The sequence below is a fragment of the Populus trichocarpa genome, chromosome 1 (genome assembly GCF_000002775.5).
Source record: "Populus trichocarpa isolate Nisqually-1 chromosome 1, P.trichocarpa_v4.1, whole genome shotgun sequence".
NCBI lineage: Eukaryota > Viridiplantae > Streptophyta > Magnoliopsida > Malpighiales > Salicaceae > Populus > Populus trichocarpa.
In genome coordinates, this window is record NC_037285.2 from 1,171,765 (window position 1) to 1,285,604 (window position 113,840).

General features: G+C 33.3%; 13 protein-coding genes across 21 annotated transcripts; 4 read left to right on the top strand and 9 right to left on the bottom strand.

Moving 5' to 3' along the window:
- Positions 1 to 1,471: 1,471 nt before the first annotated feature.
- Positions 1,472 to 5,081, bottom strand: LOC7487048 (FT-interacting protein 3). 2 transcript variants are annotated; one of them, XM_002297759.4, is made up of 2 exons: positions 4,885 to 5,081; positions 1,472 to 4,408 (listed from the first exon to the last, which is right to left on the bottom strand). In XM_002297759.4, the coding sequence occupies exon 2, from the start codon at positions 4,013 to 4,015 to the stop codon at positions 1,697 to 1,699; it is 2,319 nt and encodes a 772-aa protein (XP_002297795.1). In that variant the 5' UTR covers positions 4,016 to 4,408; positions 4,885 to 5,081; the 3' UTR covers positions 1,472 to 1,696. The 2 variants fall into 2 exon arrangements, with proteins under 2 accessions (XP_002297795.1, XP_052301106.1); XM_052445146.1 differs by lacking the exon at positions 4,885 to 5,081 and adding an exon at positions 4,688 to 4,821.
- Positions 5,082 to 24,767: 19,686 nt separating this feature from the next.
- LOC7487046 (ETHYLENE INSENSITIVE 3-like 3 protein) lies at positions 24,768 to 28,576 on the top strand. Of its 2 annotated transcripts, XR_008056753.1 has the most exons (4): positions 24,805 to 25,193; positions 25,740 to 27,530; positions 27,615 to 27,730; positions 28,308 to 28,576. XR_008056753.1 is itself a non-coding variant. In XM_002299212.4 (3 exons), the coding sequence occupies exons 1-2, from the start codon at positions 25,159 to 25,161 to the stop codon at positions 27,493 to 27,495; spliced, it is 1,791 nt and encodes a 596-aa protein (XP_002299248.3). In that variant the 5' UTR covers positions 24,768 to 25,158; the 3' UTR covers positions 27,496 to 27,530; positions 27,615 to 27,951. The 2 variants fall into 2 exon arrangements, 1 of the variants encoding a protein (XP_002299248.3); XM_002299212.4 differs by lacking the exon at positions 28,308 to 28,576 and having other exon boundaries at positions 24,768 to 25,193; positions 27,615 to 27,951.
- Positions 28,577 to 28,719: 143 nt separating this feature from the next.
- On the top strand, positions 28,720 to 31,953 carry LOC7487044 (ETHYLENE INSENSITIVE 3-like 3 protein). The gene is given in 4 exon segments (XM_024607301.2): positions 28,720 to 29,534; positions 30,146 to 30,637; positions 30,639 to 31,400; positions 31,494 to 31,953. Coding segments are annotated over 3 exon segments (1,197 nt in total). The 5' UTR covers positions 28,720 to 29,499; the 3' UTR covers positions 31,309 to 31,400; positions 31,494 to 31,953.
- Positions 31,954 to 37,433: 5,480 nt separating this feature from the next.
- LOC7496047 (lysine-specific demethylase JMJ30) lies at positions 37,434 to 41,811 on the top strand. Of its 2 annotated transcripts, XR_002978679.2 has the most exons (7): positions 37,434 to 38,010; positions 38,598 to 38,807; positions 39,446 to 39,580; positions 39,671 to 39,814; positions 40,244 to 40,336; positions 40,550 to 40,791; positions 41,170 to 41,811. XR_002978679.2 is itself a non-coding variant. In XM_002299208.4 (6 exons), exons 1-6 carry the CDS (start codon positions 37,540 to 37,542, stop codon positions 40,736 to 40,738), a joined length of 1,242 nt encoding a protein of 413 aa, XP_002299244.1. In that variant the 5' UTR covers positions 37,435 to 37,539; the 3' UTR covers positions 40,739 to 41,059. The 2 variants fall into 2 exon arrangements, 1 of the variants encoding a protein (XP_002299244.1); XM_002299208.4 differs by lacking the exon at positions 41,170 to 41,811 and having other exon boundaries at positions 37,435 to 38,010; positions 40,550 to 41,059.
- Positions 41,812 to 42,886: 1,075 nt separating this feature from the next.
- LOC7487042 (UDP-glycosyltransferase 92A1) lies at positions 42,887 to 44,523 on the bottom strand. The gene has a single exon (XM_002297758.4). It carries the CDS (start codon positions 44,435 to 44,437, stop codon positions 42,965 to 42,967), a length of 1,473 nt encoding a protein of 490 aa, XP_002297794.2. The 5' UTR covers positions 44,438 to 44,523; the 3' UTR covers positions 42,887 to 42,964.
- Positions 44,524 to 50,468: 5,945 nt separating this feature from the next.
- On the bottom strand, positions 50,469 to 52,134 carry LOC18094304 (UDP-glycosyltransferase 92A1). Its single transcript, XM_006368504.3, has one exon. It carries the CDS (start codon positions 51,983 to 51,985, stop codon positions 50,528 to 50,530), a length of 1,458 nt encoding a protein of 485 aa, XP_006368566.3. The 5' UTR covers positions 51,986 to 52,134; the 3' UTR covers positions 50,469 to 50,527.
- Positions 52,135 to 57,683: 5,549 nt separating this feature from the next.
- LOC7487041 (IRK-interacting protein) lies at positions 57,684 to 60,419 on the bottom strand. The gene is made up of 2 exons (XM_002297757.4): positions 59,901 to 60,419; positions 57,684 to 59,348 (listed from the first exon to the last, which is right to left on the bottom strand). Exons 1-2 carry the CDS (start codon positions 60,126 to 60,128, stop codon positions 57,831 to 57,833), a joined length of 1,746 nt encoding a protein of 581 aa, XP_002297793.2. The 5' UTR covers positions 60,129 to 60,419; the 3' UTR covers positions 57,684 to 57,830.
- Positions 60,420 to 69,411: 8,992 nt separating this feature from the next.
- On the top strand, positions 69,412 to 70,049 carry LOC18094306 (histone H3.2). The gene has a single exon (XM_024599171.2). The coding sequence runs from the start codon at positions 69,501 to 69,503 to the stop codon at positions 69,909 to 69,911; it is 411 nt and encodes a 136-aa protein (XP_024454939.1). The 5' UTR covers positions 69,412 to 69,500; the 3' UTR covers positions 69,912 to 70,049.
- Positions 70,039 to 76,791, bottom strand: LOC7496044 (uncharacterized). 3 transcript variants are annotated; one of them, XM_024599161.2, is made up of 17 exons: positions 76,594 to 76,791; positions 76,441 to 76,509; positions 76,311 to 76,363; positions 76,188 to 76,221; positions 75,911 to 76,001; positions 75,562 to 75,671; positions 74,942 to 75,016; positions 74,289 to 74,374; positions 73,823 to 73,952; positions 73,168 to 73,257; positions 72,772 to 72,837; positions 72,466 to 72,557; positions 72,052 to 72,117; positions 71,885 to 71,945; positions 70,849 to 70,937; positions 70,402 to 70,534; positions 70,039 to 70,251 (listed from the first exon to the last, which is right to left on the bottom strand). In XM_024599161.2, the coding sequence occupies exons 1-17, from the start codon at positions 76,741 to 76,743 to the stop codon at positions 70,201 to 70,203; spliced, it is 1,446 nt and encodes a 481-aa protein (XP_024454929.1). In that variant the 5' UTR covers positions 76,744 to 76,791; the 3' UTR covers positions 70,039 to 70,200. The 3 variants fall into 3 exon arrangements, with proteins under 3 accessions (XP_024454929.1, XP_024454925.1, XP_024454933.1); XM_024599157.2 differs by having other exon boundaries at positions 76,311 to 76,366; XM_024599165.2 differs by lacking the exon at positions 76,441 to 76,509 and having other exon boundaries at positions 76,311 to 76,366.
- Positions 76,792 to 77,326: 535 nt separating this feature from the next.
- LOC7496045 (histone H3.2) lies at positions 77,327 to 78,265 on the bottom strand. Its single transcript, XM_002299206.4, has one exon. The coding sequence runs from the start codon at positions 78,036 to 78,038 to the stop codon at positions 77,628 to 77,630; it is 411 nt and encodes a 136-aa protein (XP_002299242.1). The 5' UTR covers positions 78,039 to 78,265; the 3' UTR covers positions 77,327 to 77,627.
- A 708-nt stretch (positions 78,266 to 78,973) lies between these two features.
- LOC7496042 (uncharacterized) lies at positions 78,974 to 83,463 on the bottom strand. The gene is made up of 4 exons (XM_024591915.2): positions 82,780 to 83,463; positions 80,381 to 80,664; positions 80,022 to 80,249; positions 78,974 to 79,726 (listed from the first exon to the last, which is right to left on the bottom strand). Exons 1-4 carry the CDS (start codon positions 83,216 to 83,218, stop codon positions 79,211 to 79,213), a joined length of 1,467 nt encoding a protein of 488 aa, XP_024447683.2. The 5' UTR covers positions 83,219 to 83,463; the 3' UTR covers positions 78,974 to 79,210.
- A 5,868-nt stretch (positions 83,464 to 89,331) lies between these two features.
- On the bottom strand, positions 89,332 to 93,810 carry LOC7496041 (uncharacterized). 2 transcript variants are annotated; one of them, XM_002297753.4, is made up of 9 exons: positions 93,267 to 93,809; positions 92,261 to 92,476; positions 91,996 to 92,139; positions 91,294 to 91,413; positions 91,099 to 91,185; positions 90,496 to 90,678; positions 90,133 to 90,401; positions 89,951 to 89,993; positions 89,332 to 89,554 (listed from the first exon to the last, which is right to left on the bottom strand). In XM_002297753.4, coding segments are annotated over exons 1-8 (1,410 nt in total). In that variant the 5' UTR covers positions 93,657 to 93,809; the 3' UTR covers positions 89,332 to 89,554; positions 89,951 to 89,992. The 2 variants fall into 2 exon arrangements, with proteins under 2 accessions (XP_002297789.3, XP_024465004.1); XM_024609236.2 differs by lacking the exon at positions 89,951 to 89,993 and having other exon boundaries at positions 93,267 to 93,810.
- A 6,471-nt stretch (positions 93,811 to 100,281) lies between these two features.
- LOC18094307 (transcription factor bHLH130) lies at positions 100,282 to 103,243 on the bottom strand. Of its 3 annotated transcripts, XM_024593721.2 has the most exons (7): positions 102,610 to 103,242; positions 102,122 to 102,472; positions 101,412 to 101,641; positions 101,130 to 101,303; positions 100,970 to 101,035; positions 100,825 to 100,893; positions 100,282 to 100,709 (listed from the first exon to the last, which is right to left on the bottom strand). In XM_024593721.2, exons 2-7 carry the CDS (start codon positions 102,390 to 102,392, stop codon positions 100,650 to 100,652), a joined length of 870 nt encoding a protein of 289 aa, XP_024449489.2. In that variant the 5' UTR covers positions 102,393 to 102,472; positions 102,610 to 103,242; the 3' UTR covers positions 100,282 to 100,649. The 3 variants fall into 3 exon arrangements, with proteins under 3 accessions (XP_024449489.2, XP_024449486.2, XP_024449487.2); XM_024593718.2 differs by having other exon boundaries at positions 102,122 to 103,243; XM_024593719.2 differs by having other exon boundaries at positions 101,130 to 101,300; positions 102,122 to 103,242.
- Positions 103,244 to 113,840: the final 10,597 nt, after the last annotated feature.

Sequence of the window (113,840 nt, forward strand, 5' to 3'; positions counted from 1 at the left end):
GTTGGAAAACACTTTCCAGTGTTTGGTTAGGTCATGGAAAATGAGCTAGAAAATAATTTATTAATGTTTTATTTTTTTCAAGTTTATTAAAATAATGAGGAACAAATCTTACAAATTAAAAAGTTGAATGAGAATGAAATTGAAAAAAAAATATAATTTCATAAATTATCTCAAATAAAATAAATAATAATCAAAATAATAGAGATTAAATCTAAAAAATAAAAAAATTGAAAGATGAAGAAATTAAAATAATAATAATTAACTTTTCATAAATTATTTCAAATAAAATAAGTAACAATCAAAAGAATGAGGACCAAATTTGTTAAATAAAAAATTTCAATTAAAAAATGATAAGGAAAAAGCAAATAACAATTATAAAAATGAGGACCAAACTTAATATAAAAATTAAATTATAAGGGATGAAATTGGAAAAAAAATATTCAAAACAAAATATATATAGCAATCAAAAGTTTGAGGATCAAATTTGATATAATCAGCAAATAATATGACATTTCTAAATTTTTCACCACTTCCGGAAAGTGTTTTCCGCCTAAAATAAAAGGAAAACACTTTCCTGGAAACCAAGCCAAATTTTACTTTGACTGGAAAGTGTTTTCCATTGACCGGAAAGTATTTTATGTTAACTAACTTTTCTAATGACAAATAAACACATAAAAGTTTGGAAAGTGGTTTTCCAGAAACCACTTTCCAAGAAACAAACACCCCCTTAATTAATAAGTTATTACAAATAGAGACAAAAGGATTCCTCCAAACACAAACACAAACACATGGAGAGAATCTGCTTGCTTGCAATAGCCTTGTCGTCATCATCTTCTTCTTCTTCTTCTTCTTTTTTTTTTTTTATAAAGAGACAAAAGGATCTCTTCTTTCGGTCCATAACATCACCAATCCATTCAGATTTTAGTCTTGCCTGCTAAAAGATTGGGAGACACTCTCGAGCACCTGCTCTTCCCAAAAGAAGATCATAAAATGTTTTGTATGAGATATAGGCAATTTTTTAATATTTTAATCCACGAACTTCCCTTTCCAGCTTAAAATTAATGTGGTACTAGGATCTACAACCACAAATTTATTTTCTCTATTGAAGGGTAACTCCCAAACACGTGTCCCACTTTAGTCGCGTCCGATAAATTTAAAATAGAATGGAACCGTAGTTACAACAAGACTTTACGTGGTTGGCGGTTCAACCCAATGATTTGCTGATCCAAGATCAACAAATAAAATAAAACACTATTTTAGTTTTTATATATATATATATATTATTCCAGAATTTTCTAAATAAAAGCTTGGATTAACACGCGAAACCTAGGTGAGTCGGGCCAACTCCCGACTCCGTCCTTGTAACTATATTGGGAACTTGGATAGAAGGATGATAGCTTGGGACTAAAAACACTTAATGACCCAAATCAGGTTTTTTTTTTTTTTTAAAAAAAAAAAGTAGGGAATAAAATCCACTAAGTTCCTAACACATTGAAGAATTAAACCTTCAAGCAAAACCATCCTTTTGTCCCCAATGTTTCTGGTAATAAACACAAACAGGCTGCAATCCATGGAATTTGCCAATGGAATTAGATTAAAATAAAAAAAGACATTATATCTGGATCATGAATGTGCTTGTCTAATTGATGCATGTTCCGCCTTGCTGATAGGAGCTGGGCTGAGGGGAGAACTGAGCTTATAGCATGCTGTCGGATCTTGCAGGCAACCTCCTAAAGAAGTTGAGGGGAACTGAAGGAAGCTTGTGGCGGAACCTGGGATGTCGCAGCACATAAATGCCGATAAGAAGGCCTACAACCTGAAAAGGAGTGACATAGAGAACTATGGCAGCAATTAAACAGAATGTCACGAATAACGTGGTCGCCCTCGGGTCTCTCCAACTCAGAAGAGACTGGAATCTTTCCCCTTGAGTTGCGAGATCACCTACTACAGTCTGAACCCTCCCTGCAATACTTCTTAGACGATCATATCGCATTCTGACAATATCTGATGGTCTGGAAGTTGGGAATGTGTCAAATTCTTCATCAAGTTCGTCAGGATGAGCAGCATCAGCATGAGAAAGCCGCGTGTCCATGTGAGGAGGGTGCCTTGGCCTCCACCGGAAGTTCCATAGTCCAATCACGAAAAGGTAGAGGAAAACTGTGGGAAGTATTAGCTCAGGATAAAGGACCAAGATTATGAAAAGGAGGTGAATTAAAATGGTAGTCAGAGGGTTCTTCCAATTGCAGATTTGATCAAACCATTTTCCAACAGCAATCAAGCCACTTAGAACACCCATAATTCTGAAAAAGTTAGCTTTGCTCCTCCTCATGCTCCACTTATGCAAATCTACATCTAGCATATATTCCACAACCTCTTTCCGCAAAGGTGGTTCAGCCCTGCTCAGCCTCATCGAGACAATCTGCATTGCTTGGTGCCTCAAGCTATCAAGCTGCATCACTGACAATGGCTGAATGTAGTGCATTTTTGGCAACAACGGATGTGAATACATGTGCAACATATTAACCAGAGATGAGCATGTGAACCTCACAGCTAACTGAACTTCACCCGTCTTCTTCACCCCAGCAGGATGCAGGACCAGAAGAGGGTAGGAGTGAGTATAAACTCTATCAGTTTCGAGTGTGGATAGACGAATCCTCACTTTCCCAATTCTTGAGTCCTTCCCCCCTCCACCACCATGAAGGTGACCATTATCAAAAACCCCAACTGTAATGACAGTACACGGGTCGAAAACCTCCCAAGTGTACTGCTCATTCCACCTCGGAGTGAAACTGTCAACAATTGTCCTTGTCCGGACCCATTTCTGTCCATATTTAGCAACACAATAAGCATCTGTCGTACCTCGGCCATCCTTCATCTTCATAGGCATCAGCCCCACAGCACTTAGAACCCCCAGTTCCAAAATCCCAATGCTAGGCCTCCATAACTGTTTTGCTGTTGGCCTAAGGTCACTGCTGTAGTGAGTTGATTCATCCAAAACATGATACCCTCCATCTAAACAGATCCTAACATGAATCCTGCTGGAAAACTTGGTTTCTTTCTTTAGTTCCCCATCTAAAACCACATGCTTCTCAAGATTAAACCACCTGGTGTTAACTGGCTTGTGGTCTAGCCTCCTCTGCACAAGTTGCAAAGGGATCACACACTTACCCAAAACTTCGTCTTTATTTGGTCCCAATCTATCTTCCACAGTCAAAATCAAAGGCTCCTCAAAAGGTTCAGGAGCTACAAATATCAAGTCGTCATCCCACATTGGATTGATAGTCTTAATGTGAGATGTTCTGGTTCTCAGTGCTTGATTTCCTAGGGTGCCCTTCACAAATACTTCTGGGAACCGACTTTTGTCACTAGGCACCAAGTCCTGAGCTTCAATCACATTGACCCTAACATACCAAAGCTTGGGTGAAAGATATACCTTAGATCGGATGTTGTTAACACCATCAGGACCAACACTGGCTGCATCTGAATGCCAAGCATCAGGGAATGCCTCATCTGCTTGAGTTCCCATCCAAACAGCCAGCATCAGCTCCCCAGACTTAATCTTACCCCCCTTCCTATCTTCCAGTCTATACCACTGTGGTGCCAAAGGACTATCCGGCGGAACACGTTTTGGCACTTCATTGAGATCAAACATCATCCAACCAATCAAATCATCTAAGACAACATCCTTATCCTTCACAAACACCTCCAGAACTGAAGCTTGAATTCTATCTTTCGAGAAAGCAAAAACCTGATTCCATTCTGGGTTGCTTTTCTTCTCAAAATGCTTAGTGACTCCCTTGTAATTTCCAAGCTTTACTTCAACATATGGATCGCAACTACCAGTAACATCTTTGGGAGGCAAATCTCTAGCTTTCACCACACGAACATAAAGATATTGCATTTGCTCAACAAGGTCATAGGTGCATGAAAGCTTATTGCCCGTGACAGATCCCGCACCAATGTTTGGTGAGGTCTCCTTTAGAGCAAAATCAACAGATTGCGGAAGCTTCTGCATTTTTCTTAATTTACACTAACGAAACCAGAGATATGCAAGGAGCACTCAAAAATCACACAAGGGGGGATGGAGGCTTTCAAAATAAGGATATTGAAACAGGATATGGATTCAACAGAAGTAAATGAAACTTCACGAAATGACAAGGCTTCAAATGGTAAAAACCCAACTTTGTTCTTGTTATTTCCAGGCTAATTGGACAAATTTGAGTCACTAAACTCAATGTTGGAATACAAGGAAGCTAAGAACTATTTTGAAAAGGATAGCTCAAAGAAGGTAAAGATGGAAGCACAGGAAACAAGAGACTAAAGAACCTTATAATTCATCATCCAGAACGGAGTTACAGAGCAACATTAGGCACTTCAATTGGAAGCTCTGTACCAGAAACCACAATATCTGCAAAAGCAAAGCAAGAAAATCACAGGGTTAGTGTTAAAACCCATAGCACTCCTTCAACTGCTGAGAAAATGAAAGAAATCAAAGAAAATGACATAGCAATACCACAATTTCACAACAACCAAACAGAACAAATCACACATTAATCAACATGGACTTGTTGGACTCCAGTCATAAAGAATGTGGAGTTTGTAACAGTAACACAACAGATCTACTGCAATAAACAAACAAAAAAATAATTGAACAACCTATGAAATGAAATCAAACTCAAGAAGCAACCTTAAGCAAACAAAACTAGGAAACTCAACTTTTTCACAGCTCCACTAGAACAGATGCAAGTATAATATGCACCATTCCCACTACTTAAAAGAGTGAACAAAAACAGCATAAGGTTTCAACAACTACTCGAACCACACAACACTGTGAGTTTCTGCATTGCATAATCAAGAAAAGAAGAGAGTATAAAATTGTAGTACCTTAGTGGTCAGTCGGACACTAGCTACTGTTGAAGCCAAGAGCCCTTCTTTAAGGCGCAAAAATGGAATGGTAAGAGAGCAATAATGGAGCTTGAAGAGTGAGGGAACCTATGTAGAAATGTTGAGCATGTGGGGTGACAGATATCGAAGACTGAATCTACTAAGAAAAGAAAATAGTGAACCAACTCTCTACCAACTTTCTCTGAACCCTTTTTGACAATTTTCTTTTTTATTATAATCTTTTCCAGGTTCATATTTTATTACATATTAATTACTAGGAGGACCTAGGTGTTTTTTTGTTTTATAGTATGACATGACTAGATTATTTAGCTTAGGGAAGTGAGACACACGTGCGAAGAGCATGGTCGGTTTAGACACATGAAGGGAGGACTTGGACTTGGGAGTTTTTTCTTTGTTTCAAGGACTTGGGAGATGGGAAAAACTCTTCTTTTAATCTTCCTGGTTTTCTCTTAAGATTCGCTTCTTACGACGTAGGCAGTAGCGTAAATATTAAACCCGCAACAATTCTTATCTATGAAATTTGAGATAAGTGTTGGATGGAGTATAAATTTTTAGTTGAATTAAATAAATTGTGACTCATTTAAATTTAATTAATTTTGACATATTTTTAATTATTTTATTGACTCAACTAAGTTTTTAGTGATTCCATTAACCAATTATAATGAGTCAATGTTTTATATATATATATAAAACATTGACTATATATATAAAATAATAGCATAAAACAAAATTATATAAAATAAAATTCGATTAATGAATTTAAAAAAAATAGAACTGAAATTCGATTTGGAACAGGACAAAATTGCAGGAAAGTTTACTTCTTACAGCTTTCCAGAATTTAATTCACCAGCTAATGGGAAACTTTAAGCATTGATACTTGCACACCATTTTGTGATACACATATCTTTGATAAGTAATTTAATTGAAAGTTCTTACAAGTCAAAAACTTGATAATAAGTATTTACTTTTCTTCGGCTAATCATTGAATAATTGATGTGACAATATATTTATGATGCTTTTACAATTTTTAGATTTTTGTGATCATAATAACCCATTTCATGAATAATTCTTTGTTTTCAAAATACAATTAACATCAAACATCAAAGTTATTAAACTTGAATCAACCTTTGATTAGGTCTAAAATATAAATTATAAGTTAACAAGTTAATATAGAACAATCACAATTAATTTTTTTAAAATTAAAAATATATTATTTTTGAAAAAGTAATACTAAATTAGATTTAATAGAACATTGATTTACAAAGTTAATTTTCACCCTATTGTTTTTTATACCTCACTCAAGCTAGGTCCCAATTCAATTTGCAAAGTTGTTTTCGGGTTTAATAACAATAATTAACATATATAGCTGTTTTTTTTCTTTACATTTGCCTCGTATCATTCAATTTTTGGCAAAGGGTTTTGGTTTAGGTCATAAAAAAGTCCATTTAATTTAAGATTTTACATGGAAATTCCGTCATTGATAATTTTTTTAAAAATAACACGTTATATCTAATCACATGTGTTTTTAACAAAATACGAACTAAATTCATCTCTCTAAACATAAGCTATTTATTTTTACACAAGATTCCTTATTTATTAACTTGTTCATGGATGAATTCAATGACTTAAGTTAGTTTAATCAAATTTTTATTTTTTTTATCAAAACAATATTATTTTAATAAAAATATAAAATTAGGTTAATTTGATAATTTAATTTTTAAACCGAGTTAATTTTTTGTTTAGTGATGTAGTATAAGGTATTTTTTTTAAAAAAAAATCAATTAAAAATGCACCGAAACTTTTAAATTTTAAAAAATTTTAAAGTCACCACAAATCTTGAATTGGATTTCACAAGTATGATCCACAAGTCATCGTGTGGTACAGCTAAATCTACAGATCATACTAACCATAAACGACAATGGAGACATCATAAGATGCACCACTTTTCTTCGAAATTTCTTACCTGAATTCACAAATAGCTTGAAAAGAAGACTTGGTCCTTGAATTGGGAGGGTATTTTAGTCATATGATATTACTTCTGTCCTTTTATATTTTGACACGTTGAAGTTGTAGTGTGGATTCAGTTTCAGGATTGCCGACTTGTACTGAGGCTTGCAGTGTCGTTTCTTCTCAGCAGAAAGCACGAGCGCATTGGATACTTTGAATATTCTACCAAACCACTTTACAGGTCATTTGAAAATATATAATAATGAAAAAAAAAAGTTATAAAAAGGGATAAATTGTGTAATTAGTGCAGGAAAAAAAGAGCAAAGTAACACGATGAAAAACTTTAGATGAAATAGAATAATTGGATGACGTCATAGTTTGCAACATTTCAATAATGTCATGTTTTAGAAACGTAAAATTTGTCTAAATAGTATTGTTGTGAACTGTAACATTAATTAGAGAAACGGCTTGACATTTTACAAAAAGGGTTGGATAATAGCTAAAACGGTAAAATAATTTTGTTCAATATTCAATTTTAAAAATATTTTGTGTTTTGAGTCTGAAAAGGTTCACAAAAACATAATTTTTGTTCATCTGCAATATAATTTATTTTATATTTCAGAGAGCTAAAAATTTTATAATTTTAACAAAATTTGGATAAGGTTTCTCCTATATATAAACTATACTCAAAATTTTATCCCGTTTAAAAAGACTTATAAAAAATCTCAGTAACCTCAATCAATAAATTTTAACAAAACTCAACAAATTTTCACATTTCATAACCACAAGTAAACTCATGAATGCAGAAGAAAAAAAATGCATTTTAAATGAATAAAAAATAATTCATCCTATCTAATATTCAAGTAATCCCAAAATATAGAAACATTAATCATCTATCTATTTACATCTACATTGTTTATTTGCATCAAAAGCAACTGCAATCAATAACTTCTCATCATATCGCTCATACAAATGTGTGTCATCAACACCGATAAGTGATTTATAGTGCTTGAAACCTTTATCAGAAGATCTAAATAACCAAAAAAACACGTCAAAAAATCATTGTACTATTATCAAGATTTCATTTGTGCATCCAATCAATGACTGTTTTAAGATTTGATTCTTTTGTTGCCAACAACCTAGGTAATTTTTCAAAAGATTCCTCATGTAAACCAAAAAGATGCTTAATGACCTTCTGTTTTGTAACTTATGCTTTGTTATATGAAAATTTATACTTGTAATGCAATTTTATTTCATCTTTTATGCTTGCAACCGTCATTGAAAGCTTATTCATTACAAGAGTTGATATAGCATTAGCAATAAAATTTGCATCAAACTAATAATGGTTTTTTTTTTATAAAGGTCAAAACACATATGTGCGGTCCTTTTAACTTTGTTATCTCAAATGAATCTGATCTTTTATGATATCTTCCACACAAATACTACTTACATTCAAGTGCTTACGCACATTGTAATTGAACAAATGTAGAGTTCAATCATTAGACTTGGTATTCAAGTGAATACACAATGTGTCATCGTTTAATAGCATTAACCAATTTATTTTTATTGTAAAATTTTTTTCACTAGGCTCAAAATAATCAAATCTATGCTGATCAGCAAATGGATTGTCAAACATAGTATCATCTATCCTTTGCAGCAAATCAATCAACAATAAATTATTTCTACCTCTACTAACTGAATTTGAAGGACCAATATAAGTTAGGACACACATAGATTTTAGTCGACTATTCACATACAACACCATCATGTTCAAACCACTTTGGGTGAAAAGAGTCAATCATTATCTTAAAATTATCATTACACACAATGGTACAAGATATTACTGATGTTCACCAATTAGACACCTCTAAGTTATTTCAACATCAATATCATTAAAATTCCACCCAAGTTATTAACAAATGATTTCTTTCATTTCTGTATATGGCATACCTAAATTGTCATTTAACAACAAACTATTTGTAGGACCAGAAAAAATATTGGGGTGGTAGCAATAATAATGGTGGCAGTGACAACAACAAATAGATCAATCGATTTTTCTCACAAAAACAACCAATAATGCTTATAGACCCTTAATGGGTTTGATCTTTGGTGGTTTTAAGGGTTATTTGAAGGTGTTTGGTTGATTTTATAAAGAGACAGTGAGGGCTTCGGTCAGTTTGGGAGAGAGCTACAAATATGTATTTGTTTTGTGTTGTTTGATCTGTATTTAAATTTTAATTGATGCAGTGCTTTAGAAGCACGACAAAGTCAAAGTGTGTTATTTCGCCAAAACTTTTTCATCTTATGTTATTTTGCCATTTATTTTTTTATGTGCTAATTTCACAATTTATCGTATAAAAACCCTATTTGAATTTTAATTTCCCTCAATACTTTTATAAATTAAATTTTCTATCATATAATTTACATATTCAATAACAATTTATATCCTCAACATTGCATTTTGTTTGAATTTTTTATTTGATCTAGGATGTAAAATGTAATTTATAAAAATATAAAGAGAGTGAAATTCATATCAAACTATAAGAGGATTTTTATAATTATCATTAATAAAAAAAAGTTATATTAATAAATTTAAGAAGAAAATTAATTTGGGATGTATGTCCCTTATATATAATTTGTTTAATTCCATTAAAACAAATTAGTTTCAATGTGGAAAAAAGTTTATATTATTAGATTAATTTTTAACTATATATTAAGTCATTTTTATTTAACAATAAAAGATATTCTTGAATAAGATGAAGTGTTGATCAATATTAAATTTATTTATTTTTTATTTAAAATGGATCATGTCATTATCTTTTATGTCAAGATTTAAAATTAAAGATCAAGAATTCTTTGCTTTTTAGAAATATTTTTAATTGAAAATATATCAAAATAATTTTTTTATATTTGTTTTTTTATATTTTTTATAATAACACATCAGAATCATCGAGAACTATATAAAAAACATCAATTTAAAAAGTAAAAGTTATAATAATAATAATAATAATGATAATAAACGGTCACTTATTAGCCTTATATGTCCCAAAAAGAATAACTCATTGTAGAAATATATGGATGTTGAGTTTGAAAACTTGCTTGTTCGCAAATATTAGTGTACACTTTTCTTCGCATTTGTCATCTTTCAACATGGAAGAAAGCAACATTAAAGAAGCAATGCCACTAAATATCGACGTGTGTCTAGGAGCGTTAATCCAGCAAATTTACAAGTTCCTTACAATATAGTCAGAAACCAATGCAATGTAGTTGTTCCCTTTATAATTATTAGTCCACCAATTGAAGGTGGTCTGTCAAAAAGCTGATGATGGCAATAATCCTAGCCTCCTAACCCACCGGAAATGTTGCATGCAAAACACATCTACGGGGTGTTCAGAACCAATGATTTCCGACGTTAAGACAGAATCCAACTTGAAGACAGAATTAAAGCAGGAGAATTAAAATATCTAACTTAAAAGGTTCTGAATTCTGAGTCTTGATTTGAATCAAATATATCTTAACTTGTGACTGATAAAAAAATGCACAAGACCATGAAGAAGCTCTTTAATATCCTGGATTAAAATGCAAACAGAGGATGAGAATCATGACAGTCCCCCACTAATACATCTAATAGCTTTAGTGGAATCAGACTCGATCACCAAGCTATGCACACTGCATATCCTGGATTCCCTAACTCTGCTTTCATATTTGTAGCAACCCTTATAGGCCCTCCAGCACCAGCCCTTCCTGGATTCCCTAACGAGCTCCCTTCAATATTCAGCTTCCACCATCCTCGCCGAGCTAGGAAGCTTCCAACTGACATGCCTCTCCTCCTCTACCTTCGTAATGTCTAGTTAAACATCAAAGGCAACTTTCCAGTCCCTATTGAGATTTCTAATCTGACGTATTTGGCTAAGGACAGGAATTATTGTGCTCTCAAGCACAGCGGCATTCTTAGATTTCCAAATAGTCCAGCAAACATTAGTGAATGTCCATCATGAATCATAGCTACGAGAAGAGTTTGCAATTGAAATGCAGCCACTCCTCCAAGTTCCAACCAAAGAAGATACCGTGCTCATTTCCATGGACGAACTGCATGCAACCACACCTATTTGGCCCAGCAGCAATTACGAAGCAAGTGGATTACATCTCTGGATAGGCATTGATGCAGTGTATAGCGAAAGAAAAAACTACGGTTTATCGAGTCCTAAGATTACATCACTAAATTGTAAAGTAAATCCATTTTGACATGTTCTGAAATCCAATAATACTTGAAACGATTAATTATTTTAAAAATAACTTACAAATGGTTTGAATACATGTTAAGCTGATTTAAGTTGATAAAACCTAAATCAAACAAAATTATGAAACCTAACTAGGAAAAGGGTTCAAAAATAACTAGAAAAACAAAATAATAAAAAAATCCAGAAGAACAACTTCTGCGTCGAATCTGATCATGATTCCAGTCTCAATTATTTATGTCTAGTTAACTTATTATCGAATCGGGCTTGTAGAATACGTGGACCAAATTTCAGTCTAACAAAACGATTAAATTAAAAATTATATCCTTTTTTTTTTGTTAAAAACTACTTTAAGACGTCCACTCTTTTTTACATAAAGAGAAGGTAGCTAAATTGCGACAGTTTCTTACCTCATTAGTGAGAAGACGATTCCAATAAGCTAACCAGATGAATAGCTTAAATTTATTAAAAAAAATAAAGAGAAAACAGGTCCCAAACTCTAGCTCAAAAGCATGATTTGTAAGCCAATCAGTACTAGATCTATTGACTTCTCCAAAAACATGATGAGTCTTAACCATCCAATTACGAGCTAGGAGGAGACAAGTGCCGGACAGTTTTCTCAAATCAAGGCAATTTGAAATCTTTTTTCTCATAAATTATGTTTTCTTTCTTTTCAAAAGTCGTTTGAACTTTGAAATTTGCAAGAGAAAGCGCGCGCGCTATGTAATGGGACAAACATTGGCTACCAGTACCATGTGCGCCATGTACCCGTTTGGAATTTCTCAATAGTAGCAATAAGGAGTTGCTACAACGCCTAGCATTTTTATATTTTTGAACTACAACTTGATGATTTTTTCCTAGTATTTTGTTCAAATTGATTTAATCTATACTGGCATTTTCATGTTGTTGGATTTAAATTTTCTCAAATTAAGGGATTATCAGGAATAATATGAGTGGAAAAAACAAGGAATTCTTGTGTCCTTTATCAATAAAAGAGGGAAAATGAAAGTTGTCATATACTATTTTGGTCACTAGAAATCCTAACTTGTTTTAGAGTCTAGATAAGGGGACTAATTATATATATAAAAAAGATATTAACATCCATAGTACATCTTACATAAGGTAAGTGGTTAGTCGTATGAACCTCCAAAATATAATTCTGACTTTATTATCACAAATAAAATAAATTCGTACTATAATCGTGAAATATACTAAACTAAAAAGAATGGAGGATTTGAATTTTGAATAAAAAATTAAAGAAAAAAAATTCTAAAAATAAAAATAATAAATTGATATGTCGTTAACTTGGTTCAAAGATCTAGACATACATTCCTATAAATATGTTGATCATCGAAGCAAAATAAATAGCCTTTCAATTCAAGCAAATAAATTCAATATCCCTTAAAGCTAAAGGGAATCGAGGAGATTATGGGTAAATTAATTAGATAAAGCTTTTTAATCAATTTCTTACCATCAAACGAATTTAATATTGAAAAGCAATTTTAATTCACTCGGCAGTAGCCTTAAGAGTAAAGTCTGTAAAATTTATTCTAAGTAATCATTCAAAAGTTTGAGCAATTTAACTTAGCTTATTACTCAGTAATAAATTAAAGTGATAGTTGCGACAATCAAGTTAACTTCTTTGCTTCTTATTTTAGTCATTAATAACAATTACGGATTGAAAGAAACTAGAAAGCACATATATACCATCTCAAAACAATTCAATAAACATGAACATAAATCAATAGCATAATTCTAAAATAAGGATAAATAAGTACTTGAATTTGAAAGAATTACAATGATAATGTTACTTCTCACAACTTCATAATGGAGATGGTGTCTATTCCCCTTAAACTGAAAGCCATAGTTTAGTTCATAGCTGCTGAAAAATTAACAAAAATAGAGAGAAAAAAACATTGTAAAGAAGAAGAAAAGAGTTGTTTCTATTGTGATTTGCTTCCTTTATTCCCTCCCTCAGTTGTTGTCTTTTGTTAGGATTCTTCTCCTGATTATGAGTCATTAATGTTACTTAATTCCTTATTCTTTATATGGTCATTAAGATTGGTTAAATCTCTCAGAATTTGTGTTGAAAACTGACTCTGCTGTTGTTATAACTTTGTAGTAATTTAGACTCTACTACAACTTAGACTTTGTTTCTGACTTAGTTTCTTACAATATCTAGCCATTCCAATTGTATTCTTTCATTCAAGGAATGTTAGAGGCTTGATTTGAAACTTTCTTGAATCCTAAGTCCCACCATTTGTATGTCACACTCTCATCCATAGTGGGATGCTCGGAACCGTTAGTTTTCTCATCAGATCAAGAGACCAATCTCGTCTTTCATCTCACGTCTAGATTTTTGCCTTTAAAATGATTTTATCTGACCTAGAATCCTTCATAAAAGTTGTAGTCCTAGATGTGTATATCATTTTGAGTTTTTGAATAACAAGATTTCAATATCTGAGCTTCAAGATATGTTTGTTTGAATCTGTAATGTGAAAGTAGAGAATCCTATAACAAATAGAATTTCGGCTCGATTTTGCAAGTCTGATTAGAGATCCAGGAAAAACTCAGATTTATGCCCATAATACCTTCCTGGAAAGCTTGATATATTTACTTTAGCTTTTATTCAGCCCACATTCACATTCTGAAATTATAACTCGGTGAAAAACTTGTCTCAATAAGTAAGGTCTAAAATATAAAATGCATAAATTCTTATCTTTTAGCAATTAATTCACATAGTCTATTGAGCATGCCAAACTCATAAAAATAGCTTCCAATAAGCTCAAAATACATTAAAATGCATAGTGTTAAATGAATAAAAACATATGTATATTTTGCACTTTTCAGTAAGCTACATTACTTATTTGTCTGATTTAAACTAAAATAATGTTGTGTTTTTTAATTGTTGGTCTATCTAGGGTATAAGAAAAGTCATCCTCAATAAGGAGGTTCTTATTTTTATCAGGTTAAACTGAACCGTTCTAATGCAAAAACATAAAAAAAAACTATTTTTTTATTTTATATTAGAAATATGTCTTACGTATAAGATCATAATCTCATATATTAAAAGAAAAAAATAATTTTCTTTTGTGTTTCTAAAATGCAGGCCAAGTTCTAATGGATAATCATAAACTAGTTATGATACTCTTTGACTGATTCTTGTATTTTTTTTCAAAGTATGATGAAAATGCATTTATATATATATATATATATATAAATAAATAAATATGCATGAAAATTTTAGAATTTTGGTCATATGTAAGAAAAAAAATAAAAAATATTTTTTATTATTTTTTTAGGTTTGTTTAGCAAAATATCTATTTTTTTCTTATAATAAAACTATCAAAATAGGCCTAAGGGGTGTTTGCCAAATATATCATTAAACCAAAACAAACCTTTAACAAAAAAAAAAGAAGAAGAAGAAGCATGGCAAACCAAATTGGGTCTTAAACCTTTGACCCAATTTTGACCTGATCGGGTTGATTAGAAATTTTTGGTTCAACGATAAACCGAACCCAAGATCCTGGTTTAACCTGAAAACAACCCAAAGAAAAAAAAATAGATTAAATACAAAAACTCAAAATTTTTTGAACAAAAAAATGAAGAACACCGAAACTCAAACCCAAAACATACTAAATATGGTCAAAACAAAGGCACATAAAATTGAAATCATACAAGGATCAATAATATAGCATCCATTCACTTCAATTATAAAAAAAAATATCACGATTTGGTCAAAATGAGTTTGAATTCAAAACCAAAACATTAGGATTGGGATCTTGCATCAAAAAGAGATACAAGAAGCCTAAGAAAGAGATTTAGTGCAAGTTAACAACTTCTTGCATAAGAGATCAAAAGTGGTACAAGGGCGATCACACATGAAGAAGAGAGGAGATAACTCTTCCTACAAAAGATGAGAAATGGCCAAAGAGCCATGACAAGAAGAAGGCGACAGCCTGAAGAAATGGAATGGCCACTTGAAAAGTCAAATATTGAAAAGAGATGTTTGGCTAGAGAATTGTGACAACAACCACAAGAGGAGAAAAATGGTTAGGAGTAGCCATGTTCAGACAAAGACAATAATTGAAGAAAAGCAAATTAAAGAAATGGCAATGGAGTGCCATTAGCTAGCCATGATGAAATGAGTGGCTAAGACAAAGATGCAAGAGAGATCTTTCCACGATGAAGATGGAAGTTAATTCCAGAAAATTAATTTTAGATGCAAATATGTGACAAAACAAAATAAAAAAAGATATTGAAAATTATCATAAGAGGATCCTCTATCACATTTTAAATTTCAAGAATTGTGACATTTTCAAAATTAAAATTAAAGGGGAGTGTTGAAATTAATTTTAGAGTTTTTATTCAAAGTGTCTTTTAGGTCTTCTATGTGTCTTCTAGGTATATGCATATAATTATTAAAGATGTATTTATTTTTTTAAGTCTTTTAAATTATCATAAACTAGTATAAATATATGTTTGGAGTATTGTAAGTCTAAGTTCAAGTTCATTGTGACTTTCTCTTTTAAAAGAGTAATATTTAATTATATGAATGAGATTTATTTTTCACCATGCTTCTTATGTTCCCTTTTTTACAATTCTCTTTCAAATATTTCTAACATCAGCATGGTAAAAGAGGTACAAGGTGATCTCCTCAAACCATGTATATTCCGGTGGTCACATTTTGTTTTGAGAGTTTTTGACTTCATGAAGTTCGAGATGACATATCGATATCCGATTGCTCCGCTCGCAGAAGTATTCCAAGAAACGTGTTCCAACTCGCCTTTCCAAGGAAATTAATGTTCGCTGATATTCACAACATGCATGATTAATTATCATAAAAAAAAAAAAAACATGCATGATTAAGGATTTTAATTATGTGTATTTGTATGCTTGGACTTTTTACTCATGTTTTAAGCTTAATGATTTTTCTGTAGGAAGTAGAAAACATCATGACTCCAGCAGCTAAATTTAGTCGCAATCATTCGGGTGAAACACCTGGCCAACTATTTTCTAAGACTCAAAGCAGTTGGTGATTGAAGGGGAGAAATGGATGAAGAGCACGGCAACTTCTTATGCTGTGGTGGGTGCCTTTATCGTTACAATTATGTTTGCTGCAGCATTTACTGTTCCGGGTGGTAATATTCAAGACACTGGCATTAATCCAGTATTCTTACATAAGAAGGCTTACATGACTTTTATAATATCGGATGCAATTTCTCTCTTTTCTTCTTCTACTTCAGGTTGATGTTCTTGGGAATCCTCACAGCTCGTTATGCAGAGCAAGATTTTCTGATATCCTTGCCTAGGAAGTTGATAATTGGCCTTTCCACACTTGTCATTTCTATTGCAGCTATGATGGTTGCCTTCTGTGCAGCTCTTCTAGTAATGTTAGATGGAATGATGGAGGTTATACCGTTCCATTTGTTTTGCGTGCTTGTCTTCCAGTCACTCTCTTCATGTTTTCACAATTTCCTCTACTGGTTGAGATCTTCATGTCAACATATGGACCAGGCATCTTCAAAAGGAAAATGAAGCGCTTGTACTAAATTTAATTCTATTTGCTAGCTTTTGTTCACTTTGTTGAAGACTCTATAGCTGAAATAATGTGTCGATTGGCAAGGATTGCTGCTGCTGCTTGATCTACCGTTTGAGTTCTTGTTGTTTGCTTTATTGTTCTAGCTGAAGATTTCCAACACCGAGTAAGTTCTCCAGGAGGCGTTCGCTACAATTTCCAGCTGCAAATCCGGCCTATCCACCTGTGACGTTGCACTTGACTGCACCAGACCATGGGATGAGTCTGAATTCCCTTATATTGATATGGGAGAAAATCACATTGATCAAAATCTCACAGTAAATTAAGAAATCCGAGTCACTAAAGTTTAATAATTGTTAGAAAGTAAATTAAAATTATTCTTGGGACAGAAGCGACAACAATAACACAGAAACACATAAATAAAATTTGATGAATAAAAAGGGTTGAAGATATGAATCTTTTTTTTTTTTGTTAATAGTCGAAATTTTATTAAGAAAAAAGGCTACAAAGATAATAGCCTAACTTACATCAGATGAACAAGTAGAGGAAAGGAAAGCATTAAAACTGTTGCATGAAACAAGGGAGAGCAACAAAATAGGAACAAAACAAAACCTAAGAAACCAACTTCTCTCGACTAAACTTTCTCTTAATTAAGGTCTAAAGAGTTGGAATCAAGCCTCAGCCATAAAGCAATACTTTGACGCACCATGGAGAAACAAATTTGAAGGTTAGGGGCAGTGTCATTAAAAATAACATCATTTCGATGAAGCCAAAGATTCCAAACAACACAAGAGAAAAGAAGCTCCCATGAGAGATTCTGCTGCTCGCCTTTAACCATAGAGGACCATTGGTAGCACATATCATCAACAGATTTTGGAAAAACACTACAAACACCCCGATTAGCAAGCAATTTCATCCATATATTCCAAGTGAAGTGGCAGTGAATGAAGAGGTGACTTGTAGATTCCAGACTTTTATTACAGAAAGCCCATCTTGACTCTTGAAGGGTTAGGTAGTCATGCTGAAATAGAAAATCTCTTGTGGTTACTTTGTCTTGGACAAGGAGCCAAAGGAAAAGTTGCACTTTCGGTGGGCTTAGTTTTATCCAAACAAAAAATTGGAATGGTTTGGCACCACCATAGAGCAGCTGGTCCATTATTTTGGAGCAAGATTTTACACTGAAGAGGCCATCACTGGTTAGGGTCCAGATTTTCTTATCCATCTTGTGGCAGAACATTGGCTTGGATTCCAGCAAGGATGATAAAATTGAAAGTTGTTCTTGTTCAAAATGAAATAGAGGTCTGCGCCATTGTAGGGACCAGCGCCAGATTCCATTGCTCCATCTACCCATGTCAGCCACCAAAGCAGATTTAGATGAAGACAAAAGATATAGCCTAGGGAAGGCTATTTTAAGAGGGGAGTCACCAATCCAGTTGTCTAGCCAAAAGGATGTTAAACTGCCATTCCCCACCATGAATTTGCAATGATTCGTGAAGACGTGGTGAACGTCAGTTTGAACAATGGAAATAATATCCTTCCAGATCTTGGAGGGTTGGTTGTAGAAAATTGGAACCCCATTCTCATAAGCCGGATTGTACATCGAAGAGATAATCATTTTCCATAAACTTGTACCTGGGGAAGAGAGTCTCCAGATCCATTTTAGCAGCAGGGCTCTGTTTTTCGATATAAGGGAGCCTACACCGAGACCTCCTTGTTTCTTATCACGCATCACTAGTCTCCATTGGATCTTGCAGAAAGATCTTTGCTTGGTACATCCACACCACAAGAAACGTCTTTGGATGGATGAAAGAAGCCTGCCTACCCCTTTTGGCATCTTAAATACAGACATAAAATAAATAGGCAAGGAATTAAGGACACTTTTAATGAGACATAGACGACCAGCCATGCTTAGTAATCTCCCTTTCCACATATGAAGCCTTTTACGAAACTTCTCTATTACTGGCTTCCATGTAGAGATACGAGATGGATTGGCTCCTAGTGGCATGCCAAGATATTTGCTTGGGAGGGAGTCTAACCTGCAGAAAATAGATGTAGCCAAGCGCAGGCACAAGTGATCATCGACATTGATACCAATAATGGAGCTTTTATGGAAGTTTATATGAAGGCCTGAAGACAAAGCAAACCATCTTAAAATTCTTTTGACTTGAACTAATTGATCAATATCTGCCGGGATGAATATTAACGTGTCATCTGCATATTGTAGGTGGCTGATGAAAATTCCTGATGCAAATTGCAGCCCTTTGATAATGTTCCCACTAGATGCCCTTTGAAAGAGGACTGAGAGGCCCTCAGCAGCTATGTCAAACAGAAAAGGGGAAATCGGGTCTCCTTGACGCAGTCCTCGCCGAACAGAGAATTCTTTTGAAGGAGATCCATTAATGAGGACCGAGAGTTTTGTTGAAGAAAGACATTCATAAATCATGGTTCTCCATTTTCTGCCAAACCCCATATAACCCATGATATCATCTAGGTAATCCCAGGAGATTGAGTCGAAGGCTTTATGAAAATCAATCTTGAAAATCAGACCTGCCGCTTTTCGCTTCTTTAGATCACTCACCAGCTCATTTGCAATCATAAAGCCATCTATAATGTTGCGGTCTGCTATAAACGCTAATTGGTTAATGCTAATGATATCTTGCATAACAGTTTTCAGTCTGGATGCAAGGATTTTGGCAATGATCTTGTAGATACCATGAATCATGCTGATGGGCCGAAAATCTTTAAACTCTTTGGGTTCTACTGTCTTGGAGAGGAGAGTTACGTAGGTTGTATTGATTCCTTTGGGAAGCCTTCCTGTTCTGAAGAAGCTTAAGACTATATCAAGAATGTCTTGAGCAATAAAATCCCATGCTAATCTGTAGAATTTGAAGTTGAAACCATCTGGTCCTGGACATTTTGACCCATCACAACCCCAAACACTGCGCTTCACTTCGTCCATTGTGATTTCCTGCTCCAACCATTCAGAGGATTCTTTAGAAAGGCATTTGAAACCCAAAGGATTTAACTGCGGTTTTTTCCCGGTGGGGGAGTCATACAGCTCAGAGAAATAATCCACAGCAGCCTGCTTAATACCTTGCTGAGAATCAAAAGTGTTGTCGTTATGGTGGATTTTAAAGATAGATGATTTAGCCTTCCTGAAATTTGCAATCAAGTGAAAAAACTTGTTATTTTTGTCACCCAATTTGCACCACATTTGTCTTGATTTCTGCCTCCAAATAGATTCCATATGATTGCGGACCCAGCGGTCTTTCAACAAAAAATCTAGGTGCTCCTGTTCTTGGTCGGTTATACCTTCTTCTTCACATTTTCTCTCTAGCAAGTTGATAGCTGAAAGGGTTCGTTGAAGGGCAGCTTCTTGATTTCCAAATTCAATTTTATTCCATTGCCTCAATCTGACTGCAATATGATTGAGCTTTTTGAGAAATTTAAAGCGGCCAGGGTGAAGGGAGCATGCATCATTCCAGAAGTTTTCAATAATGTGCTTGAAATTTGGGTACTGAGTCCAACAGTCTAAGAAACGAAAAGGACGCCATCCATGGTCCTGCAAGAAGCTAGATAGAATTAAAGGGCAATGATCCGAGAACTCTCTTGGAAGTCGTCGAAGAGATAAACTGGGGAAGTGAAGATGGTAGGATGAGTTTGCGAACATACGATCCAGTTTGCTCTTGGACCTTCCTCTGAACCAGGTAAAATAACCTTCTGCTAAAGGGTATTCAGTGAGCTCACAAGTCTGGAGAAATCTACTAAAAGAATTTGAGCCTGCAGGATGACAGATTCCACTGTTTCTGTCTTTCTGAGAGAGTGTTTCATTAAAATCGCCTGCTATTATCCATGGAACTTCAAAAGCGTGCTTAAGAAGAATGAGATCATCCCAAAGCTTTTGTCTGTCCTGATAGTTACAAGGAGCATAGATGCCAATAACAAAGCAATGAAAATCACTGTGGACATGTTTACCATATAAACCAATCCAACCATGACCATATTCAATATTAGAGACTTCAAAATTAGTGTTTTTCCACATAGCAAGCAGACCTCCTTTTGATCCCTGAGCATCATTACTAGACCAACTCACATGATTTTCATTCCAAATACGAGATACAAAGCCAATGGAACAATTAGCTAGCTTAGTTTCCAGTAGGAAACATATATCAATCTGATATTCTGTTATTAATTTCGTGATTCTTCTTCGTTTCCTCATCATGCCCAAGCCACAGGAATTCCATGAAAGAATATTCATGACAGAATTAAAAGATCTATCAGCTGGGAAAGTGATGAAAACTTACTATTCATTGTTGTTTCTGCCAATCTTCCTTCTCCTTTTCTAGCTGCCTTATGATAAGCTCAGAAAATTTTTCCAAGAGAGCTGAATTACCAAGACCCAGAGCTTCTCCTAAAAGGATCATTTTGTTGACTTCATTGTGAGACGACTCCGCTGCAGATTCTTTCAGGTTACGGGTATTATTCGCCCTGATGTAAGAGCCTATAGGAGATATGCTTGCTGAAGAGTGCAAGGAGAGGAGACTTCCAGTAGAGGATATTTTCTTTAGTCTTGGTTGTTTGACTGTTGTGGTCCGGTGTTGGTTGGGTGTAAAAGGCAGGCTTTGAGCTTTGCAGTGGGATTCTAAAGAATTAACATTGCTGTCAGGGGTATAAGGTTGTGGCGAGAAAGAGTCTCTGTTGAAGGCCATTGCTTGATGCTCCAGTGGGCTTGCTGAATTCACCTCGTATAAGACAAGGCCTTGTTCTGCTTGGAGTTGATTTTGAGAAAGCTTGTTTGAGAAACAGTGGTGGGGAGTCCTAGGAGCCACTATTTCTGGAAAGAGATCTTCAACAACGATATGCCGTTCTGTGTTGACAGTGGTATTTTTTGTGGATGCAAAGCTATGATCGTAGACCTCATATGTCCCATGTGGGTTGTGCTTCCTTGGCTCCAGTGTGTGTGCCTTGTCATCAGCTCCAAAATTGTTATCAGCAATAGTCAGTTTACAATTGTTGTCATCTCCTGCCAAGTCAAAAGCCAGATCAGTGTACACTTCATCATCAGAGTCACTGTCAGCATCTTCTCCCTGAAGTAATGTGGTTTGAAATTCTGCCATAGAGTATGAAATTCCTTTTGCCTCTGGATATCTTAAAGGGTCAATCTCATCCAGCTGTATGTGGACTAACTTGGAGTTTAGCATGAGATCTATAGAGTCGTGAATCTCCGGCAAGTGAGTACCTATAAGGATTTTCACGCTGTGAAGTTCAGAGATTTTTAGGCTGGTCTTGTCAAAACCTATCACCCTTCCATGGTTCCGGAGGAGGTTTGAGATACATCTCTGACTCCAGCCAGAGATAGGCAAATGAGAGATGGAGATCCATGCTAGACGACTCTCTGTCACATCTTCTTCCGTCCACGGGCGAACTTCATCAAAGTAGAGCTTCCAGCATTCCATACCTTTCTGCATGGCTTGTTGCAGAGATTTCTCACCATCAAAGCTTATGATTGCCTGGGAACCCCCCAGGAAACGAACAGCAGAGAAGCAGATACCTAGCTGAATTAATCCATGTCTGATTTGTGCATAATCTACTCCCTGAGATATCTTGCCTATAAGACTATTTCTTAACCATAGAATTTCCTCATCTGTAGTGTTGAAAGAGATGAAGTTATGAGGACATGGTGTTGCATTTTCCGACGTTTGATGCACTTGGCTCCCTGATCTTACTGCCTCAAGATAGCTTCGGCTGTCTCTTACACGGATGGGGGTCTTAGCTTTGTTGTTGAGCTTGGATATTTGTTTCCCTGCTCCCGCTGTTTTCTGTTTCAGTACTTCATCTTTTCTTCTGTGCTTAGCCACATTAACTCTCAGTTTGTAGGAATCAAACCATATGTCATTTAAACCTTCTAGCAGAGTTTTGTCTGACAGATTCGAGAGGATGGTGACGAAGCCAATCTTCAAATCACAGTTTTATTCTTTGAAAAAATAAGTTTAATGGTGTTTGTATTTTTAGAGATTTATAAGATCTTTAAATAGATTAAAAAACTCCACCTCTACTGGAAAAAAAAAAAGTCAGAAAGCATAAAGAAAATTAATACAGAATCCGAATTAAAACAATAAATCTAGAAAAAAAAAACTAGGAGAAATAACAAATTTGGTACAAACAACAATATCTAGGTCTAATTTTGGAATGTTCAATGGTTTGATGAACAACAAAGTGAATCTTCATTTGAAAATTATCTTTAGAATTACTTAAAAAAATTTAAGTAAAATCCAATAATCAAATCTCATGTTATTGTTATTTTAAGTCATAATTCTGGTCTGACAAGACATATATATAAGATCATCAACATAGTTTGCTTGTAGCAAATCTCATCTAGTTGTGATAAGTCTTCACTCAAATATTTAATCTTTAATTTTTACAAGTCCGACTACATCAAACCCGTGTGTGTAAAATAATAACTCAAAACTTTTAATTAAGAAGATTCTTGATATATATATATATATATATATATATATATATATATATATTTTCTATCTCACCTGAGGAGGTGGATGTGATCCGGGCTACATCATCCTGCCAAAGTGCCTCAAGTGATCATGGCCGTTCATTGATCTATGAAATTTGTCGGCACTGGAGAAATGGAGAACCAATCCTAGAAGCTTGGAGACTCTTCAGAGAGCAATCTGATGTTAAAGTCGACCTTTCAGGTTGTCCAATGACAGCAGCATTGGAGAAAAAGGACTCGGGAAAAGTGACTCTAGCAAGGACATAGTATCAGACCTTCAGGGCCATTTTTGCTCAACCATTGCTGCAGACATTCCTTCCATACTTCTCGATGGGGTTGCTCCTCTAAACTGGATCCTTCTCTTAAAGGAAAGCAATGCAATGCAGTGGTTGCTTCCTTCGGTTTGGGTTTCTTCAGTAATTCTAGCTGCATTAGCTTGTGTTGTAGCCAAATAGATTCTTGTGGGGAAAAAGAAAGAAGGCCAAACAGAACGGATTTGGGGAAAAAGAAATTAATGGTATCATGTAGAATTTGTGAGGTTGGCAAAAAAAAAAAAAAGACAATTCAGTGGCCAGTTCAGATAGAAGTGGGAAATACTGCTCCACTTAGGAAGACGGGATTTTCTATTCAGTTTCGATAAATTCAAGAGTAGTTATCATAGCATACATGAAAGGAAAAGTAAGAACATCTCATCCAATTTAGGGTTCACTACTAGCTATAGTTGTAGGAATGATTCAAAAATGGGCACTAGCAATAGTTGGAGGAATGATTCAAAAAGGGTTTGATTTATTGAATTACAAGTTAAACCTGTATATTACTTGTCAATCCGAATTAATTATTTTAGTTAAAATAATATTATTATTTTTTTAAATAACTAGAGTTGACAAGATAAAATTTAAATTAGGTTTGACTATATCAACTCAACTCGATTAATATTTATTTTATTTTATATTAAAGTCACATCTAAATTAAATTTTAAATGGAGAATTTTCCAAATTAATTTACTAAGTAGAACAAAGTTTAATTACCATAATACTAAGCTAACGAGTGTCCTTGTACTTTGAGAATCAAATATATGACATTCCAAAGAAGCCGTGTGAGAATCTGATTCACATATGCCCCACTCTTGCCTATGAGGATACGAATCATGTAGAAGGAAATTGGGATTTTGTTTTGAAATTGACCTTCCAAGCATTGCTAGGGTTCTTTCTTATTTCAAAGAGAAACCAATTAGTAACTATGATTTCTTTAAATAATTATTTATATATTTCTTTATTATATATCTCACCCTAAGAAAACCTCTCCTTATCTTCCAAGAAAAAGAAAAAAAAGCAATAACTAGCAAATAAGGCATTTATTAATATTTTTCCTAGTCACCAAATTATAAATCATTTTTCTTGTGAGATTCTAGCAATCAATCATTGATGGAAAGTTGGATATTGAATTTTAAGTGATAAGAAAATCCATGACGCCGTCAGATCTTCTTTATGTTGAATTTCAGTAATTCCACTTAATTTTACTTTTCTTTTTTTTAAAAAAAAAAAAACACCACTGACCATTATAAAAACGTGTTTTTTTTCTTAATATAGATAGGGATGCAGGTGATTATAACCCAGAAAATGAGAAAATATGAGGTGTTTTCATTCAACTTGGCCTCCTTACGAGGCTGCCACTCAAAAACGTCATCAGCAACATCATCATCTCTCTCTCTCTCTCTCAAAATCTCGATAGAGACCCAATTAAAATCTATCTCTCTGTAAAATATTTTATAGTAATTATCGTGTTTGTGCATTGAATTTAGCAAAAACTGCTTTACTTTATTATTTTTCCGGCAAAAAAACCCTTATTGGGTTCATTTCTTTGCGCCTTTTCTTCCTCTGGGTTCATCTCTATCTCTCATATAGGACTCTGTGTCTTCTTCTCTAACCCAACAAAAATAGAGAGAAGGGTTTCAGAACTTGAGACCGAATTGCTTGTTTGGTTGATTTGAGGTTCAAAGTCTTGTGTTTTTATCAAGTTTGATGGGTGAATTGGAAGAGATTGGAGCTGATATTTGGTAAGTTTTTTTAAAAAAAAAGTTTTGATATTTTTGTTATGTGGTTCAAAAAGTTTGATATTTTTTGGGTTTTTATGTGTTGTGTTAATTGATGTTTCATTGAAAGATGGTTTGTTTTTTTGTTGAATTAGTTTTGTGGGCTCTCTTTGTTTTGATTGTAAATGCATGAGATTTGAGTTGGTTTGAGGTTTTTTAATGGTTTTAAAATAGAATAGTGTTAGTGTAAAGGGAAGGTTGTTATTTCGGCAGAATTATTATGTTTTTAAATTTTATGAGTTCTTATCTTTTGTTTGGTACCTGAGAAACGAAATTGTGTATGGAAAAGAATTCAGCCGTTGAGTGTTAGATTTCAAATCTGAAGCTTACCTTTCCCTGATCGTAATATAACTAGTTTTCTTAGATTAGGTGATCTTTTCCTTATCTTTGTTTTGAGACAGTAACATGCTGCTTTGTGATTTTCAAAAGTTTAGTTGGTGTATTTCTTAATGATTCTCTTGATAGAAGATTGAGCACTGTTTAATGTTCGATGACTGATGTGTCTGACAGCGCGGACCTTGAAGCTGATGATATAAGGTGTGACACTATCGCGGAGAAAGATGTCACTGATGAAGAAATTGAAGCAGAAGATTTGGAGAGGCGAATGTGGAAGGATCGTATCAAACTCAAAAGGCTTAAAGAAAAACAGAAGCTTGCAGCACAACAAGCTGCGGAGAAGCAAAAGCCCAAGCAGACGTCAGATCAAGCTCGGAGGAAGAAAATGTCGAGAGCCCAGGATGGAATTCTCAAGTATATGTTGAAGTTAATGGAAGTGTGCAAAGCACGTGGATTTGTGTATGGAATCATTCCAGAGAAGGGTAAGCCAGTAAGTGGTGCATCTGATAACATAAGAGCTTGGTGGAAAGAAAAGGTGAGGTTCGATAAGAACGGGCCAGCAGCCATAGCAAAGTATGAAGCAGAGTGTTTGGCCATGGGTGAGGCAGAGAACAGTAAAAATGGGAACTCTCAAAGTGCTCTTCAAGATCTTCAAGATGCAACTTTAGGGTCTCTTTTGTCTTCTTTGATGCAACACTGTGATCCCCCCCAAAGGAAGTACCCATTGGAGAAGGGAGTTCCACCACCTTGGTGGCCAACGGGAAATGAAGATTGGTGGGTAAAATTAGGACTATCCCAAGGCCAGAGCCCTCCTTATAAGAAACCACATGATTTGAAGAAGATGTGGAAAGTTGGGGTATTAACAGCTGTAATAAAGCACATGTCACCTGATATTCCAAAAATTAGAAGGCATGTGCGTCAATCAAAATGCTTACAGGATAAGATGACCGCAAAGGAGAGTGCAATTTGGTTAGGGGTGTTGAGTCAAGAGGAATCTCTCATTCGGCAACCTAGCAGTGACAATGGAACATCTGGTGTAACTGAAACTCCTCAAGGCGGACATGGCCAAAAGAAGAAACGTGCCATTAGTAGTGATAGTGATTATGATGTTGATGGTGCTGATGATGGTGTGGGTTCAGTTTCATCTAAAGATAATAGGAGAAATCAATCAATGGATGTGGAGCCATTAAACAGTCGAGATGATGCTACCAATCCTGTCCAAGATAAGGAGCTAGGGAAAAAGCAACCAAGGAGAAAAAGGCCCCGTGTGAGGTCAAGCCATGCTGATCAACATCCTCAACCACAGCTGAATGATGATCATTTGGGTGTTGAGAGGACAAGTACTTTGCCTGATATAAATCACACTGATTTACAGCCAGTTGACTATCAGATGCATGACACTCAGCATGAAAATTTTACATCTTCAACTGTAAGGCCTCTGGAGAATGGTTTTGTGGGTGAATCCAACCTACCCCAATCTGACTTTAACTACTATGCTGGTGTTCCTTCTGCCAATGTCAATTCTACGGAGAAAATTTATGCAGACAAAGGGCCTGCCTTTTATCCATTGGGCCAAAATTCAGTGCTGCACCATGAGACTACTTATAGTAATTTCTATAATCCATCACTTGATTATGGGACAAATCATGATAGGCAGCCTTCTCAGATGACAATGAGCATCAGGCAAGAGGATGACAGATTCCATATACCAGCACCGCAAGGAAATGGAAATGACTTGACTGGAGGAGAACCACATCATCTTATCAAAGATACATTTCCCACTGAGCAAGATGGAGCTGTTGATAGGCAATTTGAATTTGACTTGCCAGATTTTGCAATTAACAGCCCATTCCTTGAAATGAGTTCGTTTTCATTGGATGACTTATTTGTTGATCCTGAGGATGAATTGATCCAATGCTTTGGTGCATAGTTTCAGAAAGCTGACACAGCTGATACTTTCAGATTGTAAGTGACATCTCTTTCTAATCTACTGGCCAAATTTTTTTGTCTTGCATATAACTAAGTCTTCTCGATCTTATTATGATCCAGGGACAGGTGAAAAGCTCAAAACTGCAGCGCAACCATTTCTGACCTGGTTAAAGGACTTCCTCAATCAATTAGAGGTGCTGCCTTAACAGTTGTTATTGTTTGTGCATTTCAAGGCAGTAAGTTACACACCTAATTATTTTCACAACTCAATGATTTAACAAGAAAAATGAGGGGAGGCAGTTTTTCTTTTCTTTTTTCCTTTTTTCTTTTTTTTAATGGTCAGGCACAGTCTTCCTCAATGAGGATAATTATATAGGAATTCATGTAAATGATTCTTTGTGTTAGATGGGGCAATTAACAAAATTCTTATCACCTTTCAGCAGGATACTTTTTAGCATATCTGCGAATTGCACCTTCCCTTTTCCATATCTGCTAATGGCACCTTCCCTTTTCCATGCCTGTATATTCTTTGATTTATATCTCTTTATCGTATTTGGTCCTTTGGATGAATTATTCTATTGGAACATATCTATTTATCCTATTGATAAGCTGAAGCTTTGTTTGCGTCAGCTGTACTGTATTAGATAGAGGCTCTCATCTATTGATAATAACAATGATCACTTGGAATGGAAAAGCTAATGAATACAAATAATTGGAACTCTTGAAAACAAAAGGCAATAATGATGATTAGATTGATGATTGTGTAGAAGAAAGCCTTGAATGATTTTAAGGTAATTTTAAACATATTTATAGGTGGTACCTGGTCGTCTGGTTTCCTCCAGTTTTGACCTGGATGATCAGTGGACACATCATATTGTCCTTCAGTGAGTCCCCATTTACTTTATGTATCCCTCTGCCTCTGCAATGGACACCAAAGTCTGGTTCTTACTCTCAGAGTATTTAGTTCAGGCACACTTGTTAAGCTGAACATAGGTAGCTGGACATGAGTCCAGGGTTGTAATTGCATGGATGAACCTTTTCAATAATCTATGAACTAATGCATTTACGATTATTTTTTAAAACCGAGATTGATGCTGTGATGTTCAAGTCCATTTGCAATCCAACGAACAATTCAAGTGACTAACCACAGGAGGTGGTACTTGTATATTTATGAGGTTTAAGGTTGATTTTTATTTTATTTTTTCAATTTGTGGAGTGTGGAAGTCATACATCTCTAGATTTAGAGTTTAGTTTTTATCAAAATTAGTTGAATTCATCTTGCAACAAGCAAGGATTTTCTTGGAGGGAGAAACAGTTTTTAAGTGTCAAATGCTCTAAACAACGCATAAGGCATCCAATTTGATACTTGTCTCCGGATTAATACCCAAAATAGTTCAAAAATGAAAGCCAAAGTCAAGCTTCGAATTGCTAGGTCACTGGATGGATCCACGGAACAGGTTTAATTATTGAGGAACAGGTTTAATTATTGAGATTGTTTGGGATTGTGTTAGAGATTATTTTTTTAATTATTTTTAATTTAAAAAATAATAAAATAATATTTTTTATTTTTTAAAATTAAATTTTGATATTAACATATCATCTTAAAATATTAAAAAAAAAATTTAACAAAGGTTGAAACTCAATTCGAGATACACGGAAGGCAATCACTATTCTACCCCTCGTCATTTACTACTTCTACCTAAAGTTAATTGGTATATTTCATAGCTTAGTGAGGTTACAGAAGTCCATAAATCAAGAAACATAGTTTCAGAGATATCAAGAACCTCTAAGAAGAGAATTATTTTACCCGTGCTAGGGACAGCCTTAGCAAAAATGCCCTCTTGTAGATTTCACCTGTCTCTGTCTCTTCCAGCGACCCATTGTTTCTGTTGGCGAGTTCAAGACAATCAAATCGTTCCAAAAGCATAAAAGAGACACATTTATAAACACCCATTTACTAGTTTGGCTGATTTGAGGTTCAAAGCTTAGTTTTTGATCAAGTCTGATGGGTAAATTGGAAGAGATAGGAGCTGATATTTGGTAAGGTTTTTTTCAAAGTTTTGATCTTTTTCTGATGTTCTACAGAAAGTTTATAGTTTTTGGATGTTCTTACGTTGTATTACTTGCTACCTGTTTATTCTTGAATTAGACTTGAGGGTATATTTTGTTCGGAGAATTTTAGCTGGTTTTTGAATGATTTTGAGAAGTGGGTAGATTTTGGAATGCAAGATAGAATTTTGGTTTTCATTTGGCGGAAATTCTATCGATTTTTTACTAAATTTGAGATTATGAGAAGAGAGTAGAGGGATAGTTTCTTTTTGGCAGAATTTTTCTGTGATTTTGTTTGTTTGGTTGCTGGGAAAACATTGGTAAAGAAAAGAATTCAAGTTTGGAGTATTAGGTTTTTGGTGTTTTTAGATTAGAATATCCAATCTGATCTATCTGTGAGCCTAAAATAACCATTTAGCTCGGTTTAGATGAGTAATTTTGTTTCCTTGTTTTGAGAGCAAAACAGGCTACTTTGTGATGATCAAATGTTATTTGTCAAGTTTCTTATGAAGTCTGATGGTAGCCACGTGGTTGAGCTATTGTAGTATAATCAGCTGGACATTGGAGCACCTTCTGATGCTCCATGATTCTTTGACTGACAGCTTAGACATTGAAGTTGATGACATAAGGTGCGAGAATATTGCTGAGAAAGATGTTAGTGATGAAGAAATTGGAGCAGAAGATATGGATAGAAGGATGTGGAAGGATCATGTCAAACTCAAAAGGATTAAGGAAAGACAGAAGCTTGCAGTACAACTAGCAGAGAAGCAAAAGCTGAAGCGGACCTATGATCTCGCTAGGAGGAAGAAAATGTTGAGAGTCCAGGATGGAATTCTCAAGTATATGTTGAAGTTAATGGAAGTGTGCGAAGCACGTGGATTTGTGTATGGAATCATTCCAGAGAAGGGTAAGCCAGTAAGTGGTGCATCTGATAACATAAGAGCTTGGTGGAAAGAAAAGGTGAAATTCGATAAGAATGGGCCAGCAGCCATAGCAAAGTATGAAGCAGAGTGTTCTGCTATGGGCGAGTTAAATGAGAGTAGAAATAGGAACTCCCAAAGTGTTCTTGAAGACCTGCAAGATGCAACTTTAGGATTTCTTGTCTTCTTTGATTCAGCACTGCAATCCCCCTCAAAGGAAGCATCCGTTGGAGAAAAAGGTTCCACCACCTTGGTGGCCAACTGGAAATGAAGATTGGTGGCTAAAACTAGGACTACCCCAAGCTCAGAGTCCTCCTTTTAAGAAACCTCACGATTTGAAGAAGATGTGGAAAGTCAGGGTGTTGACTGCTGTAATAAAGCGTATGTCACCTGATTTTTGCAAAATCAGGAGGCATGTCCATCAGTCAAAGTGCTTACAGGATAAGATGACAGCGAAGGAGTGTGCAATTTGGCTGGGATTGTTGAGTCTAGAGGAATCCCTCATTGGGAAACCTAGCATTGATACTGGCACATCTGTCATAATTGAAAGACCTCAAGGTGGCCATGGTCAAATAAAGAATCCTGCTATTAGTTGTGATAGTGATTATGATGTTGATGATGGTGTGGGTTCTGTTTCATCAAAAGATAATAGGAGAAATCAACTGATGGATGTTGAGCCATTGAACAGTCAAAATCATGTCCAAGATACCGAGCTAGGGGAAAGGCAACTTGGGACAAAAAAGCCCCTGGTGAGGTCAAGTGATGCTGATGAACAGCTTGTACTGCCTCTGAATGATAATTCTGGAGCTGTGCAGAGAAACACGTTGTCTGATACAGATCACTGATTTACAGCCAGATGAATATCATCAGATGCATGAAACCAAGCAGGACAGCTTTACAACTATAGCTTCGAGGCCTCTGAAGAAAGATCTTTCCGGTGAGTCCAACCTATCCCCATCTGACTTTAGTTACATTTCTGCCATTCCCTTTGCCAATGTCAATTCTTCACACAAAATTTATGCTGATGCAGGGCCTGTCTCTTGTCCTTCCCAACAAAATCCAGAGTTGCATCACAAAACTATCCATAGTACTTTCGATGATCAATCTCTTGATTGTGGGACTAATCATGATGGCCAGCATTCTCAGGTGAGAACGGACATTCATCGAGAGAATGACAGATTCCTTATACCAACACCACATAGGAATGAAAATGAGATGACTGGAGGACAATCGCATCATCTTGCCAAAGATACACTTCCCACCAAGCAAGACAAGTCTGTCGATAAGTACTTTGAGTCTGCTGACTTGGAAGATTTTGCTGCAACTAGCAGCCCATTTCCTGACTTGTATTTGTTCGACTTCGACATTTCTGGTGATGATTCCATCCCCTACCTCGTTTCCTAGTTCTGCAAAGTGATACTTGAGATCATAGATTGTATGTGACATTTCTCCCTCATCGGCAGGCTAAATTACTGTTGCCAAAGTTTCAACGCTCTGAGTCTCCTCTTTCCCTTACTATGATTTAGGGGCTTCAAAACTGCAGCATTCGTTCCTATCCTTGGTGAAGAACATAACATAGGATTAGCAAAAATTAAAGCAAGCAAAGAACATAACATAGGATCGACTTTCTTTTACAAAAAAAAAAATTGTCCCTCCTTTCATAAATTCTCATTCCATCTATATTTGATCATGGATTCCATTAAAACAGTACCAAGTTTGTACCTTATTTTAACAGCAACTAACTAGCCTTTGATTTCATTTTCAAAACCCTCATTGATAATCTCTTACATTGAATGTGAAAGTATTTGATTCTTATATATTTGGAGACCAGCAGGGGAGTTGGTTCATAAGTGATACCGGCACTTACCAATAAGCTAACTAGTTATGAATTGCATGCTTCTTAAACTCATGCCGGTTTAATAGGCCGACTAAGAAAACTTCCGATCTAGAACTAGAAATTGATCTGAAACTTGATCTTACATTTCAAGTTAAACCAAAAAAAGATACTAAACTCATGCCAGTTAAATAGGCTGAATGTAAAAAATATTTTTAATAATTTAATTAATGTAATCAAACCTGAAAAATTATTTTATATAAAAAAAAAAAACAAAATAAAATCACTCGGATTGATTCAATGACCCGCGAGTTTAGTCCGCCTTTGAGCCGAGTTCGGTGACTATGGCATGAGTTGCCCTCTCCAAACGACACAGACATCATCTCACCACGTGGCATCCAGCTCTCTCGCCGCCAGTTTACGTACCAGGTAGGATGTTTGTCTTGATATGTGCCAACTGTAGAAACCTACGAAACTGTCCTGAATCATCCTTGTAACTGGGTCATTTAATCTTATAGACAATCCTACCCCCGGACCTTTACTACTTTAACCGCCGGTCATTAGTAAATTTCACACCCTTTTAAGGGTTATAGAAGTCCATAAATATCATTATATTTACACCCTGTAAAATAGTATACTGGTTTTGAATTTTGATCTATAACACAAAGACCATGTAAAAGAAAGCTTTGCTGCATACTTTGCTTTGATCTATCTTCAAAACCCTTTTCCTTTCTTCGTCTTGATAGCTAGCTTTGGTTAAGAAGATAAAAAAAAGAATCTTTCTTTCTTCTCCAAAGAGTTAGAGCCGGAAAAATGGCATTTGGAGATGGTCTCTCAAGGTTTTCATCAATCTCCATTGCTTTGATCATCTTGACCTTTGTTTTGATGCCATTAGTCCATTCCTCTCGTTCCTGTAAGTTCAAAATCATTCCTTTCTTTCTGTCTCTTGTTCAAGTTCGAATCCTTTGTGTTTGTTTAGCTAGTTTAAATATACGGTTTACTAATATGGCATGTAATCTCATCATGTTTGCAATGCATGAAACAACAGTAGCAGCAGGAAATAGAGCCAGAGCTTCAGCACAGGTAATGCAAAAAGATGCCACCTTTTCACCAATCCAATCCTTAAAGGCGAAAACTTTTATGTCTTTCTTGGGTTTTCAAGCTTGTTCCTTTGATGGGTTTTCTCTCTTTGGTCCCCTTTTCTTAAACTTCTTCTTCTTTGGCTCTTAAATACAGGATATTCATCAAAGTTATAAGATCACAAGAATGGGGAAGGGAGCATCAAGTTTAGTCACAGATGAGGAGTCAGAGAGAGAAGTACCAACTGGACCAGACCCTCTTCACCACAACAACAACCCAACTACAAGACCATGATGATACTAACAGCCTCTCTTAAAACCCTCTTTTAATGGATCTTCCTGTCACCAAAATGGAGGGCTTCTCACCACTCGTGTCTCTTCTTCCACTTTTGATGTGATTACCAGAAAGAGCATGGAAATGGATGTTTAAACATTAATTAATTTTAGTTAACACATGAACGATTAGTTTTCTAATTAATGATCTTTGAGCTAATGTTGATTATGATTGATTCTGTTTTTATCCAGAAAATTAGAGAAGACAAGAAATTGAGGCATAAAAAGGTCCAAAAATTATTTTGCATTTGTTAGCTGTCTTCGTACGATTCAGATGTTGTTCCCTGCTAGCCTTCGACAACGGATCGACATGCTACTGTGGTAGGGTTATTAATATTGTCTCATGGGTTTTTGATGGTCTCCGACGTGTACATGAAAATTTTGATATCAATGTTATTAAATTCGTCACTATATATGATCCGGCAAAGATTTATATTACAAGTTCAAAGCTCAGTGGTGAGTAAATCAAAACAATATTATTTTTTTAAAAAATCATGATAATTTTTAAATTAAATTATATTAAATTTTGACGTAATCAATTAAATAGTAATTGATTTTTTTTACACTACTTAGATCAAGCATGAGTCGGAGTTTTTGACCTTAGAATATTGTATTGAATACACTAATATAAATATGGATATGAACATATGAATATTGATATCAATATCAGACCATCCTAATTATATAGGAGCTAATTACGGGATTTACGTGACCTTGTAAGAGAATGTGTATTCGATTGTATAGTCTATAGTTTTAGGGATTTTTTTCATTAATTAAAAAGATGAAATAAAACTTGTTCTCGATCGTGTGTATTATTTGGAGATCACTTTTGTTTGAAGTTGAGTTTTTCTTCCCTTTTTCATGCCTTCGAGCTACTTAAGAATAACTTTGGAGTGGAAGGTAAAAGGAACATACAAATAAGAATAAAGCCTTGAGTGTACTATATTGTTGTAAATTAATTGAGTGTTTGGTGTTTTTTGGTGTGTTTTAAAAGTTTATTTTATTTGAAAAAAATATTAAATTGATATTTTTAGTGTTTTTCAATAATTTTAATATATCAATGTTAAAAATAAAAAAAAATTATATTAATATATTTTCGAGTAAAATATACTTTTGAAAAATACCATATAAAACAATACCAAGCGAAAGCTTAAATATTTTTTTATTATATAACTGTGACAATACTTTCCTTTCATTCTTTTTTTTCGATATATATATATATATATATATATATATATATGCAAAAAAAAAAAAAAAGAATGAAAGGAAATTATTGTTATATATATTGAGCAAGTTATGCTACTATTGGGGGAGATATCAAGAAGTATGAAATTTAGCATCATGGGCTAAAAGTACTTCGATTCATGAAAAGAAAACATGTTTATGATGAATTTAGCCCCACATTGTCATTTTCACGTGAGAGGGAATACCAAGTAAGTCCATGTATGGTGTCATGTAAAGGAAGTATTATTTTCTATAGTAGGTGTAGGTCCATGCCCATTGGCATTAGACTAAGAGACAAGATTCATAAACTTTGAGAACAAAGCCACGAAGCCCGTTCAAGCCCACTTACTCTTCATGAAGATATTTTGGATTTTTTTGGGAACCTAGAACTGTAAATTTTTTCTTCATAAAATGGCATGAACAAAAAAAATAATTAGCAAACGAGCATACTTAATTGAGTTATAGATAATATTTGTAACACTCGAATAGCATTTATTATATGCAGGTGTTATTTGTATACGTGTGAATTGTGATTTTTTTTGGAGAAAGAGTTGCAAATTCCAATTGCGATACATAAATTGTATATGTTATTTGTGACTCAACTAAGAGATAATTCTTTAAATAATTTTTTTTTTCATTAACTTTCTATTTAAAAAAATCACAATTCACATAATGTAAATAATCAGTTTGAATTTCAAGCGCATTCTTAGATTTTGTGGGTGAGGTTTGTGCATAGTTATGTTGTAAGCTAACTTTAACCTCAACTTTTGTTATATTTCCAAATTCATTTGTAGTTATTAAATAAGTTTTGGTACGATGAGTTTATATGAAAAATTCATGATCTAAAATTTGATTAGAATTGAGTTTAAAATTAAACTAAAAAATATAATAATTTAGTGAAATTCACTTGTTATGGATAGGTTTTTAGTGACGTGATTAATCATATTAAATCTAATTCAAATCAGTAATATCAATTTAAAAATAAAAATTGATATAGATTGATATAGTAATTTATTTAACTCGTAATTTTTTTAAGATTTATTTTGGAATAAGTTTAATAATTATATTTAATGAAATTGTAGTAAGAAAAAAAAAACTAGTATTTGTTGTCTTACATCCCTCCACGAAGATCCGAAAGGAGTTTAAGTTGCTCCCCATCACAAACAAGATATATACAAGCATTGGTTATCACTATGATATTTCACTATCTTTCTTTTTCACTTGACAATTGACAGACAGTATATTTGAATGTAGAGAGGCAATGTTATATTATGGCTCCACGTCCACCACCGACTCTATGATTGATGTTTGGACGATGAAAAGGTTGATCCGACCATGGGCCCACTCCGCTCCCTTTAAGCTTAACACGTCAAATCCCAATCTCGCTTGCCTAACTACTGCAAAACTAAATCTTACCACGTTCAGTTGGGTCTTGTTTCATCCCACCATTAAAATTATATTACTTATGGTTAATTAAAATTAATAATTAATAATTTGATTCGAAAATTTAGAAATTTAAAGACAGCCTGAGTAACATTCTTAGTTGATTTCAATAAATTATTAACTCGATTAGAAAATATATATATATAAAAAGAGTTTTTTTTTTTCTGTAAAAAATGACGATACTTATGATTAATTAAAATTAATAATTAATAATTTAATTTGAAAATTTAGAATTTTAAAGACAGACCTGAGTAAGATTCTTAGATGATTTCAATAAATTATTAACTCGATTAGAATTATATATATATATATATATATATATATATATAAAGAGTTTTTCTTTCTGTAAAAAATATTGATTTGATTCAAATGAATAATTTAAATTTTAATCTAATAACCCATATGAGTCTTGTTAGATACAATTATTAAAATCACAATACTAAATATACTTGATTGTTAAAGATAATTGACTAGATAAATTAACGTGAAAAATTAGAAATTCAAAAAATAATTTAAGCAAGGTTTTTAGTTAATTTGAATAATATATTGATTTAATTAGATCTCTTTATCAACACATATATCTAACAACTCAGTTGGGTCTCATTTAATTAAATCATAAAAATGATACATCATTGTTAAATTTAACTGATTAGATGGATTAACATGAAAAATTAAAAATTTAAAAACTAATCTAAACTAGATTTTTAGTTAATTTAATAAGATATTGACTCAATCACATCAATATAGCTAGTTGATTAGATGTGTTAACATGAAAAATTAAAATTTTAAAAACTAATCTAAACTAAATTTTTAGTTAATTTAAATAAGATATTGACTCAATCACGTTAATATAAAAAATTGCTATTTTTTTATATATAAAAAATAATTAATCTAATCTTGCCTAATAATTCAAAAATTAATTTTAAAACTTAATAATTTAGATATTTTTTCAGTAATTATGCCCAAAAGATATCAAGACAAAATATCATATCAAATATCTCCGACTTTTTTCACTTTTTAATATCATCTCCAACCTCCAATCATTATAAAATATCTCAGTCGTACGTACAGCTCACCCTTTTTAAGCCCCTCTTATCCTCCAAACCAAACACACGCCTAACTCCTCCTAACGATAACTCCATAACTGCTCACCGGAAACCACCATGTCCACCGCAACTACCGCCGCCGCCGCCGGAAACTATCTCACAACTCCTACGCTCGACGCCGAATCCTCAAACCTCCTCCAAACAATCTCATCCCACGGCGGCTATGCCTACGTCAGCATGTCAACACTCGCCGCCTCCGGCGACTTCAGAGCGGCGGAGGCAGCGAGAGAGATGGCGTGGGAGCAACTCCACTCCGGTCCCTGGCACTCCGTGCTTCCAGCCTGGCGTGATGCCTACTCAATGGCTTGCTTACACGTGGCAAAGTTTCATTATCGAAATGGTGAATTCAAAGAGTCGCTTAGGGTTTTGGATTTGGGATTGATCATGGGAGGTGTGCTGTTGAAGAAGGATTTGGAATCGGCTATTGAAATTGTGACAGCGAAATCGAGAGAAAAGGAAAGTGAGGGTTTTGAGAAAGGACCAAAGTGTAAATTTGTTGAAGAAGGGGATGAGTTTGATAAAGAGGAGGTGAGGTTTGTCTCTAATTCTTTCTATTTATAGAAATGTAGCGTTGATTTGCTTTTTTAGGGTTTTGTTTTAGGAAAGTTGAGATTATTATTATTATTATTATTATTATTATTATGTAGCTTATTGTGGATTTTATAATTATGTTTGGAGTTTTTTTTTTTTTTAATTTAAGATAATTTAGTTTAAGGGGATTGGGTTTGGATAGTTTGCTAGAGTAATTAATTTAATGATGTGCTAATTTATGATTGTTCTTGATTTACAATTCTACAACTTTTGCTTTATTTTATAATGCATGAGCATGGCATGTTGCATTTATGAATTATTATTCAGGTTGGCTTGAATACTTTGGTTTTCTGATGGGGGATCTTTAGTTTGTTTAAATAGTAAATTGTGAGTTAGTTATTGGTGTTTTTGATATGAGCAAATAGCAGTAAAAGGATCGGTCCATTTTCGATATTGGTGTTTTCGATTGCTTTCTTGTTTCGTAGCAGTATTCTTTCTGAGTTGGATGATAATTGGCATGTGGTATGGTGCTAATAAGAGAGACTGTGAGCTTAATATTCAATGTGCTATCTTTGGATTTGTAGGTGCTTCGTGTTTTACCAGAGAAGTCCTTGTCTAGTAAGATTGTGGTGAAGAAATCTGGTCTATCTTTAGAGGGATTTTTGCGTGAACATTTTCTATCTGGGTCTCCAGTTATAATTAGTGATTGTATGGCTCATTGGCCTGCCAGGACAAAATGGAATGATATGGATTACTTGAAAAGGGTTGCTGGTGACCGCACAGTTCCAGTTGAGGTGATTATTCTTGTTTTTGTGAAATTTGATGACTTGTGCTTTTCTAATATTTCATTCATTGAAGTTCAGTAGATGTCTAATAACCATAAGATAGCTCTTTTCTACTGTAATTTTTTTTCTAAATAAGTTGTTTTTCCTGCCCATGGTAATGTGTTATTTATTTGTTATTGCGATTGATTATTTCTTAAGTAGCAACCTCTGAATATACTGTTAGTGTTGCATGTGATATTTGAAGCTTGGTGATAAAAATACCAGGGTACGTAAGAATAAAACTCAACTCTGATCAACTAAGCCCCAATTTCAAACTTGAAGTTTTGAACTGTGAAATTAAAGATTATAGCTTCATTGACCTTTTGAAGTGACAACTTGGATATAGCCTTCATTGGGAAAAAAGAGTAATCTCTTGGTTTTTTGAGTTTTCCCATCCTAAGAGCTAGGTTTCTTAATTACGGTCCTTAAAGCCAATAATGGAACCTATTAACATACAATAGGTTGAAAGAACATTTTGAGCATCTGTAATCATCACAAAATTTAAGTCATGATGAGCTAAAACAAGTGTTCATATGTATCGCTGTGGAATGGGATGTATGGTTGTTATTCTACAACAAAAGGTAATCAAAATGTCAAGTCCTTTGCAGGTTGGGAAAAACTATCTATGCCAAGAGTGGAAGCAAGAGCTTATAACATTTTCTGAGTTTCTTGAGAAGATTCAGTCCAATGACTCTTCTTCTGCAGTCCCTACATATCTTGCACAGCATCAATTATTTGATCAGGTGGGTTGTACTCACATAAATGAGCATCTAACCATGGGCCTCAACACATTGAAATATGCTAGCAGCTAATATTTTACATTTATTCGGCAGATTAATGAGTTACGGAAAGACATTTGCATTCCTGACTACTGCTGTGCTGGTGGTGGGGAGCTTAGGTCTCTTAATGCTTGGTTTGGTCCAGCTGGGACAGTGACCCCACTGCACCATGATCCGCACCATAATATACTTGCTCAGGTATTAAATTATGTTTCTGTGTGGAATGCTTACAATGAGATGCTGCATTTTTTTCATGTATCTTTTCTCACTGACCAGTAGCTAGATTATGTATCTTGTCTTTTGTTCTTTTGCACTTGGAATTTCAATTTTTTTTCCTACTAGCTGTTAGGCATTGTTGCCGTGGTTATGGTTCTTCTTTTTGAGGGTTTGTGTGCATGTGAATGGCATGTTCTTGTTGAAAGCAATCTCTTCTAGGTTAAACGAGAACTAATTTGAAATACAACAATTATGATTTCAACGGTACCATTTCCACTTGATTACGTTTCTTCCACTTGCACAGTTTCTGTGCGTATATGCCCACAGGCATACACGTTGTCAGTTTAATTTATAAGTCAACATAAATAAGTGAGCTTGTTGTTTGCTATGAAAATGTGATTTTATTTTCAGGTTGTTGGCAAAAAGTATGTAAGGCTCTACACCTCTTCAGTGTCAGAGGAACTTTATCCATACAATGAGACTATGCTTTGCAATTCAAGCCAGGTAACTGCTTTCTAGCATCTTTCTCTTAATGAACCATTTCGATAAATTTGCATTATTTTGGTCATAGTATTAAATCATATTGCTGCCTACTGATCAATCTCTTCTAGACATGCATCTAATGTCTTTTGATACCCTTTCACTCTGTCTCTCTGAACAAGTTTGTGTGTCTCCATTATAGACAATGTTCTTCATAATTGACTCTCCTTTTTGAAGGTCGACCTAGACAACATAGATGACGGACAATATCCGAAGGTGCATGACCTAGAATTCTTGGACTGCATATTAGAGGAAGGAGAAATGCTTTACATCCCGCCAAAATGGTGGCACTATGTCCGATCTCTAACAATCAGTTTTTCAGTTAGCTTTTGGTGGAGCAACTCTGAAAGTTCGGATGCATCGTGACTGCGTACTGCTTTCATGCTTGAGATTTGTTCTTTTTTATCGATAGAACTGGGGTTAGTGCTAAAGTCTTAATTAATTAGCACATTCTTATACGAACATGCATACAATAGTACTATATGCGAAAATGGAGACATCATGCCTTGTAATTCAGGATGTACTCACTGTTAGAGGAGGAGCATTAACATTATCTAGTGTGTCCGAGTTAGCAAAAAAGAGAAGCGAGTCCCCTTGCTTCTACACAGTCGGATATTCATCAATTACTATGCCATTTGCTGGCACTATGTTGTGTCTCTCTTATGATATGCTGGAGTTTATTGCCAAGTCTTTGCACCATTTGGAATTTGGGTGCCCTTTTTTGGTCTGAATTTTACTTGGGTAGAAATGATCGATAATGATAGAACTTGCCTGACCAAACCTCTATTATCCTTCAGGATTGCTTGTATTTGTACGCGTTGAATTGGTTTATCAACTATTTGATCACAGGAAGAAATCTCGTACCGGTTGCCTTGAGTGTTGAAACATTCGATCTACTGGAAAAGGGCAGTACCTTTGAACACACTGAAGAGGTACCTGCTCTATGCATCGAGAAAGCAGACCTTCTTCAACCTTGAAATGAACACAAAAGACCTCGTTTTAGCACTTGCCCTGTTGTTGCCTTGGCATTACAGCCTCATTACATAAACCATGAGGCAGCTGAACTACACGTTAATGCCGAATATCCGTATAATACATGCAACAAAACATGTCAATCAAACCAAAAATAGAGACCTTGCTGTTCTACAGAGCCAATGAGCCACGAGGCCTTGTTGTACTAGGGAGCCAATGAGCCATGTGAATATTGTTGAAAGAAAGTAAGAAACTTGGATGGTTAACCCGGTCTAACTTAGCTGGTTGATCTGATAAAACCGCGACCTAGTGGGTTTTAAGTTGGATTAGAAAAAGATATTGGCTTGTTGGGTTTGACTTGTTGGGTTGATTTGTATCTGGTTAGATCTGATCCAAACTTGGTTGGGTTAAGTCCAAAGAAATTAATAATAATAATAAAAAAGTCAAAAATATTATGTTAACGAAAACTATTGATTCAAGACCCGTGAATTGATGTAATACCCAATAATTCAAGTTCTTTATAGAATGAGTCTCTAGATCGGGTCTCGCAGCTATGGCTATTAATTCAAATCTGAAGTAACTTTCAGTTTGGTTGGTTGCTTTTCCTTTTCACTAATAAATTCAAGGGACAGACCAGCGAAGACGTCGAAATCTGTTGTCTTCTCTCCGTGCTAATGGAAAGTTAACACCAAATACCATTTTTCGTCCCACAAATGAAAAATCACCTCTTCTTTTCAACTTTTTTCCTTTTCTTTTCATAGAGAGACCCACCACCGGGGACTAAGTCAAGCCCGCACGACACGAGCTTTTCATGTTGCTGTCACAATTTGAGTCCAGTATATTAGTTTTATCATACCATGTGATGGATGAAAAAGCAAGTCATTTGAATGCTGATCAGACGTCGTCCGTTTCTTTTTGGACAAGTTGTTTGATCATATACTGATCTGGTGAAATTGTCTAACTAAGAGTTGCACACAGTTCAACAAGAACACATCTTTTGTTTTTGTATCGAAATTCAAGAAGTGAGATTCTAACACTGAGACCAGATGCTTTCTACGAAGCAAGATTATTACCAAGATTATAAATTTACGAGTTACAAATACAGTTTCTGACATGTATTAACACATGTATTATAAATTAGGTAAAACCATATGACAATCAATGAGTTTAGGCTGATCCCTTCGGCACAGCTATGTTATCCAGCAATTAATTTATCAGTACTGACCCTGACTCAATCCTATTTTATGCCCAAATGCATAGAAACTAGTGAAGGCGAGGATTGAAGTGTATCACGGGGCAAAAGGAGGCTCTTTTCTATGGAAGGCAGGGCGCTGCCACCAACTTTCAAGCCTTTTACTTGCTCACGTTAGTACTTGGTTAGGCCCGGCTCAGGAGACAGGTCGGGCAAACTCCGAGGTGACCTGGCAGGCCGGTTTAACAACAGCGACCACAACAGTAAATAAGAGCAAGAACGATATTTATTCTTGCAACTAGAACAAAAACTGCCAAAAAGAGGAGAGCAAGAAAGCCGAAAGCAAATCATTAAAGCAATGCATTCTGTTTATTAGCTTGATTTTCAAAGTCTAAAACAAAATCTTTCTTCTTAATTTTCTCCTTGACTTAAGCATCATGGTTTGCCCCATCTCTCATTACAGTGGCAGCTTTGAAAAAATCATCCAATTCTTTGACAGAGGAACCTTTGAAGCCATCTTCATCTCTTATGGCATTTTTTATCATCCCCTTGACCTTGCTAGCTTTCCTTCTCATTTCCTTGCCTTTCTCTGTCTCATTCATCACCAACTCAATCTTTGCCTTCATGTCTTCATGCCTAACCTCACAAGTCTTCCCTCTAACAATCTCCACGCAAACCCCCAACTCTTCTTCCAAGAACTTGACATTGAAAAACTGCTCACCTGCCATAGCCCATCCAAGCATTGGCACCCCTTTGTCTAGTGCTTCAAGGACAGAGTTCCACCCACAATGACTCAAAAATGCACATGTAGACTTATGTGACAGAATGTCCACTTGGGGTGCCCAATTATGCACAAGCAACCCTCTTCCCGAGTCTTTGATTCTTTCTTCAAACCCTTGAGGCAACCATTCTTTGGCTTTGAATTCTGAGTTTATGTCAAAACCTATTGGTGGTCTGACAACCCAAATAAAATTCTTGCCACTACCCTCCAAAGCCATAGCCAATTGCATCATCTGTGATGTAGATATTGTGTTGTTTGATCCAAATGAAACATACAGAACTGAATTCACAGGTTTTGCATCTAACCATTCCTTCAAAAAATCTGCTGAAATCCCAGCTTGTTTGCCAGCACGAGCTCTGTTATCTACTGACAACAAAACTGGCCCTATAGCCCAAGCAGGCCTGCCTAATCTCTTCCTGAAATACATCAAACCAAGCTGGTCAAACTCCTCTACTGTATTAAACAAAATCCCATTAGAATCCACCCATGCTGGTAGATTCATTCTTTGAAAAACAGACCAAGAATCGCTCCCATCTGCCGTTAAAATACTTAATGGCAGTTGAGACACATGAAATCTTGAAGCCTCTTTAAAATCTTGCAACTCAAACTCATCGGAATCCACTTCCCTATGGGGAAGTGATAACCAGACGGAGTAATAACAAGCCAAACCAAATCCACCAGCACCACTAAAGATTGCATGAAACACTCCAAGCTCTTTAGCTACAGTTGCTGTCCATCCAAAAAATATGTCAGCAATAATACAAAGTGGAGGCTTACCTCCTTGCTCTTCTACAATATCTTCAATGAGTGTTTTAAAGGCAGGTTTGAGAGAAGTAGAGGCATGAAGAAGGCGAATGATAAGAGGGTAAGGAAGGATATCAGTGTTTTCTGAATTAGGAGGTAGACCATGATCTGAACTATTGAAAGGGACTTCAAGAAGCTTGATTGAGGAGTTTGGTGGGATAGATGACTTGAGTTTCTTGATGTTAAGTGGGGTGTTAACAAAAGTTATGGTGTAGCCTTTTGTTTGTTCTATGTGAAGTGCTAATGCTAGAAATGGGATAATATGGCCTTGTGCCATGAATGGAAACATCACTATGTTTTCTTTTGGTTCTGCCATTGTTGTTGATGTAGAGGGAGGGAGGGAGGGAGGGAGAGCAAATCTTCTTCGTTTGGTAGGAGGGGATCGGGCAGATCCACTTTGGTCAAGGATGATTTAAAGCCATACAATCAATCTTAATGAGCGGCTAGTGCTTGGACTTTTGTACAATGAATTTGACTAAATTTGGCAAATTCTACTAAGGAAAAAAATAAATTAAGATTACTTTTTAGTTTCCAAAATTTAAATTCCATGTTAGAATTATTTTTTTTAATGTACTTGATCCGAATGGATCTAACTAAACTCGACTAATATGATAAATTGATTTAGTAATTCAATTTTTTTTTTTTAGCAAATCCTAAACCAGATATAATAACTATATTTACTTGAAATGAATAATTTAAATATAGTTACTTTAACAAGAATATTATAAAGCAATTGGAATAAAGGAGGAAAAAAAAAGAGACAATGACTTTAATTTGGAATCAATTCGTGAATGAATTGCTTTCAAATTTATTAAATTAATAACGTAATTTTACTCATTTCCTCTCGTCTTCTTCTTCTTGTTTTGTTTTTAGAAATCCTCTCGTCTTCTCGATGAAGGTTTCGAATTCATGATTTCCTAATCTTCATTTATAGTCTTCAAACCCTTGAATTTGGAACTAAGCATGCACACAAGCCACCAAGTTGTTCAAGGGAGCCAAGGTTTAGTTCTATAGTCAAGATGTGAGAGCATAGTTTTCTATGAATTTTTATATCGACTCAATAATATTATCAAAACATAGAATTATTGAAAAAGAAATAAGAAAACCTATTTAAGATGCATGAATTCATGTCAATCAACCATAAAAGAAAGGGCGTGATGCTTCTTTAATGGTCAAGTTCAAAATTGACTCCTTTGTTTTTCTTTTAGTATTAGCAAAATTTAAAATTTATTGCGAACCTTATTTTCTGATCCAAGAGACTCTTTATGGTGGGTTTCGTGCTCAGATTTATCCACCAACTTGTTGGAAACTTCGATTCAAATGTTGGGTAGGTGCTGGTCTATATATAGCCTAAGTTTTACCATAGTTATGAAACCCGGCCGACCCGGGGTTGGAACTGACCGGGGTTAAAAAAATAGAAAAAAAAAACCCGGTGTGACCTGGCGAGTTGACCCGGTCAAAAATCTGGTTGCAATCCGTTGGCTTTTGTTTTTTTTAAAACGACGTCGTTTTGATTTTTAAAAAAAAATGACCCGAGTGACCCGGTCAAAACCCAAAACCTAAACCATCCATCGAACCGGATCTAAAAACTATAAGTTTTACATCCAACTGCGTGTAAAATAATAAAATTTTATAGTACACATAAGTAAATATTGGACCTTATTAGTTATTATAAATATATTCTTATATTTTTTTTAGGTCTTAAATTTGATTTTTTTTCACATATATATATATATATATATAAGAATACATGATAAGAGGTCATTAACTAGTTACTGAATACAATAAATTTACTACTCTAAAATGTATCATATTAGGCAAGGCTATTTATAGTATTCATTATTCAAGGGTTTTATAAAAAAGATTTTTTTTCTTCAATAATAATTCTGATTGGTTTACAAACACAAGAAATCATGAATCATTATATATCCTTCGTTAGTCTTGGATTAGATCACCAGTATATTTCATGTTCAATACCATTTTAATTGGAGGATTTATAATTTGTTTGCAAATTAAAATACAATATTTCTTGGTTTGAGTGATCAGTAGGCAACATTTTCTTGAGTTAATATGCTTTATTTTCAAATATCAATACAGTTATGTAAACTTTTATTTTTCTTTTTCAATTTGAATCTTGCTTAAGCATGACAAATAGGGAATTTTTAAATTTTACTCTAAATTTATTAATTAAATTCATTAATCAAATATAAATAAATATTAAATTTTTTTATTTTATTAAAATTAGTATTACATGGGAGATAAAGTTTATAGAAAACTGACAAGGTTAAGGATAAGTTAGGAGATAATTGAAACCTAAAATTAAGGATGGGACTTGGGAGGGTTGGGCTGTAATAATTTGAAGTGTATCTAACAAGGTGTTACTGGAAGAAGATGGCATTATAAGCATTGCTGATTTTTTTGGGCAAAGGAATTTAGTTTTATCTATAATAGTTGCTAATTATTCCATTTTTAGTAGTTAGACGGCATCATAAGTCACAGAATTACAGAAATGTATTTTTCTAAATTTTGTATTCTTAATCCTCTAAGTTCTAACTCACCTATCATTATAAAAAATTGTGTAGATTATAAAGTTAATGAAAATCAAGAAAGGAATAAAAATTGTGGGAAGCAAGGGTGAAGGAAATTAAATATTGCTTTGTTTTTTTTAGCCAGGTTGAAATATAATTATCAAACCCGGCACAAAGATTGACTCAATAAAAGAATCGGATCCTGGGTTTCATGGGTCAATCCAGAAATTTTTTTTAAAAAATTTAATTTTAATATTTCATATGAAAAAATTAAAAAAAAATCTATATGAATATAGGCTATACATGTTGTAAATAATAAAGTTTAAAAAAATATTTTAAAAAGTTTTTTATCCCACATTGAAAAGATATTATGTTAACCTTTTAAGTTGAAGTATTTAAATCAAAAAGTTTTTTATCTTACATTGAAAAAACATAAATTTTTTCAAATCTTACAGAACTTTTTTTTATTGGAAACATATATATATATATATATATATATATATATATATATATATATATATATATATATATATTAAAAGATTTCAAATCCCACATTGAAAAAATAATTTTTTTCTTAGGAACATAGATTATATATACTAAAGAGCTTCGAATCTCATATTAAAAAGATACTACGTTATCCTTTTAAGTTGAAATATTTAAACCGAAAGGTTTTTTTATTCTATATTAAAAAAACATTTTTTTTAAAAAAAATAATTTTGTATGGCTGCTGAAGCTTTAAGCTATGGTGTACCAATAATTGGTTGGCCTATGGCTGCTGAACAATTCTACAATGTCAAGTTCTTGGAAGAGGAGATTGGTGTCTGTTTGGAGGTGGCTAGAGGGAGGATTAGTGAGGTTAAGTGTGAAGATATAGTAGCGAAAATTGATCTAGTGATGAACCGATACAGAGAAGGGAAAGGAAATGAGGAAGAAAGCTTGTGAGGTCAGGAACATTATCAATAATTCCATAGCTGATAAGGAAGTATTCAAAGGAGTTTCTACCAAAGCCATGGATGATTTCTTGAATGCTGCAAGCAGGCAAAAAGAATTCCAAGAAATTCTATTTCAACACAGAATAGCAGCCAACTTTTGCACTGATAGTGGCCAAGAGAATGTTCTCCAAACTCAATAAGATTGTCCCCTTCAACACACAATAATTATAATAAGTGGAATGGCAAACTAATGCTAAAATTAAAATTTTCTTCTGTATTTCATCAAATGTATTGGAGTGAATTGCAGCCTGCTTCCTTCTAACTGCATATTTATTTTATGATGGCTATGTTCACACTTCCCGGTTGAGAATTACATCCGAAAAAAATTTACATTTCAATTAGAATTTATAATTTTAACCAAAACTAGAAGATTTTATCAATAAATTAGGGAGAATTGTCCTTCAGCACTTTTAAGAATGAAAGAAAAGTGGCCCTTTCTCAATATTCTAGTACTACTCGTGCAGATGCAACAAAGAATAAACAAGAATTTGATATGCAACAAATACCTCTTTCTTTAATGAAACAAAGTAAAAATCTAAGTAGTTTATCAAGTTGTTGGAACTCCAATGTAAGCCTTAAAAAAATAAAATAGATGCAAGGCTTCAAAACTAAATCCCAATCAAAATGTCTAAAAGATCTCAGACACCGATGATTATTGTAATAATAAGATGGTGGCATTGAAGATGTGGAGGTGTCGGAAATGATAGTGAGAATGGTGAAAAGGTGACGGTGGCGAGTGGTGTTGGCTGTGAGAGGGCGATTCTGATGGTGGCATTGAACGGTTGGCGATAAAATAGTGGTTGTGACGGTAATAAAATGACGGTTATAAACTTATAATGGCTTCAGTTGTTATGGCCGGTGATGATGAGGTTGCTGTGGTTGGCAACGATGAAGTGATGGTAGTGTTAGTGATTATTGTTGAAGTACAGGCCCATACAGCCCGAGACTCTTTCTTTAAATCAGGCCTGAATCTATTTGATGGAAGGCCAGTGGGATCACATAAAACTGGTTAGGTCCCTTCTTCCGAACCTGTATATCCGAATTATTAAATTGCTTCTCTAATTAAACCTCGATCAAGAAATTGTAAAACAAATCTTGTTGTGGATCTCTTGAGGAGTGATTAACGGTTAATTAAGTCACGGGATTAAATCTCCAATAAGTTAACTTAATTTATCGTGTAATGCTAATATAGGTTAACCTTTTTTTATATATAATTAGGTACAATATTACGATATTTAATTAGGTAATTATCATTCTTAATGTAGCAATAAGATTTTCCACGTGATTAAATCCAACCCAATTTACAAAACTCAATCTTCTCTCAATTAGGACTTGACTTCAGCAATAGCCATCATCATTATAAGAACCCTAATCTTATGTTTCTTTTCAATTAGAGAGAATTCTTCATAACCTTAGCTTTTTTTACCCTTTTGAAAAACATGGTAAGCACACTTTTTATTCCTTGAGTTTCTTATTTCTATTGCTCTGTCTTTTTTTTATTTAAAAAAATTATGTAATAAATTATTAATTCTTTGGTTTAATATTTAGCAGGATTCTTGTAATGGAAAAGAAGGTTGCCAATCTACTCAATGCAGTTGCAATGGAATGATGAACCAAACGAGAAGTATTTTTCTTCCCTTGACTTGTTTTGGTCACTTCAATAATTGGTTTTGTAAAATGATTTATATACAAAACAGAGATTTAACCATATATTTTGTTCATACCATAAGGTTGAAGGCTTATGATATATTTGTGAACCTAGCACAACCCGTACAGGACAACCCAGTGAGTTGTCAAAGCTTGGCTGCTTTGATAATATATATTTCATGTCAAACCACTTTTTTTTTTTTTACGAATCAAGCGTTTTTTTCTTAAATTTCGATAAATGAAAAAAAAAGGGTTGATCCATCAATCCATGGTTTGACTCAATCAACCAGCCATCTAGATCTTGGATTGGGCTGGATCGAACTCAATTATATAACTACAATTTAGGATTTAAGACGAGTAGGTTAAAAATAGTTCATGTAGTTCTTTTTATTCACTAAATTATGTGAAAGAATATTTTTATTATAGTCTTGTTTCTCTTCATAAATAGTATCACCATCTAATTAAATTTTTTTCACTTGATTTTGTTCGGAACATCTGCAGAAGGGTTAGCCGATCATGTACCAGGTCAAGCAGGCAACCCTTCAAGGGAACCTGCAGCAGCTGGCCAGGCAAATTATAACCAATACCAGTATAGGCTCACGGGGCATGGCATTGGCTACGGTGACTACAATACCTATGAGGAGAGCATGCAAGCAAGATATCCATATTTGCACAATACACAACACCATTACCCATCTCCTCAAGTATCCTACCCATACTATGAGCTGCCCCCCATGTACTTTCCACAAGCGCCGCCGCCGCCACGAAACGCCAAGGCTGGTGAACCTGACCTGTGCAGTATTATGTGATATTTGTTGCATAATGGAGTGAATTTATCTTTTAGTTTGATTTTGTTGGCAATTTTTCTAGTGGGGTCAAATTACGGAACAAGGATTTGGTGATATTATTTAACAATGTTTTGTAGTTTTTTCAAAAACTGTTCCATGTCATCGGAGATCTGAATTTAGAAATGAAACATAGAGAGCATAATCTAGGTGAAATTAGGAGAGAATCTTTTACGCCAATTTATTGATTGCGAAACAAGAGCAAGTTGAAATGAAATATTTAGGTAGCGGTTAAATACTGTATCGAGATCGAAGAGACAATTATTTTTAAAACATATATATTTTTTTTTTCCAACTACATATACTTTTATCTTTTTTATATGTAGCACGTACAGTAATTGTAACTTGAACAGAGAATTTTGTATGTTTATGGTCAAAAGACAGCAATCATTCTTCATGAATCACCTGTCCTCATTGCCTCTTCTTGCCTCAGCAATGCAGCATTCAAGAACTCATCCATGGCTTTGACAGAAGACCCTTTAAAATCTTTAACAGCATCCATAATCATATCCCTAACCTCCAATGCTTTCTTTCTCATTTCCTTCCCCTTTTCTGTCTCATCCATTACCAACATTATCTTTTTCACTATATCTTCATGCCTAACCCCACAGCTCTTCCTTCTAGCCACCTCCACACAAACTCCAATTTGTTCTTCTAAAAGCATGACATTGTAGAATTGCTCTTCTGCCATTGGCCACCCAATCAATGGCACACCATGGCTTAAAGATTCGATTATCGAGTTCCATCCACCATGACTTAAAAACGCTGATATAGACTTATGAGACAGAATTTCCACCTGTGGTGCCCATTTGTGCACTAATAACCCTCTTTTTGAATCTTTCATTCTTTCTTCAAATCCTTCAGGCAACCATTCTGTTGCTTTGAATTCCATGTTGATGTCAAAGCCAATAGGTGGCCTAACAACCCAGATAAAATTCTTTCCACTAGCCTCCAATGCGACTGCCAATTCCATCATATGCGGTGCAGATATTGCATTCTGTGAACCAAATGATATGTAAAGAACTGAATTCACAGGTTTGGTATCAAGCCAGTTTTTACACAGCTCAGTTGTAGTTGCAGCTTGATCTTGGCTTCTCTTGGAAAGGAGAACTGGCCCAATTGACCAAACTGGCTTGCCAATTTTAAGCCGAAAATATTCCAATCCAACCTTGTCAAGTTCCTCCACTGTGTTCAGCAAAATCCCATCAGAATTCATCCATTCAGGGAGCACATTCTGTAGAAACACAGAGTAGAGATCACGTCCATTGACTACTCTCAAATTTTCTGCCAACTGTGTTACATGAATTTTAGAAGCTTCAGGGAAATCTGGTACAGTGAATTCATCAGAATTCTTCATCTGATGAGGCAGGTTTAACCACAGATAGTAGTGACATGCAATACCAAAACCTCCACTTCCAGAAAATATGGCATGAAATGCACCGAACTCATGTGCAATCCCTGAGCACCAGCCAAAGAAAATGTCAGTGATTATACAGAGTGGTGGGTGGCCATTTTGTTCCTTAACAAGATCAGAAATGAGTTTCCTGAACGAAGGTTTGAGAGACAAGGAAGCATGAAGAAGGTTGGCTATAAGATGGTTAGGAATAGAGTCAGTGTTTTCAGTGCCTGGAGGCAGGCCATAACCTGAGCTATCGAAAGGGATTTCAAGAAGGTGAATGGAGCAGTTTATAGGGATCGATGATCTTAGTTTGTTGATGTTAAGAGGAGTGTTAACAAAGGTTATGGTATACTTCTTTATTTGTTCTAGTTGAAGGGCTAATGCTAGGAAAGGTATGATATGGCCTTGTGCCATGAATGGGAACATCACTATGTTCTCTTTTCTTCGCAACATTTCTTTTGAAAAAAGAGGGTGATGAAGTGGAGAAGAACAGGTGGTGTGCTAGCAATTAATGGATGTTTGAGCACTTATATAAAGTTGTAGAGTTTAGTAGTCAAGGATTGATGATGATCACAAAAGGATTTTCCTTGGTTTTAGTTTAGGCAGTGGATGTACGTATTATTCAGGTCCAATTATTCACACATGATCGTAAGTATTCGTGTCCAATTATTCAGGTCACGCTAACAGACCTTTATGATGTTGGGTGGAATAAGGGTACTGTAAAACGTTTCAAGAATTGAAGTGGAAGGATCGGCATGGTCTAAAATAGAGTACTAGAAGGTCTGATACAAATAAAAGTTGAAAATATAAGTGCACGATGTGATTTTTGGTCAAGAAAAACGATATCCTACATAAATCAAAACCATTGAAATTCTTTGAAAACCATTTGTCCTGTAAAACTAGAACAAGAATTGAAAATCCACAAGTGATTATAAGCCAGAAGATAAGCATGATTTTGATTCAGAAATTGTACGTATAAACGTTGAACACACTTGTTCCTTTCTTTCAATACCTAACATGCACAATAATGAGTACCTGCTAGACAAGTGAATTTGCATTTGGCCTTGTTATCAGGCATCACCCATGACCAAGAAACATCATGAACTATGTTAATGCGTGCGTAACCACTGAGGCACACCAAAAGGAAATCTTGGAAGACTATATATATTAATTGGTCTTGATCATCAAAAAAACATTTTCTCATGACTAGAAATAGCTACCCAAGTTTTTCAAAAATACGACTGTACGTGATGGCCTTGCTGTTTTCATAGGCTGAGTTTTTTTCCCAGTGCACTACGTACTAATCAAACAGAATAAACCCTAGGACCATAATAGTTTATGCCTATTATAACCTTTAGGTTTGTAATTCAGCAAGAAACCAGACATGGGTTTGGCGCAGACTGATACATGTGTGGATACTAATATGATGAAGTATATTTTTTAAAAGTAATTTTTAATTGAAAATATATTAAAATATATTTTTTAAAATTTTTTATTTTTTATATCAGTATATCAAATTAATTCATTAGGAAACATCTAAAAAATTAATTTGATATATTTTTTGATAAAAAAAATTAAACACAGTTTGAAAAGTATGTTAAATAAGCACTACATCAAACTTCTAATTAGCAAAATGCACGTTGATTATTTCATAATGATGTTTTATGCTCACCTATCTTAGTTTTGTCTTTTTTATCTTTTTTTCTTTTTTATGGTTAGGGGCATTTTTAGAATAATAAGTACGTATATAGAACTCAAAAAAAGTCAAATACAGTATAATCAAGTGATGATCCTTATGCATTCATGTAAAATCCAAATCTGTCTCTGCCCAAATACCCACCAAACGTCTCTTTAGTGTTTTTAGACTAGATTTTAGCATATCAAGACTAGATTTTTGCTCGGCCAAAAAACTATGCATATCCCCACTTATGCATTTATAAAAATTAGTATTCTTGGTACAATATGGTTACGTGTGTATTAATATATTTTTTTATAGAAATGTTAAAATTAATTCTATGAATTGAAAAAAAAAATCAATAAAACACTATTTAGGAATAAAATTTGAATAAAACCATTTATATATAACACAAAAACACATAACGTGTAAATACGAATAAAAAATTCACTTAAAGTTATACTAAAGTTTATCATGATTATACTATCATTACAGTTTTTATAACAATCCTTTTATTCGTTTTAATATTTATGAGACAAATATAAAAAATGTAAACATGAATAAAAATTTAATTCCATCTTTTGACTAAGAGTTCTTTTTTTTTAATTATTATTAATAGAGTTTGTCAAAAGGTATATATATTTTCTATAAATGAATCAAAGAAAATATAAGAAAATAACCAAATATATATCCTGTATAAAAAATTAATAACAAATATCGAATTTAATAATTTTTTGAATCTTAATTTAATTTTATTACTTTTGGATTTTAGTTATATGTATAGAAATTAAGAATATAGGTATGAACAAAAAATTATAAATGTTTTGTTGAAAGGAATCTTCTTAATTTCTTAGTAATAAAAAATTTATGAATCTTTTCATATTGAAAGGTAAAAATTAATGTAAACAATAACAAATTAAAGATATATATGTGTGTGTGTTCATAAAAATCAAGAGATTTTATTGCTGAGGACCGAATACCATTGAGCCAATGGTAAACATAATAAAAAAACTGAGCTTTACTGTACACAATAATAATAATAAAAATAAATACATAGGACAATTGTAAAAGCTCTTTGTTGGAACCTATCTTTAACAAGAACACTCCACTACAAAACAACTTGATCAATAGATTTTGGCGTACATCTTTATTCCAGACCAGTTCATGAAACGCTACCATGGATTCCAGAATTCATAGCAGTACAAGAAATAGATGGTTCACATTCTCAATTCTATTAGTGCAGAAAGGATACATTTTTTGGCTTAATTAAATTAATTAATCTCCTCCGTACTAGGAAGTTCCTTGTACAAGTTATATCTTGGAGTAATAACCATAAGAACAATTCAATCATACGAGGAGCTATGCCTTTCCATATCAGAAATGTGAAAGAGAATGTACCTGAAAAGTCAACTCTATCAATAATGTTACAGCAAGATTTGAAAGTATACTTTCCTTGGATGTCAGCCTCCCATTGTTTCAAATCCTCTCTGTCTGGACTCAATTTGACCCCATCTATCATTACAAGGAGCTGTTGGGATTGTGTTTGTTCTGTTTATTGTAATTTCCACTTCCATTGCTATGTGCCGAGCCTAAATCCCCCATCTCAGCTAATATAGATGACGACGAAGTTGATAGGGCATAGAGTTAAGGGAAACAGTCTCTTAAAACCTCACTGTTTAGCCACCTGTCTGTTCAAAAGCTCCCCCCATTACCAGCCTTGAATCGAAATAGCACCCCTTCTTCAAGATAGTTGACTCTTCTGAACCTGAGTTAATAATGGAACAAATACCTTTTTTTTATAGTGGAAGATTGAAAATGGAAGGCCATTGACATAAGAGGGCTTATATTTCTTATTGATAACTTCCTGCCATACTCCAGGATTTGAATCTCCTAGTCTCCAAAGCTTATTGAATAACAATGCCTTATTTTTTCCTTGTAGTGAGCCCACACCCAATCCTCCTCTATTTTTTTTCTCTTACAACCACATTCCATGCTACCTTACAGATCTTCCTAGCATTAGGGACACCATCCCATAAAAATTGTTGTTGCCCATTTTAATTAGGCCACACATAAACAATATATATATATATATATATATATATATATATAAAAGAAATAAAAATCAAAGACTGGTTGAGGAAGATCAAATATACAAGATTGAAAATTTTGACAGTGTATTTTCAACTGATGAAGGGTTATAATTGAGTTTATCAAGGGTGAATTGCATGAAATTAAAAGTTTTAAGGTGATTATTGGTGTAATTAAAATAAATTGAAAGAATTGGGGCTCAATTGAAATTTTTCAATCTCAAATCGAAAACCCTAAACAACGCATCATTCAAACTTAAAAAAAAAAGGTGAGTGACACATCGTTTAATTGATTGACCTATGTTTTTTACAGTTTTGATTGATCAAGTTAGCAACTTCAAACGCATGAATGTGGAGCTACAGACCTCCAAATTAAGTAAGGTTAGATTCAACTGAAAGGTGTGTATCCTCTCTACCAACGCCAAGTGGTCTAAGGCGACGATGATGTCATAATTGTTCAAGCGAGACCTCAAAAGAGGCAACCCATTTAGCCATGACAGTGCAACTATCATACAAAAACCGACCCATTTTCCATGTGTTCGCACACAAAGTCTTCTCAATAGGTCCTTATCAGGGGTTTACAACACTTCCTTCAAGATTAAGATATCAGAAATGGATTCAAAACCTCTCAAAACTCTAGTAAAACCTTATAAATACCCCCTAAGCTTAAAGGCAGAGGAGAAAAAAAAATAAGAAAAGGAAGAGAAATATCAATAAGAAACACAAGTGTAGAGGTACAAGAGCCTAAACAAAAGATTTCTTAGCTTTACAAGTGTATAAGAGGTAAAAATTTCCAAAATAAAACAAAGAGAGATTAGTTTTTCTTGATATACTTTTATGATCCTAAGTAGATCCTTTGTGACCTGTTTTTGATATTTTATTTATTTATTTTTGTTTTATATTTATGTTTATAAGCATAAAAAAAGTTTAAATGTTCAACAAGTAATGTTGTATTCATCTATTGGTTATTGTGTTTTTTATTTAATGATATTTATTTTCAAATTTTTTTACCAGAAATGCATTTGCGTATTAGAGATATCCACTTTACTTCTTCCAAATACACCCATATAACAGAGTCAAGGACGACGTGAAAATCTACTTTCAGAATAAACCCATGCTTCCCACTTCATAAACTATTTCATTTGCCATCATGAATCCATAGATATAAAAGTTATTTGATTAGCACTGATCGATTATGCTTGGCATGAGAACTTTCAATCTTGTGCAAACCATGCACTAAAATAATGCCTAATCGGCATGTACTCATATCATAAAATTGTGTGTGTGTGTGTGTAACAAAGGTTGTAATCTAAAACAGTAAAAAAATAATGTAAAATCTCAAGAGACTCTCAAAACCATAGAGAGAGTAAAAAAGAAGAAAAAATTAGTATAAAGAACTAATTTAAGGTTTTATGTGATTTATAAGAGATTCATATATACATACATAAAATCACTGATCCAATTTAATATCATTTGATAAATTTTGATGTATTTTATTATTTTTCAGATTTTAATTATTAGATTTTGTCAACCTATTTTTTTTAGCATTTTTAGAGTTTTAATAGTCATAAAAGTACCAATAAGGTACTAGATAGATAGGTTATGAGTGGTTTTAAGAAATATATATAATTTTATACTATTTAAAGTTTTATATGATATATAAATACACATCTGATGAGAAAATATGAATCTCTCTCTCTCTCTCTCTCTCTCTAGAGTTTTTGTAGTCTCCTAATATTTTTCTTAGCTATTTCTGCCTATGGTAGCATTTTTTCCTTCTTTTTTCAATGTTCTTTTTCAATGGTCATAGATTGAGACTTTTTTGTCTTCAGTTTTGACGTTTTCGTTATGTAACATATAGTTTATCTTATTTTCTTAACAATAATAATAATAATTAAGAAATATATTCTTTTTCACTCCCTCCCTAAGCTAATTAAATTAATAATATCTGGCTTGAAGCCAACAAACTCAATTGTTGTAATAGTTTAATTTATTTTATTTATTTTATTTTATTGCAATATAAAAATATTGCCATCACATCTCACAAACACCAAGTTATTCATATTATAAGATCCAATTACATCACTTAATTAACCTTTCAAAACCCTACCTAATCCTTGACCAAACACTAACCTAATTTTGTTACCATTGTCTATGGCTGATTGCATCCTTATCGCTTCTCTAGTTCTTCGACACTTACTTCCATCCAAAAAAAATAATATTTTTCCATGAGCCAATAATCTGTGAGCACTCAGGAGAAACTGGGAAAGTCCATTTGAATGATTTATGAACACATAAATTTCTTACTTACAAACTTCTTTAAATGGGAGAGAGAAAGGGCATATTTCATTTGGTTATTGACTAATAATGGAAGTACTGAAGCAGAATAGATGAAAACATACTTAATTAAAGAGATAGAAACAATGATTTTCTTTGTTATAGTTTTAGAGTGAATATTTGTAAATAGAAAACATTGAGTCCCCTCTATCTCTATTTCTTCTGTCTCGATACACAATTGCAGCAGATGCTAAATCAATTAAGGCACAGACTTGTACCTGCAAAGAACCTTACATCTTAAAACCCTATCCTGGACATAAAACCCTGGCATCACCATAATCTTAACCCGGCTCTGACGGTGTGATCTCTGCCTATCCATGAACATGTCTTCCATGAAATGTGGATCAAAGTTTCTATTTTCTTCAACCCTCAAAATTCCCAGTGGTGGATTGAATGAAAAGGCAAGCAAATGAAGCAACCATATGCATTTAGCAGCAACAAAAAAGGCTTGAAGAAGGTGTTCAGGCCATGTTGCAGTCCAATTTATTGTTGTAATAATACAACTCATTTTCTGATCACAAAACTTGCTAAACTCTTCACTGTAGTACTTCGTCCCTTTCCTTAAAACTTCATTCCAGCTTAGATTTCGCAATGCAACGAACGACGAAAACTGTGCTTGACGATCTTGGTTTGGGTCTAGATTCTTTGGTGAGCCATTCTTTTGAAACACACAGTTCTCAAAATCTTGGTAGAGTGATTGGTTTATTATGGCTTCCAAATGGTATAGTACTGCCTTTGAATACTTTGATTTTAGAGACAGTTTATATGGTTGAAGAAGCAAGTTCAAGCTGTCCATGAGAGTACTGTCTGTTTCCTCAATCTGTCCTAAAGTCTTGCAGAATTGTTTCACTGAAAGTCTTGCTTCTGATACTATCTGCAAGAAACCTTCCACCATCACCTCTTCACTTACCGGCATCAAGTTTTCTCCGTTTCCATCAATGGATTTCCCTCTATTTGGCAAGTTTCCGAGCTTTTCGACAACTTGTGAGTCTTTTGCTTGTGTTGCTTGCCTTAAAGCTTTCTTTAACTCCTCACAATAACTCTCCAAGTACTCAAGCTTGTACCTTAGGTCCCCCAACGAAGATTTCATCTCAGCAACCTCCGTTAAGGCTGCATCTCTATGCTCATTTGCTTCCATCAATTTTCTCTTCAATGATTCAATTGACAATATCCCCAAGTCCTTGAAAGTCTGCGAAACCTCCTCGGATTCGGTTTGGTTCGACGAATTATCATTCTTCTGCTTCTTCCTTAACTTAGGAAACAACCAAGACATCACTCTTCGATTTTTCGGTTGTGATTGAAGGGATGAATGAGAATCAGTCAATGGCACAACAATATTAGAATGCTTGCTATTCCTGGTCACCTTTTCAGACTCGGTAGTTATAGTAGCCGGCTTGCATCTATTGAAAGATGATATGGATTTGAAGTCTGCCAAGCTATTCATCCTAGAAAACTTGTAAGATTCTGTTTCAGGCTGATACACAGTGATGTTGTTTGCTGGTGAACTAGTGACAGATTTTTGATCTTCAGCTGGACAAATATTGGATATATCAGAAGGAATTCCTTTCCTTGACGACGAATTCTCCTTCTTATAATCTGATAAAACAGTTTCATAGCCACTTCCTCCTTCTAGGCCAAACTCATCCCAACTTTCTGATAATGTTCTTGCTTTTGTAAGAATCTGATGATTTCCCGGTAACCGTTCATCCTCATAGCTCTATAGAAAAAACAATAGAATTCATTACCATTTGCAGTAAAACTTCCATTATCATACATTAAAAGTAGCAATTATCCAAGAGTTAAGAGATTTTTTTATTATTATTAGGAATGAAAATCAAAGTTAAAATCCATGAAGGGAAACATTGAAGAGGCTACAAATTGTAATCTTCGTTAAACAATAAAGATTCTGTTTTTAGATTATTTTTTTTCCACTGTGAAAAATGATCAAACTGTTCTATGAAAGAAAAATCTAAAATTAGGAAAATCTAATTAAGGAATCTATTAAAGATTAAAATAACTATTACATATAACAAGATTGTAACAAATAATGTCCCAGTCATAATATATATTGTCATAAATCATGTTGTTTTGCCAGTTCAATCACAAGAGTGAAAGCTCCTATTTGATGTTGAAGCAAAATATAGCAAGAAAACAATGAAGCAACAAAAGAAAATTAATTATAAAAAATACCCTTTTGAAATAATGTTAAAATGCGAATAACAATAAGTAATTAACCAGTGAAGAAAATTCAAAATAAGCTGAAACTTACAGGGGTAAAAACAGGGTAATCTTGAGCAGAAAAGTATGGAGCAGAGCGTGAAACAGGGGAAGAAGATGGGAATCTGAGATTAGCAGGGCTATTTCCTTGCATTAAAGCAGCATGTAAAGCTCTAAGATCCACTGCCTTAGCAATGGAAGCCTGTAATTCTTTTCTACTAACATCCTGGTTGGTGTTGTCATGGTTTTGTAAGCTTTGCAAGGCAGCAGCAGCAGCCATGAAAAACAGAGCACATAAACCGAAGAAAAGAACAAAGTTTGAGCAATTCTATGAAGTTATAAAAAAGAGCAAAATGGGAATTCAGTATCTAATGGTTGGATTGGATTTGCAGAGATGAAGATGATATGATATCTAATGAAGCTAGCACCAGAAACATAGCAAGAGGGAGGGGGAGGGAGAGATAGGGGTATCTAAAATCCAAGGAGCTTTTGTCTTTGTTCAAGATAGAATTTGAGCGTGTGAAGAAGTTAGAGATATGGGAAGTTGTGGTAGTTTAGGCATGACATGAATAGGATCTGCAGTTCATAAATATATCTAGATAATATTTAGATCATAAATTGAAAGGGTTAATTGAATATGATTAGCTTCAGGTGACTATCATCAATACCATATATTCTATTTGCTTTAATATTAGGTAATTATAACAAATAATCATACACGTGGTTTTTCTACTTAATATACGCTGAGAAAATTAAGTCTATTATTAATAAAAAGTTGATTTACTGGTTAAATATATTTTTTTATTATTTAATATTGATATTAGCATTTAAATATCTCTACGTACATCAAAATAATTATATAAAGATTGTGTTTTTAACACCCAAACTAGTCTAAAAATAAATATAAAAAAAAAACCAGTAGAGAAAAGAAACTCAAATCCACTTTGATTAGGCATGGTTTATGGTAACAATTGATGGGAAAGAATTTGAAATTTGGTGTTGAAAACTTTAAGAATGTTAATAAATTTGAAATTGTAGATTCAAAGTTTAATAAAGTTGTTTTTATTCCAATTGTTTAAAAAAATAATAATTTTTGGTGTGGAAAAAGAGAAAGGATGAAAAGGAATGTTAATAATCAATTTAATCTAATAACTTAAGTTACGAGAGGTGAGGTCTTAATATATATTTATATTATTCTCTAATATTCTCTTTAAATAAAAGTTTTTTAGTTTAAAACTTGTATGAGTTCATATTATTTTATGTTTAATTTTTATCAAATAAATAAGAATTGTAAGATTCGAACTCGTGACTACTTGGTCATCAAAACTTTAATATTATATCAAAAAATTATCCTCCTCTAATAACTTAAATTATTAAAAAATTCAAAATATAATTTATATTATTAATGAAATAATATTCAAAGCATCATGCACTCCCATGGCGAAACTAGTAGCAGATCATTAATGTCAGTTTGACAGAAGAAAAACCAACCCATTGAGTGTTGCTAAAGAAAGCAGAGGGAATCATTTCTTGCGGGGAATCATTTGGTATTGTACTCTTTCTCTTGTCTCTCAACCTTTTGAACACCCAAGGACTATGTGCTTTTACAGTAGTGGAGTCACAAAATCAAAAGCTATTCTAAACTTAACATTGACAAATTTATCTTCTTTAGTAGTGCTGTAACTTATGCTTTTTAATTTATTTTTTATTTAAAAAATATTAAATTGATATTTTTTTATATAGTTTTGATATGCTGATGTTAAAAATATAAAATACATCATTTTAATATCTTTTCAATTAAAAAATATTTTTAAAAAATATCATGCATCGCGTTACCGAACACGCACTAAGATCGTGTCTAACATTGTGATAATGGTTGTTTTTCAAAATGTTTTTTACATGAAAATGCTTTAAAATAATATTTTTTTATTTTTTAAATTAATTTTTGACATCGCAGCATCAAAATAATCTAAATATACAAAAAAAAAAAAAAAAGCATTTTCAACGCAATAACAAACAAGTCTCAAGAAAAAAATCATATTAGGGTTAATTTCCCTTGATGGTTAATGGTACTCTGAGCTGTCCAAACGCAGTTTTTGGGCACGGGGTCGTGTGTGGGGGACAGACATATCCAATACCTTCCAGACAATCTTGTGAGGTTTGGTGCCACAGTGGGGACAGAAATGAGCCTTTTTTTATTTCTTAGCAAATTTAAAAAAAATACCCGCCACAGAATATGCAAGTCCCCCTATTAATTTTTTAAAAAATATTGTTTCTACTTTAAAAAAGAATATTTTAATTCATATATATATATATATATATATATATATATATATATATATATATATATCCTGTAACATGTAACTGAGACGTTAGTTTGTATAAAGTTTAACAACTAAGAAATATTATATATTTATTAAATGGAATTCCAAGTAGGAGTGTGGTATAATTAAATTTGGAATTCGTTCCTTTTCATAACCACTTTGTTTATAAAAATATTTAGTTTATTGAAATTAACTTTTGTGAGCCAACCACCCCATGAAAAAGTTAGCAAGGTTTGTGGATCATCCCCCACATGCCCAGAAAAAAAAGGTGTTCTTCTTGTTTGATCAAGACCGCCATAAGTGCATAACATTATTTCTCTTGATTAATCAACACCATTTCATCATGATTATGAACCTCAATGATCAAATAGTGAGTTCTTAAAAGCCCACAAATTTTGAAAAGGTTAGTGTGTTTAGTATTTTAGAACAGGGTATTTTATAAAAATAATTTTTTATTGTTAACTTTAACATATCAGAAACATCCAAAAAAATCTAAAAATATATTAATTTGATATTTTTTTAGATGAAAAACAATTTTAAAAACAGATTGTAAATAAGAAACACACATTTTAAAGATTATTTGTTTTTATATTTAGGTATATTTTAAAAATATATTAGACATGAAAAACATATTCATACCTAAATCATGAAACAAGAAAGTTTGGAACCTAATCACGCACAAGTTAGGTTTCTTTGTTTTGACGGATAACAAAGTTAGAAAAGAAGTTTGTGAGATGTTGTTAAACAAGGAGACAAGTAATTATAATTACAACATTCAAAAGCTATATGTTGAAAAATAGTTAGTAATGTTGACAAGTTACAATGCGAAGGGAAAAGAAAAGAAAGAGCTTCCATGACTAAGGTTCGACTTTGATGTTACTAATTATGCTATTATGTTCATGTCTGCAATCAAAATCACGCACGCAGGTCCCATCAAAAGAAATTAATCACATTCAGCATTATTAATTACTTTTGGAAAATTCTGTACATGCATGAAAACCATGTATAAAAGTCTTATGAGTTGACTTGGCGAGTGATATAAATAATTTTATTATATTAAATATCACAATTACATGTATGTTTAATATTGGAATAAAAAGTATTTTTTATTTGAAAATATATTAAAATATATTTTTATTTTTAAAAAAATTTTAATATTAACCTATTAAAATTATTAAAAAATAACATTAAAAAACATAAATTTAATATTTTTTCAAGTGAACTCATACAATAACAAATGTCATTGCACTCCCATCACTCACATTTCAATTTATGTTTACACGAGTAGTGAGTTATCTTTTAGAATGTCTTTCAAGTTATGCTTGTTTTGCGTTTTAAAAATGCAGAGACGGAGATTAAAATAATAAAGTATAATCATGCTTATTTTGAGATATAAAAAGTAGAGATAAAAACATAAAACAAATATATCTCTATAATTATTTCAAAACAAGAAAGATGAAAAAACATGTTTTTTTTATCTCATCTAGTTGATACAGTAACGAAAACACTCATTTGATCTGCGCTCCTTTAAATAGAAGATCCCATAAGCATTTCTTTTGCTTGTATGATGGAGAACATGGTTGCCCATGCTTCGTTCCTGTTAAGATATATATGTTAATGCATGCGCATGGGGATGATCAGTCACTAAATATGAGAGAATGGATTACACTTCAAGACATCATTTTCAGGATAACATGCAAGTACCCAATGATCAATGCCACTTAACCCCTAAATACTTCCTCTTTAATTTATATATACGTGTGTGTGTGTGATGATCACTATATAGCATGGACGCAAGTTTCGATCAAAAGTGGATAAAGGGGCTGAGATCAACTTTAACTAAGAATAAATAAGTAGTTGATCTGATCAAGTTCTTCGTAAAGAGCTTGGTTTGACTAGTATAAGAAGTCGAGGGACTGCATGAATGATTTTTTTGCCTTTAATCCTCGAAATTCAGAAAAAGATTACACGTTTAATTACTTGATTGTAGATACATGTTTGTGAACATATGCAGAGTACCTTTCCTTTTCCATTTCCTAGTCATTCACAGCCTAGCCATTCAGAAAAAACAAGAGAGAGAAGGCATTGGTGTCTTTTTCTCTGTGTTGAAAGGAATAAAGAAATCAACTAAAATAGTCGAAGGATACCATCAAGCACATGAGCAGCAATATGCAGGAAGCATGGCTCCCTTTTTCATTATGAAAAAGGAAGCCATGTTGAGTAATACTCAAGGTGAGAGTATGCCAGACTCAATTTGAAGAAGATCAGTCTGGTTTCTAGATCACTCTTCCGATCAGTGATGAATTATTTTTATTAAAATGATCAATCGTATTGTTAAAAACCTTTTTAGATCAACAGATTCACTGAATTAATTAAACCAGATAATAACAATAATAATAAAATCCGGCCCATAATCTGAGGAATCAATCGTTCCAGTCCTAACTCCTAAGCATTAGAAGGTAGATACTATACAAAACCCTTGAATCAGGCATAAGTTCTTGCTCGAGAGATTGATGATATTCAGACAAAATTTGCAGGGGTTTTGATTATGTTTTCTTCTATCAAATTAACACCTACTAATTGGTCAATAATATGAAGAATAAATGTACAGCTAATACATATATTAATCCAAGGTGAGGCCTAGAGGGGATCTTTATGTAATAATAAATCATCAATGCATGAAGTTTGTCTTGTTTCACAAATAAAGACCCTAGCTTTGCTAAAGACAGATATAGTTGTTAGATGTTTCTAAACTTGCGCAAACCAAGAACATGTGTGGTCCTTCTATTATTGTATTGTGACAATATAGGCCTTTTACTTTAAATTGCATCAGATCAACCCATTTAGACACTATTTAGCATTGCATTTCATGTGGTTATATTGTTTCAAGATAGGCCTTTTACTTTAAATTGGATCAAATCAGCCCATTTAGACACCATCTTGACATTGCATTAATTTCATGTGCTTTTTAAAATAATTTTCATTGGAAAAGTATCAAAATGATACTTCCCCATGGTTTTGAGATCCTAGGAATTAAAATATCTAAAATTATTAATTTAATATGTTTTTTTAAAATAAAAAGTACTTGTAATTGTACTATCAAGCACACATAGTTTTCATTAGTATGATTTAGATATTATTGTAGTTTTTGTTGTTGTAATTTAAAAAAAGTTATAAATTATAGTTTTTTCCTAACCAAAACTCTAAGAAATTTTTCAATGTAATCCGTGCAAAATTTTGATGTGTGTTGATTAACCAAATATTTTTAAATATATAATTGAGACAAAACACATACTACGTTCTCACACGACACAACAAAAATAAACAAAGATTTAGTCTAATGAAAAATAATACTTTCAATTTATGCATTTTAGGGGTGTTTGTATTTCAGTTCGGTTTGGATTAAAAATCTAACCAAATTAAAATTTTTAATTTTTAAAAATTTCAACCCGAATCTGATCGGTTCGGGTTGGTTTTTTGTAGGGGTGAGCAAAACCGGTTCGGTTCGGTTTTTAACCAAAAAACTAACCAAAATCAAATTTTAAAAAACTTAAAAATTCAAACCGAAACCGGTTCAAACCGACCGGTTTCGGTTCGGTTCGGTTTTTTAACAGAAAAACCGAAAAACCTGCATTATTATTTTTTGGGCTTTTGGGTTTTCTGATGGGTTTTCTGATGGGCTTTCTAATAGGCTTGTAATTAATGTAAATATTATCTAATTTTGTCACAAAATTATATAATATATTTAATATTTTTTGTCACTAAATTATATAATATATTTAATATTTTTTGTCACTAAATATTCATTTATATTAAATTATTTGTGCTAATATTGTGTTTAATATGTTGCAAGTCTTTCTAATATTTGTGTTTTGGAGTTTGGACTCCTCATGCATCAAAGTTTAAATAACACATACACCAAATTAAAATTTAAATTACAAAGCTTGCCTTCAAAAGGGCTTAAAAAAAACAACAAATAACATTGCCATAAAAAATAAAACACTTCATGCAAAATATATAAATCTTCATTGTGCACATCATCCCAATCAAAAAGCACATCACGATGACAAGAACATTGCACTTTGATTCCGTAATACCATTGACATCAAAACCTGAAAATCAAGATCTAAAATTATAACATGATAAAATAAATTAGAATATGTAAAAATAAAAGGTAGTTTTTTACAATCAAAGTAACTTTTGAACTAATTATCATCCGTTACTAAATGTAACTTTCCACCAAATTCTACAAAATAAAAAATTAGACATGTTAAATGATTGCAAACAATTTAATTAATAAATTACAAAATAAAAGGTGCAAGTTTATTAAAAAAAAATTACCTGACTCAAGGTTTTCGTAAGTTTCAAGATCAAACTAATAGAAACTTAAATGTCAGGCAAAAAAAAAAAACAAAATGAAAAGTAATATCAGCCAAAACATCTGTCAAGCTTAAGTTCACTGCCAACCAATCCTAAGTTCACTGCCATCTGCCAACCATCAAATTGTCCTTGAAATTCTGATTAACAATCTATTTCGAGATGAAATAAGAACAAATTTACATCCTATATTATAAAAGCAACAGATTCTTAGTCATAGAAACCAGTTTTGAAGACAATCCTAACAATGTCTGTGCACAATGAAACATGCTGCCAAACATAACCAATTTCACAACATCTATATCTTTTCCTTCCAACCAACATCAAAACAAAAGAGGAAATCACACAATGCTTTTCCAGAACTTGAACTGTAAACAACAGCATGAAGAAAATAACATCTACCTTAAAAAATAACAAAGATGGCAACCAGAAAAATCCAATAGCAATTTCAATGCTGTGAAGAGACATATGATGAGAAATCAACAAACAATCAGGAAACAGCAACAAAAGAAAAACATTATGCAACTCCCGGATACTAATACACCCTAATTTTGAAGAAAAAATAATAATAAAACATAAAACAGAGTAACACACTGCAGCAACAAACAACACAAAATGATTGACAAAGAACAGGGAAACAAAACACAAAAACAAACTAAAAGAACCAAGAAACTAAATAAAAAGGAAAAAAATAAAAACAGAGATTGACAGAAAAAAGAAATCATACCTGTGCGAGTTAGGACACGATTCAATTTCGGGTGTGAAAGGCAACTTGAGGCAGCAACAGAACAGACTTTATGGTCTCAAACCAGCCTGCAGGTTGATTATGTTTTCCCTTCAAACACAGAGTTTGTTTTTTTTGTCACACAACAAGAAAAAATGACAAGGTAGCACAATTTGAAAAAATAATAGGAAAAATGGCATAGTTATAAAAATCAACAAAAAATACACAGAATGCTCAAACATTGATTTTTTTGTAAGGATATACCAAAAATATACAGAATCATAAAGCATATGTTAAAAAAAAATAAAAACAGAGATTGATAGAAAAAAAATAATCATACCTGGTGTGAGTTGGGACGCGATTCAAGTTTGGGTGTGAAAGAGGGAGATACTGATTTGCTAGATTTGGACTTTGGAGATTCGGTGTGCCGGTGTGGTGTGTGTCGTGCGACTCGTGGCCGTGTGGGAGAGGGATGTGGGTGACTGGCTAGGTTGTTTGTTTTGAAGATAAAGATGGTATGGGAGAGCCAGAGAGGGATATGGATGAAGAATCGAAGATGGATTAGCTTGATTTTGTTACAGAGTGAGTGAGAGTGTGGATTGTGAGGTGCGGCTGTGAGGAATGAGGGAGCGGCTGCAAGGAGTCGCTAGAGAGGAGAGAATCTAGGTTAATTAGGTTTTAGAAATTACTGAGTGTTTTTTTTTTCTGTATTTATACTGCCCCTTAAACCGAACCGGTTCGGTTCGGTTGGGGTTTTTCCGGTTTCGTAAACCGAAACCGAACCAAACCGAAAATTTTAACAAAAAAAATAATCGGTTTAATCGGTTTTTTTTTCGGTACAGTTTTTTTGATTGTTTTTTTTCTCAGTTTACTCGGTTTCTTGGGTTTTTTTCTCACCCCTAGTTTTTTGCTTTGAAAACCAGGAATCCCAATGTCTTCCACAGCCTTCCAGCGAAAGATCTTTCGCAGCCTCCCATAAACTGAGAGTTCCTCAGATATTGTCATTCTCATGTCCACTTCATCAAGCTGTTTCATGCAGAATGGGCATTGGAATTAGTTTATCACTTGGATAGGATAGAAGCATCAGTTTGACACATACACAATCATGCGAATAAAGATCTGTAAGATCAATCGCTATTATCTGTAAAGTGACAGGTGAATATGGTTAATGGAACTTGTCTGCAGTTGGAACGTATAGGCTCCCACCACAACTCATCGCCTCATTGTTTTTTTGAAAGGAAAAAAAAATAGATTACAAGTTGTTGTATTTTATAGATTTTAATTATTGTGATGGCTGGAAAAATAAATTTTATACTTGTTTATTTAAAAATTTATTTTTCAATTTATTTTTAACTCAGAACACCTAAAAAATAGTCTAAATATCTTGACAAACCCATAAATATCCTTAAAAAACCACACAAAAAACCAAATTAACCTGAAACAAAAAATCTTTTCGGAATCATATCAATTTTTTTAGATAATTTCAAAGCACAAAAACACCTGACTAAAACTCTCATCACTAAAGAGAATTCTTTGACACCAAAATCTATTATTTTGATGGTCAAAATGAATGTTGATATTGTTTTTCTCTCTTTACTGTTGGAATTTGGCAATCTTCTTCTCATCTCTCAAACAAGAGACTAAAAAATAACAAAAATAAATTATTATAATAAAATAAAATTGAAAAAACATTGAGGGACTGAATATGTATAATTTATAAATTTTGAAGACTAAATTAGACTTTTTGTGTTAACTTTGAAATCATTACCTATTTGTAACACATTTTCTACATTGATTCCATATCTTTTAATTTTTATTTTCTCGACCTTTTATTTAGGTGAAGTACATACAGATTCAATGTTGTTGCCGGGAGAACATTGCCCACGGATCGCGATCCTGGTCACGCTACTGCAAACGATGCCCACCGTCGATTTCTTCAAAATCCACGGTCCAAAAACTTTCCCCGAAAAGAAAAGGTTCTCGAATTTCAAGAGAGCCCGCCTAAAACAAGCAATCCTAGTGTTCACTACACTCTCCACCCGGATCTCCATCTTTGCCGTCCATAAAATAAAAATCAACGGTCTGAAACCCATTTCATTCTCCTCTTCTCCCTCTCGTTTTTTTCCTATAAAAAGCGTCAGAGCCTCCATTCGCTTCCCACCAAAACAATCAAAACCCTAATTTCCCCCTCATTTTCTCGAGAAACAAACAGATTCCCGATCAACCAATGGCCCGCACAAAGCAGACAGCAAGAAAATCCACCGGGGGGAAAGCCCCAAGGAAACAGCTAGCGACCAAGGCTGCCAGGAAGTCAGCTCCAGCCACCGGAGGAGTGAAGAAGCCCCACCGATTCAGGCCAGGAACGGTGGCCTTGAGAGAAATAAGGAAGTACCAGAAGAGCACAGAGCTGTTGATAAGAAAGCTACCATTTCAGAGGCTGGTGAGAGAAATAGCCCAAGATTTCAAGACAGACTTGAGGTTCCAAAGCAGCGCAGTAGCAGCACTTCAAGAGGCAGCAGAGGCATACCTTGTTGGGTTGTTTGAGGACACCAACTTGTGTGCTATTCATGCTAAGAGGGTCACTATCATGCCTAAAGATATTCAGCTCGCCCGTAGAATTAGAGGGGAGAGAGCTTAATCAACTTAGCTACTGATATTAGGTTTCAGAGTGTCATGTCTGTCTCTGTTTGGATTTCATGTTATGGTAGCTTTGGGATTCGTTTTCGTTGTAAATCTTTTCTGGATTTAAATGAGAGATTGAGATGTTTATTTTGAATTCAATTCTGGATTTATATTAAATTTATAAATTCAAGATAAAAATGTTACAATTACACCAGGAAAAAAAAAAAGAGCAATACAAGGATGATAAATTCTTGAGTTCCCCTAAAAGAGTGAAGATGTTCTCCATCTCACTCCTTTTATCTCTTCTAATCGACTTCAGAATGCTTCTGTTGGGATACAACCAGCAAAGATGAAAGCTGAAACCAATTATTTTCAAAATTTAGTATGTAGGAAATATAATGGTGATGGGAAAAGTTGCCAATAAAAGCTATGTAAAACAGCCCTACAGTAATTTTCTAAAATGCATAGAATAAGACTGTCAAGGGAGATGATCCAAAACTACAAACCTGGGTTCCAGCTATGATGGTGCCGTTGAGGGGATGGGCGGCGCACGCAGTAACACCTTCAGACAATGGAATAAACCTATTTTGCTTGTTTCTTCTGTTCACCCTGGATGGCCTCTCTGCGTCCTCAATGGGACTGCAGTGCGTATAATTAGGGCAACAGAATTTGAAATATAGCAAACCAACAAATACAAAGAGAGCGGATGACAAATGCGAGAGAGATACGTTTGGGGTGGGAAATGAAAATGGCTAGACCGTTGTTTTTGCAAGCACAAATAAATGTAAGGGAAACATCAAACATGTATTGACTACATTTATATATTCTTAATTGCATCGATGATATTTGGACATATGTTAGTCCACCACGACAGGAAAGATCAGGGATTAGATGTTACCCTAAATTTTTTTTTCGGAAAAGCACAAAACTTTGCTTTTGAAAGGATCCCTTACCTGTAGTCCACGTGGCAAGGAGAGCTGGGATCAGGATAGAAATCTAAAAGATGGATGCCATTGTCAGTTGATGATCCAACCACATAGATCTGCATTAAGAGATACAACTTGAATTCCACAGTTCAAGATTGGAAGAGTTTGAAAACCAGATTTGAGCGGAATAAATTTGGGTTATGACTAGATGAAACAAGCATCGAGTTGTCAAAATAATTAATGAGCAGAAAACTCAATTTAAGAACTCTTGTGACTTCAAAAAACCGAATCAGGAAAACTATACAAATGAAGCCTGGAGTGAGAATGATGAAACAGATCCTTTAAGATCAAAGCTTAGCTCGACACAGCTTGCTTAAGTGGCCTACAGGAATGGTCACCAAAAGGTGCAGACTGATAACCTTCCCAATTTTAGTTCTCAAACGGATGTTTCTTCATTACTGGAATTCAAGTCTGTTTCATGAAATGTACATGAATATATTTTACTGAATATGCTGCTATAATGGCGCAGGCCACAAGCTTAATAAATTAACACCTAATCAATGATGTGCACTGCAAACATATTTCACAATGAACGAAATCACAAAAAGGTTCTTCCTTTTTGTTCCTTTTGCAAATGTTACTGCATTTGAACTGACCGGGGAAATTTGAGATAACTGTTTCATGCGTATCTTTAACATGAACCAGTCTACTCCAAGCATTGATGTGCAAATCACATAAATATTGCCTTATTATTTCTTACTATCGTTCCAAGTCTCAGATTTTCAGCATTTTTTTTTAAATTTTCTAACCAAAATCAAAGATTGCACTCTTTTGGCCGTCCTATTAAAAAATATTACCATTTTCATAGAGCAAGGGATTAAATTTAAAGAAGCAAAGAAATTTACAGGCCAATCATAAACAGCTAGCACAATATTCTAGAGTATAACAGCACTTTTTGGTCTAAAGACAGCAAATTCACACATCAAGCTGACATCACACGTATTACACAATGACATAAATAAACCAAGCGCAACCAGGTAAACAGAGGGTTGAGGCATCTTACTGAATGTGTCGCTAGCCATGATGGTTTTCTCAAGGACAACAGATCAGTGAAGGACCCATTCCTAATCACTCCAAGTCAACAAGAAGTACATTTTCAATTAGGGAACGCAATTAGCAATTCTAATTATCAACATATACTGCAATTTTGCATGTGCCAAAATTACTTACAACCAAGCTGGGGGAGGGCAATGAACATGCGTAACTTGGAAATTGTAAATATCTAAAATGCCCGACCTGCATCATGTGAATAACTGGAAGGTCAAAATTAAATTAGAACACTTTCTCCACATTGGTTATGCAGACTGCTTGTCACCCATAGGTCATCAATAGAAATTTTAAGGTTCAAACTTCCAAAACAACAACGACAGTTTAAATGACCTTAACTATTAGGATGAGAAAATACGTAATGCATAATTTGATTTAAGATGATTTGCATATATGCACATGAAAATGCAGACTACCAACAGAATTTTTAGGACAAACTACTGAGAAACTATGATTGAATTGAAAATTCACAGAGTGGAGAGAAATAGATACATAGGAAGAGTGAGGAAAAGAAAAGCACTTGTGTTTCTGACCTACCAACCATCATCAAGATGGAATGCCAACTGATACGGGCAAGATGGATCAAAATCAATGGAGTGCACTTCTTTGGAGACAATATCTGATTGTGCCTGCAAAATGAATGGGATCAGCGGTTAGGAATGCAATATAAACAAGCAAAACACGATTGAGCATGAACCCTGTTCAATATATTATTATTTTATAACCTATTCTTCAACAGTTAACGCCATTTATGTCAAACTTTTATTCATTATCACTTTGGTCTGAAATCCATAAATAGTGAATTCACATGATGAAAAGTGACACCAGAGCAGTCACACATACCTTCAAAGATCCTATTCTCTCAAGCATTGATGATAACTTCCAAGACGTTACAGGTGGATGGCACATCTGATTGGACAAAAGTCAATGTTGTATGGACATCAAAAACCAAAGATAATTCAATTTTTTCATGTTATTGTTCTAAATAATTTCTTGATGCCCACATCGAATCGTGTCAAATGCCTAGCTCAAACAAACTGCAATGACAAACCAGTGTTGGGGCCAGAAATACTATTGAACATTGTTTAGCAGGACAAAACAGTATAGATTCATGGTTATATACTCGTATTATCTAAAATAACAACCATGATTTGCAATTTGTCCACTAGCCATTCCAGTTCCAACATCACAAAACTGAGTTTCGAGTTAGCATGTCAAGATACAAGCCCAGCTACTAACCTCTTTATGAATTTGAAAAGCAGAAGGAGCTCTTCCTCCACGGAGATCCCACATATAAACTATTCCATGCCGACCAGCCCCGAAAACCATCTGCAGTGAAGAATTTGCTTCTATCATGCTCCACCAAAAGATAGGTGAAATTTGCATGTACAACAAATGTTTCATGCAACGAGTAATTTGCATTTTTTTCAATGAAAACAAGAATTTATTATCATAGAGGAATAGTAAGGATGAATAATAAGGTGACCCCCAGCAAGCAAAAATCATTTGAAAAGGGAACTCTAATGTAAGGTGTCCTCCAAGAAGCAGAATACCACAACAAAACTAGGAAAACCATTGAATCCCATAAAGAGGATAGTCATTAAAAGATTTCCTTGACATCTTATATTTGATGAACTAATGCAAATTTAACTGCAGGTATCACACAATAAGCTAGCATTGTAATTAATATCTCAATTGGTAGTCTTTCTCATCCACTCTTGAGGCAAACTGAGGTCCTGAAAATATGCTGCTATGAAAAGCACTTAGATGTACAGAGGGCCCTAGGAAAAATTTTAGTTTTTATGTAAGTTAAGCAGTGATGTAAAACTTCATTTCAAGGACGAAAAAAGTGCATATATCACTTCCCAAGGAAACAATTGAAGTAGGTGCTAACCTGATTTTCCACATTTAACTTGATACTGTTAAGGGTACTACGGGAATTAGATGTAAGCTCAAGACATGGAAGTGCACTCATTCTTCTATCCCATACATTGACTCCACCATTTGTATCAGAAGCAATTAACCTACATTTAAAGCACAACACATTTAAATCATCATTCCTTGCCGAGCAAGGAAAAACAATACTGAAGGCAAACAGGAGATTGAGATTATTTGGCTGTAAAGAATCCAGAGCAGAGAACATACAATTCTTACTCCATTTTTATCAAAGAATTCTAAGTTGGTTCAAACTTTAAGGTAGAAATAAGCCATTTTCTGAGTTACTTATAGACTTGGATGACTAATGCAGTCTCCCATTGATACTTTGTAGATTATATGCTATCTTTCAGAAATCCAGCATTGAAGTCTGGCATGAAAATTGGTTTTACTGACCGAAAGTTACCCCCCTTTTCTGCACCTACCTTGATTCTGAAGTGAAAGCAATATCTGTTAGACCTTTATGAATGTCAGACCCATGAACAGTGACAGCACGCCTTGTTTTTAAAACCTGGATTAAGAGTAAATGAAATTATCATCATGGCATTGAAAATATAGGATGTTAACAGAACAATAAAAACGTGAATGAAAATTCAAAAAGAAAAATAATGACAGGAATCAAAAACCTGCCTCAACCCAGAAAAGTTAGAAAAGAAACTAGGTAGGCCCATTTGGAACCAGGAACCTGGTTCAGCTAAACAAATTAGGTAGCCCATTTGGTACCAGGAACCTAATTTAGCTAATCACGTCATCCAATGGTGCCTACGTTGATCAAAAGAATTTAATCAAAAGAGCACCAATAATGCTTTAACACTTCTAAGCATCTACTGCCAGAAATGAAGACCTCATTCTTTTAGTTTCAACTTTCCAAAGCTTCTCTTACCAATCCTGATTCTCCGACAAATAATTCTAGCCACACCAAACTGCCAGTCCTGGAACCAAGTTTCCTCTGTTGTGTTTCCAATTTCATTATTACAGTTAAAAAATGAAACCTGAGAACCATCTATCTACTACACAAAAATATAGTGGTAGAAATATGGAAAAGGAAAAGATGAGATGATAAAGGAAAAGATCTTACTTCAACTGGTTCAGAAGAAATGTAACCAATATCAAAAATTTGTACTTCATTAGTTTTCATAGATGTGCAAGCGACCTACAAAAACAAGGAAAAATTTATCAGCAAAAAAATCATGACGAAATTAAGGTTATAACTGCATAAACAGCAGATGCAATCAACAAAGTGATTAATGGTTCCCATGCTAGAATCATTAAACAGATGTGTTGATACTTTTTGTGAACGCTAATTTAATTGATCATCCTGTCAAGTATATTTTAATACAAAGTGCACTGCAAATATATGACATTTTCCACACCCACCCTTGAGAAAATGATTAGAAATTGTAAACCTGCAAAATCCAAATAATCACACAGGTTCGTTTGTTTTGTGAGTGTTATTTCCTGCTTCTTTTAATATCTCATATGCCCAAATATAATTCCAACTAATATTGAATGTTTTCCACAATGATTCCTATGCCATTTTCCAGCTCATCCCCCTACATAACTATCACAAAAAAAGAATGTAAGTTGCAGACACTAATCTTTAAGTTCTGAACGCAAGTCAAACTACATTCTAGAGGTCAGTATCTGGCAACAATTCCCTGCTATGATTGTTGAAATGAATAAACAATTCCAACAAACCTCATCTTGGTTGGCAAGATTCCAGCGAACCGAGTCTAGTTGTCGGCCCAAAGAATTGTGCAAGACATGTTTACTTTCATCTTCACACTTTCTTTCATCTTTGCCAAAGCCTGATAGAAAAATTAAATAAAAAAACAGTCAGTATGGAAAGAACATGACACCTCACCATACACACGCGGCTATAAAAGACTCCAAACTAGTCCCTATTAGGAGAGCTAACAGGGTATGATTCACCACAAACACATATAACTGTCAGGTATCACAGACTTCCAGAACTACATATCCCAAAAGAATATTTAAAAGAATATTTAAAAGAAAAAATACATAGCAAGCTCGAAGTGGATCTTACATGGAAATGAATCATTAGCCTGACAATAAAGTGATTCAAAGTCATGCACTGTCAAGCACCCTGATTTCGTCACTGATACTAAATAAATTCCCTGGAATACATATTCACAAAAATTACAAACGAAGCTTAGGAATAAAAGGAAAAAAATAACAACAAATGAAACTGTGCATAATGTTTCAAAAATCAGACAACTTCTGAGTCGTAAACAAGTTAAAAACCAAGAAACAAGAAATAATATTTAACAATTCAAAATATGCATGGTGATTAAAGCATTCACCTTATTGTCAAACTCCAGGGCAGATACGCCTTGCCTGTAAAAAAGAAAAAAAAAATCACAAAATGAGTTACTAATATTCTGAAAAATAAATAATAAAATGATAAGATAGATACACTAACTGACTTGTTTATAGCGAATTGGCGAGTCGAGTCAGAGGCCAAACCCCTCGAATTCAACTGCTGAAATAAAATTAGGTCAAATAATTATAATCACAACAATAAAAAAAAAATGGAGATTGAGAATAATAGCATACATTAGTTTGACAAGGAATTGCTGCATCTCCACCTCCAATTGTATGATACAAGTGCGGAAAAGCTCCAATCTTTACAGAACAAAAAAGAAAAAACCCTAAAAATACAAAAATAAGAGCTTAAAATTTGGTAAAAAAGAGAGGGGAAATTGAGACCTGAGAGTAGGATTGCAAGAGCAGAGCAGAGAGGTCATGGCGGTACTTTGACTCTAATCTGCCATTCAATTCGATTAAACTTCTCTTCCATTGATACAATCGAGTAGGTCTTCTAGGGTTTTCTTCTGCTGGAACCAAATACTTCTCCATTACAAGCAAAACAAAAGAATCAAAGTTTGGAGATTATTTGTTAAAATTACTGAAAAGAGTACTTAGAAGCCTTTTCCATTTCCCGCCATTGGAATTGATGCTAACTTTAAAACCTGACCGGTCCGCCCAGTTAACCGCTGATCCAGAACCGAGCTCGAGCCAGTTTTTTTTTCAAACTATTTTGAATGCTAACTTGATCAATCGACGACCTAGGTGGGATTCGATTGGTTGAATTGCAATGAAGTTTTTTATTTAAAATAATATATATTTTTTTTTTTGTAAATTTAAAAATTAAAACTCGGGTTTAAATCTCAAATTAACATAACAAACACAAACCCGAGTCTCAGACCAAATTAAACCCCAGGTAGGGTGCTTCGGGTGGATAAGCATTAAAGGAAAGGGTATTATGTTGTTTGGGGTAAACTATATTTTAGCCTCTATACACTCCCAAATCTTATAATTTCATCCCTGCAGTCTTTCAACGCTTCCATTTTTCTCTCGAGCTTAAAATTTTAAGGAAAGATAAAATTCCATCCCTTTATTTTGGTTCATTCACAAAATGACTTTACTTGCATGCTGAAAATAAATAATAAAATGATAAATCTCTTTCAATTAAGACTCTAAAAGGTCTTCAAATTACACTTGTGCTGCCATATCTCTTGCTTCAAACTATTGTTGCCCTTGCAAGTCTCACGAGTTCCTAAATACTAACGTTGCCTGAATCTAAGACAAATCATCGAACACATGGGATTCAAAATAAACATCTCAATCTCTCATTTCAATCCAGAAAAGATTTACAACAAGAACCCCAAATCTACCATAACATGAAATCCAAACAGAGACAGACATGGCACTCTGAAACCTAATATCAGTAGCTAAGCTGATTAAGCTCTCTCCCCTCTAATTCTACGGGCCAGTTGAATATCCTTAGGCATGATAGTGACCCTCTTAGCATGAATAGCACACAAGTTGGTGTCCTCAAACAACCCAACAAGGTATGCCTCTGCTGCCTCTTGAAGTGCTGCTACTGCGCTGCTTTGGAACCTCAAGTCTGTCTTGAAATCTTGGGCTATTTCTCTCACCAGCCTCTGAAATGGTAGCTTTCTTATCAACAGCTCTGTGCTCTTCTGGTACTTCCTTATTTCTCTCAAGGCCACCGTTCCCGGCCTGAATCGGTGGGGCTTCTTCACTCCTCCGGTGGCTGGAGCTGACTTCCTGGCAGCCTTGGTCGCTAGTTGCTTCCTTGGGGCCTTCCCTCCGGTCGATTTTCTTGCTGTCTGCTTTGTGCGGGCCATTGGGTGTTCGGGAACCTGTTTGTTTCTCGAGAAAAAGAGGGGGAAACTAGGGTTTTGATTGTTTTGGTGGGTAGTGAATGGAGGCTCTGACGATTTTTATAGGCGAAAATGAGAGGGAGAAGCGGAGAATGAAATGTATTCTACATCGTTGATCTGTAATGTTATGAACGGTGGAAATGGAGATCCGGGTGCGCTGTAAAGTGACCAATAGGATTGATTCTAGTAGGCGGGCTCTTTTGAAACTTTGAGCTCCTTCCCTCTTTGGGGAGAGGGTTTGGACGGTGGATTTTAAAGGAGTCGACGGTGGGTAATGTTTGGAGAAGTCTGACGAGGATCACTATCCGCGTGCTCTGTTGAGTACCCAATAGAAAAGCTTTAAAATTCTGATAAGACATTTATGCAGAAAAAAAAGGGAAGGAAGGATCATACTACTTGACTTTTTCACAGAAGTTTTGTGGAAATTTTTTGAAACCTTAACTTAAAATTCTGAAAACTTGGGAATTTCATTGGAGAAAAAAAAACTTTAAGGACTCAATTGAGTTCTCAAATTACATATATTTTGTTTCCCATGATCCAATTCATTTATCCCAGATTTTGAAACAAAGAAATGAATTGAAAAAACAAAAGAGTCAATATTGTTCATACTTCCTAGACTAGTAAGTAGTGATTTGATACTTTTGATTAATTTCATAAAAAACACACATAATTGTTGAAATTCATCCATGAGAAATTTAGAATTTAGAATTTGACTTAAACCGAGATTTATATTGATTTTAAAAAATATTAATCTTATAAGATTTAGTTAATAAAACTAAATTTTTAATAACATGATAAAATCCAATCAAAACTGATAATTTAAAATACTATGAGCTAATCTAATAACTTAATGATGCAAACCCACAACTATGAGAAAATAAAAACAATAAATCTCCTCCTTTGACAATAAAAACTTTCAGAATCAATGTCAAAACGTTTGTTACACGTATTACAAAAAACCTACATTTTGTTGTCCAAGTAACCTCCCACTCAACTGTACATGTAGTTCTAGGACAAATTTCTGAAGTAAAACCTATATATGTGAATGGAAATCAATCGAAGGAAGCTCTTGACCTGTAGATTTTCTTTATATACACACAGCAATCACCAAGGAAGTTACAGTGAAGAATAAAAAATTATACCCAGTTGTTTGGAAGTGAAAAATAATCGAACCGGAAAGATGTTTCTCCGGCAGTGTCTCGATCAAGCCTAATATCTGCCTCGCTCCCCACGACTGCATCATTCGGAATATCAGCTGCTGGCAGGGGCTGTATTTGATTCTGACTAGGCTGGCGTGCCAATTGAATTTCAGGTGGCAATGCCATAACAGGAGGGGACACGGACCTAAACCTACCAGTACTGCCTGCACTTGGCGGTGAAGGCAATGTTCCGTCCCACAAGAGAACATGAATGAGAATAGGCACCTTGGCATGGCGATGTAAGGAAAGTTTCTGGCTTAGTGATACCGTGTCAAAACATTTGACTGCTCCTGTCGACGAAACCATCCAAGGAAGGACCTTCTGGTTTGATAATCTTGAAACAACCAGCAGTCTCGATGAGCTTGTTGCTTCTTTGTATAGATTGCTAAGCCCTGACCTTGTCGATGGTACATTGTCATCATCGTCCATAACTGATGAGACGTAGATAAAGCCCTGTCGACACGAAACGAAAGCTGAGCAAATTAGCATCTTCGAAACATTGGTTGAGTCTTGACAGTTGACTCGCAAACCCAAACCTGTTCAGAGCCAGTTTTTACGAACCATTTTAGACATTGACCTGGTTACGAACCATTTGAGGAATTGATTCGAGTTAACCCAATGACTTGGAGGTTGACCCAACAACCAGTGACTCAGGCCCTAAACCGGGTCTGACGGCTATGCTTCAAAATAACAAGTTACGAAAAAGATTACAGTTGTGACTTGTGACCTGGAGAGTTATATAGAATACCTCTTCTGTGCGGCTGATGGCAAATCCAAGCTTAGTATCATCTTCTTTTATTTTGACCTCAATTGCAAATTCTCCACATAAAGGTGCATACCAAAGACGAACTGCTCTGACTACACCGAGATCAACCCCATGGTAATCCTCAAAACCATACAAGCTTACATGTGCAAGCCTAGACAAATCGGAAAATGAACCAGCATTCACAGTCGAGGAAGCAGTCTCTCCTGATATCTGTCCAAAAACATAAAAGAAACATACTTTTCATCGTTGCAAGCCAGTTGGAGATTGCCAGAATTATAAAAAAGTACTCATGCTTTCTGTCTTAACTAATAACCCAACTTTGTTGAGGCTAGGGTGGTTACCTTGGTAAGCAAGGATTCGGTCTGAATATTCATGAAAACAATTGGAACTCCAGAAGCCTGAGATGCATACAGCCACGCATTTGCCCTGGCAAGAGTGTCCTCCAAGTCATTGTATCGAGAAGCAACTCGGTCTGAAGCTTTTGGAAGGAGGAGTAAAGAAAGAAAGCTGCTAGAGGTGGGAATTAACAAGTACTCCTGCATCTTCTTTTCCCACGGATAAGCCACATACCCATCTTGAAGCTTAGCCCTCTGTAATGCACTAACAATTCTGGAGCTTCTTGAAGCTACAAAATGCAACTAATCGTCTCACATTGATAGAAACGATAGCAGAACATAAAAGACAGGTTGCAAATTACATTCTAGTTCACCAAATCAGCAAGTACAGAGGACTGGAGATTCCATATATTGCCTAGACCTGTATATCAGCTACTTGCTATTAAGGGTATTTGAGATGTATACTAATGTTTTAAGCATTCCATCGCATTAATTTGTTGACACTTGTGAAGCTGGATTAAGTGCTCAACAAAAGCTGCAGGAAACTGCAACCACTAACAAGTTTCAACAATAAGGCAATACCAGAAAATTGAAAAACGTCGTCTACGACAGTGAAAATTCTGTTGGCTTTGAAAAATACAGACAAAATCTCCGCTGAAAAACCGTCATTGAAAAATATCTCGTGGGGTTTTCTATTCCATTGGAATTTAAAAACACCGATGAAATTTTCAACAGAATATGACTCTTGTGGTGACTGATTTTGAGACTTGAACATGCACTCTTGTAGTGGAGAAATTCTTGTGGGCAACCCATGTTTCTTGTAGTATCTGAAATCTGTAAAGTCCAAAACCACGGCCACTAGCCCGTGTGTAAAAAACAAAACCTCAATTTTGAAGAGTTGAAACAGAGACATCAATCAAATATGATGTGAAAGAAAATAGGTGGCCTAACATGAATTGTAATTAATTAATAAAAGCCAACACCATTTTAAGCCAAAAGAATGTCACAGTGCCATGCTCGCTGCCCCAAATTAGAAACAGCAGTGGATTAAAAGGATAAAATAACTGAATTATCAAGAATATTCATAAAAATCAATATGAAAAACTGGAAAAAAAATGATTTTTTGAGATAATCTCAAGTAAACAATCTTAAAAAAATTAATTTAGTTTTAGATTTTAGAAATAAAAAAAAAACAATTTGAGAAATCAAACAAAAAAAAACTAAGAATATATATAATTAAACAAAGTTAAAATTGATCCAAACTAATTACGGACTTTTATTTTTATTCCAATTCGATTCCTTCCCTTTAAAACATTGGAATTCTTCTAACAAGACAAAAATTGTTTTAACCGATGCTGACGGCCTAGCTACATTCATACGAGAGGCACTTTCTTGAAAATGACTCTGATAGGAAAAAGGACGAATTCATGAACCTGACAAGCGGGGCAAGAAGATAAACTGGATACAAGAAATCCACTGACTTTTTGTTGTGATTATCCAGAAAACAAATAATTCAGATATATTGTTCTGACGTGTGATTTTAAAAATAATTTTAAAAAAATAAAAAAATATTATTTTAATATGTTTTTAAACAAAAAAAATATTCACAATCACTATTATAATCCAAACATATCCGAAGAACAAATGCAAGAGAGAATTTTGTAACCCATTGCCAATACCGCCTAGATTCTGCCAACCTTGATACATGCATCACACATTTGATATAATATATGTTTTTAAAGCAAGTGGTTGAGAAAGGAAGACAAATAAAAAGAAGTGAAAATTAATAGCAGTTTCTACTTGTTAATTGTGTTTCAATCATTAACACAGTATATTTAAAAGATATTCAACTAACTTTTAATATTCATATATTGTTGTTTTGATAATTTTTTATTTTTTAAACCCTTTTAAGCTTGCCTCTGAAATTTGAAGAACAATAGTACAATCTTCTTTTTAATTAAACTTAAGACAAAAAGGCTTTATATTAGGGTTATAAAACCCGACTTAGATATTTAAGGCAAACTAAATGGGTTAATTCGATGAATTTAATCGATATTGTTTTTTTTAAAAAAATTAAAAACAATGTTATTTTTTAAAAAAATAATTAACTCGGGTTTTGATTAAGGTAACCCATCAAGATAAATCATAGAAAATTAACTACCATTTAAGTTTTAAAACCTAGCCAGATTCAGATCACAAGTAAACTTATTGTTTCAAGGACCCAGTTTAAATTAAAACTATACCTTATACCAACACAGTTAAAGATAAAAAAAAAAAAAAAAAAACCCCACCATGCTTATCTTAAGATAAAAGGAACATACTACTCATCAAAAAGTCAGAGTAAATGCAAAGCACCATACTCAGAAACATCAAAACTTTCAAGCAAAGCTCATCATCTAACTCACCTTGTAGCTCAAAGCATTCAGCTTCAGACCGATCCGTGAACCCGACAGCGTAATTCGGATCCTCAATAGACCTCAAAACATATTTATTTTTGTAACCCGACTCGGGCACAACACAGGCATGCAACTCAGCAAACTCATCTCTACCACGTCTAACTCGAACAACAATGGAAGTCTCTTTGTTTTTGAACGATTTATGAAGTATCTTTTGAACCCCACTTTTTCCGTTCTTGAACGGAGCTTTATATCTTATAGACCTGGATCCGGATAATGATGACCCGGATCCGATCAGAATTTCTTCAACTATATCTCCTGTTTGAAGCATGTCTCCTGTCCATTCGTCAGCTGTTGAACTCCCTTTTAGACATTCCACTGAGAGAACGATAACTGAATTTGAGTCTCTTCCTGGTTTTTCTGGTCGTGAGTTTCTGTCCATGGTCATTTCTCCGGTCGGGTTATGATTTTCTGTTGAAGGAGGTTAGCTTGGAGTTTGTTTGTAAGGTGATCATTGTTGGGTTGATCAAGAAGAGTTGATCTTGAAACCGAACAGGGAGAGGAACTATAGATAGGTTACGGATTCTAGTTCTGCATTCTAGAAGAGAGATTGGAGAGGGAGGAGAGGGAGGAGGAGTTGTTTAAATTGTTGTTAGAAATGATTATGAGAGAGGAGGTGGAGGGGTTTAGGAGTTAATTATATACAACTGGAGTTATATAATAAGATTAGATATTTGGAGGGCTGTTTTGTTAATTTGTGTGTTTGGAGATGTAAGAAAATGATACGTGGTGGACGTGTGTTAAAGTTTTGTTTGTTAGTGTGTTTCGATTTTATGCGATTCAATCATATTTTATAATGTTTTTTACCTTAAAAAACATTACAGTAGTGTTTTTAAGGTATTTTTTACGATGTTAATATCACGATGTAAGGAAATAAAAAATATTTTTATAAAAATGTACTATAAGTTAAAATTTTGACTTTTTTGTTTTTTTTATAACGATTTATATTAAGTTGGGTGATTATTTTCGGTTCAGTTCGATTTTTATAAAAAAATAATAATTAAACCGAATTTTTTTAAAAAAAAACCAAAACCGAACCGAAACTGGTTCAAACCGACCGGTTTCGGTTCGGTTTTTTAGGACAAAAACCGGTTCGAACCGGCTTGGATCAGTTTTTTTCGGTTTGGCTCGGTTTTTTTTGGCTTGGCTCGGTTTTTTTCCGGTTTGGCTCGGTTTTTTTTCCCGGTTTGGGTTCAGTTCGGTTTTTTCAGTTTTTTTTTTTTCAGTTTAATCAGTCTTTTTATTTTTTTACTTAATAATATAATATATAAGGGCAAAGAACTACTTTTCAAAGAGTTGATGGCAATGATTTATGATTATTTGCTTAATATAGTGCCACTAGGATGTATATTCAACATTTTATATATTATACTGTACTTTAAAATATATGGAAAAATCACTATACTAATACTATGTACATAAAGTATTTATATCATGGACTACAATATAGACATGTAGTATTTATATTATAGGTGTTCAGAGAATCATGGGGGCGTTGTTTTTTTTATTTTTTTATTATAAAAACTGCAGGCACGTGTTGGGTCAAGGCATGACTACCTAACCCAAGGCTCATGGGTCTGATATGGCTGTCAGACTCAAGAGTCATTAATTCCAGGGTTTTTGGGTCTGGAATGCTACAAAACCCAAGTTTTTTGGGTCTCATATCCCGTCAGATTAAGGCTATTGGGTTTGATTTGACCGCTAGATCCAAGACACTTAAAATATTTTCTATACTCTTAATATTTTTTTATATTAAAAAAAATTATTAGTAACTTGCTGTGAAGCATTAGCCAATATGTACTAATCATCATATTGATACGATGTTATAATATCTATGTAGGATATGTTAGTGTTTTTATGTCAAAAAATGTTGACAAATCATTAACAACTGCGTCCATGTGACACATTCATAGTTAAAATTATTTATTATCATTACTTGGTATATTAATTGATGTGAATGTTAATATGTAAATTGATCTAATTATTATACCGTTCTGGAGTTATGATGGATTTTAAAATGATGTTGTTTTTTGTTTTTCTTTTAATATAAATTAAAAAAATTATAATTACTTTATTTCGAAAAAAGAAGAAGAAAAATTTATAAGAAATATTAATTTTCTAAGAAAAGAAATGGGAAGACGAGCAATTAAATTAACTTTTGGACCAGTTAATTAAGAATTTAAACATCATGGTTAAGAAATTAAATTCTGATTAGAGAAGTGTTTACCCCTAGGTAAGATAGTGTTGTTTGTCAATAATAATATGGCGCGTGGGTCATTGGTCAGTGGTCAAGTCTTTTAATATTCTAATTAGAATATAACATTTGTGCAAGCCGTTAACGATGGTCCATTTATTTGCTGGAAAGTATTTTTTTTTTGAAAAGTGAATTTTGAGGAAAATAAATTTCAAAAAAGTATTTTTCAATGTTTGGTAGTGTAATAAAAAATAAGTTGGAAAACACTTTCCAGTGTTTGGTTATATCATAGAAAATGAGCTGGAAAATAACTTTTAATGTTTTATTTTTCTCAAGTTTATTAAAATAATGAGGAACAAATCTTACAAATTAAAAAGTTGAATGAGAATGAAATTGAAAAAAAAATATAATTTCATAAATTATCTCAAATAAAATAAATAATAATCAAAATAATAGAGATCAAATTTAAAAAATTAAAAAAATAAAAGGTGAATAAATTAAAATAATAATAATTAACATTTCATAAATTATTTCAAATAAAATAAGTAACAATAAAAAAAATAAGGACCAAATTTAATAGATAAAAAATTTCAATAAAAAAATAATAAGAAAAGAGCAAATAACAATTATAAAAATAAGGATCAAAATTAATATAAAAATTAAATTTTAAAAGATGAAATTGAAAAATAAATATTCAAAACAAATTATATATAGCAATCAAAAGTTTGAGGATCAAATTTGATATAATCAGCAAATAATGACATTTCTAAATTTTTCACAACTTCCGGAAAGTGTTTTCCGTCCAAATTTTCCAGGAAAACACTTTCCTGAAAACCAAGCCAAATTTTTCTTTGACTGGAAAGTGTTTTCCGTTGATCAACTTTTGTAATGGCAAACAAACACAGAAAAGTTTGGAAAGTGGTTTCCCGAAAACCACTTTCCGGAAAACAAACACAGCTAAAAAGGAAAACATTTTCCTGGAAACCAAACCAAATTTTTCTTTGACTGAAAAGTGTTTTCCGCTGACCAACTTTCCTAATGACAAACAAACATATGAAAGTTTAGAAAGTGGTTTCCTGGAAAATAAATTCCGGAAAACAAACATGATCATGATTATTATTTTTTTTTCTTCAGAAAATGAAAAAAGCAACCAGTCAACCAGGGGAATGGGAAGTTGCTGCTACGAAAAAAATATACATTACCATATCTCAGATGAATTAATCACATAGCAATTTTATTTTTTATCCATAGTTCAGTACTGAATTTTTTTAAATGGAAAACTTAGATTTTTCTTTTTGATGGTTATAAATAAAAGGTGGATTTAATTTATTTTTTTATGGTCAAGATCTTGAAGATACATGCTCTTTTTCTATGATTTTTTAGTTCAAATTTCAAGATCAGTGATTATTCAGATAAATTTATTAAGTTTTCCTAAACGTATCAAGTTTATGTGGGATGTATAGTTTTAAAATTATTTAAAAAAACTTAATTTTGATTTACATATACACGGATCTAAACATACATTTTATCGTTAAATAAAAAAAAACTTATCTGATCTTAAAATAGAAAATAAAACCCTAGGCACTTATGAAAAAAGAAAAAAAACCACATGATTTGCAAACTGAAACTTTCTTTACTAAAATTTAATGAAAATTTTTTGGTTCATCGATTTTATTTCTTGGTTAGAACCCAGTAAATTTTTATTTAATTTTACTAAAATTAAATATTTATTGATATTATTTTTAAAACTATCATTTCAGAAATATATTTATCTTGAAAAAATATTAAATTTAATAATTTTAATAGGTTAGATATTAAAAATAAAAAAAATCAAATTTAAATATTTTTTGTACAGCAAGGAAAACACCCCCACGCGCTATTTTAGAAACTACGTGCTATTTCAGAGAGTAAGCGTACGGCCCAATCACCGACGAGTGAAAAATATTTGGCTTGTAATTTTACCATCTGCTAGTGTGCCACGCGCGTATTTTATGTGCCAAAAATAATTTCACCAAAGATTTATTCACGTACGTATCTATATTTATTGAACTAGTTGGATTTTACTATTCAACAAACAAAGCTTTGACCATTAAACAAGTGGATCTGATCCAAAAATAATTTGACCAATGGAAAAGCTAGAACCCATTGGGCTTTGACATTACCTTCCGAAATTAGAAGTGTAAATCAAGAAAAATTAGTTCAGGGACTAATTTCAAATGGTGTTAAACTTTAGGGATCGTTGTCGTTGTACGCATGCACCAATGCCTTGAATCATCTTTCACATGCTTTACAATTTTCATCATATAGTTTAATTATTTTTTATATTTATCATCCGTATTTTTTAAAAATTATTGTTTATATCTTAATTTAATGATCAGATAATTATTGTTTTTTACATAAGATAATTTTTCTTATGTTTTTAAAAAAGATAATTATTAAAAAGATATTCACACCAGTAGAGGAGGGAAGGGAATAGAAAATTACTTTAAGATATTTATAATTTAATGATCGCTCCCTGACATCTTTTTTTACCATCTTTTAATTTGTGATCTGCCAGGTGGATTTAAGAACGGCAAGTCGGCAATAGGAAAAAGCAAGTAATAACATGGAAAAGACAATAAAAACCTTTGTCCTGTGACCCTTGCCCAAGTGAGGAGTGAGGGAGGACCTTACTCCAAAGACCGCCAGGAATGGGCTCCCTCCCAACTCGAGAAAAGGACGCTTGGCAACAAGACTATAGCAAGAAGAGGAAACCCCCCCGTGAAACAAGTCCTCCAAGAGGAAAGAAGACCGAAGGCCACCTGGGATGCTGCAGATGGGAATGGATATGGATTCCTTGGAGCCGAACGCAGGGCGTGAATAGAACGATAGGTGACGCACTTTCCAAAAGAGTACCTTTCTATCTGCAGACTCTAAGAGCTAGAAGGAGGAGGACTCCCAATCCGGATAAAAGATCGCACATCAGAATCCCAAAATAGAAGACCGGCGGGATCAATCTGATTCGCGCTTGATTACGCTCAAAAGAGAAGGCCAAGGAAACTCAACCTCTTATAGGGCGGGGAAGAAGACAAGGGAATAAAAATGTAGTTGAACTCGTGATGTTATAAATTTGTTTTTTAAAGGATATTAGTCGGAGTTTTATAAATTTTAAAGTTATTAGAGATTTTTATGATAATTAATTTTAAAATTTATAAAATTAATTAAGGTGTTTACAAGTTACTCTATATCATTTATCTAAAAAAAAAAAAAGATTAGTGCATTAATGGTGAGAAGAAGAAAATATTTAAAGCTACGATTGTTCCCTAACAGCTAATTTTGTTCCTAAGACAACAACTCTGACTATTTTATTGTTTAATTGTTTTTACACTTACCTTTTATAATTTAAAAAATTATAGTTTATATCATAAACTTTACTATGCATATAATAATTTATAACTTAAATTACCCTATAACTTAGTTTATTTTATACCTACTGTTTAAATTTTCAAAACAAGGATGGTAATTATAAAAATAAATAAAACATAGGATGATAATTCATGAGGATTCTTTTCATCTTTTACTTCACAAACACAAACATCTAATGTACGAAAATGAAAATTCTAAAAGTCCCATGTAATTTGACCATGGAAACACGGTACCGTGTTTTATAAAATGCGGAAAAAGCAAAAGCACCGCTACGATCATGCAAGAGCAGATGGTCCCATGGTAGAAGTTTTGACTAGACTACAAAAAGACTCGTGTTCAGGAATACTATCAACCTTTTATCCTATAGCTGACTAGCATGAAAGAAAATAATTTCATATTTTTCTCACCATCTCAATTAAACTATGCAGCCAGCTTGGTATTTTCATATTCCAGAAAATAAAAGGAAAACGCAAATGGATTGGAGTGCAGGGCAGTCAGTTTTTCTCCTTGGTTTTTTTCACACGCTTCTGCGAATTGCATCCAACAGTTGGGAAGACAAGTTGAGACATTCAGAGGCAAGTTCACATGTACATTGCCATAGCAAGTACTTTTTTCGGATTATTTCTTAGACCAAGTCTAACAATCATAGATAAATGAGCAGGGCTGATGCAAGGTACGCGGTGGTGATTAACAATCAGTATAAACCAAGGCATGACAATACTTTCATATTATTTGAAAGACAAGTTGAGATATTCAAAGGGAATTCACATCCATAACCATAGCAAGGAAAGTTATCAAAGAAGGAAAATTGGGGTAGGTGAAGATGATGATCTTTCAACATCTGCCCCATTAAACCGCCCGCCCAATTCAGATTTCAAATATTTTGCCAGGATGAACGAAAAGAAGAAGAAAACTCACACAGTCAATAAGAAGAAGAAGAAATTATCAACAGGAGGAAGTCACTAAAGCTGATATTTTTACACCAACACATAAATATTAGGTCTGCACATCTACCTAAAACTAGGTTCACTAGTTTTGAAATTCTACTACGTTAACAACAACATAATATATAACAACAGCAACATGAGTTATCCATTCTCTACAGACTTCTTCTACCCCATAAACCTACAAAGAAGTGGCAGCGAAAAATAACGTTACACAACGGTATATGGTTTTAGATAAGCTGTAATCAAAGCATGTGCAGAAATCATATCAACCATCAAGCAACGAATGTATCTTTTCCAGAGTAAGAGAAAATCTCATTCAAAGGGCACCGCGAGATGCGATGATGGCATATTTAATACATTTGTTGGATTAAAATTTAGTACTCATTCCCAGAATCTAGCTGAAGTTTGCAAAATTACTATTTTGGTTGGATGGAGATTTACAGAGTTGATTCCTGAAAGAATTGAATGGTCACAGAAAGCAAAGTTTGCAAGTGAGAGCAAGTCAATCTTTCTAGTCATTATTATAAAGTTTTCCCTGCATTCCAAACACCAACAGGTTCGTTTTTTACTTCACCTCATTTTTCAGATTCTGAGATGTGAAACTTCATGCCAACTTCCTGGAAAGCAAATTTAAAGGTGTTAGGGAACATGAAAAGAGAAAATGCTTAGGTTCTCAAGTACCATTAGCAAGTGAAAATCAAATATGGACGCTGCATTCTTATATATATTAACCTATGACAGGTGTGCATTACTTACTAGACCCATCTCTTATTGGAAGATGTATTCTTAGTTGCACTTTGAGTCCGCCTTCTAATCTTCCTGATGTCCCCTTCAGCTGACAACTGCTTTGACCTCGAAGAAGGAAGTCCAATGGACTTTTGATTTGCTGATATTTCTTTAAGAGGATTTTCTGATCTAGACTGTATGTGAAACTCGGTTAATCCTACCAGAGAACTGGAAGCCTTTGCTGGTGCTGATTTCTGGTTTTTTGTTAAACCAAGCTCAGTACTCTGAACAGGAGTCTCCTGAAGTTTAACAAGAGGGGTTTGTTTTTAAGTTCACAGGATAGAAGTTGAATTGGAAAAGCACTACTAATTGTACTATTCTGATAAGGGTTACCTCAATTTTAGCAGCGGGAGCTTGTGGTCGGTTCACAGGAGAGGAATCTGAATCAGAGGAGGAAGGACTAGCGGCACTATCCATGTCATAAACTACGTTATTCACCATGAGAGGAAGTTTTGAACTGTCTGAGATAGAAAATGAGGAGGAGGATGGTCTCCGAAGTCTTGTAAGATTCACCACCTGTAAAACCTCACGAGTTCTGGAAATTAGACCATTATCTTAGACACAATATTGATTACATACCAATCCTAATAATATGCACCCAAATCAGTTCCAACAAACACAAATATTACTATGGATTATTCATGATTCATAAACAAGATGAAGATACACCATTAACTTTTTCCATATTAAACGCACAAAACTGTAGCCTGTGTGCTTAGATTTCTTATGTGCGAAGAACATTTTGTATTCTGACTTTGTCCTGTGCAGAACATCAGAATCTCACACTTTCACAACAAGAGAGAAACATGATAACCAAGACAGTATAATAAAGAGAACGAAAGAAAGGTGATGTTGCAAAGCATGCACATCTTCTCATATCAAGTTTCACTGTTTCCAACTCTTTCCTAAATAATTTTGCTAATACTGACTTCTTACCTTTTGTTCTAATACCATCATGTCCTTCCTAAGTCTTGTAATCGTTGTGTTCTTCCTGCATATAATGTCTTCCAACTCTCCAATTCTCTATTATTAACGGGAAAAAAGATTTGTTGGAACAAGTCAGATATAAATATGGTGAGTAGAGAAGCGAAGGAAACATAGTAAAAAATTTGCTCGTATGAGTCAAAATACCTTAGAACCTGCCATATTATTTGATTGAAGAATACCAGCCAGCTCCTTTATGGTGGCATCCTTCTCTTCACACTCTCTCTTGAGATTGCAGATGTCTTGGTCTATTGCAAAAACGTTCATCTGTTATAGAGACACGGCAGGAGGTCACTGAAATGCAAACTAGATAGTTGATAGATTAGTGAGTGATCCGCTCTCTTTCCACCTCAATGGATGTGTAATGGTGAAAGCATTAGAGAAATCGTAATCAGCTATTGCCAATTTATTTAATAACATCAACTTCAAGAATTGATAACTTTGGTACTTCATACGGTTTCCAATAAACAAAATGCATCTACTGCTTAAAGTTGATAAATTTGTGTAAGTAGATAATTTGCCAAGGAAAGAACAAAGAGATAACACATGAAAGATATAAATCATCCTCCAAAACCACACCCCAGACCCCAAGTTAATACAAAGTAATCAGAATTAATTATTTGCCATTAGCCAATTCCAGTGACGAACTGATCATACTTGTTCTTTGCAGTGTGGAAAACCATAATCATCATATTGCACAAGATTTCAGTTGTGAAATACCAAAATTTAAGGGGCTTTTAACAGAACTATTTCTAAACTTCGGTTTTTAGTGGTAATCTGATCACTTCAAATTATAATACCAGTGAAAAATCTGTAAAAAGTATATTCTGTTTCCGAATCTTCCACCACCTGCATATCTGCTGCAGATGTAACACTTGAAGCCCAATCTGACAAATCTGACATGCGACGCTCTTCATGCTCCACCTCATTTATGAAAGGCATTTTGTACTGCAGCACCTCATCACCTCTAGAAACTTTGACAACAGAGTTTCCCTGGTACAAAATTAACAAACTATAATATTTGAGCATTTGGACACCAACTCTGATTCTAAGATTATAATTACTCAAAACACCAAAAGACACAAACTTGGTGTCTATATAAATTCATTCTCACCATCAAACCAGCAAGCAGGTCTTGGTGTTGATCACAATGCCAACAACCACAGTCAACAAATTTAATTTTATCACAACCAAAAACATCATTAGATGGCGGTTCTACGTTCTTGTTGTTGAATGATGCATTGGCCTTAGTTCCTGCCTGGCTGTTAATGTTACTCAACTGATCACACAGATTATCAAGCTTCTGCTGCATGCTTGATAGCACCTGATCCTGAAAAGCATTTGGTAAAAAGAATTATATCAGACAAGTCTCATGGCTACAAGAACAATTCATTCTTTACATGAATTTGAATTTATTTGAATCTTGATCAGGTTCAAACAAAAGGTAATACCAATAAGCAGCAACAGGACAAGGGTGGGGTTAAAAAGAACTGTACTGGACATGAACATTCATACAAGTGGATTCAAAATTCAAAAAAAGATTTCCAACATGACATCCGGGGTCTAATTTTTGTAACTGCTGTCTTAAATATCAAAACACAAGACAACATTGCAAATGGATCACACATTAAGAATCAATTGATCAAATCTAGGATTAAACCATATTTTTATTACTTGAATCATATCAAAACTGAAAATTTATGAGAAACTGCTCTTAAAGCAGAATCTTTCAACTCCTGGTGATTCAAAAATCATCATTAGAGATAAAGCTAATTAATGAACCAAACCATTAATTAAAACAAATTAAGCCATCAAAATAACATCAAAACTGAAAATTTATGAGAAACTGCTCTTAAAGCAGAATCTTTCAACTCCTGGTGATTCAAAAATCATCATTAGAGATAAAGCTAATTAATGAACCAAACCATTAATTAAAACAAATTAAGCCATCAAAATAACATCAACCACCCTCCAAAGTTCCTACCTTTCATACAAAATCAAGCAACAAACCTACCATTCACGCTCAAAAACCAAAAAAGACTAATTTTTTAAGGAAACCCATTTCCAAAAATCTAAAAACAAACAAAATCCATTCACAAAATCAAGTTAAAATCACTAACCCTAAGCTCCACAGACTTCTTGAGCTGATTAATGATCCCATTCTTTTTAGACTCAGAAACAGCAACACCAATAACAGCAACAATCAGAAACCTTTGAGCAGGACTAAACAGCTCCCAAGCCACACCATCCTCCAGTCTCAACCCAATGGCATTAGCCGAGCTGGCTTCCTCTGCATTCACAAGCCGCCCTCGCAAAGACACCCAGGCCAGCCGCAGAGACGACGTGATGGCTCGGGTCGGCGTGAAGTGGCTGGAGAGGCGGCGGCGGGAGGAGGGAGATGGGATTGGAGGGAATGGGGAGAGAGTCACAAATGACGAAGATGGAGGTACTTGAGCCGAGCTGGGGGTGGAGCCGGGCTGGTGGGTGCAATCGGTTTCTTCTTGTTCCATGAAGAGAAAGGAAAAAAAACAGAGAGCGTGATTGCAGGGAGTTTGTGGTTTTCGAACGTTGTGATTTAATTGTGTGGCATTAAATTTGTTGCTATTTCTTTGAATGGTTTTTTAAGTATGAATTCAAATTTTGTGATTTGAGAGGGAATTCTTCGAATTATTGAAGTTGAACGTTGGCTGTCTAGTTGTACTAACCCCAAAACGCTTTCGACTCGACTATTTTTATTAAAAAATAAAAATACTTTTTTTTTTTTTGAAGAAAACTCTTAAATATTATTTCTTTTAGACTGGTTTAATTATATCATTAAAATTTTAATCAAGTTAATTAAATTCTATTATATTATTATCTTATCTAGTTTAATTAAAAATTTAAGTAAAGTTATATTTCAAGTCTTGAAATTATTATTAGATCAATTCATCATGGAGAAATCTAAGGATATCTCCTGCAATATGGTAAGAAATAGGTGAATTGATGTGTGATTGGATGTATAGATGTTAATTCAAAATTCACAGTTTCCTACTAAGTAAGATTTTGTATTTTCACTCATATAAGTTGATTTTTGGGACAGAAATTAGGTTTCTTTTAATGAGAATTTAAACAGGTTAATTAGACACAATTAAAATATTGTATTACAAAAATCTCTTTTTTCAAAAAAATAAAACCTTCTTTTCTCTAATTAACACTCCAAATGAAGGGGAAACTTTATAATTATTACAAGAATTCCCATCATTCTATATTTCATCTGCTTAAATTTAATAATTTTATTAAAATTGATATGATTTGAGTGATTTAACGGAATAAAAATCACATTAATTTTCCCCATTCATTCATCTTACCAAATATTAAAATGTACAATTATATTAACAAATTTTAATATCCTATTAATTTTAATAAAATATTAAAAATAAAATAATATAAAGAAATATTAAAGTTTAAATAACAAATTTACTTGTGAAAATGGCCTGAAAAGACAATAATGTATAATGTAGCCAAGTTAATGTCTTTTTCAATTTAACTTAAAATTTTCTCCTTTAAATCAAGAATTCTTCAGATCAATCTAAAAAACAGAATAGATTTAGATGGTGTTTTGAAGTGTGATAACAGTTGATTTTTAAAGTGTTTTTTATTTTAAAATATATTAAAATAATATATATTTTTTTATTTTTAAAAAATTATTTTTAATATCAACACATTAAAATGATTTAAAAATATCAAAAATATATTAATTTTAAAAATAAATTAATTTTTTTTAAAATACTTTCGAAACATAATGATATATACTGCCTTAATAACTTTAAAACTAATCAACGGGAAGAAACTTTGAGAAATGTGATCTCTCCAATTCTCTTTCAAAATCTGGTAACTTTAACAGCACCAAGAAGTCTACTTAAAAATTGACAAGAAAATTGCTCCCTCCCTATGGTTCCATATTCCATTCACCTGCCTGACCTCCTTCTATGCTAGACAGATGAATATCAAGGGATGCATTGGCACGGCAGTACCAGCAGACATCGCATAAACCTTCCACTATCCAGTAGAGAAACCAGCAAAATGATCATTGCTACAGCAAAGCTACACCTTTTCACTTTTTTGCTATTTCTTCACAAAAATTTCTTAAGCTAATTAAGATCAGGCGTACGACCACCATCGATATCCGTTCCCATGTATTGCTACGTACAGCTGCTTTTTTTTTTCAAGTCTGGATGCTCTTCAGAACTCCCACCATCAAATGTATATCGTTTTTCAAACATCAACCAGCAATCACCTTCATTTAATTGTTGTAGACGATAGAATGGAATTGTTTACCTGACCGATGCAACATGTTCATGACCTCCTTCTCTTTCAATTTCTCCTGCAGCTCCGTGTAAAGTTGATCCACAGTCATTGTATATATATATCCAGCACAATTTTCAGTAGTGAGTGAGCTTTTTGAGAATGTCTTGTCACCTTGGGAACATCGAATTCTTCTGAAAAATAGAGCCATCATGCTGTGAAGTCAAACCACTTCATAATTGTGCTGTCGTTGTAAGCAAGCTGAGCGAGGGTGGTTTTACCCACCCCAGGCAGATCTCACATCTAGCTGCCTGCCTTACATGCAGATTCATCTATCAGAGAAGCTGTTGGCATTCTGTCTGATGGCGGGGTTCCTCCAATGCGGTCCATCAGGCCAAGGCCATCCTTTTGTTGCACCAAAATTTCCAGATCCAACTCTATTTGCAACTCTCCCATACCCTTTTTTACATGAAATAAAGGAAGAGAACGGGCTTAGCAGTTTGAGTTTCAGCTCCCAATTTCAATTGCAGAGCTTCGTACGCCACTGCATCCAAGAAGTCATCAGCTTCAAAACAGAATCATTGAGATCGTCAAGCCAAGCTTTCACACCAGCATCAGTAATCTGCTTCTCTTCTACATCAATGAGCACTTTGTCAATGTGTTTGGTATTGCGGTAGCTGTTGTGGTTGTGATTTGAAAAAAGTTGTTTTATAAAAAATACTTTTAGTTGAGGTTAGTTTGAAAAAATAGATGTTTGGGTTAAAACTGTGGTTAAAATTGAGGTTGAAGAAAAAATAGTTTAATGTGTTTGATTAATAATGCTTTTAAAATTGAGGTTATAAAATAATTTTAAAAATATATATTAATATTGATGATTTTTAATTTAAATATTGTGGATTTAACTATTGTTATTATATCATGAAATAAATCATACTTTATATAAAATATTTTTTATTATTCCATGAAATCATTTATAATTCCATTACGTACGAAATACATCCGACAAAAACTGCAGTTTCCATAATATTTTTAGCATGTAATAAAATTAGATAAAATATTATCATGTATAAAATTCACTCTAAACTAGGTTTTTTTTTTTTTTAAAATAAATGTTAAAAAAATTAACACACTACTTAAAAAATAAAAAAAAGGGTTCACGCAAGCAAGTGGACAGTGCAATTAACATGAACATGAAAAAAAAGTAAGAAATCACTGCTTTTCTTTTACTGCGTTTTTAACGCAGAATTTAAGTGGGCCCAGTGAACAGTATATCGATTTTTTCCTTAACCAAACGGCTGCCAACTGCGTTTTAAATAAAACGCAGCCGAAGCCGCAGAGCCAAACAGGCTCTAACTGCATTGACACTTGACAGAGACAAAATCAGCAGCAAAATGTTACAAAGTTACCCTGGTAGACTGAATTTTCCCATGAATCCCAAGAAATTCTAAAATTCCCTTTGAAAAATATTTGAATTTTATCACTGAAAAGCAACCAAACTAACAATCTACACAATATCTTCAAACCATTCATGAAAAGAAAAGAAAAGCACAGTGTTTATAACACTTGCACTTCTAGAGGCTTAGAAGCAATAATATTATTTAGATGTCTGTTAAAGTTACTCGCCTTCGTATACAGATTGTCAAGCTTCTTCATATCTTCTTGCGTGTTTGTTTTGGAGGAGGAGGAGCTTCAGTAGAGTGTGAGGGCAAAGGCTTCTTCATATCTTCTTGCATGTTTCTTCATTTCTGGACTAAATACTACGCTGGTAGGGCTCTTTCCTGAAGTTCAAAACTTAGTGTAGCCCAAGTTTTTGTCTTCACGGGCATTGGAGTTTGTTGGGCTTGTTGATTATTATTATTTTTATATTTTCTTTTGTTATGGGACATAGGCCTTTCTTAAGCTTGATTTTATTTTAAATCTTAATTGTAAATTAGTGTACAATACATGGAGGTTAATTTAGTGAAAGGAGCACATGGTGATGGGTATTCTTAATTTTGATAGTTAGTTGTCAAATGATTTTACATGACTAAAAATCCTTAATAATATTGGAGTATTTATATAAAAATAAATCTAAAATACTTTAACATGTTTTAAAAAAAGATATTGCATGAATTTTACAATAAGTTTGTAAAATTTTAAAGGATTTTGGTCTATATTTCAAAAATATTAAAAATTTATTTTTGGCAATAAAATTTTATTCACTTTCAATATAAGGATAAAAAAACCCTAAAATGGGTTAATATCTAAAACATTATTAGGAATAATAAATTATTATCACTCATTTTAATATAAGGATATAATACATGCATGAGGTTAATATCCAAAATATTATTGAGAGTAATACGACCCATTCACTCATAATATATAAAAAAAAAACTGCAGGAATTTTATCTGAAATATTATTTGGAATGACGTGATAATCAAAAATTAAAAGTTCACCCCGAAAAAAACCTCAATGATAATTGAGGATATTTTACAGCTCAAGACCAAATCCTGAACCTAGATGCAAACCCACTATAATAGAAATAAAAACATCTTTAAATCATAACAAATAAAAAAAAAACTAATAGAGTCTATATCTCATGTAAGATATATTATAGATGCTAATATCTTCTATTTACACAACTAATCTCTTATCTAAAATCTTTAAAAAACCAATTATAATTTTTAATAATTATAATACTAAATAACAACTTTTTTATTTAATCAAAAACTATTCCAGAGCATCATCCAGAAAGTATTGAATGTAACAAATCAAATAATTTGTTCTTGATAATCACCTTCTGTTTCTTTAGTATTAATCAATAGAATACCGCTAAAAACTTGACAAAACAACATGTTTAAGACCATGCTTGTCCCAAACATATTCTGTGCGTGATGACTCGTGGCTACAGATAATTAAAGATAATAATAGTTAATATTGATGCCCAATTTCTTATAAAGATATGATCAACTCAAGAACAAAAAAATTGATTTCATCAATCTCTAATATTAAGTTTTTATAAATAAGAAACAATATTTAGTTAATTTTACTTTCATTTCTAAGACCGACAACTCTATATGTAATGGTTGATACAAAAATAATACTGTGCATTAATTTGATCTTAATATAATTTTTTTTAATAATATTGAGCGCACATGTAGATAATTAACCATATATTTTATAAAAAAAATATTATGCTTTTTTACATCCATGTACATTTTAAGAAACATATACCACATCTACTTTTTAAAAATATTTTTTAATTGAAATTATAATAAGACAATGTTTTATCATATCACTTACACATTAAAATCATAAAAGCTTTTTAAAAAATTAATTTAAATTTTTTCACATAAAAAATAACTTAAAAAACACTTTAAAAAATACATTAAACCTCATGTAAACCCAAAACTTGCTTGCGGTACCTTCACAAATAGAGCTAATTGGCATCACCTTTTTTAAAAAGTCAATAATGAGATTTAAACTTTAAACTTTAAATAGCACAATTACCTCTCAAGAGCTTATGTCAAAATACCTTCACCATTACAAATGAATGGGAAAAAATATGCATCCACCTAAAAGTATAAAAATAAAAAAATATATATTTTTTTAAAATAAAAATAATATTAATATTAAGAAAGAGAGAGTAGAGAAAGCAAATTTCCATTAAAGTGCAGGAAGGGGCAGGGAATCCATGCACTCTCATGTTGATGTCACCAGTGACATGGCACTCACATTCTTCATGTTTCTTCATGCCTTGCCCCCAATCAGACCATGACTAGTCATCCAATTGGATCCAGCTATTCTCACCTGTAGATAACTCGTTTGTTTGATCAAAAATAATTTTTCAATTTAATATTTGTGTAAAATTTAAAGACTTTGAAAATGGTTGAGTTGTTTTATCCAAGAGTATGGTTTTATTGTAATAAATGGTTTTTTTTAATTTCATCATTTTTTAAATTTTTTATTTGTCATTTATGATCCCTATAATTTTAATAATTTTTTTTTAAAATAAATTATTAATAAATTATTTTTTATCTCAGTTTATATAACATAATCAAACATTGAAAAACTTTTCAATTTATTTTTAATATATTACCAAATATAAAAAAGTAATTTACTTTTTATAAAAATCATTTTCTAAAAGAAAACAGACAGTGCCGAACCTTGACGGAAAATATATTCTGTTAAGTGAGAGGCTTGCACCATTCTCCAAGTGGCTCTCCGATGGAAGGTGACAATGGCATGGCAAGGAAACTATGATGTGGAACTTATCCTGGTTACTTGGGTCAATAACGAGTCCCTATTGAGCTGGTAATCAGGGTTAGGACCTCAAGCAGTAGTGGAGAAAAAGGAGCAGAAACATTTATAAAGGACTTTCCCATCTCACGTGGGGCAAAACTCAAAAGAACGATGAGGTCCCGATTAGGAAAGAACACAGTGCGTTCTGTAGCATTGGCCCAAACAAGGACAAAACAGAGGGGGTCGTGAAGCTTTTTTCGATCCCATTGAGCTATAATTTAGACAATGAAGCTCCACAAATTCTTCAATCAATGGCATCAATAAAAGGAAAGTAGTCCCCACCTGCTTCCCGACGTGAATGGAATGGTGCAGTCATTGATAGCCACCATTACTATCTCTCCTTGCTTCAAGACAGAAACGTGTAAAGTCCAAATCTTTTTTTAGCTAAAACAAAAGATAAGGTTAGTGTGTAAAGAGCAGCAACACCACAGCCATTTCTTTCTTTGAGCATCTAATTTTTCCTTAATTTGGTTAAGTTCCAAAAACTAAACCACACGTTACAACATGCATGAGACTTCCTGAGGGTGTTCTCGGGTTGATTTTTATAGTGTATTTTTATTTGAAAATACATCAAAATAATATATTTTTTATTTATTTTTAACATTTAGCATATTAAAACAATAAAAAAACACTAAAAAATATTAATTTAAAGCTAAAAAAATACGGTACAGCCGCATAAAAAACCAAGCCTTTAATCAATAAGCAACATAGGGTTGGGGTTGGATGAATCTTAATATCTTATAGTTAATTAGCTTCTGGGGCATTCGATCTTCACTCCCATCCCCACATAATAAATGTAGCCCTCCCTGGCTATAAGCAGTATCTTCATCTTTTTCAGTGCAAGAGAGAACCCAGCTTTGCCTTCATCTCTTGTCTTGCAAATTCTTATTGGTTCTATACACATAAACTAATATTCATACTTCGACCTTTTCGACTAGGGCTGCTGCTGCTGCTTGTTTATGCATGCACACCTTGCACGAATCTCTGAAAGTGTCTGCAAAAAAAAAACATGAAACATGAATGCAAAGGAAGGTTTTGTACATAGGAAGGAACTTCTTTGTAGGGTTTTTTCTAGTGGGTTTTGGTTCAAATTCGTTAGTGTAACATACCTGGACTTGTCTTTGAAGGTCCTTGATGTAGTCAACAGCCAAATCGAGCATGTCTGATGTGTTTGTTTGCTGCAAATGGGGGAAACAAAGCATTGTCTAAGGCTAAAACAAAACTAGGAGATATAGAAAAAGGAAAACATTCTACCTTATCCATGTTAGGTACAAGATCCTGGAGTTTCCTCATTCGTTCACTGATTCTAGTTCTTCTCACCTGCACACAATTCAAATCCATATGGGATCTAGCTAGAATTAATCTCAAAACCATGCTTAGCTCAAGGAACAAATAATGACCAAAGAGACTTTACCCTCTCAGCAATGCTTCTTGGATGAGTAGCACAACCACGCTTAGCTCTAGTCCTGCAAGGCACGGAATCTTGAAATTGCAAGAACTTCTCGATGGCTGAAATTTCTGCTGCGGTTTTTGGCAAACTCATGTGATGAACCAACATCGGAGGGCGATTTCCTCCCTCTTCATTCTGCTAAACAACCAAACTCATAGAAAATCCAAATCTCCAAGAAAAAAAGTTATCTTATCAACTTGAGATAGATTAAGAATTAACAAATGCCGGTACGGAAAAATGCGCTACCTGAGTTTCAGAATCATCCCAAGATCCAATAGGGTAACCTGAGACATAATTACTGCTGCGAGTTTCACTATAACTACCACTCTCTGGGCTATTTTCTCCCATGTTTTTGTTTCCCATTTCAGCAACTGGACCCATTCTCCCTGAAGAAGGAGGTGGCCTGCTGGCTGCAGAATAGTTTGTGTCTCTATTACCTGCTCCAAGATCTCCCATACCTCTCAAGACAGCATAGCCTGCCATATGCTAACATTAATTTTGTCCCTTTTTCATAACTCTAGTCAATCAGGATTCAAAACAAGAATCTGTGTGACATCAAAGAAAGAACCAGAAAACTCAATCTCATATTGGCATATAAGACCATAAATCAAACATTTTAGTGTATTAAAAATAATAGATCCTGTTGGTTTTGCTTTCAAAACTTCTATTTCTTCTTTTCAAAATTTTTTAACCCCCACTTGCTGGTTCAAATGATTGGTTATCAGCAAATACTCAAAGAATTTAATCAAAATTAATCGTACTTCCCTTAACTGAAACTGTCAATTCACAACACAGAAAATCTGCAGTTTCTATTATTTTTTTCTGCTTTCCTTTCATTCTATTCATTGGCTATTTAAACAAAAGCCTTGAAATAATTCATCAAATCAAGCACTAGCTTCTCATTTTTCTCATTCTTTCCAAGAAATCAAACAAAAGGGTATAAAAAAACAACATACCATTTTCAAATTCACTATTTATGTTGGAGAAAAGCCCTGCAGGTGAGCTACTATGTCGAACTAGATTCGAGTTATTGCTACTACTAGTCTTCATGGAAGGCAACCTCTCCATTCCCATTGAATTCATTGATCTATAATTCATTCCAGAACCTGGCTTCTGATCTGGTAATGGAGGTTTTGATTGATTTTGATAAAAACCCTGTGAGGCAGAGTAATTGCTCTGCTGCTGCAGTCTTGTGTCACTGCCAAGATTATTCATTGCAGCCACCATCTGGGGTTGCTGATTAGTTTGTGAAACTGCTTCTGGAGAATCTTGCTTGATCTCACAAAGATTTTGACTTGATATATTCTCTGTATTACCACTAGAACTGGCTAAAAATCTCGCGAGAATTCGTTCTGTTTCCGGACTTGCCGGCCTATTGAGAAACTCTTCACAGAAGTCTCTGTCCAAAATATTTGATAAATATGAACTCGGTGCGGATTGATACCTTGTTAACCCAGGGTTCATTTGTTTCTGATGAATTTGTTGGTGTTCATTATGACCATGAAGAAAATGATGCTGGTGCTCCATTTAGTCCCCTGTTTCTTGACTAAGATCTCCAAGAAGAAAGGCAGCCCACTTGCTTGTTAAAAGTCCTTTTCTTTCCTTACAAATCAGATCAAAGACAAAGAGTAAGAAATCAAGAAGGTGAACAAAGGTAACAAGAGACAGAACAAGGCAAACCCATTTGATTTTTCCTGAAACAGGGGGAAACAGAGCAAGAACAGAGACCTTGATAAGATAGATAAATCCTGCTTGAATTTTATCATGGGAAGCAACGGTAACTATCAAATCTGAAAACAACCCATTTTTCTAAGTGTGAAACTAAGCAAACTTCACTCAAGAAGATAGCATTAACAACAAAACGAAGCCACTAAAAAAAAGTAGAACTAATCTTTCTACAACAAAAAAGGACAAGAACAGGACAAGCACCAAACCCTCACTCTCTCTAAGATGCTTCAAAAGGATGGAGGAGGTGGTGTTGATGCAGTGAGTAAAGAGAGAGAGACTGGATTTTTTTTTCTCTTTTTCTCTAGTAAAGAAAAAAGAAAAGAAAACTATTTTCTTTCCTCTTCTGTGGGTATAGCCAATGGGAGTCAACAACGGAGGAGATTAGACTATTAAATTTGCAATATCTAATAAAATTTCACGGACCTTAATGCCCTTCATGTTTGTTTGTTTATTACAAATAAAAAACCATGACTTTTGACAGAAAAGAAATGGCTGCATCGTATCAATGTCATGTAAATATTTGTATGGTTGGCGACAATATTATTAAACTTTATTAGTTGGTGGATTATCTCGATAATCCTATCTCGGGATGTGTTTTAAATTAAATTGGTTAAGAGTTGATTCATGATTTAATTGATTTTATTAAAACTTTATTTTATTTTAAAAATATTTTAAAAAATATCATTGTAATATTTTCTTAAAAAATCATAATTCAAGCCTTAAACTAGATTATAAATTAGATATAATTTAATAGTTTTAGTTGTGCTACACAGGATAACTGAACATCATTTTCATGATATTTAATAGTTCTAGCTATTAAAAAAAACATTTCAAGTAAATATAAACTTCTATTTGAGTTTAATTTCATATCTTGATAAATACAACAATAAAAAACTAGTTTTGTTAACCTTGATGTATTTTGCTAATAAAAAAATTAAAAATGATAGTTTTATTATATTAGGTAATTAGGAATGTTTATCCGGAAAAACTAAGGAATAATTTTTGTAGGCATAATCTAGTTGTTAAATGATTTTATTCTATAATTTGGTTAATTTTTATAAATATAATAATTTGATCCAACATGGTTAAAACTCGAGTGTGAAAAAAATCTAACCGACCAAAAAAAATACTAAAATCTGAGATAATTTAATAAAAAAACTTATTGTTTTTTTTTATTTTTTAATCAGAAAATGTTATTTTATTTTTGTTGTAAGAGAATCAAGATCTAATATCATGTATAGTTGATTATTTTTGTTGCGGATGAGAGAACTATTAGACTAACTATGTGTTTGTTTTGTAATTTCAACTCGTATTTTAAAAATGTTTTTTAATAGAAAAAAATACTAAATTTATGGTTTTTTATATGCTAAAGTAAAAAATTAAAACTTTAATAGAGTATTAATTGAAAAATATCATAAAGAAACAGTACTGTGCCTATTGGATCCCTGACATCAAAAGAATAGGTCTAGGGACATTTAACCTTTTGTGCCCTGGAGATGCTTTCCTTTCTTCAACAGGAACACGCCATAATTGTCTCTTTATGCACATTTGGTTAGTAATAAAAGAGAGAAGGACGTCTCTTAGAGAGAATCCAACTTAGATTTCCTTTACGAAAATTGAATAATGTTTGATTTTAGTGAAACATCCTTTTTTAAATCCTTTTTCAAAAAAATGACAACGAGAAAGCGATTTCGAAGAAAGATTTTCAATTAACTAACTAATTTTTATGAATTTTCTAAATTTTATACGACATCATTTAATTAGTGTTTTAGAACAGAAAAGATGAAGATAATAAATATAAAAATGATATATCGACATGTAATTCCTGATTTGAAAATATATAAAATCTTTTCAATTAAACAACTTTTTGTTTTTTTTATAATTATCATTTTGTAACATTTTCCAAACATAATTAATAGTTAAGTGATTCAAAGAATATATTTTTGGGTAAATTTAGTGTTATTTTTTTAAAAACAATTGAGAGGAAGTATTTCTATAAAGAAATTGTTTATAAATATTTTTTTCTTGGAGTAATTAAAATTTTGTCAGTCTAAAAGTTAATAATCAACATTCAAGCCACGTTCTTCTTTCCCACCTAGAAATTTGTCATGGAATTCTTGGAGCAATAAAGTACTTCATTAATGATGGGAAATTAGTACATGCGTGACTTCTGAAGCCATGATTTAATGGGAAAAAAAAAAAGACACGATGGACATTTGAAATCAAGTGCCAAATTATTGTACACGTCCCCACTTCTCAACGTTTCCTCCTCCTCTCCTTCCTCTTCCAATCTTTTTTTATTTTTTTTTATTTTGAACATAATTATTAAACCGAATTCAGCTTGATGGGTTGACTTGAAACCCTGGTAGGGTTTGAATTAGGTAAAACTTGGGTCTACATTTGTCTCTGTGAAAACTGCTAGATGCGCTGGGTCAATTTGAAACCCGGGTGCTTGACAAAACCTGACAATAAATTGTTTTTTTTATTTCCTTTTATATTTACACATTTTTTTGGGAGGCAACAACACTCTTTTTTCCTCTCTTTTTTTACATGTCTATATTTTTTTAACAAACTAAAAAATTAAATCTACACGCACACGTGTTTCTTTATATACATGGAACACTACCAGATAAGTAAGCGGTTTTAGTTTAAGGAGGACAACAATAAAAAATAATGGTTTTAGTTGATGTAGGGACAAAGACAAATTATAAATGAAGACAAAAGGTTCAGAAAACATGAGCGGGACAATAAAAGGTTTTCTTCGTACTCGGTCCAATTTTATGTGTGAAAACCTACCATTTTTTCTTACTGATTTATATCAAAGTTCACTACATAAACATTAGAAGAAAATTTTTTTTTTCAATGTAAAATTAGAAGCTCATTAATATATATACTCTATGTTCATCAGAAGAAATTTATGTTTTTTCAATCTAGAAAAATATATTTTTTTTATTTGAATACTTCAACTTAAAATGGTAAGATAATATCTTTTTAATGTGAAATAAAAAAATCTTTTGAAATAATTTTTTTAACCATTATTATTTATAAAATATATAGCATACATCTATATAAATTATTATTTTTATTTTTATACAAAATATTTAAATCTTAATTTTTTTTTAATTTTTTCAAATTAACTCGAGTTCACCCATTTGACCCATGACCCGACCCTTTAAGTTAAACTCCAAGCCAAGTTTAATAATTACGCTTTGGAGTAGACGAAATTATTGATGCAAAGAATTTTGATCCACCACTTTCTAGGGTTCTTCTTGTTTTTAATAATAAAAATTAAATCCAGCTAAAATCTCTAAGAGGATACGACTTTAGAGTATGAGATGGCGTGTCATGGCAAGTGGGGTTTGATAATTTCAACACTCGTGAAGGCGTTAGTCGTTTGTTGAGTTTTGAACATTTCCAAATGAATAAATCATAGCTCAACTAAATTAATAACTAACACAATTTTTAAGGTGATTTAATTAGGATATCTGCTTATTTTAGAAAGATCCAGATAATAATTAGAGAAATATTTTCTCTTTTTAATAATTATTATTTAAATTTTAAGATAAATGTATTGAATTGTAAGTATCCAAGGATAAAAAAAAATAAAAATATATTTTATTTAAGAAACCTATAAATTCTAGTTCCGCTCCTGACCCAAGCAATCTAGTAAACACAAGGGATAATTAAGTATTAGCAAATCAATTTTCAACCTAAAGAAAAATAGAAAAGTCCCTCCAACTCTATGGGAGATCTGGAAAAACGATATCACCATGCATTAGCTATATATAATTAGATTTTGCCAAATAGGAGAGTGACACGTTCTGACTTTTGTTTTTTGGGAGAATAAAGTATGCGTTAAAAGGTTCAATAATAGCTTCTTTTATAGAAAATGAAAGTTGGGACCATACTCTTTGTTTTTTTATTCGTTATATGGATTTTTCTTATTAATTTATGGGTTTTTTTTTTTTTTTTTTACGAGTGAGTCATTAGTTGTTATTGCAAAGACAAAAGCATCTTTCTTGAACAATAGTTATTAAACTCGAGTGTGGAAAATATTCGGATAACAACTAAAGTAAATTAACTTGAGTTAATTTATTTTTTTAAAATTATAATTAAAATAACATTGTTTTATTTATTTTTAACTAAATAGATATTTGACTTCATTAAACCCGGGTCAATTAGATTATAAGTCAATGTAGATTTTTAATTAAATTACATCAAATCAATTCCTTTTTTATTTTTATAAAACCTAGATTAAGTTAGATCCCAAATCAATTTGTCAAGCCAATTCCTCCAAAAATACTGCACCTTGATTTTGGGCCCGGTTCCTCGTGAACATAAATAAGAAAACCATTGAGGAAATCAACTCCAAATCTAAACTACAATACATTAATTCTCCCAAAAAGTTACAAAATAAACTAGTTATTCTATGCAGTTCTTGACCAATTAGGATCTCAATGTCATTGCATCTTCTTCTAGGCCTTGCTCTTCTTTTTCTTCAATCATCACCGATGGTTTTCTCTTATAATAAAAAATTTCATTTCATATACGACTATTTCCAATTCAAATATAAAACAATTTCTTTCATACTAATATAAAGCTCTACAAGCAAGAAAAACTGTTATAATCCAAAGAAAAAAAATCACTAAAGTATGAAAGACAACCTCATTTTGAGTGGAGTGGGAGCACTACGCTTTCAAAGTTTTTTTTATATTTTTTATTCTTACTAGCTACTAGAGATATATAATAAAAGAAAAGCTTGCCCTTTGATGCAAAGATATATATATATTATGGTAATCTTTTTATACGTGTCAAGCCATATCTTGGGATTGGACCGCCCTCCATCGAAATTTGATGGGAACAATGTCTCCTTCTAACGTGTTCTGCTGCAATAGCATTGGACCACCCTCCATCATTTTTGGAGAGCTGTGTGGTTATTAAATATTATTATTGAGCTAGAGTATTTTGTCGACGTTCTATTCGATCGTCCATTTTTATTGTAAAAAATTATCATTTTTGGACCTACTTCATGAATTATTTGGTGTTTTTTTTGTTTTTAAGATGTTAGGTACATGTAATTAAAGTTGCAAGTCAAGATTTGGCTAATTAAATTTCAAGATTTTTGAGTCTCACAAATAGTATTGCAGTTGGGACTTTTTTTATGATATATGATTTGGGTGGATTTTTTATGACCAAAGTTTCACAACCTTTTATTGAATAGTTTATAATTAGAGATTCCTTGAGACGAATGATCAAATTTTAATTTGTTAATGGTGTTTTAACCTATTAAATAGAAAATTAAATCTGAAGATTTCAGATGATTAGATGAAGAATAATCAATTAGCATACATGTCTGCTTTCTTGCTTGTCTAGCTAGATCTAAATATATTATATATCCCTAGTCACAAACCTTGCCCCCACTCCCAAACCACATAATCTTGATTTCAATGTTCTCTTGTCCAACTTTTTTTTTTTTCTATTCGTCTATTTGGAAGTGTAGTTATAATTGCTTGTAAAAATACTTTTCACTTAAAAATATATCAAAATAATATTTTTTTTATTTTTAAAAAATTATTTTTGATATCAGCACATCAAAATATCTGAAAATATAAAAAAAATATTAATTTGAAGTAAAGAAAAAAATAAAAAAATTTAATTTTTTTTAAAATATAAAAATAAACAAGACTTATTGACTATCTTGACACAAGACCTTGACTCGAGGAGAATAGATGGATCCGTTGTTTATGTGAAAAGGAAAGAACTTTCGGCACTTGGCGACAACTATTTTTGTTGAAAAAATGGAAGAAACATGCACAGAAGTAATGTGAACGAGATCCTCCCTGAGATTAGTTAATGTTAAATTAAAACAACAATCGACTCTAGTCGGTGAAGTCATGATGGTAAAACTCAAAATTACTTAGAATAATCAATTTATTTAAGGATAAGTGTACCCAAATCTTGGTCCATCGTGCCAAAGAAATATATATAAAATAGAGTTGTTTCCATATTACTCTCCCTATCTCTCCGTTTTCCTGACTATGACATGAAAGATACATAGAAATTCAGAAAGTACTATCACTTGCAAACTTTTCCTCTCAAATAATAATTTTGATTTAAAAACTTAAACTATAACATAAAATTTTAATAGTAATTTTACATTACTCTCAAGTATATTCTTTCAAATAAAAAAAATTTAAATTTTAAATTTATACAAACTGACATCATCTTATACTTAATTTTATTAATTAGAATGAAAATGATTAAATTCATACTTATGACTGTTTTAATTATTTCATATTCATAACTATTTTATACTAATCTTTAATATTTTTTTTAATATAATTTTAACGACAAGAAAAAGAAATAATATATCATATTAATTTTTACAAAAGAAAAAAGAGACAAGTAATAAATGAAATTATAAAAGCTAATATATTTATTTTCTTTTAATTTGTTATTTCAAGAGAAGTGATGAAGAGGATTTTCATTTTGTGTAGGTCATGTGTGTTGGAGGAGAGGGATTGCAGTCTTTAATTCCTTGGGGTTAGGTACCCCATATCTTTTAAAAAATTAATTAGAATTATCTCCCTCTCATATTCAAACAAAGTGAGAGTATCTCATTTTCCCATCTCTTTTCACCTTAAACAAACTCTATTCTAAAGATAATGTTTATGGTGATCAGATGATTATCTTCTATTACTGAACACATCCTATATATTTATATATAAAAAAGCTAATATATTGATTTTTTTGTAAATATATTATTTCAAGAAGAAAAAAAGTTGAAGGGGAGATTTACAAATTTGTGTGTTGGAGGAGTGAAGTTGCAATCTTTATTCTTATGGGGTTAGGTCCCCCACCTCTATTAGAAATTAGAATCATCTCCTACTACTGGTGTGTGTGTGTGTATTCATCCATGCAAATCAATTAATTAAAGTGAGAGCATCTCATTTTTCCCATCTCTTTTCACCTCAAACACACATTATTCTAAGGACAATGTTTGGGTTGATGTGATAATCTTCTTGAAACTATCACTCGGTTAATTTCCTATGATTTACAAGAACAAGACAGTAGCTTAAATAACCTAATGGCATGGCATGAATGGAGGTGTCTGAGAATGTGATAATGGTTATTTTTTAAAGTGTTTTTAACTTAAAAATTAATGTATTAAAGTAATATATTTTTTAAAAAATTAATTTTGACATCAGCATATCAAAACGATATAATAACATAAAATATTTAAATTTTTATAAAATATTATTTGAAACACAACTACAAACAATCCCGAAAAGTTTAAAACACAATTAAAAACGACTTCGAAAATCCTAGGTATCCACACGATTGTGTGGAATAAACACAAAGGAGGGCTGGACCAGGGGTGCATGTAAAAGCAAAACTCGAAAGGAAGAAGTGATTTGAATATGGGAAGAAATGGATGGGTTGTACCAAGAATAGTACGAGAGGAATCGAATTTGGGCAGTGGAATTTAGGGCAAAGATTCCCACAAATATTGCTCGGTGGGATGTCTGAGTGATAGGGAAGGCAAAACATGGTAGCCAGTTAGCCACTAGCCATGGCACATGTGGGCACTTGCTCTCTCATAGCAACTTCTGGGGGGCAATAGAAGCATAGATTCTCTCCTAAGATTTTGAAATCCCACAAATAGTGAATATTTTCCGGTTTTGGAATCAGATCTCAATGTTCCATTTTGACGCGTGGGAAGCGCTTTTCTCCCTGTAAATTCCAAGTGAATGTTTTGGGAAGCGGTGTGTCAAAGAACCATCTCAACCCAATAGCTTAAGTTTTTAGGTGAGGTCTCAGGATATGATTTATATTATTCTCTAACACACCCCCTCAAGTGAAAGCCCTTTGGGCTTGAAACTTGCACAGGCCCACATTACCTTGTACTTAATTTTTATCAAATAAATGGGGATGGTGAGATTCAAACTCGTGACCGCTTGGTCATCAAGGCTCTGATACCATGTCAAAGAACCATCTCAACCCAATAGCTTAAGCTTTTAGGTGAGGTCCCAGGATATGATTTATATTATTCTCTAACACGGTGCAACTACAGTCTCATAAAATTTTGATTTTTTTTATTTTAAATTATTTTTTTTATATATTTATAAATTATTTTAATATGATAATGTTAAAAATAAAATTTAAAACATAAAATAAAAATTATTTTGATGCATTTCAAAACAAAAAATAATCTGAAAAACAATCTCTACCACTGTCTTAAACACTCCCTAAATGTTTTGTATTGTGGTACATAATATTTTTGAAAGTATTTTTTGTTTGAAAATACATCAAATTAATTTTTTTATTTTTAATATCAGCACATTAAAAATATATAAAGTATTAATTTAACAATTTTTCAAGATAAACAAACTTTTTAAAATGCAATTAAATATATGTATACCTAGCTACTTGGATGACAATCTAGGGAGTTGTGAAGTCGTGAATTGCTATCTATGCTTCTACTTTCTTTCCCAAGGTGCACACACACATCATAAGAACAAAAATAACCCACTTACTATAGCAATACACTACAATAATTCTTAGTTGATCATTCTTTGTTGTTTATCACAAAGTCTAATAGAACACAAACTACATAATATATATGTTTGAGATTATTTTTTAAAATGTATTTAAAACGAACACGTCAAATTGATATATGTGCTTTAGATGGTTTTAATATTTTTATATCAAGATTATATATGAAAAATATTATATATAAAAAATATCCAACCGATACCTTTTCAACTCTAGCACATTTGCATGTATATATTATCAAAACATATATGATGATGATGATGATTAGAGGCACCCTTCCTCTAATCCTTGAATCCTCACCTTACATCTGCAGAGCTTTGAATGAGAAATTCATCTCTTAACCACTGAAAAGACAACTCTAGTTAAGTTGGTTGAGCTAATTAGTCAACGCAGCCCAATTACAGCATGATAACTCTATGGATGGCAAACTTGGACCACCTGCTCCGAAGCTAATCTAATGCTGACAACAGGTCTTACAGATATTCACGGTCCAGATTATTCATTTTCTACAATTTCTTTCATAGTTGTCAACCCGATCATGTATTATCCACCCAGTTTAAAGTGTGCTTGTTGGTTCAACCGCCAAGTTATGATCAAGTTAATGATCTAAATCAATCATAAAATGAAGTTGTTTTGGATATATTTAGAGTTGACACAACCATGTCTGATCACTTGAATTTGATCAGGTCTGATCATGAGTTAATCCATCGAGTCATCTAGGTTTAACGGAGAAACATCCGAAACGATTTGAAAGCAAACTCACGCGCTCAACTTGGATTCCAGGTTAACGAGCCACACAAGCAAAGGTCGTGGGAGGTTAATAACTATATATGTTATCGTCTCCTTCTTATCCCTTATCAGTATCTCCATCATGATCCTGAAAGATTATGATCTTAGCTTTGTACTTCGACCAAAAGATGACCAATGTTGATTGCTAGGTGACAGAGAAATACGAAGGAGGAGAAGTATAAACATCTCTGTCCTGTATGTTTCACGCTCTTGAAGCTGTAACGCATGTGTCTGCACTACAAGACAACCCCGTGCTTGATCGAACTATCACGCCCATTTTCCTGAGATTAAAGAATGGAAAAAGAGAATCAAAATTCTTTTTGCAATGGATATAAAACAATACACTGGGCAACTGGTATCGGTAGATGCTCACGTTGTTAGATTAAGACGGGTGTGGGTGTTGCTTAAAAACCCTTTTTTTTTTGGGTGCAAACTAGAAGACCGGACGATCAGAACAAAAAATTAAAATAAATATATACAGAATAATTAATATTTTTAAAGTAATTTAGAAGTAAGATTTATTTATAATTTAGATTTTATAATTCATTGAAAATATTTAATTACTCATTATAGTATAAAGATTAATTAAATAATGCACTAATCAGTTTTTTTTTCTCATGCATTCCCTATATTTTAACATTATTTTTGGAAAAAAAGTTATATTTTAACAATTTGAATTTATCTTTAATTATTAATTTAATTGCACGTATATATTAAGTTGTGTGATTTGTTTTAGTGGTGTTTTTTTAAGAAAAAAAATAAAACTAAATCTTGTTTAGCAATTCAAATATATGCAGTGAAATATAACTAAAAATATTTCTTTCGAACTTCCTCGTCTTTATATATTCATATTTTTTATTCTTTTATGAAATGTCTCTGAAGACTAAAAAAAATTATTTTTTAAAAAATATAAAATTTTAAAGAAACTTAAATTAAAACCTATAAAAACTTTTTTAAAAAAGTCGTTCAATGTAACTTTGGCATGGAAGCAAATCTTGAATGGTATGCCTGGTTTTATGTTTCTCCACCAAGAAAAAATTGTGGCCAAGGGAGATTGTTCCTCAATAATGTGTGGAGCTACTTTTTTGTGTTGTCAATTTATCCTTCATTGCTTGAAAACTCAAGACAAAACAAGGAAAGGAAGAGAATGGTCCCTAAGCCCATAAGAGGTGAACCCATTCCTTCCTCAAGATTTTGGGCATGAGCAACAGCTGCCTTCTGGGACTAAGGCATGGAAGAAACCAGCATCTAAAATTCTAAGCCACTTTTTCTGTGTATGATAAAAAAATGGTACAGGCCTTCATCTGGATGAGGCCTGTCATCTTCCACTCCCAGAGAAATGGTGAAGGCCCGATACTCCAACATGTCTAGATGAAAATTACTTCCTCTTTTGATTACTTTTTTATGTAGACTTTCGAGTAATTGTTATCAGCTTAGCAATTTTCTCCCATAAAATTGGATTAGATAGACAAAGGTAATGGTTCTAGAGATAATTATCTTCTTCAATTTATTCTAGTGTCATCACAGGCAATACAATTTCAGAACCTCGTGATGATATGGAATTTGAATCACATGAAGATGCTTAATCATTTCACAAAGAAT

Excerpts from the sequence above, each read along its gene's own strand:
- LOC7487048 (XM_002297759.4), bottom strand. The coding sequence starts at position 4,015 with ATGCAGAAGCTTCCGCAATCTGTTGATTTTGCTCTAAAGGAGACCTCA.
- LOC7487046 (XM_002299212.4), top strand. The coding sequence starts at position 25,159 with ATGGGTGAATTGGAAGAGATTGGAGCTGATATTTG. Across the intron at positions 25,194-25,739 it reads GAGATTGGAGCTGATATTTG|CGCGGACCTTGAAGCTGATG; the intron begins GTAAGTTTTTTT and ends TGTGTCTGACAG.
- LOC7496047 (XM_002299208.4), top strand. The coding sequence starts at position 37,540 with ATGTCCACCGCAACTACCGCCGCCGCCGCCGGAAACTATCTCACAACT. Across the intron at positions 38,011-38,597 it reads ATGAGTTTGATAAAGAGGAG|GTGCTTCGTGTTTTACCAGA; the intron begins GTGAGGTTTGTC and ends TTGGATTTGTAG. Across the intron at positions 39,581-39,670 it reads AGCATCAATTATTTGATCAG|ATTAATGAGTTACGGAAAGA; the intron begins GTGGGTTGTACT and ends TTTATTCGGCAG.
- LOC7487042 (XM_002297758.4), bottom strand. The coding sequence starts at position 44,437 with ATGGCAGAACCAAAAGAAAACATAGTGATGTTTCCATTCATGGCACAA.
- LOC18094304 (XM_006368504.3), bottom strand. The coding sequence starts at position 51,985 with ATGTTGCGAAGAAAAGAGAACATAGTGATGTTCCCATTCATGGCACAA.
- LOC7487041 (XM_002297757.4), bottom strand. The coding sequence starts at position 60,128 with ATGGCTGCTGCTGCTGCCTTGCAAAGCTTACAAAACCATGACAACACC. Across the intron at positions 59,349-59,900 it reads ATTACCCTGTTTTTACCCCT|AGCTATGAGGATGAACGGTT; the intron begins GTAAGTTTCAGC and ends TTTTTTCTATAG.
- LOC18094306 (XM_024599171.2), top strand. The coding sequence starts at position 69,501 with ATGGCCCGCACAAAGCAGACAGCAAGAAAATCCACCGGGGGGAAAGCC.
- LOC7496044 (XM_024599157.2), bottom strand. The coding sequence starts at position 76,743 with ATGGAGAAGTATTTGGTTCCAGCAGAAGAAAACCCTAGAAGACCTACT. Across the intron at positions 71,946-72,051 it reads TGCCCTCCCCCAGCTTGGTT|GAATGGGTCCTTCACTGATC; the intron begins GTAAGTAATTTT and ends TGGAGTGATTAG. Across the intron at positions 70,535-70,848 it reads CCTTGCCACGTGGACTACAG|TCCCATTGAGGACGCAGAGA; the intron begins GTAAGGGATCCT and ends TACGCACTGCAG.
- LOC7496045 (XM_002299206.4), bottom strand. The coding sequence starts at position 78,038 with ATGGCCCGCACAAAGCAGACAGCAAGAAAATCGACCGGAGGGAAGGCC.
- LOC7496042 (XM_024591915.2), bottom strand. The coding sequence starts at position 83,218 with ATGACCATGGACAGAAACTCACGACCAGAAAAACCAGGAAGAGACTCA. Across the intron at positions 80,250-80,380 it reads CCGAATCCTTGCTTACCAAG|ATATCAGGAGAGACTGCTTC; the intron begins GTAACCACCCTA and ends GTTTTTGGACAG. Across the intron at positions 79,727-80,021 it reads CCATCAGCCGCACAGAAGAG|GGCTTTATCTACGTCTCATC; the intron begins GTATTCTATATA and ends TCGTGTCGACAG.
- LOC7496041 (XM_024609236.2), bottom strand. The coding sequence starts at position 93,656 with ATGGAACAAGAAGAAACCGATTGCACCCACCAGCCCGGCTCCACCCCC. Across the intron at positions 91,414-91,995 it reads CATCTGCAGCAGATATGCAG|ATGAACGTTTTTGCAATAGA; the intron begins GTGGTGGAAGAT and ends TCTCTATAACAG. Across the intron at positions 90,402-90,495 it reads CTCCCGCTGCTAAAATTGAG|GAGACTCCTGTTCAGAGTAC; the intron begins GTAACCCTTATC and ends GTTAAACTTCAG.
- LOC18094307 (XM_024593718.2), bottom strand. The coding sequence starts at position 102,692 with ATGGAGCACCAGCATCATTTTCTTCATGGTCATAATGAACACCAACAA. Across the intron at positions 101,642-102,121 it reads AAATAGTGAATTTGAAAATG|GCTATGCTGTCTTGAGAGGT; the intron begins GTATGTTGTTTT and ends AGCATATGGCAG. Across the intron at positions 101,036-101,129 it reads CAAGAAGCATTGCTGAGAGG|GTGAGAAGAACTAGAATCAG; the intron begins GTAAAGTCTCTT and ends AATTGTGTGCAG.